Source organism: Anoplopoma fimbria, chromosome 14, assembly GCF_027596085.1.
Source record: "Anoplopoma fimbria isolate UVic2021 breed Golden Eagle Sablefish chromosome 14, Afim_UVic_2022, whole genome shotgun sequence".
Classification (NCBI taxonomy): Eukaryota; Metazoa; Chordata; class Actinopteri; order Perciformes; family Anoplopomatidae; genus Anoplopoma; species Anoplopoma fimbria.
The window spans coordinates 4,738,470-4,860,365 of record NC_072462.1 but is presented as its reverse complement, the minus strand read 5'-3'; the positions used below and the strand labels follow the sequence as shown (position 1 = coordinate 4,860,365).

At 39.0% G+C, this 121,896-nt stretch overlaps 5 protein-coding genes and 9 non-coding genes across 17 annotated transcripts; 3 read left to right on the top strand and 11 right to left on the bottom strand.

Moving 5' to 3' along the window:
- Positions 1–12,405: 12,405 nt before the first annotated feature.
- On the top strand, positions 12,406–18,730 carry tor1 (torsin family 1). Of its 2 annotated transcripts, none has more exons than XM_054611945.1 (5): positions 12,406–12,721; positions 15,514–15,779; positions 15,901–16,076; positions 16,675–16,802; positions 16,928–18,730. In XM_054611945.1, exons 1-5 carry the CDS (start codon positions 12,523–12,525, stop codon positions 17,170–17,172), a joined length of 1,014 nt encoding a protein of 337 aa, XP_054467920.1. In that variant the 5' UTR covers positions 12,406–12,522; the 3' UTR covers positions 17,173–18,730. The 2 variants fall into 2 exon arrangements, with proteins under 2 accessions (XP_054467920.1, XP_054467921.1); XM_054611946.1 differs by lacking the exon at positions 12,406–12,721 and adding an exon at positions 13,831–14,124.
- Positions 18,731–21,541: 2,811 nt separating this feature from the next.
- On the bottom strand, positions 21,542–24,091 carry nsa2 (NSA2 ribosome biogenesis homolog (S. cerevisiae)). Its single transcript, XM_054612399.1, has 6 exons — positions 23,939–24,091; positions 22,829–23,016; positions 22,592–22,742; positions 22,298–22,477; positions 21,937–22,129; positions 21,542–21,831 (listed from the first exon to the last, which is right to left on the bottom strand). Exons 1-6 carry the CDS (start codon positions 23,939–23,941, stop codon positions 21,764–21,766), a joined length of 783 nt encoding a protein of 260 aa, XP_054468374.1. The 5' UTR covers positions 23,942–24,091; the 3' UTR covers positions 21,542–21,763.
- Positions 24,092–24,353: 262 nt separating this feature from the next.
- Positions 24,354–31,147, top strand: gfm2 (GTP dependent ribosome recycling factor mitochondrial 2). The gene is made up of 20 exons (XM_054612485.1): positions 24,354–24,614; positions 24,696–24,780; positions 25,579–25,624; positions 25,721–25,818; positions 25,937–26,062; positions 26,155–26,243; positions 26,341–26,429; positions 26,523–26,583; positions 27,163–27,348; positions 27,433–27,513; positions 27,602–27,750; positions 28,903–29,043; positions 29,136–29,235; positions 29,326–29,512; positions 29,599–29,675; positions 29,759–29,897; positions 30,033–30,218; positions 30,347–30,462; positions 30,550–30,732; positions 30,830–31,147. The coding sequence occupies exons 1-20, from the start codon at positions 24,606–24,608 to the stop codon at positions 30,956–30,958; spliced, it is 2,277 nt and encodes a 758-aa protein (XP_054468460.1). The 5' UTR covers positions 24,354–24,605; the 3' UTR covers positions 30,959–31,147.
- Positions 31,148–31,478: 331 nt separating this feature from the next.
- trnae-uuc (transfer RNA glutamic acid (anticodon UUC)) lies at positions 31,479–31,550 on the bottom strand. The gene has a single exon. It is a non-coding gene; the product is annotated as a tRNA-Glu (tRNA).
- Positions 31,551–32,248: 698 nt separating this feature from the next.
- On the bottom strand, positions 32,249–32,320 carry trnae-uuc (transfer RNA glutamic acid (anticodon UUC)). The gene has a single exon. It is a non-coding gene; the product is annotated as a tRNA-Glu (tRNA).
- A 1,614-nt stretch (positions 32,321–33,934) lies between these two features.
- On the bottom strand, positions 33,935–34,006 carry trnae-uuc (transfer RNA glutamic acid (anticodon UUC)). The gene has a single exon. It is a non-coding gene; the product is annotated as a tRNA-Glu (tRNA).
- Positions 34,007–34,711: 705 nt separating this feature from the next.
- trnae-uuc (transfer RNA glutamic acid (anticodon UUC)) lies at positions 34,712–34,783 on the bottom strand. Its single transcript has one exon. It is a non-coding gene; the product is annotated as a tRNA-Glu (tRNA).
- Positions 34,784–35,550: 767 nt separating this feature from the next.
- Positions 35,551–35,622, bottom strand: trnae-uuc (transfer RNA glutamic acid (anticodon UUC)). The gene has a single exon. It is a non-coding gene; the product is annotated as a tRNA-Glu (tRNA).
- Positions 35,623–36,400: 778 nt separating this feature from the next.
- trnae-uuc (transfer RNA glutamic acid (anticodon UUC)) lies at positions 36,401–36,472 on the bottom strand. The gene has a single exon. It is a non-coding gene; the product is annotated as a tRNA-Glu (tRNA).
- A 762-nt stretch (positions 36,473–37,234) lies between these two features.
- Positions 37,235–37,306, bottom strand: trnae-uuc (transfer RNA glutamic acid (anticodon UUC)). Its single transcript has one exon. It is a non-coding gene; the product is annotated as a tRNA-Glu (tRNA).
- Positions 37,307–38,069: 763 nt separating this feature from the next.
- On the bottom strand, positions 38,070–38,141 carry trnae-uuc (transfer RNA glutamic acid (anticodon UUC)). Its single transcript has one exon. It is a non-coding gene; the product is annotated as a tRNA-Glu (tRNA).
- An 803-nt stretch (positions 38,142–38,944) lies between these two features.
- On the bottom strand, positions 38,945–39,016 carry trnae-uuc (transfer RNA glutamic acid (anticodon UUC)). The gene has a single exon. It is a non-coding gene; the product is annotated as a tRNA-Glu (tRNA).
- A 698-nt stretch (positions 39,017–39,714) lies between these two features.
- Positions 39,715–47,129, bottom strand: hexb (hexosaminidase B (beta polypeptide)). 3 transcript variants are annotated; one of them, XM_054612180.1, is made up of 14 exons: positions 46,794–47,129; positions 46,538–46,689; positions 45,416–45,481; positions 44,621–44,667; positions 44,393–44,503; positions 44,199–44,300; positions 43,961–44,093; positions 43,658–43,838; positions 43,472–43,558; positions 43,247–43,319; positions 42,371–42,545; positions 41,058–41,148; positions 40,859–40,963; positions 39,715–40,040 (listed from the first exon to the last, which is right to left on the bottom strand). In XM_054612180.1, exons 1-14 carry the CDS (start codon positions 47,063–47,065, stop codon positions 39,977–39,979), a joined length of 1,659 nt encoding a protein of 552 aa, XP_054468155.1. In that variant the 5' UTR covers positions 47,066–47,129; the 3' UTR covers positions 39,715–39,976. The 3 variants fall into 3 exon arrangements, with proteins under 3 accessions (XP_054468155.1, XP_054468154.1, XP_054468156.1); XM_054612179.1 differs by lacking the exon at positions 42,371–42,545 and adding an exon at positions 41,592–41,772; XM_054612181.1 differs by lacking the exons at positions 39,715–40,040; positions 40,859–40,963; positions 41,058–41,148 and adding an exon at positions 41,627–41,772.
- A 4,850-nt stretch (positions 47,130–51,979) lies between these two features.
- On the top strand, positions 51,980–64,868 carry enc1 (ectodermal-neural cortex 1). The gene is made up of 3 exons (XM_054612254.1): positions 51,980–52,271; positions 57,247–59,062; positions 62,241–64,868. The coding sequence occupies exon 2, from the start codon at positions 57,253–57,255 to the stop codon at positions 59,026–59,028; it is 1,776 nt and encodes a 591-aa protein (XP_054468229.1). The 5' UTR covers positions 51,980–52,271; positions 57,247–57,252; the 3' UTR covers positions 59,029–59,062; positions 62,241–64,868.
- Positions 64,869–121,896: the final 57,028 nt, after the last annotated feature.

Below are 121,896 nucleotides of genomic sequence, written 5' to 3'. Positions count from 1 at the left end.
CTCTTATCAGCGTCTGTCTGAGTCACATTCACAGTTCAATCAGCACTCTGAGTTTGTGACTCCTTCTCTCTGTAACAGCATTTATTATCTCTGTTTGTGTGTGTGACTGTGAGCATAGGGGGTCAAAGAGCAAAGGAGAGAGAGTAAATGAAAAGAATTCCCAGAGTTGCGAGGTATAAAGGTTGCAGATGGCTTAAGCGACCTCTCGCTCTCCATCTTTGTCAGGAAAAATGAAGGCAATTAACTGTTATCTCACAGCTGAGCCGTTTTTGGAGTCCCTCAGTGTCACTTCACAGCTTTTAGTAGGAGAGTTACTACTTATCTGTTTGAGACAGTGTCTCCACCGGAGCAGACGGAATGAAACATCCTCCTTGGTTCTGGTACTTGATGTGAAATTTACTAAAATATTGTATTTGTACCTCTATTTTACCAGCATTCAGAGGTAAATATTGTATTTTTCATCCAAGTGAATTAGTTTGAAAGCTACAGCACATTCCATCTACAAAGGAAATTCAAAGCAAGGCAATATAAGTATTAAAGGATTAGTTTTTAAATTAACACATATAAAGAGTTTGGTGTTCTCTAAAACCACAATCGAATGCCATTTATTGCTTTGAACATTCATTTGATTCTCAGAAAATGTCCTTATAATGGCTTCAACCATACCCAACAGTACTTAAAGTAGTATTTTGCTCCACCGACATTAAAATGCTGCCTACATGTTGCATATAAAGCATAATGCATAATGATCTTATAATACAATGCACTCTCTGAGAGGAACAGTTCTGCATTGTGAATACTTTTATTAATTATTTACGGTAATTTCACTCATAATACTTTTGTAAATTGATTTAAGTAACGTTTAAAATGTTACAATACTGTGCTTTATTTATTGATAAGTTATCTTTAACCTGCACTAACCGATTCTTTTGGCCACTTGGGGGCTAAAGGGTTACATTAAGGAATCACCAAAAGTGAAAACAGTTCATCCTCTGGGGAACATGAATTTGTAATGGTAATCCATCCAACCGTTGCTGAGATATTTGACTCAAAACCCAAAAATGTACGACCTCATGGTGGTCCTAGCATAAAAGAAATCAGGGGCTCACTGAAGTCCATTTGATTCTTCCTCTGGGGACAATGAATGTCTCTTTAATTCACCCAATATGTGTTGAGATATTTCAGTCTGGACCATTACCTTCCCATGAGTCCCTCTGGCCTGTCCTGTCAGTAGCTGATGAAGGACAGCCGGTGGAGCAGGTGGGTGTAAAACAAGCCCTGTGTTTGTTTGTTTTCTCACCCCCACCCCCACCTGCTGCTGCTGCTTCCTCCTCTCATTTATTTTGGGCTCCCCCCTCATATCATCCCTCACATCTCTGGTCTGTGGCAGGTTGTTCCCAAGACCCTCTCCCAGCAGGGATTCACACATGGCAGATAGATGGTTCACTCCTGCGTCTGATCCACTAGTGGCTCTGCATCCATTCACAATCATAAAGGTTACTCGTAAAGACATAACCACACATACTGATTGCCTGGTTTCATTGAATCGTAACTTATTTGTGGTCATTTTTGTGGCTACTTTTTAACAGCCAGTCTCGTCTCTGCTGAAGTTGCGATCGATGCACCTGTTTGGAGAATCCATGACCCCAATTCAGTGTGTGTTTGTTTAGCTTTTAGACCAGAAGGACACTCACTCACATTCACATACACATTAACACACACACACACACACACACACACACACACACACACACACGAACAAACAAGACTGAAAGGGCCAGTTACTTTCAAAGTCCCCACAGGTGTGTTTGGCTGTCCCTGTCCTTTCACTACTCCCTTTCTTCATATTTGTTTGGTCTTTTTCTTTTAGCTGTCACCTTGAAAACCCACTTTTCAGTTTTTGTTTGGTTTGAGAATTTGCTCATGTGACCTCACGGTGCCTCACAGACTAGAGTCATTTAAAGAAATCAAACACATTATTAATGTCTTAGGCATTTTCGTGTCATGGAGGCATAAAACTAGCTATTTATCATGTTCTATGAACATATGTGACAGCACACTGGCTCTTATTCCAACAGAGCAACTTTGGTGAATTATTTTTATTATAAGAATAAGGAACAAACAAGCACTTTCCCAAAAGACAACAGGTCAAAAACGACTTTAAAACTGAAAAACGTCTCTTAAAGTGTGAAACTGAAAATATTAAACATTTATTTTCAATTCCTTGGAGACCAATTTGTGATTTGTGATATTGGCCTATACAAAAACATATTTAAATAATAATTGAACACAGATATTCTTTTAATCTCCTCCCCAAAATCGTATGCCCCGTCACCGTTTCTATAGTTACAGCTTGTTCCATAACATGACAGATGATGTCATCATTTCTTGATCAGCCGGATTTGTGACATCACATATGACATCATTGGGCAAGCTTAGAAAGTTTATAAATAGAAGTAGGGACAGATAATCTGACGAGCTGGGTCCACTAGGCTCCCTTAGATGGAATGACATGGACCTCCCCCACAGCGCCACACACGACTTGAGTCGCCACTGGCCCCAGCGTTTTCCCCCCTCCGGGGGATGGCTAGTTGGTGCGCAAAAACGAGCCGGAGGGAAGCCGTACTCAACTCGTCTCTTTGGGTCCGAGCTGTGGATGCAGGAGCCCCGCTGCATTCCATCTTCGTAAGCGGTCACACTGCATTTTAACATCGGTTAAAACTAAAGCAGTCATTGCAATAACGTGGGATGTTTACTAAGCTGACTGCTGTTCTAAATATTCATGGTTTAGCAATGGGTTACTTTACTTTAAGGTTAATATTTGGACTTTGTTGCCTTTACTATAGTACAGCCGAAGATAGACAGGAAAAGGTGAGAGAGAGGGTAGCATGGTTGACACTCAACCAGGGCCGCTGTGGCGAGGACTCATTCTTTGTACATAGGGCACATGTTGCACATGCGTGCTGGAGAAAAACAAATGTGACTGTGTCCTTATTGTGCAGTGACAAGTGCCAGAAGCATCAATTCATGAAATTTGGTCAGTTCTGTCATGTGCAATCAAATCTTTTACCTTCACAAAGTTTGCGATTTCTCTCCTACTAAACAAACAGCTTGTACCTGTTTTAACTATCCAAGACATTTCTGTACTTATTATATCATACATTTTAAAAGGCAACAACGATCTACGTCTGTCAGTGACAGAAAAAAGTAAAAATTCTTCTCACTTTCATTGTAATGCATTTCCTCTTAATAGTTTTTTACATTGTGGTCACAGCCCATGGAGTTTAAGTCAAATTTGGCATGTTTTTCGGGCCTTTTAAAACAACATATAACCACTATTCAGCATCAGCGGTTTTGCTGATTTATTAGCTCACACCAACTCAAGGCTTGTGTTGGAGCTTGTTTTCTCAACCTGGAAGCAAAAGAGTGATTCGTTTTCTTCACATTAAGTCCCAAAAGTATTGCTGTACCGAGAAAAGTCAACATTTTCTTTTTTCAAAATAAAAGCAAGAAAGTGTGTGAGCAGAGTGTTACACGGCCGTCTATGTGGGTGAGTATGTTTTAATACAGCACATTAATGTTTTTTGGCTTTGGTCCAGCTTCAACCTCATAGCTCCCTCCATAAGGTTTTTTACAAATGTCAGCCAAGCATGTTAAGTTAAATGTGTTCGCCAACAGGACAGGTCCACAGTGGATATTATGTCAGTTGGTTCAAGATTAATATTTTAAAATGACTGTAACGCCAAGAGACATTCAGATTATTCATAATGTTACAACAAATCTGCAAAACTGCAGATTCAGGTGATAATTCTCTTTAGGATCATCACTATGAGCGACCCTTTCCACTTTGCCACACAGTTTTCACATTGACATGATGTATTGTTATAAAAGATATTGATTTTAACTGCTTTAAATTGAAGTAAAAAGTGAAACAAATTATACACAGTAGAAACAGAAAAACAAATGTCGCTGCAATAACACGCTGTGGATCACGATTGTGTCACGGGTCACACATGTACATGCTTTCAGAATATAAAAAAATGAGTCCGGAGGAAACAATTGTGAATAACAATATGACCAGGCATGGCATTATAAAGATCCTCTTTGCACTCGACTCTGCCTTCTCGCCATCGCCCCCCCATTTCCCTTGGTCTGGGAGGTCGGCTGCGGGGAGCGTCCACCACCTGAGAGAGGAAGGCTGCAGCGGATGTTAGATATGAAATCACTTCCTTCTCTGGGTCTGAATATAGTTATGATGTGGTACAGAGGGGATGTTTACATAGCGGACTGCGGGGGCTCCTCACACAATGGGGACAGCATGTTTGTTGGATGACGACAGGCGTTGTATTGTGGTACCAAATATATTCTCTCTCTCTCTCGTTCTCTGTCTTTAAGTCGAGCTCCACTTAGCCCCTTTGTTGCTCTGTATTGTCCTGTTGCATGCTGGGATATCTGTGTTTCGCTGTGGAGCATTCTGTATGGAGGACGAGCGATGCCTTGACATTTGTTCGGCAGCCTGCAGAAAACACATCTCACTCATTTGAACACGCTGTTTTTTCCATCACTTTCCGTGCTGGTTGTACAGAACAGATCTGAGAGCAGTTGTTCCAGGTTATCTGTGTCTAATGGACTCTTCCTTCCTCTCTGAGCCGTGTCTGGGCCTGTTTGATGGACTCCTTCGCTCTCCTGGGCCGCAGCGTCCATAGAGGTTTCCCTACAGTCCACTCTGTCTATGTGCGATATAACAGAACACACACACACACACACACACACACACACACACACACACACACACACACACACACACACACACCGTTGGTTTGAATTCTCTGGATGAAGATGGATTTTCTCCAGGGTTTTGCGTGACATGTGCCATATTTTAGATGAGTTTATGGGGTCCACCCTGTAGTGAGGATCCATTGGTAAGCAAAACAAGACCCCGAGGTGACCGCCATCCATTTCAGACCGTAGACAAATAGTATGTAATAGCACTTTTATGACAAAAACGATAAACTTTATTTATATAGCACCTTTTAAAACACTGTTACAAACTGCTTTACAATAAATTCACAACACATACATTATGAGAATAAAATGAACTAAAGGCCAAAAACATAGAGAGTAAAACGAACTGATCACAGAATATTTGTTTTTAAAAAGTGGGGTCTTAAAAGTGAGACACAGTTTGGAGCCCTGATATCCTCACGTAGGTCTTTCCACACTCCACCCTGACTGCAAAAGGATCTATCACCTATATGTAAGTATATCGACCTTGGTACGATAGATCATTAAACAGCTTCTTTAGTATATTAAATCTTCACACGTTTTAAACCTGCATTAACTGATTTTTTTTTTCGCCACTTGAAGGTAGCACAGCACAGGTTCTTCAGTCTCTTGATGACCTAAAAAATGATGCCCGTTGTTGCCATATTTAATACTGGTTTGGAAGGAAGTGAACTAACTCAATTAACACAGTTTTACTTTACATTTTTATAAATAAAACATTCAAGGAACAGGATTTCTACTTGAGATTAATCAGCAACAATGATATGAGTTGAGTGCTAACAGACCACACTGCTGCATTTTATCTATAATTATAAAAATCTATATAACATTGACTAAATTAAATACAGATAAATATACTTTGGATGATTGATTGCAATGCTGAAGGTTTTCCTGAAGAAGCACAGGTACCATTGAGACATTTCTCAGTTTGCTCTGATCATGCGTACTGTGGATGCTTCATGTTCTACATAATCTGGTATTATCTCCGGATAAATCGTACAATTCAATTAGCAACATATTCTTCCTAAAACTGTTTTGCAAGAACATTTCTACAATTTTACTATTATGATACTAGTATCGTTTGCATGTAATTATTCAAGGTATTTACAGTACGCTGCTTTGAAAAAAAACTCAGCTATGATGCAAAATCTAACTGAACTTATTTTATTTTTTATAAAATATATTTTTTGAATAACATTAAATATATGATATTAACAACAGTGAATGCTCATACTTTTTTATTTCATGAATATTCTAAATGTAATATCTTAGCATTCCTACTTTATGCATTTATTGATAATTCAACCACCTGGTCCGGCATATTTTTAGACAGTAAATTTTTTTTATTATTTAATAATTTCAGCATACATTTTATGGGATAACATTAAATATATAATTCTTAAACCAATTAGGGTTTTTTTTTTGCAAATATTCAATCTTAATTACATTATTAGCTTTACTCCCGTTACCATGAAATCACAATTGACATATTTTGTATAGCATGTTTTTAGAAAATGATATGCCCCTTAGTGGAAGTTACATAAATCTGTTCAGATTCTGAATCTATGAGATGTTGAGAAAAAATATGCCAACCTCTGAAAATTACACCAAACAACAGTTCTTGTGTCTGTAGTGACTTTTTTGTTGCTACTTCCTGCAGAAAGGTGAACTGAAAAGGCATGTTTCAAAGACACAGCGACATCTAGTGGATTTATGTAGCATAACATACCTAAACTAAGTGGTAGAGAATGCTTAATATGGATTATATAAATTCAACACATTATTCAATAAGTTACAGTGACACAAATGTGCTCACTGTTAACAGAAGAGTGCACACTGACACTGACAAATATGTGAGTGTAGATTTTATATGTAAAAACTGGTGCATGAAATTGAATTTTATTAGGATTTATGATTGAACAATATTGTTATAGTGACTTTTTAAGAATAAAGCAATACTGTTTTATCAACTTTAATGCTGAAACAAGTGATTTTCATATGAAAAAGAAAAACACTGTTGCAAAAGAACACAGTGTTTTCTTTGCACTATTTTTGGACTTTATACAAATACAAAATGTCACTGAATCAGCAGATCTTCAGTCTGAGTTGAATATTTACAGCTTTTACAGCAAACGATAAGAGAGATAAGCAGATTTTTTTTTTCGTTTTATTGCCTCAGTTATTGGACGTTTATATGCACTAAATGTGGGCAAAACCGGAGTACCAGGAGTAAACCCGTACCTACCACCACAGTAGACAACACACAAACCCAGAAAGGCTCCGGCCTTCTCACCTCCTGCTCCACTGGTCTCTGTCTCTGTCTCTGTATGATGAAGGACAGAGGACAGTGGAGGAGACGGTCTAATATAATTATAATTATAATTATTATTATTATTAATTATTAATAAAAACAATATCAATTCATATTTCCCTAAAATGGAAATATCTCAACATTGCACTGAGCACATTAGAGTAAATGTAAGTTACTTTCCAACACTGGACAATTGATCAATTATTGATATAAAAATGTTGATGAACAGTGACTGACTTTTATAACATTCAGGTCTTCTCTTACATTCCCTTTTCAAATTGTTGCCCATGAGCAAGTTGGTCGATTGGTCGTTACTGAAATATTTCAACAACCACACTACTGGATGGATTGCCATGACTTTTTAGAAGCCAACATGCATGACAATGAGAGCCACAGTAAGATTACCAGTGAATTGTTGCACTTAAAAGCATCACATACCACTCAAAGTGCAACATAATGTGACGTATTCAGGATGGAAAAGTACTGACATAAAAATGTATTTTTAGACCACAGCCAGTGAAACAATGCTTTCATGATTCAGTATTGTAATGACTTTTTTTCCCTTTCCAATTTCCATAACCTCAGTGGTGGAAGATTTTGTATTTATTGTAATTCAGTTATTTGTGTGTTTTGCACTTTCCAAAAGACATTTTGAAATCCCCTGTGGACTCTAAAGGGAAAAGCAGTTGGCAGATAAAAGCAGAGCCCCTCCTGGTGGTGTAAAGCGGTATAACAATTAAAATACAAACGAGTAACTGCACACTTCTGTCTTTTCTATTTTTTGAACAGATGATACTCATTGCTATCTAATCCATCTTTCCTATCAAGTCTCTTATCTCCTGATCTTCTCTCTGTAGATCCTCTCATTGTTCACTTCACAGGAATGTGCTTCGGCCCTGGCTTGATTCTTTAAGTGGTCAGTGTGAGCGTCCACAGGGTGGGGGTTAAGGCTATGGGTTAGGTGAGGTGAACAGAAGGGGAGTTGAGGGTCAGTGTGGTGGCAGTGCCCTCTGTTCATAGTGAGATTAGAGGTTGACCCCCCCACCCCCACCCTCAATCCTCCAACTCCTCCACAAGTGCCCTCTCCCATTCTTTAACTGGTGAATGAACAAACACTGGAGAAATTAGTGGGAATAAAAGACCTCCACTCAGACAATAAGATACGAGTTTCCCACCTGGTAACAAAAGAGTTAAACATCTTAAAACAATCTAAAATATTTAGCTCTGTCCGAGTCATCAAATCTTTTCCAACACCCACATTGAATAGACATTTATACTCTGCAGGCAATGTTATTCTTTCCCACTTGATCATTATTGAGTAGATGCCCAGTCAGGACCTGGACTTTGCGGGGGGGAATGCCTGTTGTGTAACAATATACACTCATATTCTATTTTAAAGACGCAATCAATCATGTTTATTCGTCACATACACAAGCTTACACCGTGCAATGCTTAGTGAAACTCTTCTGTCCCTAGCTGATATAGAATATAACATTAAAGTACAGAATCATTAATAGGAAACAATGTAGCAATGCATCATATATTAGTACGATTCAGAGAAATGAAACAGTTTTAGAAACAACAAAAACCTGTACTTTATTGTTTGTGCTAATTAGCTATTATCATGTTCACTTATGACACCAGAGCAGACATTATACCTGCTTAACATCAGAATGTTAGCATGCGGGCCTTTGCATTTAGCTCAAAGAGCTGCTGTACTTAAGTAGAGGCTCACATGCTGTAGACTCTTAAATCTGCCTCTTGTAAATCCCTGAACTTTGACCTAACTTTACTGAAATATAATGCGAATTGTCTGGAGAACTCTTCAACTGAGCAGCCGGTACACGTTTTTCCAAAGTAGCTCCAACTTTCGAATCACATATTTTAATTTAATTTGAGTGTCAGACTAAACATATTTCTAATACAATGTTGCATAAATGATATGCGCATGTGTACACACATGGGAGGAGGACCCTCATCCACATCAAACACACTTAGGACAATTTATAGTCTCACATCAGTATTGATATTCTTAATTATTTCAAAATGAAGGTTTATGGCCTTCTTCAGTCAGCATCTGTTGGGTTTCAATGAAAGCTTTGGGAATAACATTATAAATAACATTTTTGTTTTAATTATAAGTCAAGAATGAACCTTGATGCTCACTTAAAATGCCAATGTTTAACACATTAGTATACAGTTATACAATAAAGTCATGAAAGGAATAGTGAATAGAATCTCATTCAAAAGTTTTTCGTGAATTTCTTGTGAGTTTCTTGGAAAAATACAAGAAATCTGGGTACTTTGTTTTTCAGATGTTAACAGATAAACCAGGAAATCACTTCCAGGAGGGACAACACACCAGGCCACTTTTTTTCCACAGCTTTCACAGCATAATCATGCTCAAATCCCTCCTTTCCCTCAGAGTTATCTCGGCCCCAGGGAGTCTGGTCTTCATCACGAGTCACGGTCCCCTCTGTGGTCCTTTTCCCCTCCCTGAAGAGCCACCCTGAGGAACTCGAGGAAGAGCCCTGATCCTGGAACATAAGGAACACCATCTGACCCCGTCCACACCAGGAAGGACACGCCGCCACAATGACAGGCTGGACGAGAGGAAGGAAAAAACACCAGCAGCAGCAGAAAAACGAAGGTCCTTTGTTTGGCTTGTGCCTCATGAGACAGTCTGTGATGGCAGATTTATGAGCACCATCCTGATCAGGAGGTTGTGCCGCGAAGACTGGGAGTCAGAGTGCTATGGTGGGAGATCTAGAATAAAGTATATAGAGCCTGCTTTGAATTTATCACAGGTATTAACTTCACCTACCTCGTTTGTCTTAAACTTGGATGACATCTTAAAAGAGAAATACTCTTCGCAGCCCATAATTTGTCATTTTAGAAAATCTTGTCCAATGTTAAAGTGTCAAATCACCACGAAATCATTAAAAGAAAAACATTTTCCCTCTGACCTAGAGTGCTATTTATCTATGTTTTTTGTGTGAGTTATATCGAGATATCTGCCTTCTCTCAAATATAAGTTGGACAATATGGCACACGTTTTGTGATGCTGAAAGCTCCACAAATAAAATACATTGAAAAACTCTTCATGTAGGAGCTACTTTATGATCGATATGACCCAAACTATCTAGATTGATAAATAGAACCACAGGTAAGAGAACAAACATATATTTTTGATTTAAGGTGAACTGTCCCTTTGAAATGTTTCCCACAACAAGGCTGCCCTCTCTTTGCTACTCTATTGCTTTATAGACATTTTATTTTTCATTTGTATTTTTTTTATTGCAAATTTAAAATAAACCTGTTCTTGGTTAAGCTGTCTCACCATCCACATGTTATCCTCAAAATGTGCCAAAGCCCAGCAGAGCCCGGGGCTACAGAGGCTGCAAAGAGGGTGAGTTACTTGAGGAAACATTTGGTACCTATAAACTATACGCTCTCGTATAGACGAGCCTGATCCAGAGAGTAAAAACATAATTATGGAATAAAAAGGTTTCCAGAGAGGATGACCTTATGACTCAGAGCAAAAAGAGTGCATTACCTCATATTGTCAAAATAATGTCTGACATTTCAAATATATCAAGTCAAGTCACGTTCAAGATTTCAATATGTATAACCATATATCGCATATATTGCCTCAATGGGCTTTAAAGGCCTCAGCAGCAGCAGTTCCTGACCCAGCGAAGGCTCTCTAAGAGGACAAACTCCCCAAATATAAACTGGGTCAGAAGTCACTGCTGGCCAGTACTGAATTAGAAATGTCAAAGCTGCTACACATAATATTCCCCTTTGCTCTGAGTGGATTTAAAACCCTGGTTCAGTGACAGAGTGTGACAAGTTTACTTTCTCTAAAGCTCTTTTATATTCAAATTAAACTTGCCCCATACCACAATGTTGCAATAAGAATTGGACGAAAGAGAGGGCATTAATCATCAACATAGACACAACCTCAACCTTTCTCAACCCACTCAGTGTCAAGTGGCTTCATATTTGGCTCCTTGGGTGCATTCCTCCTCCATAACTGATCCAGAGGTATGCATTGCTTTCAGATTGTTTAACTAATAGAAGCTTGAGGAGGACAATGTTAGTATGATTAGTTTTACTTTTAAATACTTTAAGTATATTTTGATCATTTATTTGGGCCACATGCAAACCCCTCTTTGCAGTGATCAACTGCCCTCTACTGGCAGGTGTGATTTTAATAATATAATATAATCCCTTTTTTTTTTTTTTTTTTTTTTTTTTTTTTTTTTTTTTTAACAGGAGGGGGACAATAATTAACCATTAAGTAGTCATAGGTTAAATCTTCTCCGTGTGATCTGTGCACCACCGTTTTGTGCATTAAGTGTTTGTATTAGTCTTATTTCCAGCAATTACTAGGCGCCTGTAAAGCACTTTAATACAATTTCATTTTGATTTGATATACAGTACCAGTCAAAAGCTTGGACACACCTTCTCATTCAATGGTTTTTCTTTCTTTCTTTTTTTTATTTTTTTCTACATTGTAGATTAATATTGAAGACATCCAAACTATGAAGGAACACATATGGAATGATGTGGTAAACAAACAAATGCTCAACAAACCAGAATATGTTTTATATTTTAGATTCTTCAAAGTAGTTGAATGAGAAGGTGTGTCCAAACTTTTGACTGGTACTGTACATAATACATAAGAACATAAAGTCCACCTGAAATGACTTGTGATTCATTTTCTTTCACCTTACCCATACCTTCCCACTTAAGCCAATGTGTTTCTGCACTATTACAATTCATATATGACATTATTTCATACACAGCACCCTTTAAAACATCTTGTTACTGTTATTCAAAATGACATTTGTATGTGGCAGAAAAAGTGAATGGATGCTGAATGGATAAGGTATGATAAAATGTCAAAATAAAAAAAACTCACACCTTCTCATTCAACTACTTTGAAGAATCTAAAAATATAAAACATATTCTGGTTTGTTGAGCATTTGTTTGTTTACCACATAATTCCATATGTGTTCCTTCATAGTTTGGATGTCTTCAATATTAATCTACAATGTAGAAAAAAATAAAAATAAAGAAAACCCATTGAATGAGAAGGTGTGTCAAAACTTTTGATTGGTACTGTATTTCTTTATGTTATTTTATTTACTTTCTAAATTTAATGGATAAGGTATGATAAAATGTCAAAATAAAAAAAACTAGTGGGCCTTAATTTACCCGCAGGTGAACGTCACCTTTAGACTCTGACGTCACGTAAGCGCCTTATGTGAATGAAAACCACAGCGCCTCCACCGGCAGCAGGCGGTACTGCGTGGACTCAGAGGGCTTTTGGTAAACCATTCCACACGCTAACAACACTGCGCTTCTTTTTCTTTTCTTTTTGGACTCTCCACGTTGGATTAAGCGGTGATTTCTCTATAATGAACCCGAGGAAGAGGCACGTCCTGCTGCTGTGGATGCTGGTCTGCTGCGGCAAAGCGGAGGCGATCGAGCCCATCAGCACCAGCATAGCTGTGGGCATGGCTGCGGCTCTCACAGGCTTCTTGGCCAGCTACCAGAACATCTTCTACTATTTCCACGAGTGCTGTCGACCCGAGTGGATTTATTTCAACAGGACAGGTGAGGCATTTAAACCACAACACAGTCACATAATCACATTTAAACCACAACACACATTTAAACCATAACACATTCACATAAAACACAGTCACATAATCACATTTAAACCACAACATAATCACATTTAAACCACAACACATTCACATAATCACATTTAAACCACAACATAATCACATTTAAACCATAACATAATCACATTTAAAACAACACATTCACATAATCACATTTAAACACAACATAACACATTTCACATAATCACATTTAAACCACAACATAATCACATTTAAACCACAACATAATCACATTTAAACCATAACACAGTCACATAATCACATTTAAACCACAACACACATTTAAACCATAACACATTCACATAAAACACATTCACATAATCACATTTAAACCACAACACATTCACATAATCACATTTAAACCACAACACATTCACATAATCACATTTAAACCACAACACATTCACATAATCACACATTCACATAATCACATTTAAACCACAACACATTCACATAATCACATTTAAACCATAACACATTCACATAAAACACATTAACATAATCACATTTAAACCACAACACATTCACATAATCACATTTAAACCATTTAACAACATAATCACATTTAAATTCACATAAAACACATTCACATAATCACATTTAAACCATAACACATTCACATAATCACATTTAAACCATAACACATTCACATAATCACATTTAAACCATAACACATTCACATAATCACATTTAAACCATAACACATTCACATAATCACATTTAAACCATAACACATTCACATAATCACATTTAAACCATAACACATTCACATAATCACATTTAAACCATAACACATTCACATAATCACATTTAAACCATAACACATTCACATAATCACATTTAAACCATAACACAGTCACATAATCACATTTAAACCATAACACAGTCACATAATCAAATATTATACATCATGAGTTTGCTGAAGAAGTGCCTCCAGTGTTGAAAAAAATGTGCACAGCAAATTGTAATAATTGCATTTAGTCTATTTAGTCTCCATTTGGACATTCTCGTGTTGTTTTGTCGCGCGTTTATGACGTATGCGGAAGTCCCCCGTCGTAGAGAAGCTGTCCGGTTTGTAGCGCGCTGGTGTTTAGGGTCGTTTAAAACAACAACACAAAAGCACCATTTCTCCGGGGTTTGGCTTTGCGAAAATGAACGCAGGACGCTTGTGTTTGCTGTTGCATGTTTTGATGTGCACCAGTTTGGTCGTGCACACGTTTGAGCCGTTCACGACAACACTGGCTGTGGGTGTCGGTGCGGCTCTGGGGAGGAAGATCTACTATTATTTCACAGAAAGCTGCGATTCGAATTGGATAGACTTCAATGCAACAGGTGAGCATGTGCAGCATGCAGAAGACTGTGGAGAGAGAGAGTTTGTTTGCATTTAATGTGGAGTCTAGGCAACAAGGGAAAGTTCATAGTGAAACCTAAATGTTACATTACATTACATAACATTACATTACAGTCATTTAGCAGACGCTTTTATCCAAAGCGACTTACAGGAAGTGTATTCAACATAGGTATTCAAGAGAACTACTAGTCACCAGAAGTCATAAGTGCATCTCCTTTCTTAAACAAGCATCTCAAAGCATAAACCAGAGCAAAAGTATAGTGCAGAGGCAAATTACTACGAAAACAATAATTGCAACAGACTAATACGAATACAATAAGTGCTACAAACTACTACGAATAGGATAAGTGCAGTAAACGAATACGAATTCAATAAGTGCAGCGAACTGATACGAATACAGTGAGTGCAACAACTAATACGAATGCAATAAGTGCTACGAGGAAGGCTCAGGGTAGTACTTCTTGAAGAGGTGAGTTTTCAGCCTGCGCCTAAAGATGGGCAGCGACTCTGCTGTCCTGACGTCAGTGGGGAGTTCATTCCACTTAACAACAAACACTTTCAGTTCAGGATTTCAGTCAGATAGAGGAGTTTATTGCATCTGTTTTAAATGAATGACACCTCTGTATATTGGTACTCTATTGAAAGTTACTGTGAGGAACTTTAATATAATAATGATGCCTCCATATGACCCTTTTAAGCAAAAGAGACCACCAACAAGAAGATTGTCTATTTATTTTTGAGTTATTATCAATGATTGTCAACGACACAACCCTGCTGCAGAAATCAACACAAAATTATTATAATAAAGTTCCTCGTAGTAGCTTTACATTTTTATTCCTTTTGATACGTTGATTCATTGTTTGGTTATAAAATGCACCACCGTTTTGTGCATTAAGTGTTTGTATTAGTCTTATTTCCAGCAATTACTAGGCGCCTGTAAAGCACTTTAATACAATTTCATTTTGATTTGATATACAGTACCAGTCAAAAGTTTGGACACACCTTCTCATTCAATGGTTTTTCTTTTTTTTTTATTTTTTTCTATATTGTAGATTAATATTGAAGACATCCAAACTATGAAGGAACACATATGGAATTATGTGGTAAACAAACAAATGCTCAACAAACCAGAATATGTTTTATATTTTAGATTCTTCAAAGTAGTTGAATGAGAAGGTGTGTCCAAACTTTTGACTGGTACTGTACTTGTATCAAATATATATATGTGGCTTTTGTTTAAGATCTCATTTAATAACTAAATGGATCAGTTACTTACTAAACAGTTTCCGGGTGGAGATTCTGAGAAAGGTGTTCCAGTCAGGCGTTTGCAGCCACTAATCCTTGTTGACTTTGTGCTGTGCACTCTCTAGGTCTTCAAGTCGACCTGGAAAGCAAACTGTTCGGACAGCACATTGCGTCACGCATCATCCTGAAAGCTGTGACCGGATTCATGAGCAACGACAACCCGAAGAAGCCCCTGGTGCTCTCTCTGCACGGATGGACCGGTACTGGGAAGAACTTTGTTAGTCAGCTGATTGCTGACAACATCTTCAATGAGGGAATGAAGAGCAGCTTCGTTCACATTTTCACGTCTGAACTTCACTTCCCACATTCAAGTAAATTTGATACCTACAAGGTATGAATGACGATGAATCCAGATCAGATAGAATCCATTTACTTTCAATTGAAACTCAGTGATATTCTTATGTTTGGCCTTTTTTTTTAATATATGTGAATATGCTACTGTTTCTCCTCAGTCTCAGCTACAGCAGTGGATCAAAGGCAACGTCAGCAACTGTGGACGCTCCATGTTCATCTTTGATGAGATGGACAAGATGCATCCTGGCTTGATTGACAGCATAAAGCCGTACCTGGACTACTACGACAAGCTGGATGGAGTTTCTTATCGGAAAGCCATCTTCATCTTCCTCAGGTGAAAAGCTGAAAGCATTCCAGTCCGACCTTTCAGACGTTTTCATTTGAAGCAAAAATATATCAATCCAGGGAAAAGTGTGTATCAGTTGTTTGTTTATAGATACACATTAATAGCAATTACTGAAAGGAAAAAAACAAACAAACACCACAACAGTTTTATGCAGTAAGAAAGGAGAAGTTTAGGTAAGAAACTGGAGGTCTTAAACTGTGTGTGAACATCCCAAAATGAGTGATATTAAATGTAATTTTAGCATTATCTTGACAATGCGTGTGGTATTATGTGTACTTATTGAGGAGGCGTTTTTGTCGATGTTTTCCAAATTGTTTGCGAATAACAAAAAAAAACATCTGTGGTGCGTTCAATGTAGAAACGTTTTGCACCCAAATGCAGCCTTTGAATTATATTTGGCTATAGTTTGGTGTGTTCCATTAAGATATAAAAACTCAACAAATCACTGAAATATAGAAATACTTTTGTGTTTAAAACTTTCAATGTATCTGAGATCCACTCGGTGAGGACGAAGAACTGCAATCCGTTGCTGCTGCAATCAGAAGAAAAATTCTAAAATGTTCCCCGTTTCCAATCTTCCTCCTAGCAATGCCGGAGGGGAGAGCATCACACAGACGGCTTTAGATTTCTGGAAAGCGGGACGAGATCGAGAAGAGCTCGAGCTAAGAGATCTGGAAACAGTGCTCTCTCTATCAGTGTTCAACAACAAGAAAAGTGAGTATAATGAAATCAATTCCTTCTTGTTTTGCTGGATACTTTGGTTTCATCGTTCAGAAACTAGATTTGATGAGAAACATTGATTCTTTGATATTAAAGTGTCTGTAAATCTCTTCCTAAAGGTGGCTTGTGGCACACAAGTTTGATCGACAAGAACTTGGTGGACTTTTTCGTCCCGTTTCTGCCTCTGGAGTACCGGCACGTCGTCCAGTGTGCCATGTCCGAGATGAAAGCCAGAGGAGATACGCCAGACATGAAGGTGGCAGACCTGGTGGCCAGGGATGTAGTCTACTTCCCCAAAAGTGAGAGAGTGTTCTCTGTCAAGGGCTGCAAGACGATAGAGAGCAAGTTGGACTACTACACATAATATCGGCATCCGATGGACGCTGCGCTTCGATCACTATGTGCACTTTTTTATTAAAGGAAAAACTTTCAGCCAAATGACTAAAGAGAGGAAGTGTAGCTGACTGAACTCTTGAGGAAGTCTCTGTGGTGGTTTCTCTGTTTGACCTTTGTGGCCACATGGAGGTTTTTATCGGGGCCTTCTCCAATATCGCATATCGTTTACACTGAATGCAAAAGGCTGCTGGAGGAGAAGAGCGCCAGTTGAATGAGAAAATTACAAGACTGGAATGCTATCCTTTTGTAGGTGGTTACGGGGTTTGATGGTTTCTTCATGTCTCACCACAGTATGGGTCTCACAGGATGATTTGTTTTCCTGAGCTTCTTAATGAATACCAGGGTGTCACTCTGTCAGTAGAACCATGGCATGTCACTGTTGTGCATTTGTCTATTTTTAATGTGTACTCCATTTATGTGGATTACTGGGAAGACCTGGCCTTAATTCTTTTTAAATTTCACATTGTTTTTTTTTGTTTTTTTTAGATTTACTGAGTTATTTTACACATATGTCCACTGTTAAACGAGTTCATGAACAGGCTACGTTGGCCTTTATGTCACTATTCAAATACAGAAATACCTAATGAAGAAAACTGTTTATATGTATCATATTGAAATTAACATCAGCAAGACATGTTTTTCTATACAGTGCAGCCACACACTTAATGTCTTATTTGGTTTAATATGATACATTACAAATAGTTTCTGTTATATATGAGTAATGTACACTGCAATCAATATTTATGTGTCCATACTGAAATATTTACTGATGTAATTTTGCCTTACAGATTTTATTTGATTTACACAGTGACTGGACTAAGTACCCTGCATTTGGACACTGTGTATGAACTCTGGATCAAGACCAATGGGGTTTTTTTATTCTTAAAAAATACGGACAGTTAAGAATACCAAATTCTAATGATATTGTATATATCAGAGTTGTTGAGTATCAAATTACTTTGATTTAAAATTCAGCTAAAAGTTTTCTTTCAAAACACAATACATACATTTTGTCTTTAAAGAGGTGGAAGTCATAAGTAGTTTGGAAGGAAATGTTCTGTTGGTTCTCAAAAATCTGAAAGTTTAATGTCAGATTTTGAAACCACAAGAAAAAAAAAATGTTCTGATGTGTCTTCTGTACAATTCAACAACAGGTGAAAGAGCTTTAAGTGGACTGTGAAAGAACATTGTTAGTGTGGAGGAACAGCTAACACTAGCGAGCGTTTCTGCTGTAAACCCACCAGAAGAAAAAAAAATCACAAATAAACAATGAACTTTTCTTGCTGTCACTGTGTCTGATGCATGAAGAACATAGACCATCTTTGATGAGATGGACAGGATGCATTCTGGCTTGATTGACAGCATAAAGCCGTACCTGGAATAGTACGACATGCTTGATGGAGTTTCTTATTGGAAAGCTTTTTTTTATCTTCCTCAGGTGAAAGGCTGAAAGTATTCCGGTCTGACCTGTCAGACGTTTACATTTGAAACATAAAAAGGTATCAATCCAGGGGGAAATAGTGTCACAGGAAACAAAATGAAAAATCAGAACAGGTGCATCTTGTAATGCAGTAAGAAAGTAGAAGTGGAGGTATGAAGCTGGAGGTCTTTAACAGTTAACAGCAAAATGTATGTGCAAGATCATTATCCTAAATGAACTAACATTTAATGTTATTCTAGCAGAGTCTTGACGATTAGTTTGGTATTAAATGCTGTGATAGAGGAGAAGCTTTGTCCATGTGTTCCACAAGTCGCTTGCATTTGACAATAATGAAAAACGTTGGATCTTCTGTGGTGCGTTCAGTGTAGAAACGTTTTACACCAGTTTGCAGACTTTGAGATAGTTCTGCTTAACCATGTCCAATGTATTTGTTTATAATTTATAGGTATAGATGTGAAGTTATAAGAATGTTAGAAATAGCTGGGAATACTTCAGACACCATCTTTCTGCGTTTACTGTGACTTCTAAAAGAAGCTATGCTGGTATGTATGGACAAACAGCACACCTGTCACGTTCACATGTTTCTGTTTGTGTTTCACGCAAAGTACCAACGTATTATATTAATTAATTCCACATTCTTCTCTCTGCCCTTTGAACTCAAATCATTTAGACGTGTGCTCTCCTTTTCACTAATTGTGATGGATATACAGTGGGGGAAATAATTATTTGATTTCACGGTACATGGTCCCGTCCATCCTCCCCTCGATGCAGTGAAGTCGTCCTGTCCCCTTAGCAGAGAAACACCCCCAAAGCATAATGTTTCCACCTCCATGCTTGACGGTGGGGATGGTGTTCTTGGGGTTATAATCAGCATTTCTCTTCCTCCAAACACGGCGAGTTGAGTTGATGCCAAATAGCTCGATTTTGGTCTCATCTGACCACATTACCTTCTCCCAAGCCTTCTCTGAATCATTCAGGTGTTCATTGGCAAACTTCAGACGGGCCTGTACATGTGCCTTCTTGAGCAGGGGGACCTTGCAGGCGCTGCAGGATTTTAATCCATTAGGGCGTAGTGTGTTACCAATGGTTTTCTCGGTGGCTGTGGTCCCAGCTGTCTTGAGATCATTAACAAGTTCCTCCCGTGTAGTTCTGGGCTGATCCCTAACCTTTCTCATGATCATCGATACCCCACAAGGCGAGATCTTGCGTGGAGCCCCAGACCGAGGGCGATTGATGGTCATTTTGTGTTTCTTCCATTTCCGAATAATCGCACCAACAGTTGTCTCCTTCTCACCAAGCTGCTTTCCGATGGTCTTGTAGCCCATTCCAGCCTTGTGCAGGTCTACAATCTTTTCCCTGACGTCCTTAGACAGCTCTTTGGTCTTGCCCATGGTGGAGAAGTTGGAATCTGATTGATTGATTCTGTGGACAGGTGTCTTTTAAACAGGTAATGAATTGAGACAGATGTCTTTCATACATGTAACAAGTTGAGATTCAGAGTACTTTCTTAAAGTGAGAGGACTAATCTAACCAGTCTGTGGGAGCCAGAATTCTTGCTGGTTGGTAGGGGCTCAAATACTTATTTACCTCAATCAAATGCAAATCAATTTATAACTTTTATATAATGTGATTTTCTGGATTATTTTCTTTATATTCTGTCTCTCACTGTTAAAATAAACCTACCATAACAATTATAGATCGTTCATTTCTTTGTCAGTGGGCAAACTTACAAAATCGGCAAGGGATCAAATAATTATTTCCCCCACTGTATATCATCAATGGAAGCTTGAAAGCTTGGACTGAAATAGTTCTGTAGTAACCACGTAGGCATGTAACAATCAAATAGCTTGCGAAACACTTCTGTGCAAAGTGCAACTCTTGGCCCCCTGCCAAAATACATAAAAGAAGGCAACAGTTGTGACATCTTGAGGTAGATGCCGCCTGCAGGCCATGTCCTTCTGCCGCGGAGGGTCGGTCTGCAGTAAAAGCTTGAAGCTGTTATGAGTAAAAGTGTGTAGGAAAATGAAAAAGTAGGTCTCGACACAATGAACTTTCAAGAATCTGTATTTTGGAATTGTGGTTATTTTCATACAAGCTGTACCTCAAGTGTACCATAGCTTGCATAAGGACTAATGGGCAATGCTGTTAGTTTTTCTTATGCAATATAGTATACCAGTCTGTAGGAATGTTGACACATAAAATAGTTCCTCATTAATTTGACTTTATTCCTCCAATTCTCTACAGTTTTATTCCAGAATCCACAGGTTTGAGCTCAGCCTGGCTCAAAGTCTGAGGCCTGTTTCACGAATCTGTAGTCTGTTTTATTTTGATCCATCGATGAGATTTATCCTGCTGCTTCAGACGTCCTGTGTTATTAGAAACTACAAAAGTACTGTAAGCTGCTTCCTGCACATTTCTCCCTCAAACAACATAGTGCAGTGCACACAATGACACGGGAAGGAAGAGGAAGAAGCTTGTTTGAAAAGACAAGTGTTGTTTTACTTCTTATGTGAGCTGTGAATTTCTAGGAAAATAATAAGATTACAGTAATTAAATACATCCAACAGCATCTAAACTTGAGCCGTCTTTTGTCTTGGTAACAATGCATGCATTCTACTTTGAAATGCAATTTTACACCATTGTATTACTTCAGATAATTGCCTTCAGATCAGTCCACACTATTTTTAAGTATACACTGCTACCTGAACTGTGAGGATCGCTGGACCTAAACTCTTTACAATGAGCCCTGATTTTCTTAGCCTTCTTTTTTTAACCACATCTCTAAACCATCAGGACATCAGCAAGGGTCTGTGTGACGGTTTTCAGTGGAAAATAACTTGCTTGGCTGTTGTTTTATAATATGGATTATAATACAAGTAAAGAAAATGGACAATAATTATCAGGTGTCATATCAAGTTTATTTTTATCATATTTCACACAGTAATCACCACGTTTTTTCTTCTTCTGTTACAAAAACTGTTGTGTTCAAGCGCAGCATCAGCGATCTTCCTGTCAGTCCTGGGATTTGAAGTCCATCGCTTGTCCCTCGTCTTTGTTGTAATCAACTCGTTGCTGTTATCAGAGTTACCAGGCACAGTCTGTATAAAGGTCAAGAGTCTTATACCAGCAGGACGGCATTAATGCAGCCATCATTCTCTGGGTTATTTGTCACCTGGGCGTATTTACCTGGGAAGTAAATGAAATATTTCGGTTACAACATTATCACATTACTGCAGTGCACGTAAATCCACTGACAAATGGATTTATGAATTCATACAGATGAGCACTCACCCCAGATAACCTTTCCTCCTTGTGTAACCAAGCCCAACTCGCTGACATTGACTTCTACGACTGTTCCTTTTGTGATGACTCCTAGAGAGGTGTAGAGGGGTGAGGAGGGGTTCTTCTTCACTCCGAGGATGGGAAGGCAGAACGTGGCCTTCAGCTCTGGATGTGTGACGTGAGCTTTCTTAAAACGCAAACCCTAAAAAGTAGAATAAAGAGAGGGGTGGAGGGGGTCATTTGGGGGTTTGGTACTTAATTCAAAACAGAAATTCAACAATAAGCCTGCACGAATGTGTAGAATCAGTATTGCATTAAGAAGTGTAGAATGTTTTCATCGTGACAAACAAACATTGTCGTGCAGTCTTACCATGGGTCTGATGAAACGCTCATATTTGGGAGGTTTACGGGTGAAGCCGTCGCCGACAAAGCAGACTTTGGTGACCATTCTCTTCCAAGCTTTCTTTTGTCTCTTTCCGGTTTTGATGACTTTGAGCACTTCCGTCTCTCCCTGTGCTCGCACTTTTGGCAGGGGAACCTCCCATTTGCCCTTCGGAAAACAGAACAAAGTCGTGATTAGAAACCAGTTATGCAATATCTGCAAATCTATGTTTTGTAAAATAGCAGGTTTGATGCTGATGAGTATATTCCATCTGGTACTTACAGCCTTCTCTTTCCTCTTCTGTTTGATCATGTTGGATAGCACCTTAGCACGGGACTGTCCCTCTCTGTCTAACAGGTAGGCTGGCACTGCTCCCTCTGGGGTCTTCTCATCGTTCTTCTGCTTGGTCCTCCTCTGTTCATGCATTTTGATGCTGCAAAGATACAATACAGAATTGTTTTTCATGGTTTGTTTGTCATCATTTATAAAGACAAGCGAGGATTTCCTGTATATACTCACGTCTTCTTCATCTGGATCTTCTCTGAATGTCTCTGCTTGTGGTACAGTTTGGCCTTCAATCCAATCAGCTTCCTGGCTTTGTGGGACCGCGCGTGGACCTCACGGCTCTCCTTCTTCCTCTTCTTTTCATGGTGGTCCAAGCGGTAGCCATGCCGCTTGCGATGTAACTCAATGTGCTCGTTCTGGGGCTACACAAGGAAGTAAAAAAAAAAACATCCAATTAAAATTAACTGTAATATTATGCAAAGGTGCGGAGCAGAAATCTACAGTTTCCAGTAGAGTAAAAACTACTCAACTAAAAATAGCTAATTCTAAATTATTCTTAAATGGATCTGTAATATACTACTGATTGTAAGTCGCTTTGGATAAAAGCGTCTGCTAAATGACTGTAATGTAATGTAATCTTATGTAACAAACTACTCCTATTACGGGCCTTAAATGCTTTATTCATTTTAAAAGGCTTCCTTATTTAAAACTGGCACATTTCCATTATCTAGAAATCTATTTAAAGCTTAATTAGTAGATATAAGTTTTGAACATATCAACAAGTTTTTTTGAGCCCCATTTTTTGTAAAACAATTTCTGGTTCCAGCTTATAGTGTGACTATTTCATGCTTTACTCTTCTTTATTATATTGTAAATAGAAGACAGTTGACTTGGGTTGTTGTTTGGACACAAGAAGAAGATTTCACTTTGAGACAAATAAAGCCCCTTAGAGCAAATGTGTTGAAATGGGGCTTTTGACTTGATATATTGGTACACTGATCAATAATGAATATAGTTGTTAATTGCAGCCCTTGAACAATCACTTCCCTTCAAAAAGGTGTGGGAAAACAAATGCCAACAACATGAACAAAAACAATCATCTAACTTTACATTATCACTTTACACATAACCAACATTTAGATTTCATAATTAAATGCAATATTACGACCTATCATTAATCATAAAGGAGCTTTACACTGGATAAAACACCATAAACAACCCCGCAGCATGGCAGCCCGTCACCCTGCCACATGTGACCCACGGCTAATGCTAGCACAACATGCTAACCTGTTACAATGCCTGATTAAAGTGAATCAATGCCATTAAAAGCGCCTGTCTTCTTACCATGTTGTGTTTGAGGAGTTAAGGGTTGCAGAGAATACTTCGCAGGTGGTGGTAGTTTGGAAGGCGCAGAATATTTGGTGTTTTTTGGGGGGCTGGGGTGGTTTCGATGTTGTTATCCCCGTAGCCGATACTTAGAGGAAGTACGTCATTCAGACGCACCGGATGGTCCGTTCGTTTAATGTGTCCGGCGTCGCCTTAACAAACTCGTACCGTGACACTGAATTGTTTTAAAAACCAACTAGGTTATTTTAAAAAATATACATTGAATACATAATTGATTCTTAACTTTATATACGTATATTAAACATGTTTAGGATGTTTTGAAATTGACGGAACGGATTTTGTTTTCGGTTCCCGGAACGGCAGCCTACTAGGCTTGTTTCTGGGGAACTATTTTGGAGCCGTACATTATGAAAGCATGACTTTTAATCATTTAATAGCGTAGATTATGTTGTTTTGAAGGACACTTTGATGCTTTAGTGTGATACATTTTGAATGTAACTTCTGGTTATAGCCATACGTCTCCCTCTTATGTGTTGTTATTGTGTGACAGTGTCCTCTTTGACTGCAATGGTTCGTCCAAAGCTCAGACTGATTCAGAAGAAAAAGCTTGAAAGATAAGCTGTCATTAAAGATAGGTGTTAGAGCCGGTCGGGCGTTAAGCAGGATGGTTTGGGTAAGATATACTTTAGTGCTGGCCTTGATATATGATCTTAATATCGTGTTGACTTCATAACACAGTTGTTTTCATTCACAGGGGAGGTATTTATTAACTGCTGGGCTCCAGGGCTGCAGGTGTAGAGTGAGCTGTCATGTATATAGACATTACAGCTTCCTTCCAGGTACGTTGTTCATTCATTAATAAATCTGTTAAATATAGTCAAATAAAAAAGTACAATATTTGCCTCTGAGATGTAGTGGAGAAGAAGTGTAAAGTTACATCATATGGAAATACTTAGGTATTGTACAAATACAAATATATTGCACTTAGGTACAATTTTTGAGTAACTGTTCTTAGTGACATTCAATCACTGACAGACACATTTAAATAGTTGATAAGTTGATTCATCAAGCTACAGAAAACTAGTAGATTCCAGTTTTGGCTGGTTTAGGTTAAGATTTTTATAGATTTTCAAATCATTAGAAATCATCTAATTTTGTGACAAAATACTCACCACCGCATGGTCCATTTAGAGCTTTTGATCATAGCACATCATCTTCATCAGCAGATGGAGGTTGACCTGTTGTCATGGAAATGCTGAATTTCCAATGTCCCTTTTTATTTTGAGCACTTTAGAGGAGAACACATCAGATCTGGTTAGAAGAGCATCTGCTGCTGAAGATCATACATAGTATATGATTGAAAGCTTCAGAAGAGCTTCCAAATGGAATTTGTTTGGTCAATTGCTGTTTGCAAGGTCAAGAGTGTAATTTGTGCTTCACAAGCAGTTTTAAAGCTTCACTTTGGGCTGTTGTATCTTGTGATGTGCCTTAGTTCTTATTCTTGACATTGCATTGACTAAATGATTAATCCTTTAATCAGTTAGATAACCGATAACATAGTCAGTTACTGAAGTGTATACATAGCATCAGTAATTCCGTCGGATCATCATTATTGTACTTCATGTTTACTGTCATAGATGATGTCAAATCACTGAAGGCTGTGGTCAATCCTGATATATCCAAGTAAGTAATTGAAGTAAACAGTCAGTTATTTGAAGCGCTGTTTAGATTCATCCCTAGGCTCCGTGTTAACTCGAGCACTGTGCACGGTTTCTGCAGAATCCGAAACATTGGCATTATGGCCCACATTGATGCAGGAAAGACAACAACCACAGAAAGGATGCTTTATTACTCCGGCTATACGAGATCACTAGGAGGTGAGTAGGATGGTGAAAACAAGATGAGGACATAGTTCATTCTTTATTACCAATGGACTTTATCACCTGCTTGTTTTTGTCTCTTTATTTTATTTCTTTATTTCTTTGTTGCTTTCAGATGTGGACGACGGGGATACAGTCACAGATTTTATGGCTCAAGAGAGGGAGCGAGGCATCACCATACAGTCGGCAGCGGTCACATTTGATTGGAAAACTCATAGAATAAACCTCATAGACACCCCAGGTAGAAATAACATCCTTGTGAAAACATCTCATTCTAATGGAAATGAGCAGAGCAGCCACTCAAATGTGACAAATATGTGTGTGTGTTTATAGGACATGTTGACTTTACTCTGGAGGTAGAGCGGGCGCTTCGTGTTCTTGACGGGGCTGTTGCAGTGTTTGATGCTTCTGCTGGTGTTGAGGTGAGCTCGCTGCTTTCAAACAGATTTTTTTTATGTCATGTGATTGGGCGCACTTTCAACACAGTTGCTTCTGTTGCTTTGAAAACACCACCAACAGGCTCAGACTCTGACTGTGTGGAGGCAAGCAGAGAAGCACCATGTTCCCTGTGTTTGTTTCCTGAATAAGATGGATAAGCCGGCAGCAAAGTGAGTGGCCAAACAGTTAGAATATACACAACCTTTTTCCTTATTTCTCAAAATTTTAATTAGAAACTGTCTTCCAATTTTTTTTTCCTTCAGCCTAAGTTTTTCCATTGAGAGCATAAGACACAAGTTAAAAGCAAATCCAGTCCTCCTTCAGGTAGGCAATGTTTGATTCAAGACAGCAATTTGTAATGACTGTAATTATTTAATGAAGTTATTAGATGATTATGTAAAACTGTGCATTATAAGCAGTGTTAGGAGAAGTACTCAGATCTCTAATACCACAGTGTATAAATGATTTCTAACAAGTAAATAGTCATGCATTAATTTATATTTTGTATTAACAATCTAAATAAAAGTAACAAGTAACTAAAGCTATCAAAAAATTTAGTGTAAAAAGAAAATTATTCTCCTCCAAAATGTAGTGAAGTAGAAGTTTTAAGTAGCATATAATTTAAATAGAAAGTACAAGTGCCTCAAAATTGTATTTAAGTACAAATATACTTAAATACATTGCAACACTGATTCTTGGTTCACTGATAAGTAGTTCACCACATGTAACAAGCAGGTTTATTAACAATAACCCAAAGCAGTCAAAATGTATATTTTATAACTGTATTTATTGTAATAATTAAATAGAAAAACAAACTATACAAAGAAAGAATATCTAAAAACCGGTTGGGATTGTGTCACCATGTAATGTAGATGTCTCATGGAGGGCCATTCTGTTTCATAGATCCCTGTAGGCATTGGCAAAAACTTCTCAGGTGTGGTTGACCTGTTAACCAACCAGAAGCTGACATGGAAGCTGAAAACTATGAGAGACGATGGGCGAGTGTTTGAAAGCAAACCTCTGGACCAGTCGGACGAGCCACAACTCCTGCAGGAGGTCACTGAGGCCAGGGCAGCTTTAATCGAACAGGTCCATGTCATGACATTTACAGCAATGTTAACTGTTCTAAATGTGAAAATGTTCCAGATTTCATATTTCTGTTCTCGACCACAGGTTGCTGATCTGGACGATGAGTTCGCTGACCTGTTGCTGACTGATTTTAGTGACAATTTTGATGCTGTTTCCTCAGTCAAAGTAAGAGTTGTATTCTACCACGATATAAGCCTATAAAGTGAAAATGTTACTTGTGAATAAAGCTTAAACAGTGCTAATGTGTCCCCAGCTACAGGAGGCTGTGCGGCGGGTGACTCTGGCCCGTAAAGGCGTCCCGGTACTCTGTGGGAGCTCTTTGAGAAACAAAGGTGTCCAGCCTCTGTTAGACGCCATCACCGCCTACCTGCCGGCCCCCAATGAACGACACAATGACCTGGTGTGAGTGAATGACTGAGTCAGACCGGAGCTGTTGTGACACTTAGTTACAGTTGAGGATAATTCCAGCATAATTTATGTCCAGGTTCTGCATTCCAATACTGTTTTTTTTAATCATAATATTTATTACCGTTGTACATTTTCAGTTTTTAAAATAAGTATTGAGACATCCAAAGCTATGAGGATCTTTCTTTGTCTGTTGACTGTGTTTGGATTGAATTTAACTCAGGGGTGTTGGAAAATTAGCTAAAATGTATTTACATTTGTTTTGTTTATTAACATTGTGATGCATGGTTCAGATACTGTGTTAACTTAGCCTTATTATCAGCCTGTCAATTCGAAAAATCTGACAAAATACACAAAATTAATTGTGACACAAGCTTATGTTATTCTAGCTGAATATAAACAATTTCAGAATTGTCACCAAGGAACCAAAACATATTGCTATCGGTTATATAATGGTTTAAAACAAGTTAAAACAAGTTGTTTGGTTGCATAAATGATGTTCTAAAATGTACATAGATCCTGTTAACATTTCAAAGAACGGACCACAGTCACTTCATTGTTAACTGAAATTGAACAAAGTGATTTAATTGTATTAGTTTTGTCCACAAGACATTCCTGGTAGTTTACCTTGCTTGTCCCCTATGATGGGTTCTTAAAGTAACTAGTTACTTTCATAGCCAACTTACATAATATTCATGTTTTTATTGTCTCATGGAAACCGTTTCCATTGTCTTTTTTACTACTTGCAACGCATTTCTGTATTTTGTGTGCTTTCTGTATTTGCAGGGTGTTGAGCTCTCAGGGCCACCGTATTCATAGACTGAAGTTAACTGTGTTAAATGTGATTCTTGCTTTTTAGCTATACCAACTCAATTTGAGGTCTGTGGAGTAGTTTCCCCTGTCACATGGAATTGAACGGGTGTGAATGAGCCTGAGAAGTTTTGCATTGCTGATTTACAACTATCTTCTATTTGTTTGATGCAAACAAGTAGACTCTTACAGTTTATGCTCACCAGATGGAAGATGGATACAAATGAGCAAAGACTCAAATCATGCTGGAATTGTCCTTTAATGAATATACCATGCTTTTTCTGAATATTTTTATACGATACTGCTGTCAGACCATGAGCTCTGTTCATCGTCCTACAGGCGGTGGTACAAGGATGACTTATGTGCGCTGGCCTTCAAAGTTCTCCATGACAAGCAGCGAGGTCCTCTGGTGTTTCTCAGGATTTACTCTGGTACTCTAAAACCACAGACTGCAATCCACAACATAAACAGGAACAGCATGTATGTAGCTTTGATTACAATACATCACAATTTTTTTACCAAAATCATTATAATATGTCAAAAAAAAAATGTTTGTATCATGTTGTGTGTAGAGAGAGGATGAGCCGGCTGCTGGTGCCGTTTGCTGATCAGCATGTAGAAATCCCTTACATGACCGCCGGAAACATCGCTCTGACTGTAGGACTGAAGCAGGTAGAGCGTCTTACACACTTGATTTTTTTCCTATGTGCTATTCTGAAGGTTTTTCCCATCAAAAAGGTTATTTGTGTTTTCCCGCATTAGACGGTCACAGGGGACACTATCGTTTCATCGAAGGCTTCAGCAGCAGCTGCAGCCCGCCGCGCCCAAAGTGACGGCGGGGCGGTGAAGAAGCTTGGGGAAAACGCCAGCGTGGTCCTTTCAGGGGTGGAGGTCCCCGATCCGGTCTTCTTCTGCACCATAGAACCGCCCACCATGGCCAAACAGGCTGGTCAGTGACACTGATTATAGCTTTGCTTCACATGCTCCAGCAAGCTTGTTGTCACTAACACATTGTCATTTTTCCCCCCATGAAAGATCTTGAGAATGCACTGAATTGCCTGCAGAGAGAAGACCCCAGTCTCAAAGTCAGGGTTGACCCTGACTCGGGCCAGGTAAGGCCAATCATTGGACTAGCCAGGAGTTTGTTTTAGTCGGAGCAGCTTTTCACAAGTCAACTCATTGTCTCCATCCTCAGACCATTTTGTGCGGGATGGGAGAGCTGCACATCGAGATCATCCACGATCGAATCAGAAGAGAGTACGGCATCGAGACTCACCTTGGGCCGCTACAGGTGGCTTACAGGGAGTCTATTCTCCACGAGGTCTCTACTACGGGTACAGAAACCAATAACTTCTTCATCGGTGTATTAGGTTATGGGAGGGGGAGAAATCATTTGTGGAAGCGACATACTGTACTTGTCCCAATTTGGGTTCCTGTATGAATATTTTCCTGCCAAATTTCTGATGCAGATACGCTGGACCGTACTGTTGGGGAGAGACGACATGTGGCCACCGTGGAGCTGGCCGTCACACCTCTAGACATCTCCGCTACGGGTGGCTCATGTGAATTCGCTTTCGCAGAGGAATTGGAAGGGCACCTATCAGCAGAAATGAAGGAGGCAGTGGAGAATGGAGTACACAGCTCATATCTTCAAGGTATCATTGAACAAAATTATTTCTCCTCTTGCAAACTTGCCTTGCCCTTTTTGTAGTGCCAGATTGTAATATTTAAGAATTTATAGGGCCCACTGCAAATTATTTTCAATGCTTGCTTCCACCTTTAGGTCCATTGCTAGGCTATCCTTTACAGGGTGTAGCTACAGTGATCCAAAGTGTCAGCATGGAACCAGGGACTTCTCCTACCATGGTGTCCGCTTGTGTGTCCCGCTGCATGCTGAAGGTAAACCTTTTATGGGTTCCTGTATCATAACTGAAAAATGCAAGATGATCAGTAGATAAGACACAATTCTGTTTCTTTTGGACGTAGGCCATGAGGCTAGCAGGAGGTCAGGTCCTGGAGCCAGTGATGTCCCTGGAGGTGACTGTCGGGGAGGAACGCCTTGGCTCCGTGCTGGGAGACTTGGCCCAAAGACGAGGGACCGTCCGAGACATCCAGAGTCGCCACGACGACAAGGTGCTGCTAGCAACTGTGCCCCTGGCTGAGATGATGGTGAGATGACCTACAATTCAAATATTTTGCCTGTAGGTTTTGGTTTAATTGGCCACCCAGACAATGGTTTACTATTCATACCTGTTTCTTCCAAAAGGGCTATTCCACCATCCTGCGAACAATAACATCTGGCAATGCCACCTTCTCCCTGGAGCTGGACACCTATGAGGCTATGAACCCCCAGGACCAGAACATCCTCCTTAAAAGAATGGCTGGTCTGCTGTGATCCCCTGTTCTCATCCATGTCAAACTGTTCAGTAATGGGACCAATTGCTTTCTGAGACAGAGGACAGAGATGACCCAAACAGAGTTTTCCAGGACTTACAGTAAATTCCATACATAGTATGAATACCGACTGAACGAAAGAGGAAAAACCAATTGTGTACAATGTTCTTAGCTGGATGCAAAATAAATTTGAAGGAAAATATTTCATAACCTTGTTCTTATTTTTTTCTAAATTGTGAAACACAAGACTTGCTCTTAATATGTTAACATTTTAATCACAATTAATTATACAAACATTAATGAAAAACAAAGAGCATTCAAGTTAAAGAGGTTTATGACAATAGATCCGATCAAGAGTCCTGTAGAGCAAATTCTAAAAGGATGATGTGTCTAAGAGCATCAGTACAACCATGATGTACTGTTTTAGCTAAGTTTGCATGTATTACAATTTAACTTTTCTAGTGGTACCATACTTAGACCTTTTTTAACATGTTGTGCCACGTGTCATCATTAAAACCTCATTCCCATACCGGGAGTTGAACCCGGGCCGCCTGGGTGAAAACCAGGAATCCTAACCGCTAGACCATATGGGACAGTTGTAGAAGACATTATAACTTTTTCTCATTCTTTTTCTACATACTGTGTTATGATATATAAAAAAATCTAAATACTATACTATGACTTTTTCTGATCTTTTTCCACACACAATACTATCAGTTCCTTTGACTTACTATACTATGGCTCTTTTTTCGGAAAAACGTCATCATGACTTTTTTCAACAATTTTCCATATACTATAGTATGACGTCATGTTTTTCAAAATGCTATAATATGACTTTTTCATGATCAAGGCATAGTACATACTATAATATGCCTTTTTTTAAACACCATACTATGGCTTTTTTAATTATCTTTTTCGACACACTGGACTTTGACTTTTTTCGACATACTGTACTATGTCTTTTTTTGGGAGAAAAAAAATATATCATGACTTCTTGTCATACTATACTATGACTGTTTTTATGATAGTTTTCCACAGAATATATTAATTCTATTTTATCATGACTTTTTTCGACATATAATACTATGCTTTTTTTTTTCAAAAAACCATACAATTCTTTACACAATATTAACCATCTCTTTGACATACTATACTATTACTTATTGGTGTTTTTTCAACTATGCTGTACCGTTTTAGCTAAGTTTGCATGTATTACAAATTAACTTCTTGAGTGGTACCATACTTAGACTTTTTTTAACATGTTGTGCCACGTGTCATCATTAAAACCTCATTCCCATACCGGGAGTTGAACCCGGGCCGCCTGGGTGAAAACCAGGAATCCTAACCGCTAGACCATATGGGACAGTTGTAGAAGACATTATAACTTTTTCTTGTTCTTTTTCTACATACTGTGTTATGATATAAAAAAAATCTAAATACTATGACTTTTTTAAAATCTTTTTCCACACACATTACTATCAGTTATTTTGACATACTATACTATGGCTCTTTTTTCGGAAAAACGTCATCATGACTTTTTTCAACAATTTTCCATATACTAGTATGACGTCATGTTTTTCAAAATGCTATAATATGACTTTTTCATGATCAAGGCATAGTACATAGTATAATATGCCTTTTTTTAAACACCATACTATGGCTTTTTTAATTATCTTTTTCGACACACTGGACTTTGACTTTTTTCCACACACAATACTGTCAGTTTATTCGACTGACTATACTATGACTGTTTTTTTGGAAAAACGTCATCATGACTTTTTATGACATTTTTACATATACTATAGTATGTCATTTTTTGGGAGAAAAAAATAAATATCATGACTTCTTGCCATACTATACTATGACTGTTTTTATGATAGTTTTCCACAGAATATATTAATTCTATTTTATCATGACTTTTTTCGACATATAATACTATGCTTTTTTTTTTTTTTTTTTTTCAAAAAACCATACAATTCTTTTTCTTTACACAATATTAACCATCTCTTTGACATACTATACTATGGTGTTTTTTCAACTATGCTGTACCGTTTTAGCTAAGTTTGCATGTATTACAAATTAACTTCTTGAGTGGTACCATACTTAGACTTTTTTAACATGTTGTGCCACGTGTCATCATTAAAACCTCATTCCCATACCGGGAGTTGAACCCGGGCCACCTGGGTGAAAACAGGAATCATACCAGGAATCCTAACCGCTAGACCATATGGGACAGTTGTAGAAGACATTATAACTTTTTCTCGTTCTTTTTCTACATACTGTGTTATGATGTAAAAAAAAATCTAAATACTATGACTTTTTTTAAATCTTTTTCCACACACATTACTATCAGTTTTTTTGACATACTATACTATGGCTCTTTTTTCGGAAAAACGTCATCATGACTTTTTTCAACAATTTTCCATATACTAGTATGACGTCATGTTTTTCAAAATGCTATAATATGACTTTTTCATGATCAAGGCATAGTACATACTATAATATGCCTTTTTTTAAACACCATACTATGGCTTTTTTAATTATCTTTTTCAACACACTGGACTTTGACTTTTTTCCACACACAATACTGTCAGTTTATTCGACTGACTATACTATGACTGTTTTTTTGGAAAAACGTCATCATGACTTTTTATGACATTTTTCCATATACTATAGTATGTCATTTTTTGGGAGAAAAAAATAAATATCATGACTTCTTGCCATACTATACTATGACTGTTTTTATGATTGTTTTCCACAGACTATAGTAAGTCTAGTTTTTCGGAAAAATATATAATGACTTTTTCCGATATATAAACTATGCTTTTTTTTTTTTTTAAACATAAAAAATGGTGTTTTTTCAACTATGCTGTACTCTTTTAGCTAAGTTTGCATGTATTACAATTTAACTTTTCTAGTGGTACCATACTTAGACCTTTTTTAACATGTTGTGCCACGTGTCATCATTAAAACCTCATTCCCATACCGGGAGTTGAACCCGGGCCGCCTGGGTGAAAACCAGGAATCCTAACCGCTAGACCATATGGGACAGTTGTAGAAGACATCATAACTTTTTCTCATTCTTTTTCTACATACTGTGTTATGATATAAAACAAATCTAAATACTGTACTATGACTTTTTTTTATCTTTTTACACACACATTACTATCAGTTTTTTTTTGACTTACTATACTATGGCTCTTTTTTCGGAAAAACGTCATCATGACTTTTTTCAACAATTTTCCATATACTATAGTATGACGTCATGTTTTTCAAAATGCTATAATATGACTTTTTCATGATCAAGGCATAGTACATAGTATAATATGCCTTTTTTTAAACACCATACTATGGCTTTTTTAATTATCTTTTTCAACACACTGGACTTTGACTTTTTTTCGACATACTGTACTATGTCATTTTTGGGGAGAAAAAAAATATATCATGACTTCTTGTCATACTATACTATGACTGTTTTTATGATAGTTTTCCACAGAATATATTAATTCTATTTTATCATGACTTTTTTCGACATATAATACTATGCTTTTTTTTTCAAAAAACCATACAATTCTTTTTCTTTACACAATATTAACCATCTCTTTGACATACTATACTATGACTTATTGGTGTTTTTTCAACTATGCTGTACCATTTTAGCTAAGTTTGCATGTATTACAAATTAACTTCTTGAGTGGTACCATACTTAGACTTTTTTTAACATGTTGTGCCACGTGTCATCATTAAAACCTCATTCCCATACCGGGAGTTGAACCCGGGCCACCTGGGTGAAAACCAGGAATCCTAACCGCTAGACCATATGGGACAGTTGTAGAAGACATTATAACTTTTTCTCGTTCTTTTTCTACATACTGTGTTATGATGTAAAAAAAATCTAAATACTATGACTTTTTAAAATCTTTTTCCACACACATTACTATCAGTTTTTTTGACATACTATACTATGGCTCTTTTTTCGGAAAAACGTCATCATGACTTTTTTCAACAATTTTCCATATACTAGTATGACGTCATGTTTTTCAAAATGCTATAATATGACTTTTTCATGATCAAGGCATAGTACATACTATAATATGCCTTTTTTTAAACACCATACTATGGCTTTTTTAATTATCTTTTTCAACACACTGGACTTTGACTTTTTTCCACACACAATACTGTCAGTTTATTCGACTGACTATACTATGACTGTTTTTTTGGAAAAACGTCATCATGACTTTTTATGACATTTTTACATATACTATAGTATGTCATTTTTTGGGAGAAAAAAATAAATATCATGACTTCTTGCCATACTATACTATGACTGTTTTTATGATTGTTTTCCACAGACTATAGTAAGTCTAGTTTTTCGGAAAAATAGTTTTTCGAAAAATATAATAATGACTTTTTTTTTTCCGAAATATAAACTATACAATACTATTTTTTTTTTTAAACATAAAAAATGGTGTTTTTTCAACTATGCTGTACTCTTTTAGCTAAGTTTGCATGTATTACAATTTAACTTTTCTAGTGGTACCATACTTAGACCTTTTTTAACATGTTGTGCCACGTGTCATCATTAAAACCTCATTCCCATACCGGGAGTTGAACCCGGGCCGCCTGGGTGAAAACCAGGAATCCTAACCGCTAGACCATATGGGACAGTTGTAGAAGACATTATAACTTTTTCTCATTCATTCTTTTTCTACATACTGTGTTATGATATAAAAAAAATCTAAATATACTATGACTTTTTTTAATCTTTTTCCACACACATTACTATCAGTTTTTTTTTTGACATACTATACTATGGCTCTTTTTTCGGAAAAACGTCATCATGACTTTTTCAACAATTTTCCATATACTATAGTATGACGTCATGTTTTTCAAAATGCTATAATATGACTTTTTCATGATCAAGGCATAGTACATACTATAATATGCCTTTTTTTAAACACCATACTATGGCTTTTTTAATTATCTTTTTCAACACACTGGACTTTGACTTTTTTTCCACACACAATACTGAGTTTATTTTGACTGTTTTTTTGGAAAAACGTCATCATGACTTTTTATGACATTTTTACATATACTATAGTATGTCATTTTTTGGGAGAAAAAAAATATATCATGACTTCTTGTCATACTATACTATGACTGTTTTTATGATAGTTTTCCACAGAATATATTAATTCTATTTTATCATGACTTTTTTCGACATATAATACTATGCTTTTTTTTTCAAAAAACCATACAATTCTTTTTCTTTACACAATATTAACCATCTCTTTGACATACTATACTATGACTTATTGGTGTTTTTTCAACTATGCTGTACCGTTTTAGCTAAGTTTGCATGTATTACAAATTAACTTCTTGAGTGGTACCATACTTAGACTTTTTTTAACATGTTGTGCCACGTGTCATCATTAAAACCTCATTCCCATACCGGGAGTTGAACCCGGGCCACCTGGGTGAAAACCAGGAATCCTAACCGCTAGACCATATGGGACAGTTGTAGAAGACATTATAACTTTTTCTCGTTCTTTTTCTACATACTGTGTTATGATGTAAAAATTTTCTAAATACTATGACTTTTTTTAAATCTTTTTCCACACACATTACTATCAGTTTTTTTGACATACTATACTATGGCTCTTTTTTCGGAAAAACGTCATCATGACTTTTTTCAACAATTTTCCATATACTAGTATGACGTCATGTTTTTCAAAATGCTATAATATGACTTTTTCATGATCAAGGCATAGTACATACTATAATATGCCTTTTTTTAAACACCATACTATGGCTTTTTTAATTATCTTTTTCAACACACTGGACTTTGACTTTTTTCCACACACAATACTGTCAGTTTATTCGACTGACTATACTATGACTGTTTTTTTGGAAAAACGTCATCATGACTTTTTATGACATTTTTCCATATACTATAGTATGTCATTTTTTGGGAGAAAAAAATAAATATCATGACTTCTTGCCATACTATACTATGACTGTTTTTATGATTGTTTTCCACAGACTATAGAAAGTCTAGTTTTTCGGAAAAATATATAATGACTTTTTTCCGATATATAAACTATGCTTTTTTTTTTTTTTTAACCATAAATGTTTTCTTCATAACTTAAATGGTGTTTTTTCAACTATGCTGTACTCTTTTAGCTAAGTTTGCATGTATTACAATTTAACTTTTCTAGTGGTACCATACTTAGACCTTTTTTAACATGTTGTGCCACGTGTCATCATTAAAACCTCATTCCCATACCGGGAGTTGAACCCGGGCCGCCTGGGTGAAAACCAGGAATCCTAACCGCTAGACCATATGGGACAGTTGTAGAAGACATCATAACTTTTTCTCATTCTTTTTCTACATACTGTGTTATGATATAAAAAAATCTAAATACTAAATACTATGACTTTTTTTAATCTTTTTCCACACACATTACTATCAGTTTTTTTTTACATACTATACTATGGCTCTTTTTTCGGAAAAACGTCATCATGACTTTTTTCAACAATTTTCCATATACTAGTATGACGTCATGTTTTTCAAAATGCTATAATATGACTTTTTCATGATCAAGGCATAGTACATACTATAATATGCCTTTTTTTAAACACCATACTATGGCTTTTTTAATTATCTTTTTCAACACACTGGACTTTGACTTTTTTCCACACACAATACTGTCAGTTTATTCGACTGACTATACTATGACTGTTTTTTTGGAAAAACGTCATCATGACTTTTTATGACATTTTTTTATAGTATGTCATTTTTTGGGAGAAAAAAATAAATATCATGACTTCTTGCCATACTATACTATGACTGTTTTTATGATTGTTTTCCACAGACTATAGTAATTCTAGTTTTTCGGAAAAATATATAATGACTTTTTCCGATATATAAACTATGCTTTTTTTTTTTCAAAAAACCATTTTTTTTTTTAAACATAAAAACTTATGGTGTTTTTTCAACTATGCTGTACTCTTTTAGCTAAGTTTGCATGTATTACAATTTAACTTTTCTAGTGGTACCATACTTAAACCTTTTTTAACATATTGTATCATGTGTGATCATTAAAACCTCATTCCCATACCGGGAGTTGAACCCGGGCCGCCTGGGTGAAAACCAGGAATCCTAACCGCTAGACCATATGGGACAGTTGTAGAAAACATTATAACTTTTTCTCATTCTTTTTCTACATACTGTGTTATGATATAAAACAAATCTAAATACTGTACTATGACTTTTTTTAATCTTTTTCCACACACATTACTATCAGTTTTTTTGACTTACTACTATACTATGGCTCTTTTTTCGGAAAAACGTCATCATGACTTTTTTCAACAATTTTCCATATACTAGTATGACGTCATGTTTTTCAAAATGCTATAATATGACTTTTTCATGATCAAGGCATAGTACATAGTATAATATGCCTTTTTTTAAACACCATACTAAGGCTTTTTTAATTATCTTTTATCAACACACTGGACTTTGACTTTTTTCCACACACAATACTGTCAGTTTATTCGACTGACTATACTATGACTGTTTTTTTGGAAAAACGTCATCATGACTTTTTATGACATTTTTCCATATACTATAGTATGTCATTTTTTGGGAGAAAAAAAAAAATATCATGACTTCTTGCCATACTATACTATGACTGTTTTTATGATTGTTTTCCACAGACTATAGAAAGTCTAGTTTTTCGGAAAAATATATAATGACTTTTTCCGATATATAAACTATGCTTTTTTTTTAAACATAAAAAAATGTTTTCTTCATACAATACTATGACTTTTTAACCATCTCTTTGACATACTATACTATGGTGTTTTTTCAACTATGCTGTACTCTTTTAGCTAAGTTTGCATGTATTACAATTTAACTTTTCTAGTGGTACCATACTTAGACCTTTTTTAACATGTTGTGCCACGTGTCATCATTAAAACCTCATTCCCATACCGGGAGTTGAACCCGGGCCGCCTGGGTGAAAACCAGGAATCCTAACCGCTAGACCATATGGGACAGTTGTAGAAGACATTATAACTGTTTCATCTTCTTTTTCTACATACTGTGTTATGATATAAAAAAAATCTAAATACTATGACTTTTTTTAATCTTTTTCCACACACATTACTATCAGTTTTTTTGACATACTATACTATGTCTCTTTTTTCAGAAAAACGTCATCATGACTTTTTTCAACAATTTTCCACAAACTATAGTATGACGTCAATATTTTGAATATTTTCAATGCCTGCTTTCACCTTCAGGTCCAAAACTGGTGATCCTTTACAGGGTGTAAGGATAGATGATGTTGTCACAACGGCAAGGCACTGCTAGTTAGTGTGCCCTTGACTGAGACAATGGTGAGATAAAATGTAATATAAACATTTAGGCAAATCTGACATCCACCAATGACACCGTCTCCTTGGAGCTGGACACCTATGAGGCTATGAAACCTCAGAAACAGATCACAGTCCTTAAAAGAAACAATGTGAAAGTGTTCAGTACTGGGACCATTGGCCTTCTGAGACAGATCATGTCTAGTACACAAACAGAGCTATCCAGGAATTACAGTAAATATCAGATTTAGTAAGTAAAATTATATTTATAATATGAGTAACAACTGCAAGAATGTTCTTAGCTGGATGTAAAATAAATTTGCAGCAAAATATTTCATACCCTTTTGTATTTTTGATATGAAACACGAGACCCGCACCTAAAATGTCAACGTTTTATTCGTAATCAATTACTCAAACATTCATAAGAACAGAGTGCATTCAAAAATCCAAAAGGATTTATGACATTTGATGTGATCAAAAGTTCTGTAAAGCAGATTTAAAAAGGATGAAGAGCATCTGTACAGTGACATTGACTCAAAGGCAGTTTGGCATTTGATTTCTCAGTTTAAAAAACAAGCATTGGGTTGATTGTAAATGGATTTGTTTCGTTTTTCTGTTCCCATGGTCCTTTCAGTTGTTTTCAGACACCTTTGTACTCATGGGGACAGTAGCTGGAAAACAGTGGCTCAGCTGGGATCCCGCGCCTTAGATAGGAAAATATTCAAATTAGTAACCTTTAACAGGATTGTCTGTTTGATGATGAGGAGACTAGTACTTATGGATTAAGATGGGTCTCCCTTGCTGAGACCAAATAAAATCATTGATCCCCTTGCTGTGGTGAGATGTTTTTTAAGCAATTTTCATATGGAACCATTTTTTCTTTATTTCAGTGGCAGAAGGAACCTCAGGTGACACGGCATTAACAGCACACTATTTTTCCCTTTTCCTGGGCTTTAGCAGGTCCTTCAATTACGCTGCTGACTGTGTTAGGACCATAGCATGACTACAAATATCCAAACTTGTTCATTTCTTCTTTGGTGCCATTTTCATGAATGAACACTTCCAGACATATAGGACAGGACGCCTAGCCCAATATAGTATTATTGGGGCAGGAAATAGGCTAATTTAAAATTCTCATAAACACACAGGTGGCATTCATCATGTTAACGCTGGTCATATACGCAGTGTTTGCCGAATATAAACGGTAACAAAATAAGAAAGAGAAAGCTAAGATAAGAAGACGAAAATGTTCTTGCATGAGGCCAAATGTAAAGTTAATGTGAGTTATGTTGCTGAATTAACAGGATAGAGTTCAAAACACGTATTTCAATGTATGGAAAGGGACTTAAAATTATTAAATTAATATCAGAATTCTTCCATATGCATTGTTATCGTCCCTGGTAATTTCCTTCCCCCGTACAGCACGATACCCTTAACTGAGAGTCCTGCAGTAATATTGAGCCCCACCTGAATCCATAAGGTTCTGATGTAGATGTGAATAGTACAAACAGAGTATACTTACTCCACCATGCGACAGCGGTGCACAGACAGTCTGTTAAAGGCATCAGTGATGTCCGTCACATCCACGGCGCTCCACAGCCGCTCTGCCACAGCGCTGGCTCGAGGCCTGGAAGTAACAGAAGACAAAAGATAAGAAAAGTTCTGTCTACAGTTATTTTATGTGTTATGGATTCATAATATTATATTAGGAAACAACATACCAGAGTCTGGGTGTCAGGTTTGTGGCGTCCACATACTCCCCCCACAAACAGGCTTCTCCACCAATCACAAGCTTCTTTTGCGCTTCAGTTCCTGTTTTGAAATGTAATATTTAATAAGATCAGGCAGCCAAAGCAACATCCAGGGAATCTACAACTCCACTGGACTAGAGAGTATAATTGTATTTAAAAAAAAAGAGAATTATTTCATATATCAGTGATTTTCTGAAAGCAAAATATAAAAGTATTTTCCCTCTTTTCATTCAACAGGCTTACACATATTAGTACAGGAGTGACAAACAACTTCATGACATTTCAGATATGCGTCAAGAGTCAAACACAACAGCTCTGAGTCAGACCAACAGCCGAACAATAAAACAACTGTGTGAGTGAAGTAAAGTCCCAACGTAAATGAATACTGAAAAAAAGCAATGTGGCATCTATCCATCCATCCATCTTCCGTAACCTGCTTATCCAGTCATAACGTGCAGGGGGGAAAGAAGTCCTGTCAATCAAATCAATAATGCAGACACAAACCCTTGAAATCCTGTGGGTCAGCCTTGTAATGGCCCTGCCAGTCCTGGCCGTAGGAGATACGGTTCAGGTACCAGGGAGAGGACAGCAGGGTCTGGAACCCTGATGATGTAACATTTGCCATCTCACTCTGGTATTTCTCCTTGTTTCCCTTCCAAACGTGGATAAGTGTGTCTGGTTTCAGCTACACAATACAGATACATAGAAGTATCAGTATGAGCAAGATGGAGAAGCAAAATGGGCTGAAGGGATGAAGACGAAAATGTCCGAGCCTCGTGTTATTTCAGGTCCATTGAAGACATATGTGTTTTGTGATTTTACTTCTGCCTAAACAATTTGCAGAGGTTGAGGTCACATAATCTTTAAGTAAGTGTCTGGAAATAAATAAAAAAAAGGTTCAGTCCACTCTCGTCTTCATCCAGACTTATGGAGGACCAATTCTGACTTAATTTTCCGTCTGTTGAGCCAGGACGCCGAAGACGAGGTATGTACCGTTCTAACCATGCCACATTGTTCACTCATTATTTACTACTACTTTTATTTGAAAATGTAGTTTATTGGGTCATTGTTTCAAAAGCACCAGGATTGTTCCTCCACAGCAGTGAACTACATCAACCCATGAAAGAAACAACAGGTGAAACCACCAACCACTAGCCTCATTATTCACTGCATGTCTGTCTCTGACTCGCTCTCCTTGTCACAACTGTGTAGTTTTCAAGCGTAAGCCTGTTGAACAAAATCTCAAATTCTCTTTTGCCTTATCATTTCTACAAAAAACTAACCGTTGAAGTTGAGCGGCTCAACCTTGTAGTACTTCTGCCAGTCCTGTGCGTAGCTAATGTAATCTAGGTACCATGGGGCGGAGAGGATGGTGGTGTACCCTGCTGCCGTGACCTTGCCCATCTCCTCATTAGCCCTGCCGCCGATCCACACATGCACTACCGTGTCTGGCTTCAACTGGAAATAGTTACAGACCAAGCTACTGTATTTATCGTAGAACCTAGATGAGTTGTTGCTTTTGTTTAAAGCAATAGTTTGACATTTTGGGAAATGGATTTATTTGCTTTCTAGCTGATAGTTCCAAGTCACTCTCCTGTCTGAATGCTAAATATGAAGCTACCATAAGAAGCTAGTTAGCTTAGCTTGACGAAAAACCAATAAGCTTATTTCCCAAAATGTCAGACTATTCCTTTAATAACACAGAATGAAAAACAAAAACATGAATGGCTTAAAATGGTGATAAATGATTTATCGGTTAAACCAAAATCTTGGTCTAGTTAGTAGAGATGCACCAATTGCAATTTTCAAAAAAAAATTAAAAGTCTGACCAACTATATATTAAGAACTATAATTGACAGCAAACACAGACATTTTTGTAAAAATTCTTTAAGGGGAAATTCATCCATATGTCCATAAATATCAGATAAGAACCAGAGAAAATATTATTCTAGACTGTATATGTAAGCATATTATAAAGTCAACTAAGCCCATTTATTGTCCATCTAAAACTATGTATTTTATTTATCTATTTATTTATACAAAACTATTTTCTGAATCAGTATTATGGCCACCGGCAGAATGATCAGTGCATCTCTACTAGTTACTATATAAAAGGCCTACAATATTATCTCTTATATGGAAATAATTGTTTAGTTTACCGTAACACCATTATCAAAGACCTCCTGCCAGATCATGTAGCCCTTCTGGGTAGTGGCGACGATATCCAAGAGTCTATCAGATCAAAAAAAGGCACAAAATAAATAGTAAATGAAATTATTTTTTCTTTTGAATAAGTAACAGAACTGAGCGAATGTGACATTCTTTGATAACCAGTTTACTGCTGAACAAGCAGATTACTTATTTGTATAAAAACAGCAACACACTTTTGAATATAGAATGATTCCAGTTTCTTGTAATCTTGTCCGAAGCCTTGCTGATCCATAAACTTCTGAATGTCCGGGTTGGACTTCCTGCAAGGGCGATAAATACAAACCAGCATCCAACATGAACTGCTCAAAAATCTTTGATGCTGAGGAGAAGTTTTTTGGCATTTTATACTTAAGTCTCACCAACAGCTGAAGTCCACCTCATCACCTCCCAGGTGAATGTAGGCGTCAGGGAACACGGTGCTGATCTCCTTGAAGAACTGGCTCATGAACTCATACGTGGTGCTCAGGATGGGGTTCACTGGTCCGAATGTGCCGGATGGTTTGGAGCCAGAGTAACAGGGTGTGAGCAGATCTGTCTGACCTGAGAAAAAAAATAAATAAGTGGAATACATTTTTCAAGTCTTATTCTTTTCAAATGTCTGACATGTTTACGAAGAAAAAATGATAGTAAAATGTCTTTCCACCAACACTAACAAAACTCACCTTTGCCCCAAGACTGTGTGTGTCCTGGAGTGTCAAACTCCGGGATAACACGAATGCCTCGCAGACGGCCAAACTCGATCACCATCTTCACGTCCGCTGGTGTATACACATGTGTGTATGGGTGGTAAGCTCCCTGTGAACATTTTAATGAATTGTAAAAAAATAAAATGGGAGTCTTGAGATTTGAAACTATACTTGTTTTTGCTGAGATTTAACACAAATAAGAAGTCTTTCTGACCTGCTGGCTCAGCTGTGGGAACGTTCGGCTCAGGTAAGGGAAAGATGGATCATCCACGATGTGCCAGTGGAAAACATTAAATTTGTTCATTGCCATTGTTTCCTGTATAGAACAAAAAGCGTAAAAAAATTTTTTTAGCAGTGAATCGAATTAAAAAAGGAAAAAACCAAAATAAAACAATCTTAATGACGTACCAAATTAGCCAGGATGACTTTGATGGGCAGGAAATGCCGAGAGCTGTCCAGTAGGATGCCTCTATGTGCAAATCTGGGGAAGTCACTGATAGTTGTTGAATTGATGCTTTTCTGAAAAGATACAAAAGTGAAAATCAGCCCAAAACAAAAGCCTGGCTCACAAGCAGTTGACCCTTGATCCTCATTATGAATAAAACATGTAACACAATCATATTTTCCTTCACTTACAGCTCCATATTCATCTTCATATACCAGCTGGCTGAATGTTTCCAGACCTAAAAGCAATGCCAAAAAAACACCTTGTTTGTAATCATGTCAAGTACTTTGAAAATGTTATGATACTATAAAATGTAGTTAGTGGGATTTGATAACACGCCCTAGATATGTGAGCAAAGGTCCACAGTAACAAAAACACCTCTCTATTTTTGTGTTGCAGGGAGTGATGCCAAAACAACATCTTTTCATTTCACATATTACGTATACAAATAAAAACAGGGAGAGATGTACTTTACAAACATGTTTCATGTATGATCAAGTGTTTGTAATGGTCCAGAGTAAAGATGAAGTGATTATACTTATTGGATCAACAGAAAATAATCAACTACAGTTGTGATAATTGATTAATCAGCTTCACATTTTGGGAAATAAACTTCTTGCTGAGAGTCCGATGACAAGAACGATACCACTCTTATGTCTGCTGTTAAAAATTAATATTTCACAAAATTTTGAACTATGGATTTAAGCTATTTATCAAGCACAGATGTCAAAAGCTATCCGTTTCCAGCTTTTTGGATTTTAAGCTTTTTCCTGCTTTTTTATTGCATTGTACATTAAATATATTTGGGTTCTGGGCCACTTAAACAACAAATGAAGCATTTTAAAGACATAACCTTCGGCTCTGAGGATTTGCAATAACGGAAATTCTGATCCACTGATAAATTGATATAGGAAATAGTTGTTGATTGCATCACTAATGCAGAGTTTGCTATGAAGTTGTGCAATAATGTGCAAAAAAATCCTTACCATGTAAGGCTCCCCAGACCTTTGGCGCTTTCAAGACAGCATACGGCTGATCCACCATCAGCTCATCTGTGGACATAAACATTTGAGATTTGCATTTGCATAGTCAGTGATGTCGAAGCTTGGCAGGTGGTTATTATGGTACTAAAGTCAGGGTCTTAAATACTCAGGGGGGCTTTAAACAGTTGGTCTACATTCAGAGTGTTAATCCTTGTAACTACTGTCCAGGTAATCTCTAATTCTACGAGCAAGTCATTAGTATATGCCCTGTCTAAGGTTGTAAGATATAGAGCGAAGTATCAGATAGATGTGCTGATAATATCAAAGTATTCAGATCACTAACTTAAGTAAAAGTACCTATACAAAAATTAAAAAATACTCTGTTAGAAGTAAAAGGTCTGCATTAAAAAGAAAGGAATCAGCTCAACGTACTTTAAAGATCAAAAGGTAAAAGTACTCGTTTTGGGAGTCTTTTCTGTAGTCCTTTCTGGGTTATGTGAAATTTTGGATAATGCAATCTCTTTTGGACTCTATCAAATTTGAGTTAAACCATTTAAGGAGTTTAGAGGGGAAATGTTTTGTAATTTAAGCATATCATATGTTTTCTGTCATGTAGAATCATCATTTGAAAAGTTGAATTGTTTGAAATGCAGTAGAGAAATAGTATGAAATAGCCTATCAGAACTGCAATAATAATATAAAGTAGAATGTTTTAGTTTGGGTTTTTTTTTTTTTGGGGGGGGGGGGGGGGGGTTACCTTAAACAGCAAAGCACACATATCAGAATTCATTAGCAGAGGCCTAACTTTAATCTATAAACTAAAGTTGTTAAATATAATGTAGAGGAGGAGTAAAAGCACAACATTTCTCTTTGTTATGTGGTGGAGTAAGAGGGAGCATACTGATGATATACCTGAGAACAATTTGAACATAAGAATGAATAGTTAAAATAGTTTTTTCTGTCTGTAAATATAATATTTCAATTATTGTGGATTTTACTGTTTTTTATTGCTTATTTATAGTACTTGTTTCTTATCTTATCTTACTCAGTTACATTCCACCCCTGCGCAGAAGCACCAGGTTGCTTCATGACTTGTCATATGAATGAGGAAGAGAAGAGACTCACATGACTCGTCAGATGTAACACTGGGGTATCCGTCACATTCAGAGTCAGGTGAGGTGATCCACACCTGCAGCTCAGTCAGCTCAGAGGGACCAGTTCGCCTGCTTTTGCCCGGCTCATGCCTTTTAGCGTTCCCAAACACATACTCAAAATACCTGCAGAGAGAGAGACGGAGAATGGGGTCCCTGAACGCAACACGGCGCTTTATATTCTCATAATAAACAAGAGGGAGAGAATGGGAAAACAGAGCTTTTCTTACCTCCTGTATGCATCCTGCAGGAGGCTGCAGCTCTGCCCGGCTGTCGACTCTTTGGCGTCGGTTATTTGGAAGCTGAAGCTGTTTAACTTGATTGAAACATCTGAGATTTTCACTTTCTGCGGCAGAGGCCACAGGGCACCGGAGTTTGCAGCCGCAACGAGCAGCTCAGCGTCGGCCACCTCGTCGGCTTCATCGATGTAGTTGTGCTGCAGAGCCTGTGCAAAGCCGAGGGCCAGCAACAATAGTAGTATGAGCTTCAGAGAGGCGAGCATGTTGGTGGACAGACAGCAGAGTCACGAGTTTCAGGAGAACATCACAGCAGTATGTGAAGGGAGCTGGGCGGGGCTTCTAATAAGGAAGTACAGGTTGTGCAAAGATTTAAAGGGGAACCACAAACCCTGCTGACTGGAAAACTTGAAATATTTTCTCATACATTACTAAATATGAGTATGCATGGCAATAGCAGAGAATGCATCTAAATGTAGCTATATATAATTATTCTTATAACATCTAATTGATGTACGGGAAATTTAAAGTAGTTATTTGATCATATTATCATTAAGAAATGGGTTTATTTTGATGTTATATGTTGAACCATACAAACCCAGCTGACTGACTTGAAATATTTTCTCGTACATTAATAAATATGTGCCTGGAAAACTTGAAATATTTTCTCACACATTAATAGACATGAGTATGCATGGCAATAGCAAAGAATGCATCTAAATGTAGCTATATATAATTCTTATATTATCTCATTTTGATTTACGGGTAATTTATCTAACTACGGGTAATTTAACGTAGTTAGATAAGATAAGATAAAATAATCCTTTATTAGTCCCGCAGCGGGGACATTTACAGGATTACAGCAGCATAGAGGATAGTGCAAACAAGAGACATAATTAAAAAAACAAGATCAAAAATAAATATTATAAATAAGCAAATGAGCATAAAAAAACAGTAAAGAATCCACAGTAACTGAAATATTATATATACAGACAGAATAACTATTATAACTATTATTGCACAGTGTATTTGTATTGCACAGGTTTTTAGTGTCATGTGGTCTACTGGGAGTTATTTGATCATATTATCATTAAGTAATGGGTTTATTTTGATGTTATATGTTGAACGATAAGTAAATAAAGTAATGTATGCTCTATTGTTTACTGCACTTATCCTATTCGTAGTAGTTTGTAGCACTTACTATATTCGGATTAGTCTGTTGCAATTATTGTTTTCGTATATACAGACAGAATAACTAGTAATCTGCCTCTGCACTATACTTTTGCTCTGGCTTATACTTTGAGATGCTTGTTTAAGAAAGGAGATGCACTTATGACTTCTGGTGACTAGTAGTTCTCTTGAATACCTATGTTGAATACACTTCCTGTAAGTCGCTTTGGATAAAAGCGTCTGCTAAATGACTGTAATGTAATGTAATGTAATGTAATGTATTGCATAATTCATAAAACAGGAAACACCAGAAAGAGAGTGAGAGGGTTACTTGTTACTTGCATCTGTGCATCTAGAGTACACCTAATCTTGACTTTAGTATAGCATGTGTTAACTCACTTTTTATTCACTCATATTTATTGTTGTGCATTATATTTGATATAAAATTAAGAGTAAATCTTGACTTTTAATACCATGACTTAATTTTAAGAAAAATATGTGATAAATAAGAGCTGTAACAATAAACAGTAGAAAAACCTCAATAAAATAAATAGAGACAGTGTTAAAATGTGTGTATTGTTTACCAATTTATAATTACATTTTTTAAAAGTACTTTAAATCATAAAATGCACCTTGTTATGATCCATTTCCGCATATCTTCACACTGTGCCAATCAAATTTACTCCCAGGAATATTTTGTCCACTAGGTGTCGCTCCTGTCATCTTTATGGCGCATTTACTGCCATTAAGATGTTCTTCTGCACACTGTTGTATCATTTCTTAATCAACAGTCTGTATATGAGAGACAATCAATTAAACAACCTGGGATTTAAAACAACTCTGTGACCATTTTTTCTGCTGAAAACAAAGTACATTGATTAAAAATGAAACACAATAACATTGAATAATAAGCTGTTTAATAAAAGGAATTAACCATCCCAAATCCAAAATTAGAATTGATTTTTATTAAAATTCTAAAGGTTTGTCCATAAGAGGTCAAACAGGGATTTAGACCAGAGGTCTAATTGACCCAAAACATTATTCACATCACTATATTGCATACCATTAATTCCATTATATGTGAATTATTTTTTGTAATAAAGAATGAACATAAATAAATTTTATGCATTGCCCCGATTTTGGGCCTTTTTCGTATTTTGTCACCTTCAAACTTACAAGCCCAGTTTGTTGCTGTGGGAGAGGTTAAATAAGGTCAGAAAAAAATATATTAAAGCAAACATTGATTTTTGTTGTTTACACAAAGACAGCAGGGTGGGGTCTATGAGAGCCCAAACAACAAGGAAGTAAAGTCAATGTCAACAAGACACGAGGGTTAATAATTAAATGAATTATTCCCCTAGTTCCAGTTTTTAATCTTTGGTCCCAGGAACGTTTTGTCCACTAGATGTCTCTCCTCTCACATACGTATATGAAACATTTGCTGCCTTAATTACTTTTTCTTCACAACAAAATACACTTCTCTAAGGAACACTGTGCTGCAATATACTGAATATGAAGTGACAGTAATAGTGTAATTTCTGCCTTCATAAAAACATTTTATGGGGAAAAAAATCAGATGTGAATGTGTCACAACTCCACTCACCACAACACAGAAGCATAAAAAACCAACAAAATACTTACATCATAGCCTCAAGGGTCCTCTGAAAAGTTTAGTCACAGCCAAAAGTCTCGTCAACAGGGACCGCAGATGTGACTCACACAAAATGTCCAGGGATATAATTGGACTTCCTGTTCCCAGCTACCCCAAGCAAAAACCACAACGTCTTTATAATCCTATAGGATTTATATGTGTGTACGGCATTCCGTGGTGAGTTTACTGTGACTCAGTCAAACTTTATGGTCTTTTATACATGGTATTGTTTTTAAATGTACCAATGCACAAACAATGAATTTAATGTACTTTATTGCAAATGTGTAATTGACCTTCAGCTCCTGTACAGTGGCAGTGGGTCCCTCTCATGTGTTTCTTTAAAATCTACAAGAACATTTTAAACTACATTAAAAATAACAAATGCAGCTTGAACCTAAAGTTTCACTCCAAAAACATTTTTTTCAAAACTTCCTAAACACAAAACTATGTTAGCTATACCCAGTATTATGAGAATAGGTACTGCTCTTGGGTTATTTATCCAAACTTTAAACATGACATGATTGTGAACTGTCAACTATTTTAACTATTTGTAGTATTCAATAAATGTCATATGAACATTCTTTTGCATAATTTACAATTCATTTCTGACAGTTATGGTAAAAGTTTAGTTTGTGGTTTGCAATAAATAACCCGACAGTAACATATAAATCACACAAACTCTTGGTCAGAACAACCGATGGATACATTGTGAAGTTTTTCTAGCATTGCATCTACAATCTGTTGGATCATTTACCCATGGTCCGTTTTTAACCAAGTGATTATTTAAGTGTGTGGTCAACATTAAAACTGATTATTTCCTTGTGATTTGTTGTCTCTGTTATTGCAGATATCCAGCCCTTAAAGTCACACACATTACAGAAGAATGACAATAAGCATCCAGCTATATATTAGTTATTCACATGATGGAAAATAGACAAAATATCTGTACACATGGACTGCGAGATGTTGTTCATTTTCTTTCCTCCATAGTCAAAAGAGTAGTGTTGAAAGGAGAATTCAGATTATTTTCCTAAAAACGTAAAAGTATCAATACCACACTATAAAAATATTTCATTTGGCTACATAGAAAAGATCTGAATTCCAAATTTTGATATGGTAAATGTAGAAATATTATCAATAATTTGAATCCTAAGCAATGGTACTCGTCCTTGATGCATAAACATGTAAGAATTAGGATATTTTTATTTTTATGGCCTAATATCACAAATCCATTTGTCTAAAAGGCTGCTTTTCGAGTAGGGAAAACTCTCCACCTCCCAAAAAATCATTTAACATGGAACAAAAATGAAGAGGGGCCCTGCCCGAAACCGAACCACTACAGTAAATGCCTCTCACATTGTTGCAGCAGTATCTGTCACATGTAGTAATACATATCACTCACATGGGGCCCCTTTTTTTCTGTTCTTTTACAGTACTTCTACTTTTGACATTGATACAGTTGGTTGCCAATACCTCTAGGAATTTCAATGCAGGACTTTCACTTGCAATTTAATATTTTTTTTACATTGTTCTATTGCTACTTTTACTAAAAAAGGTTCCATATATCCCTCTGAAATATTGTGGAGTAGAAGTGTAGTGTAGTTTTATATGAACATAAATAACTCCGAATCCAAATCAGACGGTGATGTGTTTGTATGTATTCATTCCTAAAGTCAGCTCAATTAAGAGAATAAAATGCTTATTTTAGGATTATTTATGCTAGTTATTAATCTTATTTCAAGATATACATTCTAATTGTCAGCTCAATTAAGAGAATAAAATGCTTATTTTAAGGTTATTTATGCTAGTTATTAATCTTATTTCAAGATATAAATTCTAATTTTCAGCTCATTTAGAGACTAAATTCCTCATTTTAAGTTACTTTGTCTCAAATAAATATGATTTCATTGCTTGTAATAAGCTCAGTTTGCTTGAATTCTAGCCTTTTTGTCTAGTTTTAAGGCACATTATGATCTTTCAGTGGCTAGACATTTTTGCTTGTTTTAAGAATTCTAACCTAGTAAATTTGTCTTACCCCATTGGCAGATTTTTTTTGCTCAATACAAGATAATTTGACTAGATTTAAGAATATTAGGCTTATTTCTAGAGGGGCCTTTTTTGCAGTGGTGTGGGAGGAAACTCCTGCCTTGGGAGACAAACTGTCCTCCACATCTTTACGCATATCCCCCCTCTCTCTCTCTCTCTCTCTCTCTCTCTCTCTCTCTCTCTCTCTCTCTCTCAGTATTCATTTCCTGACGGTCCTCCCCCTCTCAGTGTAAACACACCCATTGATTTCGGTGAGAGAGAACTGGGTGCGCAGGAGGAGAACCGGCACACAGGAGCAGAGCAGGAGCGCACCAGCAACGCCTCCAAACATCTCACCCTTCACACCGAAAGCCCGTTTATTGAATGCGCGACTTCTTATTCACATCTATATAAATCCCTGTTTCCAGACTTCATACTTTAGTGTTTTAATCTGAGGGGGGAAAACGGTCTCATCCTCACCGATTATCATTTCGGCATTTCGGAAATAAACCGAGGAGAGTAAGTTCCACTCCCCGAGCGCAAAGGCTTGCATCGTGGCTCTCTCAGAAGTGGCATGTTCGAGGGATACTGCGGACACAATTGAACTCCTGCTTTCACCCAAAGAGGTAAATATGACAATAAAACCACATCCCTTACACCAGGATCTATTAAAGCTTATTAACAGATCGTTATATTGTAACAGCATCCTTTTCTGATCACCTGATGATGAAAGAACTCCAGTGCTGTGGCAGAGAAAGCGCAACAGAAAACAGGCTTATGGACAAAAAGATTGTTGTTGACATCCTTTGATTATGTCTATATAATGCTATTACTATCATTTACCCAGCGCATGGATGGTGCTGGCTTGTTTATTTATTTCCATGAGATCTTCTCTCAGTCCTTTGTGCTCTCCTGGGCATCTTGTCCCTGCATACTCATGCATGCTGGAGATGTTTTGAGATGTTGTTTTAAAGGCCAGATCAGGTATGACACGCTCTTCTTGGTGATAAACACTATTTTTTTTAAGCGGCAGGACTTTGGTTTAAACACAGTAAATATCATTTAGATTGGTTTGAACAGGGTGAGACTATAAATTTGAGATAAAGATTGATCCAGACATGCAGATCAATAGCTGCTGTTGTATCCTATTGTTTTGCATCTTGTTTCTATTCTATTTCTTTTTTCTGTTCTCCCAAGTGGCAGATGTACAGAGCTGGCGCATATAAGCCTGGTGTTTACTTTTGAAGTTTCTCCCACCAATCCCTCTTCCTGTGTCCATGGTTGACTGTGAACACCTGGCAATGATTTTAAACAGACTGCAGGCCAGCCATGCCTCAGATATAGTGTCCAGAGGCGGCATGTGCATGCCTTTACACTGTGTGAGCTTTGTGAGTGTGGCATGTATGCGCTTTCCTGCTTATGTGCCTGTGGATCTGTTTTCTGTGAAGGGGATGAGGATGACAACTCTCACAGCCATCCAGCCAGCCGCTCACTCTCACGCTGCTGCCATATTTCCCCCCTTCTCAGGGCACGGTGGTGTTGAATGCACTGACTCTGTTACTGTGACAGAAAAATAGCCTGTGAAATCAAGGACAAGTTACATACCGTGATCACTGATTGTGGATAAAATGATAACAGTTAATGAAGCGTAATTTGTTTTCGGGCAGCAACTAAATGTGATTAACAATTATTGATTAGAAATTACTTTTGATTATAAAGCGGTTAATTGTTTAGTCTAAAATGTCATGTTAAAACATTGTGAAAACTTCAAACATCAAAACTTACCAGAGACCCGATGACGTCTTTCAAGCCTCTTGTTTTGTCGAACCAACAATCCAAAGTCTAAGTGCAGTCAGGTTGCTATGATATCTTTCATTGTGTCGTAAATTTACCCATTATGAACATGCACATAACCTTCATTGTGCCAAATAAACAGTCATGTTATAAACCTTTTTTACTGTAACACCTAACTATCACCAGTGGAAGTCAAAGTGAAAACATAACATGCGAGTAAATTCAAAGTACAATTCAAGGTGAGGTAGCCAACCTGTTGAAGTTGTTATCTTGCATTTGTTTACTCTCTTATAGCAGTAATAATATTGACAGTCAGGGAAAACCAGTTAGTCGCCAACATCATGTTGACATATTCAAATGTTTCCTTGATGGTCCTAAAATATCATGCACAATTGTTTTTATTTCTGATTAATCTGTGATCTTTTTTCTGGTTCACCACATAGTTTGGTCAACAAAATGCCAGAAAATATGTAAAAAAAAAAAGAAAATCCATCACAATTTCCTCAAGCTCCAGGGGGCATCTTCAAATTGCTAGTTAAGTCAAACTAACAAGTGCAAAATCCAAAGATATTCAGTTTACATTCAAAGAGAATGGCTGGAATCATTGAATGTTGAATAAAATATATAATATGATCAATCAATTCTATAGTTGCTGAATCATTTTCTCATGATCGCACATGTTTTTAAACACAAGCCATATATCAATATCGGCCAGACAGTTGTCAGGAATTTTACACACACTGTTACAGTGTTGACTTTGAACAACCAGATTAAGGTTATATGGGTTGCAGTAATCTGCTTTCCCAATAAGCCGTGTTTACACGTGTTGGGTTAGTGTCCATAGGGACGCGTGGTAGTTTTCAGAAAACATATTGACATTACAAGCCAATACTCTATATCAGTGCTTGTGATCAAGGAGAACTGGTATTCAAAATATCCTAGAGACAAGTGAGAATATATTATTTCAACTCTGAAACCATCCAAGTTCTTATTAGATCCTTTAGGTTTGGCATACCATAATAAAACATCCTCACTGGGTAGATGTTGAAGACAAGTGAACTCGTAACAAAGGACAAATTTACATTTAAATTACAAATAAATGAACACAGGGTTTTCAGGACCTGCAGGTTTAGTTGGTAATCCAGGCTTTATCCTTAAATATGCAAATGGTATAAGTGTGGTTTACTGCTTTTCTTCTGTTTGCTAAACTCTCATGCACTCACTGTATATATTAGTGAGCGTGTTCATTCAAGGACAACTTTGTTTACAGCTTTAGTGATGCAGAATTGGTTTTAAATTTGTTTTGATTATTGCATTTTCACTATTCCTAGTGTTTTTCTGCCAGTCAACTACTGAGGGTTATTTACAAACTAATTATAGGTATCTGCAAAATCTCTCAAATGTAGTGCCTGATTTATTAGGTCCACATATTCGAATCAAACCACTTAAAACTTCTCATTAGAAATCACAAGCTGCAGTATCAGTACTGTGTGTGTGTGTGTGTGTGTGTGTGTGTGTGTGTGTGTGTGTGTGTGTGTGTGTGTGTGTGTGTGTGTGTGTGTGTGTAGAAGCAGGATCAGCAGCATGTGTGCAGGTGAGAGAGCTAGGATAGGCAAGGGTATTCTCATTATAGCTGAGCCAGAGGCCACAAGATGACGAGTTGCCTGTTTTGTCAGTCCTGGAATGCAATAAATCCTGTTGATCCAAGGTTGCGGTTGGTTTTGTGTTTAATAAAGTTGTGATAAACAATGTTCTTCCTTATTATTATTATTATTATGAAATGTGAATGGTTCATATATAATCTAATATATGAGACTGTTTATTCTTTTGGTTCATTTAAGTCACACATATATATCTGGTGGACCAAAGTGGTGTGACTGACGTTGTCAAACCATGTTGCAAGCATGGCTAAAAAAATGAAACTTGTGTTGTGATATTGGCTATTGACTATAAATGGACAGGTTCTTTATAAGGCAGTCACTTACGTACTTTCATATCAATGCACCTCACATAGAATAACAATAGGTTATCTCCCATCCTTGCAAGCTTCTCCGCCTGGTTTCAGTTTTGGCTTCTGTTTAGGTTGGAATGCAGTGAATGTAGTTTTAAATACCTTTTCACTAACACGGTGTGTTTTCCAATTGAAAAACTGCACCTAAACATTTACCTGCATGTTTGGGTAACAGCTGTTTTTGGAGTTAGTTTAACTGGAATTTCAGTCATATCTCTGGAATTTATAACATGGAGCGATACATTTCTGTGCTAAAGCTAAAGGTGTGAGTGACACCGCTTACCAAAAAGCCCAATTTGGACTTTCATTTGTACATGCAGGGTTCACACCTGTCTATTTGTGAAACAGCATTCCGAGGCTTTTGGAGCACATGATGCAACTTAAGGAAAATGGAAACTGTCTTCTCTCATCTACGCAGGCGGGTTGCAAAGGAATGGTTTATGACACCTGGGAACTTTTGAACGCTTAAAGTGGTAGTTCACCAAATATCTTTCTTTTGAGAATCAAACACGCACCACCTGTAAGGTTGTATAACACGTTCCGACCTACAGGGGAAAATGGCCACTGTGGTCAGCTAGACTAGACTAGATTTACAGTGGATTTCAGTTTTATGGATGTTTCCATGCTTTTATGTCTTGAAGATGTTATCACTGGAATCAAATTTAACTGAATTCATGCTGATCACAGCTGTAACTTTCGTGCCGTCAATAAAAAAAACTGCAAACATGCTACAACCACCTCATGCCTGTTTCAATACTGAAAAAGCTGATTTGGGGTGTAATGAGTATAATTGGGTATAAATGGTCTTGAGGTTTACTCTTAAGATAAAGCAGTCTAGATCACTCCTTAAATCACTGGGGGAGACCTAGTAGAGAACGTAATATGTCTGGAAGTCTGACAGCTGTGGATTTACTAGGTCAGACAGGGACTCTGGAAAGCGTGTGCGGGAGGCACTTGACATGTCTAGGAATTGGGTGGAATGAATGTGAGCTCTGAGGGAGGACGGGGCAAGGGCAGTGAAGATGGGAGCTTTGAATTTCTGGAGGGGAGTAAATTCTGCGCATTAGGCCTATACGCAGAGGTTTAAAAGAGCCCTGCTGTCTCCTTTCTTTCTCTTTTTTTAGAAAAAAGCTCTGCAAAGGGACTCTTACTTGTAAATCATGGTATCTCTAAAAAAAGGGGGATTAGTGCTGCTCGGGTTTGAAAGCAGAAAATCCTTGTGGTCTCTGCGAGAAGGTAATTGTTATCTACTTGACCTTCAGAACTCCCAAGCGTATGCTGTTTTGCAACTTGTAATCACTGTATCTCTTGCTTAATGTCTTTCTATCTCTTGGGAAGGTTTGCGATAGCCACAAAAAATGCACATCATTCATCCTATTATGAATAATAGGGCTGAAACCTTTGATATTTCACCATCAAAATCACCCTGTGCCTGTAAAGTAGACAGGCTGAGAATACAATTTAAGGACAATTATAACTAAAAACCATAACACTTTATCTTCAGTGAATTTATATTTATTGATTAATAGTAGTAAATACATAGATATAACACACACAAATGATCTAATTTATTTCACCTTTTTGTGTCTTGACAGCAACAGACTTCCATATAATTACTGAAAACACGCCTCCTCCTTAAGGGAAACTCATTATTATTACATAACCACATAAACAAAAATCTACAGCCTTCACTGTGGTCTCCATTTCCTTCGCAAAACATTGTAGAACATTGTGCAGTGCACCTTAAATATGGAATGCATTAAAAAGAGATTTTTCATGTTTTTATTCTTTTTCAGGATTCAATGAAAATGTCCGTGTGCGTCCATGAGAACAGAAAATCACGAGCCAGCACTGGCTCGATGAACATCTACCTGTTCCACAAGTCCTCCTATGCGGACAGTGTCCTCATGCACCTCAACTCGCTGCGGCAGCAACGGCTTTTCACAGACGTCCTGCTTCATGCAGGTACCCGCTCCTTCCCATGCCACCGCGCCGTGCTGGCTGCCTGCAGCCGCTACTTTGAGGCCATGTTCAGCGGTGGGCTGAGGGAGAGCCGGGCCAGCGAGGTCGACTTCCGTGGCACCATCCACCCAGAGGTTTTGGAGCTCCTGCTGGATTACGCGTACTCATCACGTGTGGTCATCAACGAGGAGAACGCAGAGTCACTATTGGAGGCCGGGGACATGCTAGAGTTTCAGGACATCCGGGATGCATGTGCTGAATTCCTAGAGAGAAACCTTCACCCGTCTAACTGCCTTGGCATGCTCTTGCTGTCTGATGCCCACCAGTGCACCAAGCTGTCAGAGCTGTCCTGGGGCATGTGCCTCAGCAATTTTCCAGCTATTTGCAAGACAGAAGACTTCCTCCAACTGCCCAAAGATATGGTGGTGCAGCTTTTGTCACACGAGGAGCTTGAGACAGAAGATGAGAGACTGGTTTATGAAGCTGCCCTTAACTGGATCAACTATGACCTGGAAAAGAGACACTGCCACCTTCCAGAGCTCCTGAGGACTGTCCGTCTGGCCCTGTTGCCTGCAATCTTTCTCATGGAGAATGTTTCTACAGAAGAGCTGATCAACTCCCAGCCCAAGAGCAAGGAGCTGGTGGATGAAGCTATCCGATGTAAGCTGAAGATCCTTCAGAACGATGGCGTTGTTAACAGCCCGTGTGCTCGACCAAGAAAGACCAGCCATGCGCTATTTCTTCTGGGAGGGCAGACTTTCATGTGTGACAAGTTGTACCTCGTGGACCAGAAAGCCAAAGAGATCATCCCCAAGGCTGACATACCCAGCCCCAGGAAGGAGTTCAGCGCCTGCGCCATCGGCTGTAAGGTGTACATCACCGGTGGTAGAGGCTCAGAGAACGGTGTGTCCAAAGATGTGTGGGTCTACGACACCGTCCACGAGGAATGGTCCAAGGCGGCGCCCATGCTCATTGCCAGGTTTGGCCATGGCTCTGCAGAGCTGAAACACTGCCTCTATGTGGTAGGAGGTCACACGGCAGCAACTGGCTGCCTACCTGCTTCTCCGTCTGTATCCCTCAAACAGGTGGAGCAGTTTGACCCAGTGGCAAACAAGTGGACCATGGTTGCTCCTTTGAGAGAGGGTGTGAGCAATGCAGCAGTGGTCAGTGTCAAGCTCAAGCTCTTTGCCTTTGGAGGAACCAGCGTCACCCACGACAAGCTACCCAAGGTCCAGTGCTATGATCCGCAGGAGAACCGATGGTCTGTGCCGGCGTCCTGCCCGCAGCCGTGGCGCTACACAGCCGCTGCCGTGCTCGGAAACCAGATCTTTGTCATGGGTGGGGATACAGAGTTCTCAGCATGCTCGGCTTATAAGTTCAGCAGTGAGAGCTACCAGTGGACTAAAGTGGGTGACGTGACGGCCAAGCGGATGAGCTGCCAGGCCGTGGCGTCGGGGAACAAACTGTATGTGGTGGGTGGGTACTTTGGCACACAGCGGTGTAAAACTCTGGACTGCTATGACCCCACGTTGGATGCTTGGAACAGCATCACTACTGTGCCATACTCGCTCATTCCCACTGCTTTCGTCAGCACCTGGAAACATCTGCCTGCATGAGCCCCAGACCCTCTACCTACACGCTTCCCATGAGGTAAGTGATGACTCCAAGTTTGAAAATTAAAAAAAAAACTGGGGTCTTGAAAGAATTGAGCTTTCCAAGCCTCCGTAGCCGGCTCTTAATCTGTGAATGAGGCTAGTGACTCAAGGCTACATTACCTGCCACTAGCATAACACATCCAGATATCACACCGAACAGTTTGTGGGTGAATTGCATTGTGGTTAATGTAGGCGCAAGGTTTTGACAAGGAAGAACAATCGAGTAAAATCTCTATTTCTGCTGGAGCGATATAGATTTTTTGGGAGGGCAATGCTAAATCAAATGAGTACTCTTTGTAGAGTTTGACAGTTGTATCTTCTTCTTTTCCATTAACAATCTGTATAAAATTGATATTAAATGTATTTAGTCATGTATTTATTTGTTAGTAAAATAATCAAAGCCCAATGAATGTGGTGTTTTTAAGGCAGAAACCAATGTCAGTATTTCAGATAACACTGTACATTTATATATATATAAATTGGCAGATCCAATTTCACATAAAATAAAATATACACAATTTATATTTGCAAATCTGTTAACATATATGCTCATTCTGACAATCTGTGATAAGATTCTGATATGAATTTGTCGGGTGTTTCAATCATTTTCAGAACTACTGACAGGATAAGTAGAGTCTTCTCAGAAGGCGAGAGGATATAGCACTAGAGGATGGAGGATGGGGGGATGGATAGCGGCTTGTGTGCGTTAGTTAAGTGAGTTATGTGGCTGTGGGGATGGGCCGAAGGACACAGAGGGTAATTGAAAGAGAATAGGATACTTTTATTGCTCCTGTGGGGGAAATCCTTCTAAGAGGGAAAAGGGGGTCTGCCAATTAGACAAGCCACACACCAGCAGGCTACAACGCCTTGGCGAGGCTAATCCATTCTTATTCGCCTTCCTTTGACGAGGTTATGGTCTTTACGCTGGGCGAGAGCGAAGGCAGCCCGCGACTCACGCAGTGTCGGAAGCCATTCATTATGAGCTGCAAGTGGAGGTGACTGAGCTAAGTAGCAGCAGGGAGAGTTGTAGGACTCAGACAGGCTGTGAGACACACATCATCCCTTGGTTGTGGTGGTATCACGCTGAATTTAAAAATGTCCTGTTAAACTCTACAGTCTCTTGTGACTCTACATATGTCTTATTTATCTCATTCTATCCCTGCCCTCCATGCTCTGATGTTAAACAGTCCAGATGCATGTTGAGCAAGGCTAGTCGGCTTAGCTGATCTCTCTCCATGCTGCAGGCTCAAGATCACATCACATCATACAATCGCAATACCCTACACTGACGTCCCCACACATACCCATGCAGGCAGTCTTTTTCATTTAGCTGTATTTATTGAAAGGGCTCGGGGCTCTCAGGTCCTGAGAAAGCCAAGGAGAGAAGTAGAATGACTCCCCAGCTGTCCACCACAGCACAGTTTCCCATTTGATAATGCCAGGAAGCAGCTCAGAGCAGCTTCACTGCTTAGATAATGTGATGTTCTTCCTCTCCACGGGATGAAATATTTGTTAAGACTTATTATTCCCTTTCTTTTCGGTGACTCATCTCTGAGAAGAAGTGACTAGACTGAAGGTTTTAACTATCTCTAAGCCAATGCAACACAGTGTTCAGTGAAGGATATAATCCTGCCACTAATTTAATACAGAATTTGTTTTTGGTGTGCCTGCCTGTCATGGCAACTGACAGTCTACTCACTGAACGCAGTGAAAAGACGAAATGTGCAGGAATGGAAAAGAAGGCTGACTGTTTAGGAATGAAAGGGGAAGGAAGTATGTAAGACCTCACAGAAGGAGATTGTAGCTGTGAGAGAAAGAAGAAGTTCTCTCTCAGTTTTTCCCAGGGGAGCAATACAAAGTTTTACATTTAGATTTTTTCCCCCCCTGGAAAGCATTCAGTAGGTACTGAGAAAATCAAATAACGCAGATTCTTTTTACTGCCTTTCTTTATGCCGATATTGTAGCAATATTTTTAGGATGACTGTTGATTTTAGATATTTAGTATTTAGCCTACTTACACACAAAAGAATAACTAAGACCAAAAGTATATATTCATATTACCAATAACAAAATTGCAGAATAAATTACTAAAACAACTAATGTAGCATCACAACAAATGAGTCAGTCCCTATACACTTTGGTCTGAGTAACCGGATCAGCTTCATCTGGTTTCCAATTCCCAGTGTGATAGTTTTAATGGGTTCCAGTTAAATGACAGACGTGTTTGGCATGTGCACAGTGTTACAGGAATCATTGGACATTTTGGGAAACACACATATTTAATTTTGCTGGAAAGATCGATACGAGTCTTTTGTCTATATGCTAAATATGAAGCTTCAACCAACTACACTCTGTAGCTTCATATTTAGTGTACAGACATGAGAGTGGTATTAATCATCTCACCTAACTCTTTGCATGATAGAGAAAAGGCATATTTCCCTAAATGTTTAACTATTCGTTAAAACTACCTTGATTTATGAATTAATAAATGTAATTCGCTAAATGCTAACTTGAAACAAACTGGAATCCAATGCAAGCCATTTCTCTCCGACCCATTTTGCTACTGGGTAAAAAAGTGCTCTTCAAGGTTTCTTTATTCCCTCATCTCATGTACATCCTCTGGCAACGACAGCAAGGGTAAAACCCACGTCCAAACGGAGATAGCTGGTGTTATTACATTCACATTAGACACATAGAGGGCTGCCAAGTCTGTAACCATCTGTGCGGTACAGATAAGTAGGCCTACATATTAAGTAAAAGCTTTAAAAATAGAAAGGTCAAAGTGAAATTTTGAGAGGAAAACACACTCAGATGTGAAAAGTGTTGTAGGCTGAGGGTGAGATAAGAAGACGATGAAGGTCTGCACTGAGGAAACAGAGTAGGTGGAGTCACCAAATCTAATAGTCTGGCAGGATATACAGAGCGGATACCTCAGCAATATTTTTGCATTACAACATAAGAAAGCAGGAACTAAGATTTCAAAGAAGGTTGTGAGGTGATCCAGGAGCTTTAAACTTAAGCCTCATTTCCCAAGATGTGTATTATTTTCTGTTTAAGCTTCCTTTGTAATTTGAATAATTAAAAAGCCACCTTTAAACTGTTGAGCCTTGTTTGCTTTCCGGCATCTTATTTCCCCATTTAACAAGCTATTATTATTTTTTCCTCTCTTTCAGATTTCCCTTTCTTGCTTTATCTACTGGACTCCAACTGTGAAGAAGCACACGTTATCTTCCTCTAAAAAGAGACACTGAGCAGTGATGTACAGACACCCTCATTCATCTTGATGTTGCAAAGATGCAGAAACCGGACAGAAGCTGGACACTATTACTGGAATGATGTCGTCTCTCATTTCCGTGAAGGAGCGGTAGATCACGCAAAACAAACCAAACAAACTGCTGCTTGTTCTATGAGGCACAAACTCCAACCTTGTGTACATCTGGTATATCAGGCTTGTGCTTTCATGCTGCCATATGAGGACTGCAAACATATCACACAACCTGCATTTTCCCCAATTAGTCATGACAGGCTTGTGAGGATCTGTATTGATGTTTTTCTCTATGATAAAAAAAAGAAGGAAAAAAAAATACTCTTTTTCATCGAGGCTGCAATGTATAGCATGATGGATGTTCTATTTAGATTGATGGAGGGAGAATGCAAAGAACAGAACTCAGTTTGACTGAATGTAGCTGATTTTTAAAAGACACAATGAAGGAGCAAATCTCCACCTTCTCTTCTCTAATAAGCTTTTTTTTAGTTTGACCCCTTGTAACTATTTTCTTCTTCTATCAAAGACGTGCTTCTCACAGCTGTGACACTGAAACAAACCTATGAGTGTTCCTCTTATGAAGGCTTTGGCAGTTTTCTGTCACTGCAAGCCACGAGGTGTTGACGACCAACACCAGCTGAGGTTGAAGAGGATGGAGGGGGATCTGTTCGTGGCAGGGGGTTTGGTGGGGGGTTGCCCTCGCGGGTCACGACCTTACATGTTTGCTGTTTCGCAGCTACGCATTAACGCCCACTGAGCGCCGGTTAACTAACCCACTGTACACAGGGTCGGTATTCAGTGTTTGGTTTCGGCGCTTTAGAAAGAACACACATTCAGCTGTACACTTAATGCTGTAAAAGCCTGGCCGCGCTTCTGTTATTCTGATAAAAGCAGTTGCTCGCTTGCTGAGTCATAGCTGAACCCTTTCTAGAGCATGTCCACTCATAGTGATTCAGTAAAACTGGCATGATGAACTCTTCTCTGTGGTCACAGAAATACTGTCACCTTAATCCAAACTGAGAACGACTCAGTTTCTTTTTAAACTTGCTGCAATGTAGTCTTAATTTATATGACAATGCTAACTCTGTTATGTTAATATGTTTAAGCCTATTTATTTCTTCTCTGCCTGCGTTCTAATGCGAGTGTATGTTCGGGTTATGTCATGCATGGCCAGGTGTTGTGTTTTGTTTGATCTCAGTTGGGCTGCATTTTGCACAATTCAGTCTTTCCCAGGAGGAACTTTAACTTCTTTTACAAGACACAGAGGTGAACCTCTCACAGAGTACGAATGGGAGAGGAAGAATGGCTCGGATTACTGACGGTGTGAAGCAGTTTAGGCCAAAGGGTCGCTGCCTAAGTAAGAAGACTGAATGTGGTGAAAGAACTTTTCATTTTTACTTATGATAGATACTCTTTAAGCTCTAACCTGCGTCCAAACCTGTCTTAAATCCTCCCTTCAAGGCCCTAACTGTACCAACAAAACAAGAAGATTATGAACCATAAAACATATAAGGCTGCTGGAACGGATCAGTATGAGGCCCAGTAACTAACCCTGACATGGTTAAGAATGTGACAGTCTTTGCAGCTGTCCTCGGGACAGCTGGAGGACTGTCACATGTGCTAACTTGGCTCTTCAGGGTGTTAACCCAGAGTCCTCTTCACCATTTGGTTGAGTAAGAGTTGAATCCAGAAAGCTGAGCATTGATAAGGGCAGACACCGCAGTGCTTTTCACCATAGTGTCAATGATGCACAATAAAAACACAAAAAACATTGCAAGTTCCTGAAGACCAAAAAAAGAGAGTTTTGTCTTAAACACTTGCATATGAAATATTTGGTGAGTCTAATCAGTGTTTTTGTGTCTATGTCTGTCTATGTGACCTGAACATTGACGTTTTACAATTGAATATTAATGAAACCATTTAATTTCAATGTAAGGGGGGATGTTTTGGTTGAATATGTATATAAATATTTTTCAAATGTCCTTCCTTGTGGATTCATGAAACAAATCAAATCTGTTGGGATAAACTGGTAAACAGCTCTGTAAATTCCTGCTCAGCTCCTAAAGCCACCAAAAAGTTCATCCTTTCATTGGCAATTCGAAGACCTCTGTGGAGACCCTTAGGGCTCCATAATGTTGACCTCCTCCAACCACTGAACACAGAGCCTCTGCCCCCCAATCCTATAGGAGCAATTATCTCCCATAGAACGCAAGTTTCCCTGGCAACAGCAAGAAATGAATGCCCCTTCAATTTGCACCTAATTGCCGAGTGGCATTTCCCACTTCTACTCTTGCCCTCTACTTATCCTCTGTTTTATCTGGAAATCCAGCTGGCTCTGATTGGGAGCATAGTATCTCGCCAAGCATAATGATGTAAATTAGACAGAAAACTGTCAACGTGCATCAGTTTCATTTTTCTTTTGTCATGTAAGAGTTTTATTTCTATTTTTTATGGCATTATTTTGTACATGTGATTTTTTTCACAATGTGAAATTCATGGCTAATAAACATAAGAGTTTTTTCCTCTTGACTGTAAAGCATTGTGTCTTTGTCTTCACTGTGGGGATAACTTGTCTCTAGAAGGGAAAAGCAGCTTCAACACAACACAGGGTGCTTTCTCATTACGGCATGTTTCGCATATTTAGGCAGCTTTGGAGTGAAAACAGCAGCCAAAGTGTCCTGATGCATTTAAGGCAGTATATCATGCGTACAGCTTTTGTTCTGTGGAGGAGGGACTGAAATCATCTTATCTATGCCTCCGGCTTTTAAGCTTCCTGCACAAGAACAGGCGAAACGCAGCCAGATACTTCCCTTTCTCTGTCAAGTCACCTTGGCAACGGCAACCTTTATCTGCAAACTGTGGGGGCTGGAAGAGAACATGAAATCTTAAAAAGCACCTCTGTCTATTCTCCTCCCTTTCCTGACCTACCTCCCCTCTCACTTCCTACAGACCCTCTCACACTTTTCATCAGTGAAATGCATTGCAAAGTGGTTCGCCGGTAAGCCCCGCTGCATTTGACGCTCTCTGGTTTGTAACAAGTCTAACATCTCATTAGTGAGTGACTGCAGAGCACACTGCCACTTGCTGCATTCCTCCAACTCTGAGGAGTCTGTTCAGTGTTTACATTCTTTGCCCTGACAAGACTGCTGACCGTCGACTCGAGGTTGAGAAACACCAGTTTTACTGGATCCAGACCCTCATGCATTCACTAACAAAATACACCCGTGCACTGGGGAAGGGGGAGCTTGAGAAATAAACAACATTTCCTTTCACTGTCACAACATTTGCTGACATGTTGTTAAAAAAATCTTATCTGAATCATTTCAAGATAACTAACTAAGTGACAAGATGAGTTTTCTCAAGCATTCTCTGCTGAGAACCAGCAGAGAAAAAAAAGGGTCAACATACAACGTGAAATGTGGGAGCTCTGTGTGCGGGAGGCCTCTCAGTGCCCCTGTGTGATCCAACAGTCCCCCCCATTAATCAAGACAGGAAGTTGAATTTCCTGTCCGCCAGGAAGTAGGTCTTATCCGCCCACCACCCACCACCTCCACCCGGGAATATACACCGATGGCTCAACCCTTCAACACTGCGAATCCTTTGGGTGCTGTTAGCTTATGCAGAGCTTGGCTGAACAGACCAGTCTAGTATTTTGTGTGGGCAGTCTGTATGTGTGGCTGAGTGTGCTGAAAAACAATGTACCTACATGTCACAGTCGCCTGGCAACACAGGCATTAGCTGCATCTCAGTCATGCAAGCGCACACACACACTCAGATACACACACACATGAAAAACACATACAGAAACAGACTACAAATTTTTCATTTGTTCAGCATCATTATGGTTATTTATCCAGTCTAGATTTAGAAGAAATATTAATATTTAATTAAAGAAAGATAAAAGCAGTCCAAGCATTATTTGCTACGTATGCTTATAACAAAATATAAAACAAAACATTTTAATGTCTTTATTATGTTATTCAATATATTTTATAAATATTACAGATTTAAAAGTCTGATGTTATGTTTTTCTTTTTTTTCTCTGTCAACAAATCCCACGAAAAAGACCAAACCCAGTAACGTGTCCTGTCTGTCCTTCAAAGCTTGTTGTCATTATTTTTCTGCCTGTGGTGCTCAGCACAGAGCTCAATGGCTCCTATTGAGGATATAAATCTATAAAAACAACATACACCCTTTTATTTAATTAAAATATTTGACTTTATTGTCAAAACCTCAGATTTTTTTCCTTAACAGTTGCCATAATATTGTGTACTTGCACTATACACATGCAAAACTTACTAGCAGAATCTGTTTAATCTTTGTTTTTTGTCTTTCACTAAGATTCGTTGACTATAAGTAAAATACAGAATATCGCCAGACTGTTTCTTTAATAAATAAAAGTTTTTAGGGAGGCACTTCTCTACTTGTGTTGAGTGTGCAGAGCAAAAGTATTGCACAGTTTTGAGAAAGTTCGTCATTCGATTGCATTTAAATAAGATTACAAAGATCCGGTAAATAAGAAACCATATCCCTGAGGATTTCATCAGATTTCATCAGATGGGTGGAGGTGAAGGTAGGCTGATACAAAGCTGAAGAAGCCTGGTGAGCTCCTGTGCTTTCGCCTGCCCACAAAATAAAAAAATAATTCTTTGCAGGGTGGAGCTGGTTTAAACTGTTCCAGACATACACGCTCAGACTGTGTGATCATGTCAGAGATGTTTTCGAAATGAGAATGCCGTCCACTGGGCTGTGATCGCTCTGACCTCTGAGTTACATCAGAATTCAGGCGGGCAGCTGAGGACCAATCCGCCTCAGGCAAGGAGACTGTGTCAGGGGCCAGTGTGTCGCTGTCAGATGTCCTGAAAATGGAATTTAAAGCAAAGATCTTCTTCTTATGCCAGAGTTAACTTTACATTTTATTTAATTTGAAATGTCCTGCTACTGTTTGATGATACCTCCATCTATCTCTATTTCTTCTCAGAGTTAATTTGAATGTGTTATTTGCTTTGAAATACTTACTTTCAAGAAAGTTTACTATCCTTTCAAAAGCCCCAACAGCCTGCTTATCTGGATCACAAGGCAGACTTAGGAGATAACACTCTGAGGAAAAAAATAGCATCTGCTGGACTGCTAAAGAAAGAGCCATGCGATGCACTGATACCTCAAGATATTCAAAACCTTCCTTTATCCGAGATACATCTCAAATCCAATGGAATACAGAGAGATGTCGGGCTGCAAAGATGTTTACGAGGTTTGGAAGCTGGGTTTCTTACTGCTGTTTGTTTCCAGTAGCTCAATATTCTGTTGTATCTCTTAATGTTTTAAAATGTTTGTTTTTTTCTCCATGACTTCATTAGTCCTCTGTTTATCCTCCACAGCATGCGCCCTTCCCCCTGCGTTATCGTGAGAAGGCTGAATGGAAATGGATGAGAGGTAATTAAGTCTAAGGAGGTCTGCTCGAACGCACAATGGCTCCTCTCTTCTTCTTCTTTTCATTCTATGCCCCCGCCTTTGTCTCTCACTTGTGTCATTACTCCAGCCTCCTCAATCCCACTGACCCCATCCTTAAACTTTGTGGCTATCCCATGAAAGATAGCCCGCTGATTGGGTTGCTTTGCAGCCACAAGCTAATTTACTGCTTGAACATCACCTGAAGTGATTTTCCATCAGATGAGGACATTTCGAAAAGCGCTGTAATTAATTGAACACAGGGGAGCAACAAATACGTGACCGACCTTGACCATCTTCCTCTCGATTGCTTTTGGAAGAACTCCACAAACTTTTAAAGTCAACAAACTTAAACCTAAAGGAGTAGTTTGAAATTTCGGGAAATATGCTTTTTCACTTTCTTGCTTACAGAGTTAGATGATATCATTATAAACATTATACACTCACACTCTGAAGCTACAGGCAGCAGCTTAACTTAACATAAAGACTGGAGACAAAGGGAAACAGCTAACATGGCTCTGTTCAAAGGAAACAAAATCTGCCTTTAACACCTCTAAGGCTCACTAACTTCCACATTATGTCTTGTTTCTTGCTTTATCCCTCTGTATCCAGTCTCTATGTTAAGCTAAAAGTCTGTAGTTTGTTTAGCTTCACAATTATTATAAACTTCCTGTACTCTGTACAGTAAATATGAACTACAGATGTGTTAGATATGTGCTGGTAGACGCCTTTTTCTGCCGTTGGACAGCGCAAGCTAGGCTAACTGTTTCCAGTCTTTGTGCTAAGCTAAGTTAACTGGCTAACATTTAGCAGATATAATGTTCACTATCTTAGTTTAGCCTGCATTTGTTAATTAGTACTAAAGACAAAGTGCTGGAGTTAAGAAGGTTGATGTGTTTTGCTAAACAGCTGGCTCAAACCTACATGTTGCAACCGTCGTGGAAAGCTACTCTCATTTTTAGTCTTTGAATCAAAACACCACTTCACCCTTTGGATATCCTGCAGCTTTATCAGGCTTTTATGTTGATAAGACGTGTTTGGGGGTCATTAGTACATACTTATTAACCGCTTAGGGATGCTTTTAAGGCCACTTTGCTTAACTCAGCGATCTCAGGCTTATCTCGTTGCTGAAAACCGCAGGCAGATGAAACGCTGCTCGGCCTCATGAGGTAGATGAGTAGTAATAACAGTTTGGGGTGAGTCACTGCAGGCGGTGTGCTCATAACATTGTTTACGTTCTCTTTGAAATGAGGTTGTTGGGTCTTTTAATCAGCGTGGCTCAAAGGCATTTGCCCTGCAATTTCTGCTGTTATATGGATTTTCACTCGGGTGTGGTTTGAGGTTGGGTAAGGAAAGAGGGAGGTGGGGGGAGGGCTCTGCAGTTTAGGTGGAATGATGGGGTGAAATCACTTCACTTTAAAGAAGCATAGCTCGAGTGAAATCTGTTACACAGTAAACATTATTCACTCCTGACGTGAATGGGAAGCCAAAACAATCAATTAACTTCAACCTTCTAATTATCGAAGGAATTCACAGGAGAGGTGGCGGATGCAAGTGAGCGTTGCTATCTTCTTCCATTCCTCGTCAGCTGGCCTTTTCTTTTTCTTTGTTTTTAGAAATCCTTCAAAATGAACAGTGTTGGAAAAAAATATTCAGGGCATTTCTTTAGGTAAAAATACAAATACAACAATCTAAGGTGGAAAAATATTATCAGCAAGAATGTTTTAATGTAAATATGAAAAAACACTGCTTTTTTGTAAGATGCTACAAGGCAAAAAGGTTTGATAACATTTTTTTTTATTATATATGTATTCATGTGGTTAATATGTTCTTTTAATGTAAAATATTATTCTGAAAAGTATCTTAAAAGTGGCATAAAACGGCAATACTCAAGTAAAGTACAAGTACCCCAAATTGCACTTAAATACAGTACTTGTAGTCTGTACACAATGTAGTCTGCTTTACACAACTGAAAATGTTGACCTCAAACTTTCCTAATGACCATAACGACTGGAATGCTTCAATTTCTCTGAGACCCTGCAGATAATGAGAATATTTCAGGAGAGAGAGAGATTGTCCCAACTCTAAATTACCCATCATACTCAGCGGAGTGACCCGCCGTGATCTCCTGAAACTACCTGTCAGATAAAGGTCTGCCCTGCCTTCACTCTGACAGGCATGTCTGTACAAACAACTCCAGGCTAAGACCTTAATCTGCAAACCAAAACATCACTGAGAAAACATTTTTGAGAAAACATAGCTGAAGGAATAGAAAGCCTGCGCTTACCGAGGCACGCTCACAATGAAGCTGATAAACAAACGCGTGCTGATGTGAGTTAGCCGCAGCTAATGAATGAGAGCGAGAGGTGTGCAGATCTCCAATTTCTCAGGCATTTTTATGACCACTTGAAGTCAGACTGCGGTTTGAAGTTGCAGTTCTCGCTCCCTTTCATCAATTAGGAGAGCCTCCTTAAGTAAATGTCTGGCTTAAAGATGTAACAGAGGTGAAGCTGGGACAGCAGTAAGTGGAGAAGGGGGGATCAGGAAGCCCACTGAGTTTGTAATTAGCAAAATAATGCAGGACGTCTGACAGCTGGTTAGGATTTTGACTGTTTTATCCTTTGCCTGCCTTCCCCCGTGGCAGCTTGTTATCTGTGCCTTACAGAGATTTCATTGGCTTCCCCTGACCCCCCGATGGGGGCTGTGAAGCCACATCTCAGGCCTCCGACAGCAGGGGACCCCTAAACTTTTAGTATTATTCACACAAAAGGATTCCTTTCCCGACTCAGGCATGTGGTCCTCATTGGGGTCTCAGCAAGCATGAGCGAAGATGAAAGCCTGCCTCTCTTTCCTGCTCCCAATGTGTTGTGCACACGCCGACTCCGCTGATGAGTGTCCGCTTTTGTTCTGCACGGGACCACACGCACGCACACGAACATAAACACAGCAAACCACAAATGCGCTTGAACACACTTCCAAAAACGCCCACCGACACAGTCAGTTGGCCGCAGTCACTCAGACACCCAGGCCTCAATGTGCTGAGACTTTTTCAGAAAACACCCAAAGCTCTGCGTCAGAAATGATGAGAATTGGCTGACATTTCAGAGAGAGCTTTATCATGCGGATTTGCTGACGGCTTTAGTCGCCACATCAAACTTTAGTTCTCCTTAGAGATGTTTTACTCTCCATTTTGCTTCATATGGACAGAGTTAAGGAGATGGAGCTGGGGGTTAAAGTTACGCTCTGAAAAAAAGGATTTACATGAAAAAGTATTTTCAAGTCGCTCTTAGATGCACGTCTCATTGCAGAAATTTAAACCATACAAGTGATCCTGAGAGGATTGAATTTTCCGTTTTCATTAGATTTCCTAATCTCACTTCTGAACACGAGTGCTGGGAGTATTTTTAATGGATCGCACTGGTGGAGCAGATGTGATCCACATATGGGATACGTTGGAGAAAATTACAGGTTAGGTACTGTAAACTACTCTTTGCAAACAACCTGCATCTGGAAGGACTACCACAACAATGCAAGAAGAGAGCAAACAGACCCACACTAAGGAAAACAATGTGAAACGAGCAACTTCATCAGTTAAAGCTGTTCTTGAACGTTTTACTGAGAAAATATAACAAAAAGAACAATCTCAGTACTTTCAGGATCCTTAAATTGCACAGGGTTTTAATTACTTCTGTGTGTGCTTTTGCCGTCCGTTTGGAATCAAACTTATTGCCTATCTGCAAAGGCAGAACGAACGCAGTACTGCACCATGTATATAGATAAATAACAGTTGGGGAGCAGAGCAGATCCCAACATAAGCCCTCTAGGTTTATCCACAGTCCACTTATTTATTAGGGCAGTAATTATAATTGGCCTATGCCAGCTACTTCTCAATCCTCAGACCTTGTCATCTTAATCTCTGCTAATCCCCCTTTGTGTTTGCAGAAATTAGTTTGAGAAGTGGTCTCAATCTAGGTCAAGGCTTAGGGCACTTTGGAAAGAGTCTGACGGGGTTCTTGTGTGCATGTGTGTGCGTTTGAGTCCCCCGTGACAGATTTGATGGGAGGTTGCAGGGAGGGAGGACTGAGCAGAGGTGGGCACTGAGTTGGGCAAACACCTATTATCGCCATTTTAATTGGAGATTAGCGGGAGGATTTAGCTGCAGAGTCTGCAGGGACGCAGACGGCAGTGGGTGCTGGCACCACTCTCTGTGGCCATGACTCTGTGCGCCCGATATAAGGCTGCAAATCTTTATATGCTTAATGTAGGGAAATAAAAAATCAAGAAGAGAGTCCATTCTCTGGGAATGTTGTCTTCTTCTTTCTCCACCTCTTCTACCCTCCACCAAATGAAAGGACAGACAATTTGGTGCAAAAATGAGTTTGCCCTTTGACAAAGTCACAGGAGATATTCTTTCAGTGGATTCCCCGAGGGGGTGATAGAAGTGGGTCAGATCATGAGCACAAAAATAAGACTGTATAAGAAAATGGCCAGCAGAGAAAAGGTGAGACGCATTTGTGACATCAGGGAGTGAGAAATACATCAAGAATTTACATGACAGAGATTAAAGGAATAGTCCGGCACATACTAACCACCCGTTATACCACAACTTGTCACTTTCACACTAAACAGTTTTGTATGTATTAAACATAAGTAATATCATGTGTTAATTAATTAATTTATGTGGTCATGGTAGGCAGGCTAGCTGTTCCTCTGTTTCCATGATTTTTGTGCCAAGCTAACCGGCTGCTGGCAATATTTTATTTACCATTAAGACAAGAGAGTGATATCGATCAACTCATCTATCACTTGCGTATTAATTAAGTATATGGTATTAAAAAAAAAAGAAGCCGTCTCAACAATGCTGCATGTAAAGTCAAAGATTTATAAATTATAAAACTGCACCTTTCATTCATTTCTCTTGTTTATTTTCCAGCCAACAAACCAAAGATTACGATTAAAGAAACGCTGAACAGTCGATAGTGCTGTCTATCTGAGCTAAAGCACACACACACTAAATCAGCAGCCCCAGAGCAGGTGCTAATTGATAAGAGTTTTTTTTTATTTTATTTCTGTTATCTCATAAGCACACCACCTTCGGGTGTTACCTTGTGACTACTGTCATATGGTTCCAAGGTGAAGAGTGGACTCTGTTTAATCTTGCGTGTTTAAATTGCTGGAAAGTGCACTGCCATAAAATGCAGGGATATAACCTTGGCCAGAGTGTGTTGGAGGGCGATAACACACATGCCTCTCAGTGCTAATGGCTAATAGGCAGGAGAGCTGAGGGGGATTTAGCATGATATACGGTAGCTTAACAGGGTTAATGTGCTTGAAAGAATGTCTTTTTATCTTGCTTATTTTGCTCTTTTCCCACAACTGTCTCATCTCCAGAGCTCATTCCACCTCCCATGCTTCTCGTTGCTCACTGTCCTCCCAACTTTCTTTTCCTAAACTCTGTTACACTCCTGATGTGAATAAATTGCTGGAAGGTAGTCAAATGAATGCCTCATCTATTCAACAGATTTTAAACACTTCTTTAAATGTGTATAAATTAAAGGTCAATAACACTTTCATATCTGTACACCAGCAATTGATTAGCTTAGCTTAACATAAAGATTGTAAATTGGAAAAACAGCTAGCCCTGCTCTGGTCAAAGCTAACAAAAGTCTGTGGATCTTCTTATCTAGCTCTAAGGAAATAGGTGAGTATCTTCCAAAATGTCAAACTATTGCTTTAAATGTCATGCTTCCTATCATGTTCCTTATATGGCAAAGGGACAGTTAAAACAAATTACATTTTCCCTTTAAACTGCTATTTATCACAATAAAAATAAATTTGAAGAACTCAACAGCAATGTCCATTTCCAGAAAAGTTTCATGTATTTTTGGGGCACTCTGAGCTCCACAAGCTGAGTGCCATTTAGTCCCATTATATTTGAAAGAAGTCAGACATCTCTACGGCCAAGCTCCAAAACTAGGAAACTCCAAAAACCAAAACCATCTAGCTTGATAAGTAGCTTTACAGGTAAGAGGGGAAATTTGGGGGTGTACTGTCCCTTTAAGTTCCATGGATTCCCTCTGGTAATAAAGGCCATTGTCTTCACAGCCTCATGTGTAAGTTGCAGAGGGTATCAGGGGAATGTAAGTATTTCATTGGCAGTATGAATAATTCCCAGTATAACACCTTACCCTGCAGTTCTCATTTTACCCCAAAGTTTCACACCCATTAATCCACAGCAGTTAGAAAACTAGAGCATCCTATATCAAATGGTTAACAGCTGGGAGGAAGCAGAATTTTTTAAAGCACAAGCGATCTCCTTTAGTAGTTACTAATCACGTTCGCTCATTTGCAAATAATCTCACTGACAGTTTGTGGTTTGTTTAACATTCACACATAATTCTGCTGCACACCTCGCTGCCTGTTCAGCATTTCACAGATACAAAATATGGCTTGAGCATAATAAGCTACATCCATCTTTACTCTGTCCATTTCGAACTCTGACATTTCTCTCTCCCTCGCTCACTTTCTGTCTGCATTTACATCGCAAGAGATAATGACCATTTTCTCAACTTTCCACTCTTCTTGACTTCTGTGTGAGAGCAGCAGCAGAAATTCTCCATCTACCAGATCACATGCAGGGAGCACATACAACCCCACTTCTCCCTCATGACTAATAAAAACGCTGCAGAACAGCCTCTCCCACAGACTACAACAAGTCCACCATCCGGAATTGACCTACCGAAATGTCGAACGTGGGAGAAGAACAAAATTTCAACCAACTTTGAAAGAGTACTCCACTGACTGAGCCTTACACTCCTACATCTTTGCCAGAGACAAGGGGGAACATGGAATTAAAGCAAATCTGCTGCATCCGCTACTTTATATTTTCTATTCTTTTTCCTTTTCAAATCCTGGCACCTACATTACCCACAATGCAACTCAACCGAGAGGGTTTCGGTAGGAGTTTAAGGCCGATATCTTTGGGTGTTGGACTCTTAGTCGTACAAACCCAGCAATTCAAAGACATCACTTTGAAAACTATGACGGCCATTTTTCACTATTTCCTGGGATTTTACAAAAAACATTCATAGTAAAATATAATCACAAAAGACCAAAAAATAGTTTTGCCAGGTTTTTGGTTTTGCCTAAAAGCATCTCACAGTCTAGGGAGCGGATGGAGTTTGCTCAGTCAGCAAAATGGAGAGTTGTTTCCATGACAACAAAGCATGCTTGACCTTCTGATTAAGGCCATGCGATGTGATTGAAGGCTCCAGAGAAAGCTACTTCTGTAAGTAGACCTTGAGTTATGATTTTGTATTGTATGTGTGTGTGTCAAGGTACTATTTCAATTTAATGCTCAAGGATTCATTGAGAAATAACAGAGGGATGAATTAATCCATAAAATAATCATCTTTAGTTGAAATCCCAAACACAATACCATCATAATATCTCTTTCGCAGTTTGAGTTATTTTCCTTGTTGACATTATTTTTCTTTAACTTGTATATTTAGATATTCACAAAAGATTTTCTTCTTCCACAATACTTTAAGCATCTTTCGTTACATTAGATTGTTTTCCTCCTCTCCATTAGCCATCTCTAAGTAATGCTGACCTGCTGACAGAGTCACCACTTTGGCTCCGGTCCAGTTCAAATGAGCCCTCTTTGGCCTTTGTTCCGGCACGGATGGCTCTGGCCTGGCGTTGGTCCATTTGAGATGCAGTATGTTCACTACCTTGGAGATCACTCAAGGTCATCGTTCAATACTCACATTTCTGTTTCCTGAGGCAGGTCATGTACTGTGTTTTTTTTCTCTCTATCTCTCTGACCATGAGGTGAATTTAACTTTTTTCTGTGGCATTATACGTCCTGGAGCTAAAGCCTGAAGGCTGACATTTTTGTGGGTTTTATCTTCAGGTTGTGAAGCCAGTTTGATACGGTATGGCTGTGTGTTGTGAGCATCTGTTATCCCAGAATGCCCCTGGGGCTCTCGGTCACTCACTGTGCAATGACACTGGAATCATAATTGACCTAGAAATCACTAGGTGTTTTTCTGTTCGGCTCCTGAGTCTTAGAGAGATAAATTGACATACATACAGAATACTCTGTACCCATACATTTGACTGTTTGTAGCTTTTTATAAGCATAAATAATAACAAATCAAAACCCTTAACTTTATCAAATAGTATATCTATTAAAACATGGTACAATTATTTAATCATACAAACTACTCTTAATGTGGTAGTTTTACAATTAAGCACAGAACTGTTTTTAGCCGGTATAGAGAATAGTAAAATAATGTAAACAACTCACGTTTATACTGTATTTGAATTCATTTTAGCTCAAATTGGGTTAATAAATGCCAGTTTAAGGATAGGTCTGGTCATATTCTATAATTTTGTTATTGTCAACAAATCCCATGAAAGGAGCAAAACCAAGTCTGTCTCTCAATGATTTCTTGCTTCCCTAGCTTAATCTGTGGCATTCAGCCCTAAACCCATTAATTCCTATATAAAGTATAAAGTACAGCTCTAAAAACAGGTCACAAATATATACTTTCTTCTGAAAAAAAAAAAAAAGCTCAGTAATTTCATAGAACAACTGGACTCTTGATCTTTTAGCACATGTTACTCCAACAGGAGTAAGTTGTGTATTTGTTGGGAAGTATTTACAATGGCTCATTAATACACATCTCAACATAACGATGAATGTGGCATTGATTCAAAATACACTACAGTGCCCACGTTCATCGTAATGAAGTAATATGTCATCTAGTGCAACAGTTCATTTGTGTGGTTGTTAAATGTTTATTAATAAAACAACAGCTTTTCAACAACAGTTTGGAAGTCATGTAGCATTTCTGACGCTAGAGAACGAAGGCAGCAAAATGACTTCAAATATTCAACTAACAGAGTTTTAATTCATTTGTGGAGAAATTGTAAATAAAAAACTCAATATTTAGTAGTCAGCAGACATTATCTTGGAAACCACAATAATATGTGCCAATTTCTTTTTTCACAAGGTGTCTGCTTATTTAGTCTGTTTGGGATTCCTGCCACCATAAGACCTATTTCCAGAAGTGTGATTTCTTTGTGTCAAAGAGGTGTTGATTCAATTGGTAATTTTTGTTGCTGCAGTTTGTTCTAGCATTGATTGATTGTAGTATGAGGCGTCGCTGGTATAGCATTAGATCCGAGACTGCTTCCTCCACAGCACGCTTTACTGTCTCCGTTAGCACTCAACAACATCAGCTCTATTTGGTGAAACATCTGACAAATGCATCTCATTAATTTTGCCCGAGCATGGTTGAGGTGTGTTGGTACATGACTACAGTGTGAACTGACCCAAATATCAATGTGTGTTCATCTGTTAAGCACTACTTACATACGCTCAGACCTGCCAATGTGCTTCAGACTATACTGCCTCGTTCCAAAGATGGAAAATCCAGCAGTCACATCTCATGCAAATCCGCTTGTGTAGCTGCTGCTGTGAGGGTCACAGCAGACCACAGGTTACAGTTTAACCCCAAGCAGTCGGGTAGTGGCAGTTCTGTTAGCTCCCCCACCCACCCACCCACCCACACACACACTAACCCTGTGCTACATTTCAACACCAAAATCCTAACAAGCCTATTGCGATTCAGGAGAAGGCGTTTTAATTTGCCCCGGAGCTAACATTTCTTCCAGGATGTGTACACTGTAATGAGATTTCCACTGCATTTCCCCGAGCTGTTAAACCATTCTCACCGCATTTGAATAGAGAGAAAACTGCTGCAATTCCCCAGAAATAAAACTTTATGGTGAATAACAATAAGTACTCTTGGTTGTCTGTTGGTTTTGCATCATTCCACTGTGCCTGGGTCTGTAGCCTTCGAGAAAAAAGACTCATAATGCCTTGTTTACTCATTACTGCTAGTCTTCCGCTGAGGAGAAATAATGGAATAAAATGACTCACACTGCAGCAGCACTGTGGGCAGGGCAGCTTATTGTCATTTGTTGTTTATTGGACTCTTTTGGTCTAGAAACGATTACTAATTCCTGCTTGCAGTTTAAAGGGGATGTAAAATAAATGGAACAAATCAATCATCAGACATGAAAGACAAACTGGACGGACCACAATCCCTCAGTAGCAAAGGAGCAACACTAGAAAAAAAAGGTTAAATGGCATTATTATGAAGAGTGTGCAAATATACCTTAAGATAACAAAGCATCAACCCATCCATCATCATGTGGCTGGTGGGTTGAAGCTCAGCATGATAAGAGAAAAAAATACTCAATATTGCAGCAGAATTAGATCCATAAATTCACAGGTATTAATGGATATAGGGTTTGTATTAAACATATAAGACAAGTATATTTCTGTAGCTTACAGAAGATTTGGTTTAATATATCAGCAGAACAGCAATGAAAGCAAATGTCATGTCTCTAAATCTGTAGCTGAGTGGGAGCATTCAAAGGTCCACCTACTAGCTTTTTGAAAAAGATTTACCTTTAAGCCACAACAGAGCAAAAGTCATACATTTGTTATGGGGGGGAATTATAACAGCTACTGAGCTTGCTTGTCAACAGATTCCATCTCCAAAAAAAAAGATTGTGTCTGGCTGTTTAGAATAGCTAGAAACATATTGGCATTCCATCTTGGTCACATCACAACCCTTTCTAACTCCCAATTTCTAGCCCTGTCAATGCTACACGGTGTATGCCACTGATTTGTACTAGTAGTATTTGACCTGACGCATTGGGGTGGTAATGTGTTGCACCTTATTATAATGAACCACATTAATTCAAAATGTTGATTCTGAGTTTATAAACATTTTATCTTCATATGCAATCAGCTGTATAACATCAAGATTTGAATTTTGTATCAATGCAGTAAACAAGTGTTTAAAATCCATTCGATTTTACGGTTAATATAGCAACTACTTTAAAGACTCAGTGGATTAAAGAAGATTGTGAATATAATGTGCACGTCATATTGTAATGAGCTAGTTTCTGTACTGATATTTGCTCCAGGTGATTAAAAAGATGGTGAGATAAGATGGTCAGATAACAAGATGGTTGACAAAAGAAAACGTCAGTGGGATTACTGTTGCAAGCAGTGATATCATTGGAAAAACATTGCTGCCAGTCTCTTGCATGCATGCCCAGATGTAAAAGACCATAAAGCACTGAGTCAGAAAGCAAAGGATTGTACGGAGGCGGCTGGAGAGAAAGAGTCTGTAAGAGCTGATGTACTGTCAGAATAACCGACTCCCCGAGCTGAATTAGTCACACTAATACATCAGTTAAAAAACATGTAGTCACATTTGAAGCGACCTCTCTAAAACATCACAGCCCTACGTCCCCCGTCCCCCCTCCAGCCCCCTGTCCAGGGCCCCATCTGACAAAATCACTCACATATGTTTTGGGAAAGGGCCTGGAGCCGTTCTTTAAAGGCACTGAAACGTAACCTACCTCCACTGATTAATCTCCCACAGAAAACACTGCGTGATGCTTAACACACACGCTGCCATCACACTCCTGATTGGCTACGACGGAGGAAACAGACCCGCCAACCCCAACCCCCAACCATATGGCTCATTCATGAAAATTTGCATGTGATAAAATGCACTGTAATTGTGCAGACACATAGATGTGTTGATTTCTCAAAGGGATCATGGGTGTGTGTTGTTGTTGTGCAAGGTGTCGGAATATAATTTTACAGCTAAAGAACTGAATAATGAGGAGCTAAAAATAAACAGCTGACTTTCCTATTTTGATGAGACTTTATCAATGAGAGGTACCTTCTGGCACATACTGCCTCTTAAGTGGAAGAGGTTGAGTGTTTTGTTCACCGCGCTTTGTTGCTGGTGTCACCCGCTGGGACAGACTGTCATCTACTTGTTAGCTCCCTACCAGGCGACCATTTGGGGGACTTTAGGAGGCAACACAGGGGGATGGTACACTGGAAGAGCTTTTCCAATTTCAATTTAAAAAATCTCTGTCCTTACTAACACGCCTGAAAACGCATATCACATGACCATTCACAAACAAAGGGCATACGCAAACAGGATGTAGATTGTTAGCTTCTTAGTTGCAGAAAATACTACGGAGGAAGAATATGATTTTCAGAACAGAAAAAAAAAAATACACACATTTGCGTAATTAAAGTGCACAAGAGCTGCCAGCAAAGACAACAAGGTCAGCAACACGTTATCCATGCTTAATTAACCACTGGTAAGGCTGGTGTTGTTTAAAGGTCACGTAATAGGGCATGAGTGGCCGATCACTTCATGACTAATAAGACCCGATCAGGATGCAAACAGTCTGGGTGTCGGTTCTATAAATTTCAAAAGGCTCCATTTCTGCCCATCGAGACGCAATCCCAAAGTTTTCAAACTAAAAAAGGGGTCAGCAGAATTTTCAAAAGTCTCAGATTTAGGTGTTTAAAAAAAGCCAGAATAGTGTGGCTAGAAGTAATTGTACTTAATATAATATAGCAAAACATACGAGTGTAGATGTTGCCTTAGCAACCATGTGGAGCTTGCTGAATATCATTAAGATGTAGACTGTATATTCTTACTTGTGTCTTTGGACCGCCTGCGGCTTCTTTCTCCTTTTGTGTCTGAAATGGGGTGGAATGTGGTGTAGGCCCATTGTTCTTCATTATCTCTGTTAATCATCTTGATTCATATGAACAGGAAAGCTTCTGTGAAATCCTGCCAGGCTGGTTTAATACAATGTCCACAGTGATGCGGAACATTTGAAAAACCCTGTTACATGCAGATGGTTTTCCATGAATCCCAGCTTTGGTTGCAAGAAGGTTCTCAGACATGTTTTAGAGAGGCCGATATAGTTCAGCCAGATTATCTAATCAACTTTACTTGGAGGTAAGATTGAAAGTAAGTGCAGCAAAATGTTTTCAATAATCCAAAGGATCAGAATTTAACCAGGAAGTTGGTCTGTAAACTGCGATGAATGTTTTCAAAGAAAAGTTTGGATATTGCTCACTTTTCAAATACGTCCAGCTACAACGTGTTCTAAAAAAGGTGGATGAAATGCTCTCTAGAGTTGGCTTTGTGATTTTTGGGCCATTAGAGCATGCTTCCTGCTGGCTCCCAACAAACATGAATGGCACAAACAATTCATATGGCTTATAAGAAAATATTATTGGATGTAATGAATCAAATTCTGATGCAAAGATTCATTTTGGAGTGTTTGTTATGGTCCAGAAGTCCACTCATTATGTCATAGCCATTTTTTGTTATAAAGTGTGGACAGAATTTTGAAAATGTGACTTGTAATACCAACTGTGGCCACTACACCAAAACAGTCAAACAGCCCTGCACTGTTGCTGAGGGTTCATCAGTTGGATGACCGACTTTCTAGTGAGTTTGGTTTTGATTTTACTGTAGATTTAGATAATCTGGCTAAATAGTTGGTTTATTTATAATCTGTTCGATCATTTGACTGCTCAATATTTATCTAGAATAACATATTATTACTGACAGAAATGATGGTCAAAACTACTTAACTAAGTTGTACTTAAATGACCAGTGAATCCGCTATACTTTTGGTAGGAAGATGCAGTTATTCCTGACTTCTGCTCAGTATTTTAGCCCTTTTACTGTACGTCATGATGGATTCTCAAGTGGAAGTGGGTGGAGAGTGAAACTACAGTTCTGATTTGCTAACCTGCCCAACCACAGCTGTGGGTGTCCGTCAGCGGTCTTAAATGTATAGCCACTGAAGAGTTTCAATTATTCACTACACTGTACGTGTCAGAGTTGTGTTGTGCAGGAGGAGGATTTGTGGGCGTTAATATTTGATGTCCTCCTTTCTATCTGTGAGCTGGTGCGTAGCTGATGGATGACCCACGATGTTTGTGTGTGTCAGTGTTATTGATCAAACTAATGTGGGAGAGGGAAAGAAAGAGACAGAGACTTATTCAGGCCATCTCGGGTCAGACAAGTTCTTCTTGCATTTTCTTTTACTCCAGCAGTCTGCCAAAGCAATCAATTGTTAACGGACCGATCCTACAGAGAAGTCATGAATAAGTTATTGTAAACCTTGTGTTTCACCTATAAGGGTGTATCTGTCACTCAGTCCTAGCAATCAGCTTGTGAATGGAAAGAATAGGAACAAAACTACAAATAATACATAAGAGAAAACTTTAATGTTCCCATCGTGAAACTGATAAGTAAACATTGTGAACTTACCCTACAGCAAATAGAGACTGTGTAGGTTCAGGATCAGGGTATTTGAGCCCACAATTTTGTTTGCAATATGATCTACATTTGGTCCAACATTATGACCAACAGCTCGGCTGAATTTACAAGCTCTGTTTAATGTGTTCGGCCACACAACGACATGCCTGTGAAGTCTGCAGTATCGGATGATATGAGGGTCGCATTTCACCCTGGCTTGCATGAACTCCTGATATACTCTGTTTTGTCCGAGGTCGGCTCTTTAATCTATTAACCCAGTTTAGGTTTCCTCGCATAATTTGTTCAAAATGTAGGGAAGTCCTTTCTGGGACCTCTGCAGGAAAACAATTGCTGGCATCTGAGAAGAACAGAGTTGTGCAAGATATGTTTGCAAGGGGAAAACATTTTGGTTTTTCAGAAATTGTGGCAAAGCTTTCCTAAAATCATAATTTTCATGGCACCATTAAAATTCCAAGTATAAAACTGTGAAAAAACACAGCAAAACACAGAAAATGTCACACATTAGCTTGTGATCCACTGGTGTTGCAACACTGTCGAGTATCAATACATACCAGAGCTGAGGCTTATAGCAAGTACAAAGCTCACGACACACACACACATATACACAAGGAAACAGTTGCTAAAAGCTGTAATCGACACACCTTTTTCATTTAGCTCTTGGCAGGAAGCTGAAAAGTGTAGGTGACTGTTTCTACAAATACATATGTTCATTCATAGATTTTTTCCTTTCTCTGAATGGTTTTATTTCATGGGCTTAAAGATGCACATGTGAAGCTGAATAAAAATAATCAAGGCAGCTCTGGAATAAGGTCACATACTTCTCCAAATCGGAGTGCTGCAAGCCAAAGTTATGAGGAAGCGGACAAAAAATGCAGTTATATGAGACAGAGAGGTCACATGCAAAACAGCCTGATCACAAAACCTCAGGTGTGCAGCCATGGCCTGCTAATAATGCGAGTGTTAGACAAAGACTTCTGCTTCCTGCTCTGAGCTGGCTGTGATGTTTGCTTTGCAGAAAAGAAAATCTTCCCAGTTGGAGCCCAAAATCCTCCATCATGCCCGTCCAACCCCCAACTGTCTGCCTGCCAAACAAATACGTGACTGGAAAATCCATATCAGTCAGACCCCTGTGTTTGAGCCATATATGGCTGTGTGTCTGTGTACATATGATGCACAGTCTGTTGTGTGCACTAATGTTTCAAAGACTTGAAAATTTGCTGGTGAACTCACCATCCTGAAATATAGATATGCACAAGGTTTGTCTTATACATTTCCATCTGACGCTTTAGTTGCTGGTCAAAAAAATGCAAACATCAAATTAACAATCTTTCCGTCTGTTGACAGCCATTCAATTGTGCATACTGATTTTCTTGTGCAGCAGAATTATCATACTTGGACTCAGTTTTTTTTGTGCAAAGAGGGATTATATTTTTGGATGTGAGCACTTTTGAATAAGTGGTTTGGATAATAAACCAACAGGGCCCATTGTCTGCACAGATCTCGATGAGGGAATGTTAGCAAAACCAAAATGACTGTAGCCAAAACAATGAAAATAAAACAGAGGTTTAAAGTTTCTATTTCATTTAGTGCATATGAAAATCTAAATCTAAAACCCACTACTGTCTAATTTATTGTACCTGCTGCAAGGCTCAGTTTGTTTCCAACATACTTTGAAATAGAAAACAGCTTGCTGAGACTTACAGTACTGCTGCCTTGGCAAATGTAATCCATCATTGCAAATGAGACCATTATGGTAATACTTCCAAACACAACATTATAATGCCACAATCACTGCAGTTGCAATCCTGACAACATCAGCTCTCCCAGAATTGAAGGTGAAGAGATTATAATTGATGTTACCTTCTCCTGGGACTGAGCTACCTCACCACCATCAGAGTTAATAACGCATGATGATGGAAAGTGTGAAAATATTTCAATTAAATAGGGAAAAATATGAGTATCGTTTCTTTGGAATCAATGCATTACTTTAGTCGGTAAGTCTCTCAACTTTTTCCAATTTTTCTGTGAGCCTTTGCCTCTCAGTAGGTGAGGCCTATCTGCAGCACATCAGACAGCAGGAGCCTCTGTCTGTGGTGAACACATCAGTGGGTTCAGACTTGCTATAGGGAAGTAAAATGACAGCTTTATCATTATTTACAAAGGCCTGCAGGAACTTTGAGCTTCCTACACTTTGTGTCTGCTTTGTGTTGTTGTGTTCTCCCCAGGATTAGAGAATTAAACCCATGGAGGAAATTCTTTTTTGTTACGCCTATTAAACGAAACAAAAAAAGCTACTTAAGTTGAACTATTTTATGGTCAGAGAAACAAAGACGCACTTATGAGAGTTAGTGTTTCATACTTTGCATTCTTGTTGCTGTCAACCACCCAACAGGCCTCTACAAATGGGAACAAAAGGCCAAGAAGATTTAAACAGAGAAAAATACAGAGTTAGCATTACATTATAAGAAAAAGGATTAAGCCAAATAAAATTCGGACCCATTGCATTCATGAGTAGGTTTTGTATAAGCAAAAAACAAATAGAGAACTCTTGCATTTGGCACTCCATTAAGTTTTAACAGTGTTTGTTCTCATTTCGTAAAGCCCGTCTGAGATAGCACATTCTCATTAAGCACTGCTAATTCATCAGCTCAGCCAAAACTCTCCCAGGATAAACAGTGGGATACATTCTTGACTTGGAAGCTACGCTGCTTGAAACCATTTGTTCCAAGTTGTTGTTTCGGTCTATTGGATCAAAACCTCAGATGTTGATCACAGCGTGTCTGGCCTCTGTCCACGAGAGAAGAGTTGGAGTCAGGTCAAGAAATTGAATGAGAATTTTTCACATTCAAGCAATTTGATTTTTAGATGTCAGTGACTCTCCATTTATCTCTATGCACGAGCAAACACACACAGTATCTAAAGGTTAACCTACACCTAAAAATAAAACATCCCCAAAATTGACTTGCATTATCAAAAGAGTATTACGTTTTGTCTTAATGCCAAATACCTCAATGTATTGTGCTGCAGAGATATCTACTGGCAACCAGCACACTCCAGTCCTTACCTTTTTGAAATGCCACTTGTTCCTCGAGTGGCAATAGTGAGTGACTGGAGCGCCAGTCATCCCTCTGTGACGTACACCCAGTTAGCAGTTAGCTCAAATTCAGCAGGCGCAGACCCAAGCATCGGGGGTCTGATCCCTGGGGACTGTCCTGACTTCCCGCCGGATCAGCAAACGTTCTGTTGCTGCCGTTCCAAATGGCTTCTGGGACTTTGGCGCTGGGGTTTGTGCTGGCTAAATTTTAGTGGCTATGGCTGGTGAATTGGCGTACGTCTACCGGAGCAGCTGAGTGCCAACAGCTCTACTCTCTGCAGGGTGGTCTCCTGGCTGCAAGGAGGACAAAATTAAGGTTTGGGTTCTAGTTTTAGCCACTTTGGATGTTATCAAATAATCAAACTATCGGAACTACACGGAAAATACAGCCCCGGGTTAGTGGCACAGTGAACACAAAGATGGCTAACATAAACTATAGGCCTATTCTTGTCCTGCTGTTAGTTAGTAGTTGGCTTTTTTGGTTTAATAAGTGATGAATGTAAATTTAGATTGAATGGACCCAGTTATAGAGGTAAATTGCTATCGACCCTGACCACCTCCCTAAGGCTTGCATATAAACAAAATATTAGCACTTCCTTCATTAGAAAAAAAACAAAGTCGCAGAACATATGAGGCAAAATAAATTAGAATGTAAAATATTAATGAAGTGTATCTGAAAGAATATATTTCAGAGGCATCAAGGAAAAAACAAACATGCATGTCTGTGACTCAGTTCTTCTCATGAAAGATCAGATTCAACTGCCATGCATCTTGATCTTAATTCTTGCTGATATTATTTTCAGTAGCATGGGTTTTATGTTGCTAAATGATAAATGCTGGAACATGGGAGCAATAAAACTGTATCTAAAATCTGAATACAATCAGTATTGAAGTCACTACTTAGATGCGAAAATTGGAAACTGGCAATGTTAGACTCATTTTGGTTGGTTTTAACGTTTATATGAGGCCAGACAACAGTCAAACCCAGAGGGACACTGCTCTCAGGGACAAGGAGTCCAGATGTTTCTCACTGTTTGATCAACCTGCAACATTAATCTGCCTTCCAAGGCTGCATGGACAGTGACTAGAACAGCAGCTCTGCAGCTGTATAGCTTGACATATTGAGAGCAGCCCTCTCCAAATCTCAACCCCTACAGTAAACCTGTGGCTCTCCCCCTCATTATGTTTCCACTTCTGCAACGAGCTCATCAAGTTTGGAAGTTAATCCATGCGCATTTGTATACTGACATTTTTTGGTGAACTGCACTGTGTTTTTTTTATTGTATGTAAAGGATGATACAGAGACTGGATGTGCAGCCGCCTCCTCTCTTTTGTTGGAGGCCAGAGCAGCCAGGTGATTTAGTGGGACTCCTCGGTGCTCGGGGCTTTAGAGATTTGATTGGAGGGACTGAGGCCTACTGGTGACACTTCATATATCAACCACATCCCCCTGACAGAAAATCACCTCGGTTTAGACTCCTCTCCAGACAAAGCTTAAAGGATAATCAACATTTTATTTCGCTATGCAATGCTCTCCAGAGTATGAACCAAAGCTGAAGACTCTTCCATCAAGTGTCACCATTATTCGCAATTCTATTTAGATAATGCTTTCTCCTTGTTCAAGTATGTGTCAGACATATTTATATTAAATTTAAATATCAATAAAGAACATTAATACCGCAAAACACTCCAAGTCTATTATGAGACACTCAAAATATGAGATATAAGCTGCCCGTTTTCAATAATTCACCATGGGTCTCTATGGTATAGGTTTCACAAAGACATCATCAGTCAGAACCTGTTTATTGGTTACAGAGAGGAGCTCTTAGCTCATATAGAAGGTGTTATGTCTCAGTGTTAACACATGCTAAGATTGAGAATGGAGAGAAGATAGAGGAAGAACACGTGGTTTGGAAACCGCATAGGGATACATGTCCCTATGTGTGCAAATGAATTAAAACCATCCAGAGCACTGACTTATCTAGAGAAAGAACATCCTCAAACAAATATAGTTCTTCGTAATACTTTTGGATTAAACAGATGGAAATCAAATACCTGCAGGTAAATGGAGCAAGGACAGTGACTTAAGATTTTGTCATTGAAAGTCACATTTGGTGTTGAAAACATTAGCTAATACGTGTTAGCTAACTTTAGCACTTGTTACGAGGGAACAGCATCAGTTGAAAGTTAACTTTAACCCAAGCCTGGTTCTTTGTGAAAAAAACGGCAGAGAGAAACTGACTTCGGATGAACTTGTGGAAGCCATTGCCGTAGGTGTACGGCCATGCAAGAGGCTTCGGAGCAGATGGCCGTTCAGGTAGAGTGATATTTTCTCCTTAGTATGCAGATTATATGTAAATCAGACTCTCATTGCCCTCTCCCTTAATCCATCTCCTTGACATCACTTAATAAAGACTGACGTGAAAAAAAAAATCTAAAGATTGTCATTGAAATACACATCATAATGCAGAAACATAAAATAAAATAAGATATGATAACAAATGCACAGTCAAGAAGTGTGTTATAACTTGACTGACAACTGGAGAAAACCAGCTATATTTTGAAAGTACCCAACTTTTTTAAATAGATATTCACACATCCAACTATCTGGAATGAAAGTGTTTAAGAAAGCATCACTTGAGTCTTGAGATAGAAGATCTGGCAGACTGCTCTTTCTCAGCATCACAAATCCTTGATCATGCTACTGTTATAGCACCTCTGGACCCTCATAAAGAGTATATTACATTATTTTATACACAAGAAGAGATAGTACCACAGGGAACAAAAATCCTTAGTATGATCAATGAATTGTGATGCTGAGCAAGAGCAGAGTGCCTCATCTTCTTTTCTCAAGACGAAAGTATTAAAGCAAAAAACTCCCAGCCCTTCCCTTCAGGCATCCCTCCAAAAGCCATTTCCTCAACTACTCCCGGAGGACGAATGCTTCAAAATAAATTGCCCATTTACAATACAATATCAACTTTTATTTCTAAAATGCCAAAATCAAAATTCACTGTCTTGGCTTCATACAAGCATCATAGCTCAGCAACTGTATCTAATATTTCTCTACAGTTGAGATAAATACTTGGAAGTATAAGTAGTATAAAGTACAAAGACTTTAGAGGGTTGTGTGTTTTTCTTATGCCTTTTCAAAAACACAAAAGTATAGTTTAATAAAAATAACTATATCCATCTTGGATTTTTATTTCACTTATAGTATATATTTTTTAACATAGTAGATACTTTTACCCTTTCATTCTGAGCAAAAGGGGTAAAATTAACTGTAAAAAGTTAATTTGGTTTTATACTTTTGTGGCAGAAAAAGAAAGTGACATCTTGTGACCCTCCTCTCTTCCAATTAGCTCAGAGATCCCAAGACCCGAGGTCCACAGTTGGACCCTTTTGGCTAATGAAAGACTATATGTTTGTGCATTCTCACCACACTGTCCATGCTCCCTCTGTTAAAGCCCTCTGAGAGCACAGCAATGGATGAATGGATTACATGAGCTGAATCAATGTGGGGAAAGAGAGAGAGAGAGAGAGGGAGTAGACAAGGTGAGAGAGGAGGGATGGTGTGAAAAGTGGGGACTGGTGCAGGGTGACGTGGAGAGAGAGAAGAGATGGAGATCTGAGGCGAGAGAGGGAGGAAGTGAACCTACGTAATCCCCTCAGTATGGGCGTTGCTGAGCTGAATTCTCTTTCGGCCGAGCGGTGGCATCCGAGAAGGATCATGTCATAAAAATGATACAGAGTGGGGACTTTGGCCGTGGCCAGTGGGAATATACATAATACATATCCCTGCTTTCATTAAGCCTCAGATTGGATACTGCACAGTGTCCTCTTCTCATTTACTTTCTCTTTATTGCCCCCATTTTTCACACAGAGAATTCATTAGAAATTGACCGCGTGGCAGAGCTTAAACCTGCTTAATGGATGCAGAAGATAATAGATATCACTCTTTGTGTGTGTGTGTGTGTGTGTGTGTGTGTGTGTGTAGAGACAGTTGGGAGAGTCCGTACATGTGTGCTCACAGTGTTGACTCTCCTATGGAACACTGATTATGTTAGTCATTCGGACTTTTTCATTAACATACATCAACACGCACACCTGCCTGTAATGGAAACGTGGACAGATAAGAACTTTTTCTCCCACACTCACAAACACAGACTCCTTATCACGAGGCTGCCAGGCAACCAAGTGTGTTTACCTGTCACACCAAATGCATGACACTCTCTTCATGAGGTTTGCCGCTGTGGAAACACTGATCTTTGGCGGCAGATTGCAAGCTTTGTTTGCTTTACACTTCCAGATTTGAATGCAATGATTGCTGTGTGTGAGAAACTTTGCCCTCCTCCTCATGCACTGAAGGGGCAGCGGAATTTGAATCATGATTACAACAGTAAACAAGGTAATGTGAAAAAGGTTATGCTTTTCTGGAGGTAGATAGGGATTGTGTCAAAGGATTTCTTATTTATTTATAGTTCTTCTCACGAGGAACTGCTGGAAGTCTAGCAAGAAGATGACAATCAGATAGCTGGTGCTCAAAGCTTTCACTATAAAAAGCTCAAGCTGAGTATTTCCTCACTTGAACAATGTCATGATGATTTGAGATAAAGTGTTCAACTGTTTTCAAATCAACGCAATCGCTGGATGAAATCAAGGTGGTAGTGAAGGCATTTGCATGGTTTAAAGTAATGCAATCTGATTTCCACAGTAACCTCTATCTACAAGATTTCTTAGAAAGTAGAGGTGTGTAGTAGAAAATAGAATAATTAACAAGAATATATAATTTTTTTTCTTTCAGAGGTCAGAAAGTAAAATCACTTTATTTATTGTAACAAGATTTGATAAAAATCCATTTTTTTCATTAAATTCATCCTCACTGATTCATGATTTCTGAATCAAAATGCTGCCTTTGTACTGACACGCTTCTGTTAAATGCACATTATCAAATCAACAAGTTATGTCAAACTACATAGTTGCTTTTTTTGCTGAGATAAAAAAAGACTAATTTAACTGTTAATTGGTTTATGCTTCTATTAATTTAAAACAAACAAACAAACAAATCAGATTAAAACATGTACAGGAGAGTGTCTTAATCTTTATAGTTGAATTATTAGTTTGCATGCAAACACGCTGAATACACTTTTTATGGAAAACTTTATAGAAGTGTGTGATGGGCTGGGACTGAGCACTGTGAGAACAATAAGCCATCTGGAAGGTGAGATCACTCCTTAAAGACAGGGTGGAGCTGGCGATAGGGATTGCACATGGATTTAACCCAGACTGACACCAGTAGAACAATTTTGACACACTCTGATAAAACATAATTCACACACTCACACACATGCACGCACACACACACACGTAGAAGTGGTTAGCCAATCCTACTTGAATTGAGCGGGGCCTCTTTCAGCGATACTTATCTCTGAAAACTCCACATGCTAGTTAAACCTCCTCTCCCTGTGGTGCTTTTTCTTGTTAGAGTAACAGAGAGGAAGGGAGACGGTTGTGTTTTCATAGGCAGGCCGCCCAGCCTGACCTCTGCTGGCACGCAGCCAGGGTGGAGACACTTGACGTAATCCAACATGATGAGGCGGCGAGGCGACCCGGTCTTACTGGACTGCAACGCTGGGTGGTTCGCCAGGGAGGACGGAACCAAAACAATCATGAACAATGATGTCTGCCTCTATTAATCACGGGGGTCACTGACTCTTATTGGATAGGACGGCGGTGGGAGGGCTGGTCCACTCCTTGGCTTGACCTACAAAGCGACCACCAGAGAAAACAGATTGAGTCACTGTTCCTCATCTGTCATACCGCTGTGCTCCACATTCATACAGTTAGAGATAGGAACGACAAACTTGAGCTGCTGAAGTGCATTTCCATCTGTATATCACAAAATGTGCTCAGGGTTATGAGGGTTAATTACAACATCTTTGGATCAGATTTCACAAAGCATTTTTAGACAGTTGTATTAAACAGGAACAAAGCCCTTGGGGATAATAGAAACCGAGGGCCAAAATGGTAACAATACATTGATTAGATAGGACAACAAGGCCACGTTTGCAGGAGGGGGTGTATCTACAGTGCTATATAGAGGCTTAACTACTACTAGATCTAAAGAAAAACCTCACCTCTTGCACACTAACAACAGGCAGACTTAAAGCAGAAACCCAGACATTGCATTTAGCTATTAAGTCTGCAGTTATAAATACTTTATGTAGTTGTCTTGATGCTCTGGAGTGTTTTTCCAGACCGAAGGAGGTTCAAACAGTCCAAGGGAGGAGTCCTTACTCATAACCAGCTGAAAAGACAAAGCAAGAGCAGAGCAGATCTGCCAACCAAACACACCCTTCACTGAAATATGATTTAAAGCCCTACTAAATGACAACATTTATCATTCATTATTAGTATGCAAGCCACTATTGACTATATGTATAAGCGGCCAGCAGCAATGTTGGTAAGGACACAAAATACGGTGCATTAAGTCCATTTTGAGTAACACATTCATATGTCTGAAGGCTTATCAGATGCCAAAAAAAGTCTAATACTCCAAGACAACATTTTCTACTTACAATAACTTGTTTTTTACCTTGACAACCATTACAAATACGGACTTTGTCGCTCTTTGTGCGACGTCGCCTGGCTTGCATTACTCATCGTAAGAGTAAGTACAAACAGTATGAGAACTGCTCGTCATGTTACAAAATAATCTTCTTTTTACTTTTTCTAAACTTTTTCTGGCGGCCCAGGTTCATGGCTTCATTAAAATGAATGAGGGGGATTAATGTTTTCATGTCGGGCTAAAGAAGGTCTGAATGTGTCCTTGGTATAAATTGCTCTCATGTTTTCCGAAGCACATTTTTCTTTACAAATCTTTTTGCAAAGACAGAGGATTCTTGTCAGCTCCCTTTGTGCTGGTTGGCTAATATCCATTCCGGCCACGCTGTCAGCCTGTTTTCGACAATGTCTGCCTCCGTGTCCTACCGATTCTCTGGCCACACAAATGTTTTTCTCTGCGATGATAGATGCTGCGACTTTCATCATAGCCGTTAATATAGGAGGAGTTTTAATTCCGCAGCAGCTTCCTGACAATGTGTTTCAGTGTGTGTTGCAGAGATCTTTACCGCTGTAATGGAGAAAGATGCAAGCTAAAAGAAAATCAATTTAACATTACCAAACAGCGTCACATGTGTTTGTGATGTATCGTCAGGCATATTAATGCCATTGTTCTGTGATCACACACTAAACATCCATCCCTATTCACACACACACCACCGGTAGACACAAACATATAGTCAACACTCTAGTACAAGCATGATGTGATTTATGGGGCCAGTGGTGGATGCTTTTCTGCAGGGTAATGCTTTAAGCTCTTATCTGCCTCTCCTGTAGAAGGCAGGCCTCCTATCGTTTAGTAGACGCCTATAAACCATTGCCTCTAGAGATTCATACACCCACAGAGAAATGAGGAACACAACAAAAATACTCTTTTATTGATGGTAAGTCGGTTTGGCTTGGAACTGAAATGTAAAGGGAGGTCAGATACTCAGTGGGAAAAAAACAACAATAGTTTTTGGAAGGAGATAAGATATGAAAGGTTATTGAAAATGTAAATGGTAAAAAGTGGCCTTATCTGAGGTGGGTAATCTTTGAGGATACTTCGTGTCTTCAAAGAGAGCGGCAAAACACAACCTATTAAATCTGATTCAATCCAATAAGCTCCAACATAATCCTCCCACTTTGGTCTTCCCAGAACTGAGGTGTTGGCTGAATACTAAAGCGCAGAGGTAGCTGAAAGGAGACACAATAATGTTCTCTGAAGCTTTCCACCACCAGTGAACAAGCAGAGCTGTACAGAGGACCTGGCATTTATGTGAGGTGCTGCAGGGCTATATAGAGAAAGTAAGAAAAGGTGTATAGAAAAAGTTGTGCTTTCATGTCTGCAGCACATGTTTACAGTCTACACACTTGGGAGGCAACAAGAAAAATGTTTGCTGCTGGTTCATTCAGTATAAAAACTCAGAATATATAAAAAAGGAGAAACCAGCTGGTCCAATGAATTCAGCTGGCACCTATGTCCAATAAACAAGCTCTGATAAACCCACTGTACACTATCTGGCCAGCACCGAACCAATTTGCAGGAGCATTTAGCAGCTAAAGAGACAGATGTTTCCCTCAAAACTGAACTGAGAGAGAGTGAATATTGGACTTACATTCACCAGATGGCCAGAAATATAACTCCAAATGAAGGACAATGTTCATCTGTAAGTGCTGGATGTGTAAATTAGTACCTGTCTGCAAACAGGTTTGCCATATTAATTAAAAGTGTTGATGAGTCAACGTTGACACCATGTGGCAAATACACAATTACAGGCCCATTTATGTCAGCATAATGCGAGCCATAACCCTTCTTCATACTGTGAAGCATAGTATTAAGACAGACTTGAAAAATGTTTCACGTGACAATTTTCTCATCAGTGTCAAAATTGTTTTCCTAAGTGCTACATATCACTAAAATGATATTCATGTGAATGCACTCTGATCTGCCACCTCTATAGTGAAGGTTTGTTTAAGTTGAGGCAACTTGGTTAAGGTAAGGGATAGATCATGATCATGGGTAAACGGAAAACTCCTTGGCAAACGTTAGGAAAATGGTGGGGTCATGATTGTAAGACACCAACACTGACAGTTGGTGAAAGACAAGATGCAAACAGTTTTTTCTTTGTGTCAAAGTTCCACACTTTATATATATTTTGGTCATTTGATGTGCTTGAACAAACAAATTCACATGCTGTCATCAAATAAGATATTGTTTTCATTATGAAAAATGATTTGAATGTGGTGTTGCACTTCGTTTTTGTGTCCTCACCCAAAACCCAGTGAATCAAATCTCCTTGTTTTTCTCTCCATCTTTCTGTGTGCTTGTAAATTAAGGGATAAGTGTTAAACTGAGGCTTCTCACATTCATCTTTTTCAAGTTTATTCACTCTTTATTTCCTGCCTCTGTCTCCTGGACTTTCCCTCACACCTTTTTGTGGTCACGAAAAGTATATATATAGCAACACTTGGTTAGTTCATCCACATTCCACACGGAGATAAAAGAAAAAAGCTCTAATTAGAGTCGTCTGAATTCCTCCTATCTGTCCCTCAGGTAGAGTATTGGTTGATCTGCTATCTGAAGGCCCCTGCAGGTCTGGACTGCAGACTCCTCCTGACCTGATTGTGTTGGCTGGAAACGGAGCAGATGTCTCCAGATGGTTGACCGTATCTCTCCTCTCTATCTGGGTAAACACAGGAAGAGCAGATGCACACTGGCCTCACAGCTTAGTTCAAACACTAAATATAATTAAAGTAAATCCGGGCTCAAGCAATGTGGTCTCATAGTCGACATATAAAGAGTGGGCAAGATGGTATAGGAAGCTATGTAATTAGAGTAGCATATTACAAAAAAAAATTCTTGAAAGTGTAGTTTCCTTAATTCTAGAGGACCTGCCCTTTCTTTCCAGAGGTAAACCTCTCCTTTCGTAGATTTTGAGACTGAATGAAGAAACACAAAGTAGCAATGTACTTTACTTTGATAAATGACAGAGGTCACATGACATCACATCGCAGGTAAATAAACAGCTTAAGGACAGTAAATGACCTAATGAGTTACTAATGACAGAGCATTTCCACACCATACTCTTAACTTTCTATGAAAATCAACATGCAGTCCCTTGAACTCTGCTTGCGAGCGGTAATCTATCACTGTCAAAATTTTCTTGTCCTTTTTTGTCCGCAGTTAAAAAAACAACTCTCCTTGTCGATGTGTTCAAGGGCACTCCAACACCTGAGATTTGCAAAGCAGGCTGCAGAGAAGCAGGTAATTCATGAGTTGTGTTCTCAAAACCCCAGAAGACAAACAAGGACGCTGTGAAAAAGAAAAGGAGAAGTTGATTAAGTAATCTTAAAGTAGAAGGGAAATTATGATACATAATTAAATAAAAAAATATATATCCTTGGAGTTTGTCTTGGACTTGTATAAGTATTTGGTTAAGCACTGTCTTGTTGGAATCAGTAGTAACTTTAGCAAGCAAGCTAACTAAATATGGCAAAAAGAAGCTTTATCCTTTTTGAAAAATGGAAATATAAATGCACAATAGCTGTTTATATTTCCTTCCAAAAAGTGAAGATGATTGAAATTTCAGTTTGACTTTAAAGGTATAAATAAATAATACAAATAAAAAAGCTTTAACATGCAAATCCACCAGAATGATCCTTAAAACTGCTCTTTGTAATCTAGTTTGTGCAGAGAAGCTTTTCTGTAAATGACAGAGTACCTAACAATATAATTAACTTTGTGCTAAAACCTCAACAGTGTCTCGATCAGGGAAGTTCCTTACGGCCCTACATTATGATTTAAGCTCATGAGACACACATTATTCAGATTTAAGCACATTTCTTACACTGCACCTAAAAGACAGCATGCACCTTTTGTCTGAAAGTCCTACCGGTAGCTCAGATTCCTCGAATGGCGTGCAGGGATTTAACTATAGCCTTTAATGTCTGCATACCGGTTGTGGTGACTCATGATCACATGACTGAGCTATGCTTGGAATTTAAGTTTCGTTTGTGTTTTTATTTAGAGGCTTTTCTTCTCAGGTCCACCTGATTCACAGCTTGAGTGATTAAAGAAAAGCATCTCACCATTCAGGAAGGAACCCCTGCAGGCATTTTCCATCACTTGTGCCAAAAATAATATTTTACACTTAGCAGTAGAGATTCCTATTGACGTGGTTTAGCAGGCTCACACCATAGACATTGGTGTGAGAACAGTTATTAAAGGGTCAGTTCACCTAAATCACAAAAAGAAAATTCACATAGGGTTTTTCTTGGAGTATCTATCCATGCAGATTTCTTACTAAGAAAAACAACTGGCGGCAAAGTCTGGATTATCTAATGTAATCCAGACATTTTTATGTTGCTGTCAACTATGATTTTTTAAATACTTTTAGCTTGAATACAGAAGGAAAAATGTAAAACTTACACCACTTGCGGTAAGCCACTTATTGTCATCTTGAAATGTGGGTCAACTGACCTTCTAAAAAAATCATCATTACATGCTACGACTGCACTGACATACATGAGAATATACTGTAGGTCTGAATACACTTAATAAATTCACAGTTGTGAACAATGCTGCATGCTCATGCGTGTGTTCTCACAAGGAAACACACACAACAAAGGGGATGTATGACCCTTGCGCAGTGTCCTAAGAGCTAGTAGAGGTGAGACTTCTGCAACGCTAGAGCTGATGAAATAAACATGAAGGAGTCCCACAGGACACGCAAGGCAGTCTGAGGCAACAGCATCTGTTCTTTATGCAAGCACACACACACACACACACACACACACACACACACAACACAGAAATACATGAAAACAGACAACTTCTGCTTCTCACAATACTTCCCACGGATCTCTAACTCTAATATTGACAGATTTCAGTAACTGTTACTGTGAGTATCGACCACCAACATCCTCTCCAACCAAATAATAAAATGAGTTACAGATGGGAGGAATGAGTGACACTGTTCAGTACAATACTTTTTCTCAAAATAAGGAAGACACATGGCAAACTAATCAGATTCCTGAATATGTTGTCGTGTTGAGGTTTTGTTGTGTCTGCTCGAGAGGTTAATGCCGTCGCTTCTAATGGGTCCCACAGGGAAACCGGAGAGACTCACTACTATCACCTTACTATTGTCACTCACTGGAGTAGAGTTTCAGACAGGCTCTGCAGGCTGGTACCAACAAAGGTGTGCAGACAGACGCACTCTGCAAATGTTTAAATATTTACCCACACACATTTACACATATGAAGTTAAACAACAAAACTTCTGGTGTCTGGTGTAGATACAAACCTTCCCGTCAGGGGAAATAACGTAACAACTCATGATAAGGGACACTGAGGTAACTTAATCAGAGGCAGAAAGTCAATCAGGAGCAAAGTCTGTCAATCAGCAATTTGATATATGGAAGATGCCAAATCATCTTTATTGCAAATTTGCACCATTTAGACAACCTATAAATGATTTTTCATAGCAAGAGAACAGTTTTTAAACCAAAAAATCCAGCAACATACACAACAAAACAGGTTGCCATGCTCCAAAATGAACTCTATGAGCGTTTTCTGATCAAACACCTGTTGACAATCCATGTGAACGCTGATAAAATGGGTAATATGAGCATCCTCTCACTTGCCACTTCTCCTTAAAACTTATAAAACTAGAATTACTGCCTTAAGGTTTTATTTTTACATCTGTCCAACACATCATCACTACATTAATTTATCCTGTTAGACATTTGAGTGAAATCATGAGTCATGGCCAAAATCGTGTTTTGTGAGGTCACAGTGACCTCTAACATTAAACTTCTAATCAGTTGCTGAGATATTGAAGGACAGAATGACGGACAACCTGAAAACATAGTGCCTCCAGTCACAACTACCGTTGCCATGGGGGCATTTAAATATTCAAAACAGCAGTTGTTGAAGAGAAAACAGCGATATGACATATGCAAGATGTTGACAAATCTTTCTATTTGACTTTTGTAGCACTGTTTGTCTAGTCATGTTTTATTTTGAAGTCAAATCGATTTTTCATGAAGTGTTTACTCTATTTTTGTCCACCCCCTGTAGTTCTTTAATGAAACCAGGCTTTCTTCTCCATTGGTCGCGTCTCATGTTAATCAACTTTCCGTCTAACTTATATCACAGCCATTGTACATGACAGGCTCCAAAATGTAATCTACAGCGGAGCGCTCAACGAGACGCCCTTCACAGCAGGCGTGACAGGACCATTCATGTTTTGCGCTCCTTCCCCTTGAACTGCGGAGCCTTGAGTGGGGTCGCTCAGCTGGAATGGGTTCGCCAGTACAAGGTCGCAAGTTCAAACAAGCGAATGTCGCGTGTTAAAAGTGTTTCGGAGTGAAAGGCTGCGGTGAAGATGGTGTTTAATGGAGGGGACTGCCTCCTTCAGTCTCTCTCGGTAGAAAAAACACCACACACGTTCACAGACCGCTTCAGCAGACATACAACCTTGCGCAGGTGATGAAGAATAAAAAACTCAAAGACAAGGTACAGACGGTGCACGCTTGCAGGCTGCTGGAACTGTAGACTTGCTCTGAGTGATACTGTCAATCTGTTGGTTTACTTTGTCGGCGTAGGGCATCAGACCACTCTGTCGGAGGATTAGGCTCTGTTTGAACATAACCTGCCCCCCGGGAGAACTGCAATGAAGTCGATTTGGTTAATGGGAATCTGTCCATCACCATACCTCAACTTGCTGTACATTCAATTACCGCGCTGCCTGCCTGGCTGCCTGTAATTATTTACTGATCTGGCCGACAGAGCTTTCAAGTTCAAATGGGTGTGTGTGTGTGTGTGTGAGGCGGGAGGGGGTAAGTATAGGGGTGGCGGTGGAGGTGGAGGTGGTTGGGGGGGCATCCCTAGAGTATATTACAAGAGAGGATGGTCATGTCCCGTTGGAGTTCATCGCGCTGCAGAGCCGATGACATCAGCTCCTAACAGCGAGAGGAACCGCGGTGATTAAGCAAGACCACGTTCCTGCAAATTGATTTGCCACAAAGAGAGTCATCGCCTTTGTTTGGGCCAGGAAAACACGGCGACGACTTAATTCCTCTTTGTTGATTTTACGAGCGCTTCGCGTAAACATCTGTCTCAGAAACCCCCTCAAGAAAATCAACGAGTCATGTTGTTTTCAGGACTATTTGGCGATGGAAATTGGATTTAGAGGCAGCGGGGCCTAAATGAAGACAGACACATTTGCCCACACAGTCACCACCCACTGGTCAGGCTGTCGGCATCAATCAGTGTGCTTAATATTTTAATAGGCATGGGTAATGTATAGCCACTAATCTAGAGGCCGCTGACATCCCGCTGGCGGTCGGCCAGGTGAGTTTCCCTCTCAAAGTCTGGCCTTTTTCTTTCGTCTCTCTCTCTCTTGCAGAGCGTCTCTTCTCTTTCTCCTGTATTCCGTCTCCTCCCCCCCTCCGTCTCTCATTTCAGCCTTATCGCAACTATTAATCTCACACAAGTACTTCACTCAGCAGGTCTTATTGTTAGAGCCACCTGTCCAGAAGTGGGGGGTAATGAATACGAGGATCGCTCCTTCCACATCAGCAACCCCCGTCGCCCCAATTTCTTTACCTGTTGTTTTTGCTCCGTGGTTATTTTCATCTACTCTGATTTATCTGCTCTTGCATTTCTTCAAAGCCTGCCGGGATCATTTTTCACCCACTGACCCTCAAACTTGAGACCTCGGAGGAGTGGATTACGATGTCAGTGTCCGTGTTTCCATTAGAAGTGCCGTGTTGGTTTAGAGTTTGTGCAGCTGACGTAACTCTACAATGTTTCTTGTCATAACAGTCCGTGGGCCCAGACAGCTGGGAGGGTGGCGAAACAGGATGCCTGCAGTCATTAAACATACATCCACGGCTGTTTTTTCCCCCCTCACGTATCTGATTTCTGATAACACTTTTTCCATTTAAACTCTGCATATTAGACCGAAATCCATGCTCCATTTCATTTCTCTGTACATGTCACATCTACCTGTAAATTTGTTCTTACAGTAACTCAGACAAAGCAGTAATGTATAATGACGCTTCTGCTGTACATAATGTGTCCTTCATCAAAATCCAAAGAGCTTGGAATAGCACATATCACCACTGTTGAGCGAGAACTCTCCAAAATTCTAACTTTTCAGGAGTAAAGAAAAAATGTCTTGTTTTGAGCTTGACCACTAAGCATATTTTTTTAATTCAACCAGTGGGATTTCAAAGGGTTTCATAAGACCAGATGTGGTTGAGGTTTCTCAAGCCCCAGAGCAGCATTTAATTCTTTGATTGAAGTGAAAACATGAAAATCACCAAAATTGGACTCATATTTTCCCTGGCACTCTTCATGTCTCCACCTCCAAATCGAATGCTTTTCATGAAGATAATAGCTTTTATTGATGCTTGCTGATTCCTATTGAATGCCCCTCTGCAGACCCACTTATGCATACTGTATGTGATGCAGAGACAATCCGTGAAAAGTGCTGCTGTATGGATGAATCCAAAACTAAGGACTGCAAAAACAGTCCAGGAGAGCTTGTACATGGACTGCACTCTGCACTCTCCAGGGGGTAAAGCTTTTTGGGCATGAAGCGCTGACTGCTGACGTAAAGAAAAAGCTCCTAACCCACTCCTCTAAAGCACTTTAGGAAGGTTCGTCAAAGCTGCATCAGCTCACTGTTGATAGTTTAGGAGGCATTGTGTCAGATCAAGTCTGGTTAACACACCCTCCCCTCACTGTCGGAGGGCTATGAGCCAGCATGTTTCCCAAACATGTTCATATCGCCTGGATAACACTGTTGATAAAAACCTGTGAGCTGTTCACACCTGTACACCTCAGAGTCTTCACCAAGAACATGTCTCTGCCCTCCTGCCAGTCCAGTGACCTCTCTCCAGTCTGTTGTTTAAAGTTCTTGCGAGGAACTTTTAAGTGTTTATGAAACAGTCTCAGTTTAATACTGATGCCTCTATATGATCTACATAATTAAACAAGACCATCAGCCAGAAGATAGGCTATTAATATATAGTTCTTCTTATTGCTTGTTACCGGTGCCACCGGGTTGGATTCCACGCAAAAAAAGATGAAGAAGAGAAGCTAAAAGAAGGGAGTCAATACCAACATCACACAGCTGGAGGCCCAGGCAGTATTTGTAGGCCCGCTGGAAGGAAGGGAGGCACTGGAGAACCAGAACCAAGACTGCACAGGCCTGACTGTCAGACCCTGCTGCAGTAAAATTAATCGTTTTCTAAAGGGACTCTTGTGCTCGGAAACAAATGCGCTTTTTTTCCACAGGGACAAAATCAGCACAAACTTAGAAGTTCCTCATAGCAGCTTTGAGTTAACACTCAGGTACTTGCAAGACTGCACCAGCCCAATTTCTTGCTTACTTGTAGTGAGAGGAAGTGACTCACTTACTATGATAGTTGCACCCTCGCACCTATAATGTCAAGGGATACTCATAGTGATTGCTAATTATCAGACTTTCAGTAATGTCATGATTCCATGTTGGTTTGTGCTCCTGATTTGATTGAAAGTCAGCTGAAAAACAGGATGTAAGTTGGAGCATCTGTTTGCATCCACTAAGCAGTAACACTGTATTTTGTATGGGTGGAAAAAATGTGTGTATTAGACTGACCTTCACAAAATGTCTTTGGGGAATGTTATCTAGAATCATTCTTTTTTTTGTGAGTTTTTCAATATTTCCACGCTCTGTTTTGATTACGCCCCCATCTCTGACATTTGCCCTTCGAATGCCACCCACTAACAACCTCCAGGGCGGAATGCAAACAAGATTTTATGCATTATTGGAAAGTTTACAATGGATCGACTGCACTGAAACCAACGACCCTTTTAGTGATGCCCTTTATTTCCCCGTGGAAGAAACATTGCAGAGCGGGAACTTCATCTCAAACTTCAATTTGTCATCTGAAAATAAATAAAATGCATTGCCACCACTGTGTGCAGACATGATGCACCTCCACATTTATCTATATGTCTGCGCACTCATCCACATGCTGGGAGCGTGTCTGTTTGTGTGACTTGAATCCAATGATAGACATTTAAATCCGATCCTTGGACTGTTGTTGTCTGAACGCACTCAATGACCCCATCCCCAGCCAGGCACCCCGTCGGTGGAACAAAGAGAGTGCTGTTTTACAAGGGGCTTTAGATGTGTAATTACCCCAATCTACTCTGCAGGGAGCTCCATAAACACGGAACTGCATACCTCCCTGCACCTGAGATTTACACTGACCAGGGGAACAGAGACATTCTCCACAACATGGTATAAACAAGAATGACAGCAAACACCAAGTAAACAATCTTGTTTTTCTGCTTCAGCTGCAGAGCAATACAATTGAGTGAAATTACATCGTAGGAGACAAAAACAGAAGTTTTTTTTTTTGCAGTTACATGAACATTATGTGCTTAATTAATTCTTCGCTTTGGTATTTGAAATTATCTGTTCTCATAGATCAAATGAATCATCATCTTTTTGCACCACCACTCCCATTGAGGTATCTTATTAGTCACCTAATTGTGTACCAGCTGGCTGCAGGATGCTCACCTTGCACGGTAGCTGCATTCTCGCTATGCATAAAGAAAAATCGAAACATAAAACACGAAAATCTATCTAGTCAGGCTTCAAGTAATGCGTTTGTGTCCGGTAAGCCAATGCATGGACCAATCGGCATCTTGTGAGGAGCTACTGGCAGCTAAGGGCGTGGCTTAGGTGTGTGCCAGACGACATGGAGAGGTTCCATTCCATTCCATTTTCCGTAACCTGCTTATCCAGTTAAGGGTCACAGGGGTGCTGGAGCCGATCTCAGCTGTCAATGGGCGAAGGCAGGGTACACCCTGGACAGGTCGCCTGTCTGTCGCAGGGCAGACATATAGAGACAGACAACCACTCACACTCACATCCACACCTACAGGCAATTTAGAGTCTTCAATGCAGCTAAGCTGCATGTCTTTGGACTGTGGGAGGAAGCCGGAGAACCCGGAGAGAACCCACGCTGACACGGGGAGAACATGCAAACTCCACACAGAAGGTTGTCCAGCCCGGGAATTGAACCCGGGCCCCGACATGGAGAGGTGGTCAGCGTATGCCGCGATAGCAATAGTTAAATCAGAACTAGAATGTTTTTCTTCATTAAAAGAGCAGCAAAAAACAGCACTGAGGTCTTTCCTTGATGGAAAATATTTTCCGTTCTTCTGACTGGCTTCTGTCAATCAAGATTGATGGTTCATCAAATTCCCCTGCCTGCCCTTTTGCCAAACAGTTTCCAATGACGTCTTCTCAGATGGTTCTGTGTAACAAACCATCCGCAGGGCCAGGTTAGCAAGATCCTGGTATTTGCCTTGAGATTTGCATATTGAGCATTGCATGAAAATGGGCAACCTTTTCTTTTCGAACCTCAGGCTGATCGTTTAAATTCCAAACCCGCATGTGAGAGGAAGGGCCATGCAGGGTATGAGGGAGAAAGCCAGTGCAAGAAGGAAGATTAAAGAGTGGGGGATGTGCAGTTAAACTGCTGCCACAATGAATCACCGTTGTCCTGGATATCAAACACGCAATTATGATGACCTGTGCGTTTTTTTCTTCACACTGATGCAGAGGTTTACACGTGAAAGTTTTAGTGCTCAGATGGAAGGAATAAGCCAGTGTTACAAGTGTGGAAGATGGTGAAACCAGCATTTACATAAAGACGCTTCCTCTAAAGCTGGATCGACCAGTTCGTGCTGGCACAACACAAATCATTTAACTGTCATACAAAAAAACCAAAATAATAACCAAAGCCTCACACAGGTGCGACATACACAGCCACACACACACACACACGCACAAACATGAGGCATCTTAATTTGAAAGCATTCAAAGTCGTTGAAATTGAGGAAACAAGCTCTCACATGCGTGAAAGAAACATGACCTCCGGGGAGGATTTGCATTTTAAGAGAGATCAAGGTTTAAAGACACGGACTGACATACATGCATTGTTAAGGCTCTGAGTGCTCATCCTTCTCTAATCATTTCTTCCACACTCTGCCATTTGTGTGGGCAGGTGAAATGTAAATGACGCTATGTGCTCTTTTACTGGTATAAAAACAGAGCTTAAGGAAGGAAGAGTTTTTGAGCATATGTTATTCAAGGGGACAACGGTGCCAGAAATAAACAAAACTACATTTATTTGATCATTTACCAACTGTGTTACATCTGATTTTTCATTAGCAGTATTACTGTGTTTAATTGCAGGCCGATTCTCATATTTCAGATTATTTTCAGATTAAAGTCTACCGTCGTTCTGGCGGCTCGGAGAGGCTTTACATTGGCACAGTGCTACATTCCAAAAATACTCATAATAATGATAACATGCTGATGTTTTGTAGGTATGTTAACCATGTTCACCATCTTAGTTAAGTGAGTTAGCATGCTAGGAATTCCTAATTAGGGCTTAACACAAAGTACTGCTAATGTATTTGGTCATATTGAGTCAGAGTATTGGACAAACCCAGTTGACCCAGTGCTAGATGAAAAGGTTTTAAAGCTGTGTTTCACTACCCTCTCTGGTGAAAGGGTTCAAGTCTGTAACCACAACTAATAGTGATGTCACATGGTCCTGGAGTTCACATGTACATCATTATAGCAAGGTTAGTGATCAAGCAAAAACAAGATTTTCAAGGGGGAAGTAAAAAGTTGCTTCAGCCCATTGTTATCAGCATTTCCATAATGGTCTAGAGACCTACGTAGATTAGGCAAATAAATCCCCTGATGTCTGAAAAGGCAACATTACATGAGATTTGAGCTGCTTCTGGTTGCAGGGGTAGAAACAGTCTGCAGAGTGCAGTTTAGTGTTCCCGTTAGTTTCATCTAAAACACACGTTGAAGAAAATGAGCTTCTGTCTTCACAGTAAACGATCTGTTAAGTGTTGGATGGTTCTTTACTTCTTTTTTTAAAGAAAGTAACCACCATAAAAAAATTACAAAATGACTTTTTTTGTCTCATTCAGAGCATTTGCTCTGTCTTTTCTTGGATGTCAATCAAACTTCTACCAAAGCTGTCAGGAGAAAAGCGAGGACATCTTTTCCTCATTTTTGCTCTTCTTTCAATGAAGAAATAATCTCCAGATCTGATCCAACTGATACTATTGCAGCATCTACCCAATGCTCTAGCTCCTCACAGTCTGATCACTGGCTGGCCGGACACTAACGTATTACTTGAAGCCTGACAAAATGGATTTTCATGTGTCTGTGATCCTGCAATTCTTGCATTATCTTGTGACATTGGGAGAATCAGGTATGACAGGTTGTCATAATGGCACCCCTAAAATCAAGAATGTATTTTTAATAGGTTTACAATTCACTTTTTTAAGGTTTTGTTTTTGACAGCATGTATTCACAAATATTTAAAGTGCATTGAAAGCAGGATCAGAGAAGTCGTGCAAACGTCTGCAGCTCTTGCTAGTTGAAATATCATTCATATGATGAAATACATGCAGGTTTCGGGCAAGAATAATCACCGGGATTGGATGAGGAAATTGGATATATAAGCTTTTAATATGCACCTTACTGCAAAGTAAACCTGAGTGTAGGTTTGGTCTGCATTGCAGTCTGTGTTTTTTTATCATTGGTGAAATCAAACTAAATATCTGCGGTGAGACATTTCCCTGTGAACATTTTTGTGACACCTTATAATGAGACATTCAAAAATGAAAATGAAAAGATGAAAGATAAACTCATGCATAAAAGGAAATATGTTTGGCATTGCATGTTTAATTGGATTAGCTTGTGCGTCATCCTACAGCAGCAAGATATTGTGCCTAGTGACGAACATCCCCCTGAATTTTCTGTGATGATTGCCATTAAGAACGTTATATATGGAGCTGTGTATTCATCGGTGACTTCACTACAGATTAATTGATCAGCTGCCATAATTGAAAAAACACTTTGAGTGTGACAGGATTCATTTGTTCCTATTATGCCTGATTGATATTTCCATTTTCTTTCAACCTGTCTCTTTCTTTGTTCTATATATTCATTGTAAAGGATAAATCATTCCCCGCACACTGCTGCATCTTTATTCCACTCGGAGTCTTTACAGCGCTGCCCTTTGACCTCTGAGATCAGTCATGTTGCAAGCGGGGTGTGACTGATCCTCCTGCCGGCTTCTGCGCTGAAGACAAGCTGACAGGATGGGCCCATCCTTCATGTCTGGATGCGGGAGCCTAACTTAGTGCCTCCTGCATTAGCATTCCTCGGCTGGACTTGACATGGTGTCATGCTTTCCGAGAGCAAGTTCAACCACGTCCAAGGTGCTTATTTTCACCCGCAAGATAATTTTCATAAGAAAAGAAATAAGCACAGGCTGCATTCCTAAATATGAGGTCAGAATATGACACCCACTCAATACCACAAGTGCTCTCACTGTATCAAATACTGTGCACTATGTGCACCTAAATGATAGTAGCTGTAAGATGTTTTTTTACTTATTTTAAATGAAGTGTGTTGGTTGTTTTTGTCTTTTTGAAAAGGATATCCTTGTTTATTCTAAAAGGTGATGAATTATGAATCATGTCTGTGGATGTGGGAATGTGCCAAGATGTTTACGACACAGCAAAGTTCTCACTCCAGCGGGGAAGTTTATAACCTGCCAGCCATCTTTGCGGAAAGCGGAGACGATGGGAAACATAAACAAAGGAGAGGTGCAAATGTGCGACAGATAAACAGACCGGTCCTCTGGGAGAAAGAGAGCGAGCGGGCCAGCGAAGAGAAATGCACAGAGCTAGTGATGTGAGCGCGAGGCGGTTACATGAGTGCTGACATTCAGGAGAGGCGGACGCCGCACAAGGCTCCAGTGTTGGAGGGCAGGACGAGGGAAAGGAGCAGCTGTCTGGCCGGGCGGGCGGCGATACGCCTGCCCCCCAGCTGTCAGGGCCTGGAGAAATGACCGATTCACATACAGGACATTGGGACAGTGTTCAAGGACTGATGGGACATCGAAACTCGCACCGCATACACAGGAAGAGGTGTGTTCTTGACAACATGCAAACACACACAGAGAGGAACATTTAGCGAGAAAATGTCTATATCGGCTCAGAAAACATGTACAAGCAGCCTCATTATACTCAACACCTCAGGTTAAACAATTCATAAGCCAACGGGTTCCTGGACATCAAGCGTATCGTGTGCCTTATTAAAACAAATTACTGTTGGGAAAATATTTTCTAAGCAAACCTATATAGTAAATCCTGCAAATTTCCCCGCTGCAGGACTAATAAAGGATTATCTTATCTTATCTTATCAAAACCTTACTCACAACTGTCTAAATTCTCTCACTCTCTCCCAGTCCCTCTCTCCTTGCATATATATATATATATACACACATACATACATATAAATACATACACACATATATATACACACTCAAACAAAAAGAGAATGAGAAAAGAAGATTAAAAGAGAATAATGTATAATTAAAGAAATATTAAAGGAATATTCCATGTTTAGTGAATTACATATTACAGAGCATGTGGCCTGTATTTGGAGTTGTATTGGGTGAATTATTTATCTTTAATGGCATGAATATCCTGACCTTGGACTATGACGGACTGTTTAATATTTGTGCATTAAATCTACTGAGAAAGTTCACATGTACACTCTCAGTTTTAATATTTTACATAGAACACAAGCAGTCGGCTTATTCGTGTTCCACAATAAAAGCGAGTGAAAGTAACCTAAGACTGTTTGACTGAAATCAATGGTTGAATACTGACTACTTAATCCTACCAGAACCTAATTTATTGGTCCCTGACAGTTGTTAAAGCTCCCACGCAGACACTTGTTAGTCATGACGGGAGGCATTGTCGTGATGTGAATGGCTACAGAGAGCAGAGGACATGTTTGTCAAGATTGGGCTTGATGTAGAGAGCAGACCTCCAGCTGAAGATGACGACCAGAAGCATGATATGCACATCAAGCGGTGTTTTGAAAAAAGGAAAAAGAAGGGTAGAGATGAGTGTCATCGGCATTGCAATCATCACAGACGATATTGAATGCAAACATGTGCATGGCAGAAGGAAATCAAATGGAACCCCAAGGAGAGAGTACAGTGGTGAATACAGAAATCTCCACAATTGTGATGCTTTAAAGGGCCGTTTGGTGATATGGAGTTTAGTACGCAGAAGCATACAGCTGAGATAGAGCAGGAGGATGAGGGGATCAATAGTGCCGGATAACTTTTGATGAACTTCTGAAAAAAAACACAGTTCTGGTAATTTGCAAATCATCAAAGACAATCACATGGCAGCAGCCAAAAAAAAACTAGAGACCATCTTGTGATAGGATCACAGCAGTTAGAACGCCAAAATAGGCAATGGGCACACAGTGGAAGTCAATGGCCCATTCCACACTTCCTGCCCCATTACTTTCAGCACAACTGTGTGGACCACACCCATCTTCAAACTCTGCCTTCATTTTGGTCTGAACTACATATCTGTAAACTGCATCCTGCATTGTTGCATCGTGGCCCAAAACACATTGATGGGCAGTGAAACCCAGTATTAAACCGGTCCAGAGGCAAAATTATTAAAGATTGAGCATTGATAAGCTCCAACGTTACCAGTTATTTTAGCTGTACATTTTAACGTTTATTTATCACAGTGCAGCATCTCCTCTGCTCTGTGTCGGGGCGGAGCTGCTCCAACTATGCTTGTTACAGTATGTGCAATAAAACCTTCATGAGTAATAGGCCAATACTTTATCAATAAACCTGTTTACTAGCATAGCAACATGGAGAAAAGCAATATTTCAATTGGATTAATGCGCAGTCTCTCATCCACTGCCGCTATGTTTTACACAACCACAGAGTGCTAGCGGTACTATTAGAGAATTGTTAACAGCAAGCCAAAACAACAGCTGTCTGTAAATAGTGTCATTGTTTGGCTTAGATTGCCACGTACCTTTAAATTTGGCAAATTCTTGAAAACCTAGGTGCTGGAAACAAAACAAGGCTGCTATGTCTCCTTTCTCTACCAGCGGTTCCTGCAGTGATTCATCAGCAGAGGGAGGAGGAATGAGTGTTTTTCATTCTCTCTAAACTTCACTAAGGAATATTATTTATTTTATTGATATGTGAGATTTGTCTCCAGTGAGATATTATTGAGTTTATATGTTATATGTTATATATGTATAGTTTGCTGCTTTAAACATTGTGCCCTCGATTCATTTAGATGTATCCAAAAGCTAACTACAATTCTAATCATGTTTTCAACAAATCCAACTCTGTGGTAGTTCCTGCTACATTAATTGAAACCAGGAACACATTTTGACATGATGACTCACACATACACAGTGAAAATAATACCAGTGCCGCTGTCACAGCTGGACAGCGGCACTGGTATTGTAAAGGTAGTATTAGAGTTTTTTCTTTTTTACAAACATTACAAAAGAAACTGTTGTAAATACATTTATTTTCTGAGCCTCACAAACACCCCACAAACTCTTTGCATTACCAGAATTTGAGCCATTAGGTCCAATACAATTCTAAAAGTCAAAAAGAAGATCAGTCAATTATTGACATAGAATTCATGTGTGCATGGAGCCAGCAGGAAGACTCTAGAGCACATCCTCTATGGCCCAAACATCGAGGCCAAAAAAAGTATTTTCAAATGTGTCCGTTTAGGAATTCTCATCGCTTTGAAAGGGGATGGATGGATGGATTACCTCAGGGGGGAAAACGGTCATCTGCCCAGGGCCCTGGAGTCAGGGGGGGCTCTTGAGGAAACGGGAAAGCCCCGTTTTCAAAAGCCATGAATTTTTCAAACAGAGAAGAAGATATGCAGGCAAAGCTGTTTCTCCACTCAAAATGTATAGTTATTTTAGAGCCAATCACCTCTCTGATATCAAGCAAGAGTCAAAAAACAACATAATGTGCACAATAAAGTATTATTTCCTTCTATAACTAAAGAGACTCAAAAGCACATTTCTCCACATGCAGTTACATCCCTCTTTTGTTCACCAATGCCCCCCACATGATGGACTTCTTCTATCTGCCCTATTTGTTGTATTTTATTTCAATTAAAGTGACACATTACTTCCATCTTTAGCTATTGGCTATAAGAGGAAGACTTGGCAATTCTTTAGCACCTACTTCACAATAATATCAATGATGTTTACAGTCCGGCCACGTTATAGCAGATATGAAGATTAATGGCCTCATGATGATTGTGTAATGATTTTTCTATTGTAAACAATATGGCTCTGGTCTGGTCTGATCACAAGAATGGAAAGCCTTGGGAAACCATGAGTATAGTAATGCAATATTTATTACAATAATAAATAAGATCTACGTATCTTTAATGTACACAGTGAATATTGATTTGTTGAAAAAGACATAACACTGGTGTTGTGGGGTTGCGTTTACAGAATCACTTCACTTATTTGTATTTTACTGGAGAGCCATAAGACTAGTAATCCTATAACTGAAAGTGACCAACGAAATTGAAGTGAATTCTGATTGGAACTGATGAGAAAGCAGGGTATTATATGAGACATATCTTAATTCAGTTGAGTAAATCCAAGCTACAGGTAACAAATCACAGCTCACAGAATTTCCTGACGAGGAAGTGAGCGAAACATCAAGCGGGGAGGAAAAAGAGAGGTCAGGCAAAGCATGGAAGGAAGAGATCAGCTGGCAGGAACAGAAAGATAAATGACTGTGGTTTGGGAGGAAAGAATGGAAATCTCCTTAACATTTTAAATGCCAGGCAAGCTGGAAGGAACCGTGAAGCGGAGTACTGTACAACATCTGTGCCTGCAGAGTAAAAATGTTCAGGGAATAAAGTGGAATAAAGCTTCTTCCAAACTGAGACAGAAGGAAGAACTGGTGCAGAGGACAAGTAATGTCAAAACTCTAAAACTAGTAAGACTTTGAAAAAGAAACCGCATCTGGTCTGCTGCACATTAGACCCTTAATTTGCACATAAAGTTGATTTTTTTTTTCCCCCATCCAATTCCACGTTTGAATCGTAATTCAAGGTCGGAAAGTATAAGACACATCTGGGTAAATTAGGTGCAGACCTGATGACTGCTAATGTTTCATTCTTTCCTTCTTAGTAGATCTGGCTATCATTATTGATACCATTTTCCTTTTCTTTGTTTCTCTGAATCACCCTGAAAAAAATGCTTTGGTGAATTAAAATCTCTCTGCCTAAGGGGTTTGAAGTTGGATTTGAAACATGTACCTTTTTTTTTTGTAAATCATCAATCATATATGTTTGTAAGAATATAATATTGATCCTACAAGCGTCCATTCTTATTTTGTATTCAACAGTTCTTATTGATATTCCTAGCTCTTTATTGTAGCTCCTGCAGAGTGCCTATTTTGCTGCATTATTGACTTACAGCTGTTTACTGCAGCATATTCTAGAGTACACTTATAAACTACTCTCACTGCTTTTCAGGCACTCAGACATTCAGTGAATAAGTCTGAGGTCATGCAGGTGATGTTTTGTCATTATTCTGCAAAAAAAGTGTTTTTAAATGACTGGTTGAAATTATGATATGTTTATGTGTGTGAGTCACAGAGTGTTATCAATGCTGTCAGAAGTACTGTGGAATAATTTATTTTGTAAGCTAGCTGCCGGACATCTTCCAGTGGCAAAAGCAGAACTTGTTTTTACGGGTTTCAAAAAAAAAAGTTTGAAAAGATTTTGACAATATGAACTATTTATGGCAGCCCTGCAAGACATGTAAGCACACTCTGTCAGTGTTCCTAGAGACTGAAAGTCAACCAAACTGTTGGTTCGGTTCATGAGCTCTTTGGAGTAGACATTTGACTCTGCATGCTCCTCTCCAGTGCCCCGTGATGTGGTAAATAATCGACAACTGGAAGAGTCAAAACTAACTGCCCAAGGCTGAATTCCAACATCAGGAGGGCTCAGGCTTGCAGGGGGCTTAAATCAGAGAGCATTTTTATAAAACGCTTCCAGCCAGTCCAACAGCACACATAGAGGTACAGAGAGGAACAGACAACAACGGTGATGTGAGCAGTCAAAGTTTTCCTTCCATGAACTCTCCACTAACTTCACTGCATCACTCATCACTTGACTGCATGCTGCACTATATAAATACTGCAGACTTTTTCTTTCAGTCAACTGTAACAACAGCCAGGACAGGAACTACACCAAGCTGGAGTCATCTCCCTCGCGGTGGTTACAGGTCTTCAAAACAAAACTGGACCGGTAGTCGGAACCAGAGTCCTGCAAGGGTCTGATTATCCAGACCTGAGCCCCCCGGCAATGCGAAGTGCAAACCACAGCCCACAGCCAACTTTAAATAAAATCTAAGCATTCTAGATGATTAAATGACTTCATTTTATACAGGTTTCAACAAAAAGATGATCTTTCATCCGCTTTTTCTTACTGCTTTCAGTAAAGTCTGTTGCGTTGCTAGGACAACCGTCAACCACAAACTGTGCTTACCAGTTTCAGCCACGCCACAACTGCAAATTTAAGGATGCTGAAATATAGTGATTAAGGTGTTTGTTCTTCAATTTTGATTTAAAACTAAGAATGAAAATATAGTTAATGTAAATGTCACCTTGTTTCTTGCGTGATTGCACATTTGGCACCCTCTTCAAGGCATCCTACTTCAGGAACCACTTCCCTAATTAACAGTTTGAACACCATTTTGTCTACATTGCACACAGCTTTCTCTATATTAAACCCAATACAGGGTTTAGAGTAAGAAATAGTTGCTCACAAATGTTGTACAAGTAATTATCAAATGACTCACTACTATGATTCAAGTTTCTGTTAAGATATAAAGGGTAATGTTCAAAGCAGTGGTATTTATAGGGCTGCATTATTATCTATAGGTACTCCTAAAATTCTATTAACTTTCTCTGTATATGACAGGAGCAAATACTGTAAACACAACAACGTTATTGAGGGCTGCAGTATTGTATGGCATAATGCATTGCATGGACATATGATCATGTCCAACACCTGCACTTTCTGTGCTGACATGTACACAGGTATTTGCAGAATACTTGAATGCCAGTTAGCTCCCACTGACTGAAGTATACACAGTTTGCATTATGACCAAATAATTCAACAGATGTTTTCCAAATGCAAGACAAGGCAAGCTTCATTGAACTTATCAGTTAACCATGGGGGAAATTCCTCCTGGCTTGGCATCGATGGTGATGTCGTCTTGCGAGCTTGTCAGGCGGGGAAACTGCCGGTAAACAAACAACTGAATCTTCTTCTGATAACACATGAAAGAGAAAGGGCCCTGGCACTGGGGCTGTGTGTGTGGGCAGACAGTATGAGCTCATACCTCTCCTCGCTGCATTTGCTTCCTTATCTCCAATCAGCACATGAGAGGATTCCCGGCGAGCAGTCGTCCCTTTGAAATCCTCCCAGCGTGTTTGTTTATGTCAAGCACTCGCGTGTTTCAGGGATTACATCTTTTCTTTTCCTTTTCCTGAATTCCCCTCCTTGTTCGCCTCAAAGGAATTCAACAACAAGACCCCTCCACCTCCTGACACACACACACACACACACACACACACACACACACACACACACACACACACACACACACACACACACACACACACACACACACACTCACTCACTCACTCACTCACTCACACACTTGTTAAAATGCTATCCTATGGCAAGGATTATGACAGGTTATTAAGACAATTTCATGCATAAAACTGAATGTAGTTTTGGCGTCACAAAAAAACAGCAGGCAACATGATAAAAGACATTCGAGGAAATTCATTAAACTAGAATATAATCTGAATACAGACATCCAGTAGGATATCATGTTCATACTTCCTTCTACTGAAATTCTGCATCAAACTACCTTTCTTCTCCTTTGAACACAAAACGTCTAATATTTGTTGCACCGCAGTTTCCTCAATCATCCTTTGGGCTTAATGGTCAGGCTAATTAAGTCTTCAGAGAATACTGTTGCCAGACCAGTCAGAGCTGTCACTAGAGAGAGACCCACAGAGACCATTAGAGCCTGGATTGATATCCACTAGACAATCCCTGCAAGGGTTGTTCATTTTAGACTAAATGAGCTCCTGTAGCTATTCCACAATATACGGACAGAATGCCCCAATCACTGCCGGTTCATTCCATATTCATTATCGGGCTGAATTTCCCTCATGGCCGAGCAACCCTGTGTCCTACAATAAATGTTACACTAATTTGCATCAGCAATATATCTAGAAGGAAATGCAATGCAAATCTGTTCACTATTTTCTTCAATATCATGTGAAAACATCTATATTAAACGTATCTTAAAACGTTACAATGTTCGTGCAATATGTGCATTCTTAAATATTTTCAATAGTTCACTGTCAATATATTACTTTTTTTCATGCAATGTCTCCTAGCAACTAAACGACATTCTAGCAGCTCTGTGAGATTTTACTTCGCCACTTTGAGCTGAATGTCAACACATTAACATGCCACAGTGCAAGTGAGGAGAAGGTCATTTTACCATATTAGGTTAACTTGTTGCTAAACTAAGATTTTATCATGCTAACATTTAATTATTACCACAAATCACCAAGTACAGTGCAGCAGAAACTGATGGAATTCTAGTAACACAAGCCAATACTTTAGGTGTTAAGTCAAGTATTGGACAAATAAAGATGTACAGATTGGTTCAACAAACAGTCACAGTTCACCAAAGTCAGTAGGATTGATCCTCTGGTCATGAATATTTTAACCCAGTTTAACCCCAGAGGACTACCAAAGTCATTACCATACACTGCCTAGAAACCATAATTGTCTGTACAAACTTTATATTTAATAGTTAGATATTTATTTCAGTATGGACCCCAACGGACCAACCAACTGACACTGCCATCCCTAAAGCTAGGTCGTGATTACATATTTAAAAAGTCAACGCTGACTTGAAGCTTGGACAGGACATGTTGACTTATATCATATATTATAACTTTTGACCAAAACCAAATATCCTTAACCACACATGGACGCAGGACATGAACTCTTCGTCTCTTGTGTCCAAGTCCTGTCCTTGGTATGCACAAACATCCACCGAAGCCTCCATCCTAGGACTGAGGAAAAGCAATGTAACACATTAAAAATAACATAATCAACATAACATAATCCATGCAGAAAATATGTTTCCTCAAAAATGCATTTGGCAAAGCAAATTAGTAAGATGTTGTAGAAGATAGTCTTTCTAAAGGCTAGGACAGAAAAAAAAATATTGAATGATTATTGCAGCTTGGAATTGCCAGGGAATAATGACTACTTTATTATATGATTTTTACATTATGGAGTAATTTCAGAAAAGTCTACCCAGGTCAGACAAGCTGCCCTCATAGTTTTAGTTAACTGGGCTGGGAAACCCATGCTGAAGGAAGCTCGTCCAGGCAGAAATACAAACAATGAAGACCAGAAGAGACACAGACAATTACACGGTGAATGATTGTAAAAATAAATTAATTTCACGCACACAGAGAGTCTAAACAGAGAGCCTTATACTTTAGTTTGCTAATTGATCTGTGAAATTATCAACATTTTGGAACAACCTTGATCACAGGATGAAATCTCTCCCCTGCCTGTCATTACTGGTGCTATGAATATGCATGATGAATATATTACAGCCAATATTAATAGACACAAAGCTAGCTGACCTTTCAAGGTAATGTATTTGTGTTTCCTGGAGGGTTGACCTTCAGTTAGCACACGAACAGTTTAAAATCACCATGTAAACAAACACATTAGCAGTTAAGTAATTGACTGATTTAACAGTAAAATAGCACTTATTCCTAACATCTTTCCTCACAATGTGTCTTTTAAGTAGTTAACATGTAACCTAGTTGCCAGAAACAAATGTTGGCATTCTAAACCCACAATATTTGTTAAATGTTGAATCTTCTGAACCAAAACATGTCATATCAGCGTTGTACGTTTGCAGAGACGGACAATGCTCTGTGGTTAAGGTTGTGAAATAGTTAGTCAGTTTTCAGCAAAAAAACTACTTGGTCAAGGTTAGAAAAAACACATGAATACATCAGAATGTAACGCAACAATAAAACATAAAGTAAAGAACAAAATTCAACAACGTAATAACGTAACATAACAACGAGACGTAACAACGAGTCGTAACAACGTAATTTCCGTAACTAAAAAACAACAGGTTGGTTTTACACGGGACACAAACAACGGTCTCCTGGGTGAAAGTCCTGTTTGTTTGATCAATAAACCGACCCCCCCACGTGCACTTAGTTGACTGTCTTTCTTGATTATACCATGTATCTTTAAATATTTGCCGCTCGAAAGATTGTTTCACTTGCTCTGCTCTGCGCTCGTTGTACCACGTAACTTGCTCTGAAATGAAATAATTCATCATCAACAATCAATGTACCTGTGGTTTGCAAGAACGTTCCACGCCAACATTTTTTCGAGGTCGACAGGGCTGTTTACATGATGACTGCATCAAAAATTTCCCCTTATGTCATGTCGCAAGGATGTCGCTGATGAGTCAAGTCTCAACATGAGCGTGTTGATCTGTGGAATCTCTCTTGCTAAAGCAGGAAATGAAGATACAGTCTGGGTTATATCACAGTTCATCCCAGGCTAGAAAGGACGTGGAAGCAGTCAGATATAATTGATAGAATATTCAGCAGACTCAATATCTCCTCAGAGTCTAACCAATGAGCTGTTCTGCTGATGACTCACTCTGAGTCATGCAGCATGCGGTCAGAGACGTGATGTTTGGGAGGGCTCAATTCCCTACTATACCGCAAAATTATTTATCTATTTGCATTCTCTCTCGCCTACTGTTACACCGTGGATAATAACCCTGTCTGGGGTGATTAATGTTTTATGTAGATGTATCGCACGGTTCAACATTTAGAAAACAAACTTTCCTGCTGACTCTCCGTGCTGCTGAAATGGAGAGTGAGCATCTTCATCCATTTCTTGCTTTTTATCTCCCTGCATCACACAGACTAAACAATCATTTTATGGCAGTCTACGGAGACCATTGTGGTTTCAGAGAACATAATGACAACACACTCTTAAACTGTGCTCAAACCGAAAGCTAAACGCAATTATCGTGCAGCAGGATTACATATATAGACAATAGACGGAGGCAAATTCACGAGTTGAGAGAAAAAATATATTACTCTATCTGTACCAAATTCAAGATAGTAGACCGTGTTTGTCATTATGTAGTTATTTCTGCATCCTTTTTATCCATTTATTGCAATTATATCACACCGCAATCTGTTTATTTTGGATTCATACCGCTCTAGTAAAAAAGGGCCTTGCTTAATACAGTGAATACAGTTCTGTGAAATGCAGCAAACGCCTTCAGATGGATGATGTTATGAATCAAAACATGACAGGGTTTGGTTTTCCGATGTATCTGGGACTTCCACCCTTCTCAAGGTTCTCCACCGTGCAATTAAACACGAATGATCCTGCGGTCAAACTCGAGGTATATGTAAAGGAATGTACACAGTCCGTTTTATTTTGACACTTGCATGTATCAGGATCATGTCATGTTATGAGCTGTTTTATGCTGTTTCCGCCTGTTTCCTGTCCTTGAGCTACGCTAAGTTTACCGGCTGCTGGCTGTAGCTAACAGATAGATATGAGAGTGGTATCAGCCTTCTCATCTAACTTTCCAATAGCAAACTTTTTGGCCAAACATGGCTGCATGCTGCAAAAAATATGTTATAAAAGCACTTAAAATCATTCCATTCATATCTAATTTAAGGACACTTTTCTACCAAGGATACACAGATTTGCAAAAGCTTTAAATGCACACACATAATTAGTTTTCCTCTGAAGCAATCAAAAGTAAATATTTCATTTCTTTCTTCTCTTGACATTAAATATGAGCTGCAGTGCCTCCAGCATATTTTTCTCCCCCCCTTTCTTTAATTCAGCAGAATTAGATGTTGAGTCTTCTGTAATGGCCCCCCGGAGGCATGGAATTATGAGAGTGAGAGAGAGCAAGGTAATTACCATCAAGACTTTGGGCCTCAACCCAAAGCACATTACCCACTTCAAACGCTGAGGGAGAAATGCAAACACAGAAGTAAGATAACTACTTTGCTGCATAACCAAACCCTCTGACCACCCATTTACTTTTTCATGCAGGAGGGCAATGTTTATGGAAAACATAGCTATGACAATTATAGTTTTTTTTTTGTTGAAAGACACATTTATGTTTCTTGGATTTACGGTTGCAATGTATTGTAAATTATTGAATCCCCACCATAAAAATGTTACGGCAGAGTAGTTGTTGGACTTATACCTGGCAGTATAACTCTACTTTGTAAGGTGCTATGAACAAATACCATCACACTCAATGTCACTCCAGATTTATTAATTAATGGCGTCTACATCATGAAGAAACTTGGGTTCCTTGTAACAGCAGAGTCGTTTTTGTCCTCAAAACAAGATGTCTACGCTTAAAGTACCAAATGCAAATATATTTGCTGCAGCCATTCTGTGCATTATACGCTATTTCCAACCAACAATGTACTTTAAGTCGTGGTGCGGCTGGCCAGACTCTGCACATTGTGGCGATTAAAGGCAAACATGGCGCCTCTTTTTTATTGGCAATCCCACTTTTTCCTTGCTTGTGCAAACCCAGAAACATTCTATTTTTACTGTATTTGGAGAATACTTCAGCGTTGAAAATGAAAGACCACTAATAGCCTACTCCATCTACTTTCCGAGTGACTGTTTAATGGTTTATGTTTTATTAGTTTTTCTTAAACCATCTCAGTGCCTCATTTGTACAGTTCAGAGTCAGCATTGATCCAGTGATGCAACCATTATGCTCTCAACAATCAATAGTTCTCAAAAAGGCATTATCTAGATGCAGTACGTACAGAGATGATCTCATAGAGCTCACTGCTACGACTGGCTCATACTCTCGACACAGGCAGGAATAAAAATAAAAATCTATAAACAATACAAACATGCACACAAATTATTATGTGAAGACTACTCAGTCCTGACCCCAAAGGTAACCATTAAAAATGAAATAGTGCTTTGCTACTCTTCGTAAAACTGCTTTCGCAAGGGGAGCAGAAATTGTTGTAGTAAATAAAATGGTGGTGGGAACCTTGAGACTACAGCACTGCTTATAAGTTGGTTTCCCAGAAGCACTTTCCTCTGCCTCACCAATAACTGCATTTCTCTGTGTGCACCGAAAAATCTCATTATTATCCTGAGCAGCTTCTAAATTTGAATGCGTGTAAATATGGGACTGTGGAGTCTGTAAATGGTCAAAAAGAGCAAAGCTATTCAGCCAATTGAAGGGAAAAATCTGCATTTTAAGCACTAAACAGACTCTAAAAATTATGAATAGTGTATAAAAACTCACATAAATGGCTGCCGTGTGTGGTTAATTCTGAATAATGAACCGGTCGTGCCCACGAGCAGCTCCTTATATCACACTAAATGGTATTTTGTGAGACACAGCAAAACCTGCTTTTATTGCAGCAGGGAGCAGGATCTATCCTCGGTCTTATCTTGTCTCAGGGGTTTAGGAGCCGTTCTGCACCGAACATTTAATTTACACTTGCATGAAATTGGACCTCCACCCACTCGTACTTGCAGCAGTGGAGTGTCTTGACCTGCGGTTTTAGTTGGTGTATCCAGCAACAACACAAATCTGAACCAGGGTCACAAAGCATGGTATGAAAAATAAAATAAAATCGGCCTGTCTGACTCAGAAAGCTCCTTAAGCAACAAGCCATGTGACCCCAGTAAACCCAGGGGCAGCTTATTGGGATCTCTTTTTTATATACTTTACTTTATTGAAGAGGCAGAGAGAAAATTATTTCTTCAACTACCTTGCTCAAACAAACTGGACCAGCCAGAGCATAAAGGAAGACCATTCAAAAGATTAGCCAATTGAAATAATTGACTACTGATTGTTTGAGCTCTTTAAGGGACCTGTATTGTAGGGATTCTTTACATTTATTATTACATTTTTCTAATCCCCATATCTATAAGTTTAGCTGCCAACAAAATAATACAATATTTAAGGCATGTTCATCAATTTATCAAATAATAAAAAAAGATTTGAAAACCACCATTTTCACCAAAAAAATACTCTAAATCGAATCAAATAAATAAAAGGTATTCAACTGTACGTCTGTGTGGAAATTAATAGTGGAAATGGGGAAATACAATTCAGAAATGAATTGTGTCATACATTATTTTATTTCATTTTTTTTATAATGGGAGGAAGCCCAAATGAAAATGTTAACTATAATTAAAAAATGCAAATATTTGGATGTTCTGTCCAGCTGGCATTTGTTCAAAGTGAATTATCTGTGCATATCTGAATAATGAATTTGTATTTGTTACACCCCCTATTACTTTGAAAGAAGACCTGGAGATTTAAAGCCTTATGAATCCCCACAAAGCATCGGATACCACACTTTCTTCCAAGAAATTTCTGACAGATAAAGATATTATCTAATGAATGGTATGTAAACCAAAGTTACATGAAGGCAAAGATTTTCTAGACATTCATATGGAGGATGAGAAAGACAGTGTTTGATGAACCATTCATTTGAAATAAAAGGGCAACAGCTGCCAAATGACAAACGAAAAAAAGAAAAATTGAGAGGTGAATGATTTTTTTCTGTTAAAAACTGCACCACAGATGGGGATGAGTATGAAGTGAGCAGTAACATAACAGCTGTGAACGTTGCAGTGCCGTGTGTGAGTTGATTTTATCTGTCGGCGAATAAAGGTTTCAACCAACCAAAAGATAGCGACAACTTTGGCTCCGGCTAACTTAAGCTGACCTTTAAGGTGGACCAGTATATTGTCTCATATAGATTGCAGGCCCCTGAATTGAATCAAAATCGTACCGAAGTAGACTGAAAATGACACGATATTCGCTGAAATCCCAAAGAATCAATATATTCTGTTGTGATGAAACTTCTGATTTACTCCCCTTATCTACAAACCCTTTTAATAGGATTTTCATCACAAACTTGGCATCTCATAGTCCTTAAATATCAAGAGCACACAGATTTATTCTTTTATTTATTTAAACTACCTTTTGGCCATCATTGAGCTTGGCTGTGGTATCGTTTGTGGAGATCTCCTTTAAAATAACACACATATATACACAAATGAAGGCTCTAAGCCACTGCAGGTGTTTGCTTAATGATGGGGTTTTATTTACGCACTACACTCATCCTAAATTACTATCACGTTCAACACCAAATAAATTGTCTTTGCTGAACACAGCGATTAAACACTTTGAAACTCCTCGCAACTCCTGAAAGTAATTGGCTCGAGGGAGCAAAAGCTCTTTGTTTTAATAAAAGCATGCTCCTAAATAATTTGCACTGATGGAGTTTTGCTTCTGAACATTATTAAACGTCTAGCCGCATTGCTGCTGGACATTTCGTTTTAGTCTGTAACACTAAGAGGTAAGTGTTTTTGCTTCAATCTTCAAATGCCAGTCCTATTTCCCTTTAATAAACTAATCTAGTTGTTTCAATCCCCTTTACAGCAGATGTGGGAAGCGTGCTAAGAGAAAACATTTGAGAGAGAGAGTGCGGAGAAGTAGTCTGACATGTGTGTGGTGAGATAATTTATTTGTCCTCTGTCCCGTCACAGTTATAGAAACATGAAAGTAGGAAATGACAGGACTTCAACTCATTTCCACGGTGTTTGAGGGAAGATTATGAACTGAGACAGACAGATTTTCTGAGACTTTTCTGCCACAGCACGAGACTAAGCTAAAGAGAGTGCGGTCAGGTTTTTCCCAAAAGTAATATGAAAAGTGTCAATCAATGGTAAAACGGCCGCTAATAGAGAGATACACGCAGGGTACTTTCCAAGGCCCTCAGAATACACTGGATGTTATTGATATTTAACTCATGGGAAAAAAAAGTACAAACACAGAATTAGTGTATATGGATACTGTGGGATGAAGACCAAGCCTACGTTTGTTTCTCTTAGCACATACTGGTTCCATATGGGATGTTCGTGATGCTTTTAAATTATGTTGAGGAAAAACAGGCTCAAATATCTCCAGCAGTAATCTCACATCAATAAACAGCTGCTGGAAGTGACCTGCACTGCTTGGGAGGTCAGAGAGGGATCCTTGATTTTGTTGTCTTTTCCACTTTGAGTTCCCACCCAGTGA

Coding starts and splice junctions, on each gene's coding strand:
- nsa2 (XM_054612399.1), bottom strand. Junction 22,478..22,591: donor AGAAGAGGAAAGAGAAGGCT/GTAAGTACCAGA, acceptor TGTTTTCCGAAG/GGCAAATGGGAGGTTCCCCT. Junction 21,832..21,936: donor AGGAGGAAAGGTTATCTGGG/GTGAGTGCTCAT, acceptor TTTACTTCCCAG/GTAAATACGCCCAGGTGACA.
- enc1 (XM_054612254.1), top strand. CDS start 57,253: ATGAAAATGTCCGTGTGCGTCCATGAGAACAGAAAATCACGAGCCAGC.
- tor1 (XM_054611945.1), top strand. CDS start 12,523: ATGAACCCGAGGAAGAGGCACGTCCTGCTGCTGTGGATGCTGGTCTGC. Junction 15,780..15,900: donor GTAAATTTGATACCTACAAG/GTATGAATGACG, acceptor GTTTCTCCTCAG/TCTCAGCTACAGCAGTGGAT. Junction 16,803..16,927: donor AGTGTTCAACAACAAGAAAA/GTGAGTATAATG, acceptor CTCTTCCTAAAG/GTGGCTTGTGGCACACAAGT.
- gfm2 (XM_054612485.1), top strand. Junction 26,244..26,340: donor ATGCTTCTGCTGGTGTTGAG/GTGAGCTCGCTG, acceptor CACCACCAACAG/GCTCAGACTCTGACTGTGTG. Junction 27,514..27,601: donor ATGCTGTTTCCTCAGTCAAA/GTAAGAGTTGTA, acceptor ATGTGTCCCCAG/CTACAGGAGGCTGTGCGGCG.
- hexb (XM_054612179.1), bottom strand. CDS start 47,065: ATGCTCGCCTCTCTGAAGCTCATACTACTATTGTTGCTGGCCCTCGGC. Junction 44,504..44,620: donor ATGAAGATGAATATGGAGCT/GTAAGTGAAGGA, acceptor GTATCTTTTCAG/AAAAGCATCAATTCAACAAC. Junction 40,964..41,057: donor AACCTGACACCCAGACTCTG/GTATGTTGTTTC, acceptor TGTTACTTCCAG/GCCTCGAGCCAGCGCTGTGG.